Source organism: Larus michahellis, chromosome 8 (assembly GCF_964199755.1).
Source record: "Larus michahellis chromosome 8, bLarMic1.1, whole genome shotgun sequence".
Taxonomy (NCBI): domain Eukaryota; kingdom Metazoa; phylum Chordata; class Aves; order Charadriiformes; family Laridae; genus Larus; species Larus michahellis.
The window spans coordinates 53,456,818-53,598,044 of NC_133903.1; the positions used below are offsets into that span (position 1 = coordinate 53,456,818).

General features: G+C 45.2%; 4 protein-coding genes and 1 long non-coding RNA gene across 11 annotated transcripts; 1 reads left to right on the forward strand and 4 right to left on the reverse strand.

Annotated features, from left to right (window-relative positions):
• Positions 1 to 1,278: 1,278 nt before the first annotated feature.
• HOOK1 (hook microtubule tethering protein 1) lies at positions 1,279 to 30,721 on the forward strand. The gene is made up of 22 exons (XM_074598707.1): positions 1,279 to 1,525; positions 7,474 to 7,559; positions 9,241 to 9,313; positions 9,642 to 9,692; positions 11,183 to 11,315; positions 12,156 to 12,223; positions 13,821 to 13,883; positions 14,108 to 14,191; positions 17,056 to 17,222; positions 17,815 to 17,955; positions 19,252 to 19,453; positions 20,137 to 20,247; positions 20,497 to 20,584; positions 20,670 to 20,730; positions 21,343 to 21,483; positions 22,129 to 22,216; positions 23,088 to 23,122; positions 23,702 to 23,784; positions 24,212 to 24,312; positions 24,664 to 24,765; positions 25,872 to 25,940; positions 27,038 to 30,721. Exons 1-22 carry the CDS (start codon positions 1,475 to 1,477, stop codon positions 27,194 to 27,196), a joined length of 2,157 nt encoding a protein of 718 aa, XP_074454808.1. The 5' UTR covers positions 1,279 to 1,474; the 3' UTR covers positions 27,197 to 30,721.
• A 2,780-nt stretch (positions 30,722 to 33,501) lies between these two features.
• LOC141747859 (cytochrome P450 2J2-like) lies at positions 33,502 to 39,091 on the reverse strand. Its single transcript, XM_074598717.1, has 10 exons — positions 38,967 to 39,091; positions 38,325 to 38,630; positions 37,638 to 37,800; positions 37,336 to 37,485; positions 36,614 to 36,774; positions 36,277 to 36,453; positions 35,880 to 36,015; positions 35,548 to 35,735; positions 34,909 to 35,047; positions 33,502 to 34,156 (listed from the first exon to the last, which is right to left on the reverse strand). Exons 2-10 carry the CDS (start codon positions 38,511 to 38,513, stop codon positions 33,981 to 33,983), a joined length of 1,479 nt encoding a protein of 492 aa, XP_074454818.1. The 5' UTR covers positions 38,514 to 38,630; positions 38,967 to 39,091; the 3' UTR covers positions 33,502 to 33,980.
• A 1,822-nt stretch (positions 39,092 to 40,913) lies between these two features.
• LOC141747858 (cytochrome P450 2J2-like) lies at positions 40,914 to 54,704 on the reverse strand. 5 transcript variants are annotated; one of them, XM_074598713.1, is made up of 10 exons: positions 52,505 to 52,666; positions 51,186 to 51,476; positions 49,612 to 49,774; positions 48,827 to 48,967; positions 47,008 to 47,168; positions 46,009 to 46,185; positions 45,316 to 45,457; positions 44,962 to 45,149; positions 43,947 to 44,085; positions 40,914 to 43,481 (listed from the first exon to the last, which is right to left on the reverse strand). In XM_074598713.1, exons 2-10 carry the CDS (start codon positions 51,390 to 51,392, stop codon positions 43,303 to 43,305), a joined length of 1,497 nt encoding a protein of 498 aa, XP_074454814.1. In that variant the 5' UTR covers positions 51,393 to 51,476; positions 52,505 to 52,666; the 3' UTR covers positions 40,914 to 43,302. The 5 variants fall into 5 exon arrangements, with proteins under 5 accessions (XP_074454814.1, XP_074454815.1, XP_074454813.1 ...); XM_074598714.1 differs by having other exon boundaries at positions 52,463 to 52,666; XM_074598712.1 differs by having other exon boundaries at positions 52,427 to 52,666.
• A 2,564-nt stretch (positions 54,705 to 57,268) lies between these two features.
• On the reverse strand, positions 57,269 to 70,689 carry LOC141747857 (cytochrome P450 2J2-like). Of its 3 annotated transcripts, XM_074598709.1 has the most exons (10): positions 69,865 to 70,689; positions 68,465 to 69,527; positions 66,916 to 67,206; positions 65,342 to 65,504; positions 64,557 to 64,697; positions 62,738 to 62,898; positions 61,741 to 61,917; positions 61,048 to 61,189; positions 60,730 to 60,917; positions 59,129 to 59,853 (listed from the first exon to the last, which is right to left on the reverse strand). In XM_074598709.1, the coding sequence occupies exons 3-10, from the start codon at positions 67,120 to 67,122 to the stop codon at positions 59,527 to 59,529; spliced, it is 1,506 nt and encodes a 501-aa protein (XP_074454810.1). In that variant the 5' UTR covers positions 67,123 to 67,206; positions 68,465 to 69,527; positions 69,865 to 70,689; the 3' UTR covers positions 59,129 to 59,526. The 3 variants fall into 3 exon arrangements, with proteins under 3 accessions (XP_074454811.1, XP_074454810.1, XP_074454812.1); XM_074598710.1 differs by lacking the exons at positions 68,465 to 69,527; positions 69,865 to 70,689 and having other exon boundaries at positions 57,269 to 59,248; positions 59,715 to 59,853; positions 66,916 to 68,267; XM_074598711.1 differs by lacking the exons at positions 68,465 to 69,527; positions 69,865 to 70,689 and having other exon boundaries at positions 65,342 to 65,526; positions 66,916 to 67,053.
• Positions 70,690 to 97,839: 27,150 nt separating this feature from the next.
• On the reverse strand, positions 97,840 to 112,425 carry LOC141747833 (uncharacterized). The gene is made up of 6 exons (XR_012588821.1): positions 112,194 to 112,425; positions 110,957 to 111,050; positions 108,519 to 108,872; positions 108,219 to 108,416; positions 101,098 to 101,305; positions 97,840 to 99,745 (listed from the first exon to the last, which is right to left on the reverse strand). It is a non-coding gene; the product is annotated as an uncharacterized LOC141747833 (long non-coding RNA).
• Between the last annotated feature and the right edge of the window lie 28,802 nt (positions 112,426 to 141,227).

Consider the following 141,227-nt stretch of genomic DNA (forward strand, 5'->3'; position numbering starts at 1 on the left):
TACTGAAGTTCTAGTGCTGAAACAGCAGGGAGACAGGGTAATCGCATCTTCTTAGTGTAAGGTGCTTAGGTTTTTCTCTGGAGTGTCTGGGGCAGGGTATTAGAGAAGACAAGATCCTGAGCCAGGCATACCCAAGATCTGATCAAATAAGTTTTTCTATGAAATAAATATAGTACAGGAAAGCAAGTGAAAGAATTTCAGTGTGGGTTTTTTTTTTTTTTTTCCCCCGAAATAGAAAAGATCAAACAAAAAATGTACTCCTACGTTTTAGGTATCATGTAGTGAAATACGTAGGATGAAAAGAACGCGCTCTATGCCCGTCTGGCGGTGTTTGAGGCGCTGTGCAGGCAGTGACTACAGGGCTGCCTGCGGAGACTGGGTGGTGGATGAAAGACTGGCTGTGGAGGAGCGGCTCAGCAGGGCCCCGCAGCTGCCAGGCTCCTTCGACCCCTCACTGGCGGGGTGGGCTGCCGCCTGGGAGGCGCTGGGGTCTGCTGGGGTTTGGGGAGTGCTAACAATAGCCAGTGGGGGGGGGGAAGACAATATAATTTAAGAAGAGGTGAAACTGCCATAGCCCTTCGCAGTCCCACCTGTGTTGTTGGATGAGGAGGATGTTGCTCCACCTCATGGAGAGGGGTTAAAACAGTTGCTCATCAGCCTCACGCTTAAACGCTTTCCATCCTGCGCCTGCCCAAAAAAAGGAATGGGTATTTTGGCCTCATTTAACAACAGTATTTTTTAAGCGATTCTGTATCCTGCTCTGAAAGCAGCATTTGTGGCTGGCAGAGGCGCGCTGACCTACCTACATCTTAGGCACAGGTTAAGTCTGAACCGTGCTTACACCTCTTCACCCCGCCACCTCCGCGGCCCGTCCGTCCCCGGCCTACAGCAGCGGCTCTGACGGCCCAGAGGCGGGAAGAGGCGTCCGCCATGTTGGGACGGAGCGGTGCCCCCTGTGCTGCCCGCTGAGGGAGGGCAGGGGCGGTACCGGCTGACTCCCCGGCCCACGCTTCGTCCCGTGGGCAGGGGACACGTCCCCCCTTCGCCCACACCCCCAGTTCCGGGCCCGCACGGAGCGCTGTCGGCCGCTGAGGGGACCCGCCGCCGTGAGGCACCACCCCGCACACACCGAGTCCCCCCCGTGATTGGCACGAACAGCTCCACCCCTCCCCCGTGATTGGTCAGTGCCGCTGCCACTCCCGGAGTTTGAAGGCATGGGCGGGCCCTGACGTATACGTCCTGACAGCACCTCTGCCCCGCCGCCCCTCCCCTGTCCCGGCCCCGCGCGGAGGTGGGCGCCGCTCGGAACGGCGCGGGCGGGGTGGGCTGCCCGGTCACGTCACATTCGATCACGTCACGTCACGTCACGTCACGTCAGCTACGCGTCGTTGCGGGCGTAAGCGCGCTCGGTGCCTCGGTCGCTCACGCAGCCGCCTGGAGCGGGGGCGGGCGGGGGGAAGAGGCCTCCGCCGCCATGGAGGCGAAACCGGCGGATCTCCTGCTGTGTGACAGCCTCATCCTCTGGGTGAGTGGGGCGGCCCCCGAGGCGCCTCCTGAGGGGGGGTCCCTCAGGAGCGGCTTCCCCCGGCCGAGAGGGGCTCTGGGGGGACGGGACCCGCCGGCGCGGATGGGCGGCCCGGGCTCCTGTAAGAGCGGCCCGGGCGGCGAGCGGGGGGAAAGGTGAGGCGTTGGGGGCGCGGGCACGGCTGGAGCCGTGGGTCCTGCCCGGGGAACAGGTGTTCGTACGCGTTCCTGCAAACAGAAGGGCGGATGTGGGCTTTTGAGTGGCCTGTAGGCCCGAGTAGTGGTTCTCCGGCAGTGGCTTTCCCTGTGGAAACTGCTCGGTAATTAGCAATAGTAACAAATATATTCAATTAATTTGAATTGAGCTGACAGGAGCAGAAACCTCAGAACGTTTCATACCAGCCTTCAGTTGGTTAAAGCGTTAATTAGTCAGTCGCAACACACCTAAATGTGTGGTGTTACGTGCTTCTTGCACAGGTATTTGTTCAGTTCAGTAATTAAGTTTGCGTTCTTTTTATCCTTTGTTCCTTCCAAGTTTCTTCTGCTTCCTTCTTTGTAATTCTGGTGCAGTATTTTTGGTGAGAGTGAGCTCTGCTAAATAGAACTTCTGCATGAAATCTTGGCAGAGAAGGCCACAACTACCTGGCGTGAAGCGTTTCTCTAGAAATAGCAGGTGTTTTGCCTATGTGAAGTGTAAATCAGGGAAAGAAGGGAGTGTTTTAGAAACATTGTGGAGATCCAGGAATGAAACTGGCAAAAGTAATAGCAACAGCTACTTGAGTAGGTATTCCTTTTTCTTTCTGCATGACAGTACAGAAGTTTCAATGAATTAAAGTCTGTAATAAATCACTGAAAACCAATTTCCTCCTTTCTTTTCCTTCCTCCATTTTTCTTTTAGTGACCTTGTTTGCTTCCAATGTTTTGTTGGTCTTTAGAACTTCAGTTGACTTATGACTACCTCTCTGGAGTTGGATATCTTTTGTCACTTAATCAATGCATCCTTTTCTTTATCTTTTTTGTGCTCTTTAACTTTTTTCCTCTTGGTAGTCAGGTAGGAATAACTCCCATCGTGATACAGTTGCAAAATAAATCAATGCATTCCTGAACTCTGTCTCAAAATCCTGTCAGCAGTGCTGAACTCTTATAATTTTTACAATTCCTGCTTAAAATATTTTAAGCCTAAGTCTCATTTTTGGTATTTTCACAGTGCGTAGTTGTAACTACATCATGAGCTTTAAAGGGAATACCAATGGAACTTTAACTAGGCTCAAACTGAAAGAGCTTTGTGTAGTGTTGTTGATGTAAATGAACATCCAGCTCTGTGTGTTCAGGTTTTGTATACAACACTCAGCAGATGCATTGCCAGATGTATGTTTTTAGATTTAACACCCTGTTTCTGAGACCTTATTTACAACTTAGTAGAAACCATTTGTTAATATGAAGATATGTTTCAGACATCCTTTCAACTTGAACTTCAGACTGAATAGTAGACAAAAAACTGGTCTGCTGAAGATAGCCATATTTGGGGAGCAGGGGAATGAAGTGCTCTGTATCTGAAGAGAAGAGGGTTCTGTAACGCTCTGTGGTTCTAAAGGTTTCTCAATTTATTTACTCATTAATATAGCAAAGAGATGCTCATGATTTTCTGTGTTCTGCTACTGGATCTTGTTTGTGGTTGATTTTATTTATTTTATTTTGGCAAATTCTGTATTAGAAAACATTTATTATCCAGAGAAGAAAGAAAAAATACAAATAAAAATATTATCTGTTGGTTCTCCAACCCGGGTGTCATTAAATTTAAAGTTTTGAGGGTGTTACGGGAAAACCATAATAGAGTTAGATTAAATTATAGGGGAAATGTATGTGAGTTTCCAAGGAAAATTGACTTACGCAATATTTGTTGAGATTGAACTCACAAGTTTGTTACAGAAACAATTTTCTAAGTCAGAATGACAAAATTTGATTAGTATACGTGAAGTGAACCTTAATATTTTCCATCTCTGGGTAGGAGTGGAGTGATAACAGTAGCAGCAGTAGGCCTAGTGATGCAGTAGTATCTTCTATGTTTAGGTGCCATTACAATAGGTGTTTTCTTTACTCTAGTAAGGCAAAAGTTGCTTGAATGTCTTTCTGTACTGCTCTGAGGCTGCTTCTGTCTTTGTCTCCAAACTAGAGACTAGATTCATGGTAACATCTTAAACAGAAAGCTTTTTCCACAATACATGTAGCCCTGTTTGGCACTGGCAGCATTGGTGATGTTAACTTTGTCACTGGCTTAGTTATTCTGTTAATATCCTCGGATTAAAAACGTGAATGTTTGTTGTTACTTTAAAATCTCTGACTAACTCTATAAAACTTCTGTCCCTAGTATGTGTAGTCTGGGTATAAAATGTAGAACCTCAACTCTGCATTGTGCAGATAAAGTTGAGGCCATACCTTCCCAAGAGTTGGATAGGTTGATTTCTCCTGGGTAATGTAAGCACTCTTGTTTAGTCTACAGTTGTTTGGTGGATAGAGCCTTCAGGAAATCCAGAGGAAAGGCGTTAAATGTCACATGATATAGAATTAAATTTTCAAACGTATATTATGAACATAGTAGCTGTATGTCTGAGAGAAAAATATTTCCTCCTCTTGTAGCAGCAATTGGCATGGTGCATTTAAGCTAGATTCATGAAGTGTTCTTCAGCATGAGTAGCAGCATGTCCTTGAAGCTATATTTAGTAAATCTAACCAAATTTGAAAAAAGGTTAGGAGTACTACACAGTCCTGAAGTCTACGGCTGCTTCTACCAACCTCCTCCCCATGCCCATTACCTTTTGTTTTTGTAAGTACAGTAAAAATCGGTTTTGAGGAAATGATTGGGCTGGCATGAGGTTTGGACAATCCATAATTAATACTGCTCTCCTGTTATTTCTAGGCACTTATGTAACTTTTAAATATATGGAGAAACTAAGTCTCTCAGTCCTGCTTTTTGCTTAATTTTAATGAGCTGTTTCTCTTCTGGGAGGTACTGGCCTACGTTAGGCAGTGTTGCGTTTCACAAGGTTTTCTACAGCTTCGTTCACCTGCTCTAGGAGGCTTGGGTGAAATGGTAGTACCTGTGCGTAGCAATTTCTTTGGTTTACAAGGGGCTATATCCAAACAGCAGCATCACGATACTGTGCCGTGAAACTCTGAATTCTGTCATGCTCGGTCTTGACTCGTAAGCCTGTGTGCCTGTTCCTGCGTTGGCATTAAGGCTGCTAGAGTATTAGAAACCAGTGCTGTCAATCACAGCCGCTTCAGTGCGTGGTGTGCTGCTTAATCTTTTATATAACCTTCCAGGGATTACTGACTTCTCACTTGCTGTAACACAGGATTTAAAAAAAATACTTTTTTAATTGAAAAACAAATTAAAAAAAAAAAAACCAACAAAAATGCGCTTTGCATATTTTTCTCTTCTTGGCTTGATTAGACTCTTTCTGAAGGAAGCACACGAATATTCAGAGTGCATGGTCACTCTTTATAAACACAGAATGAATGACAACTGCCTCAAATTCTCACAGCTGGGAACTGAGTTTCTGTGTGCTTTTCCACCACTCTGGTCCAAGTAGCTCCGTTTCCCACACGCTTGACAAGGTCACTCTCCAGGGACCTCTGAAGAAGCTTGCGGTTCACAGGATGTTTGGGAAAGCCCTCTCACAGAGGGACAGGTAATTTAGGATGTTGTGAACGTAGTGAGTGAGTTTAAGAAGTCAATTTTCACAGTGGACAGAGATTAGAAGGATCTGTTCTTGCTTCCATTCTATTTCACATACACATCTTAATCAGAGTAACAGCAAACTTCCCCTTTCTGTTTTATTCATTGTTGTAAAGAAGGCTGAACTTAACAGAATTGTTGATGAGCTTTTATTTTTCTGTGTAACCACCTGATGAACTGATACACGTGTGGAAACGGCACTCTGGCCTAAAATAGTTAGCTCTGAGATGATTGGTTTTTTGTGAATAGAAATGTTGCAATTATAACAGATAATTCTGTCAAAATGTTACCAATAAGCTTGGGAATAGTTTAATAAAAATACGTAATATCCAAAATGGGGAAACATTTTTAACATTGAGGTAATCACATCCTACAGTTCTTAAATGCAGGAAAAACAGAAAACTTAGAGAAGAAATTATCATCTTCATAGGAGGTATGGGAGAGCTTCCATATGAGTATTGGCTGAATAAATGAGGACTGTTGGTCCTGGGAAATACGCAGTGGGAGGAGATGGGTGTGGTAAAGGTCAATACAGACTTGATCTCCTGGAGAAGACAACCGGGGGAGAGTGTTCACCATCTGTACAAGAAGCAAGGGAGGTGAGGTGACAAACTCTGACAAGGGGATATCCTGCAGAATCTCCGTTTGTGGCTGCAAAAAGTGCCTCAGGCAAGTTCATGGAAGAAAACTTCACTGGGGACTCTTAGAGACAGATGTACTTATTGTCTGTGCTCTAGGGGTTCTCCGAGACACAAATTCCTGGAGCCTCGTGGAGTATTTTGCAGAGTTTGCAGTCACTTTTTACAGTCTGCGGAGTGATCTGTGGACCTGGATGCCTCCATGTTTCAAGGCTTTATACATGAAGCAATCAGAATTACAGGCAGAAATTAGCAGAGCAGCAGCAGCTCTGCCTATGGATGTGTAACAAACTAGGATTATACATCAGGTTGATGATGGGGTTCTTGGTTATTGTGCATAGAGCTGCCTGCTGGGTAAGTGTTTATTGCTGTGCTCTGTAAGGATGCAGACATGTCGAAGGTATTCATGTCATTTGAGGTGCTTTTGGAGAAGCTATCTGCAAAACACTTGAGCCATTAAATTTTAGTCTTCGGAATGGGAGTTGCATCTTGTTTGTGTAGCCCTACTACAAAGGGACTTTGTACTTGTGCCTGGAAGCACCAGTTAGGATACAAAGCTTGCATGTAACAATTCATATAGAATAGATCAGGCAACTTATTATAAAAATGCTACCATCTATAATCTGGTTTTGTAATAGAGGAGAAGAGTGAAAACTGGGACTTTGTTGCTTAATCTTTAGAAAGAAATATGTAGATGGGGTAAAACTGTGTCCAGCCCTGTGTTTAAACACTAGGTAGTGTGATGCTTGGAAAATAACAGGAAAATATGTATATATGTTAAATATAAACACCAGGAATAATATACGAATAAAATATGATGACCAGGAAAAGTTGCATTACGTCTGGTTAGGTAAAGTTTCTTGGGTTTTAGCAGTATTTTGAAGTTGTGTATTTAAATAGGAACATCTTTAGAGTAATTTGGGAATTCCTGAATTGCAAGGAAATATTTTGCCAGCTCACAGGGCTTGAAATGGTTCAGTCTTTTTCAGCTATCTTCATATCCTTAAAGTGTGTAGTAGCTCTCAGACAACTGTTTTTTCCACTGGTTTTGTGTAATTTTCTCCCTTAAATTCTTAACCCCCAAATAATTTCAGGGGTCTCTATTAGCGTCATGACTTATATTACTAAACGCTTACAGTAAAAGACTGAATTTTTCTCACACACACTACACCACCCCCCACCGCCTCCCAAACTTTCACCTGTCTGATACCACTTTTTGTTTAGGTAATTGTGTGTCCAGAACTAAGCACTCCAACATAATTTGAGCGATGGATAACTATGACTTTAGTTTCCCAAGTCAGTATTGTGTAACCTGATTTACAATACAAGGGCTAGCATGAAAAAGCAAAGCATGCTACTACTAACTTTTTAAGCTACTAGTCATAATCAACAGTTACAAATATTGAGATAATTAGGTTGACTTAAAAAATAAATATTTCAAGAAGGACTATTGCTTCAAGAAGAAATACATCTTGCTAAATGTTTGTGCCTTAAGGAGGAAAACGAAGATGGTAACTAATTTCATGTACCTGTCTACAGAGCGAGAAACACAGTGTTTTTCCCTCTTTTTAGTTGCAGACATTCCATACTGATGCACCTTGCAGAGATGTTCAGGACTTGACTAATGGGGTTGCCATGGCGCAAGTACTTCACCAAATGTAAGTTGATACTTAAGTTTGAAAAAAAAAAAAAGCTATTTCATTTCTTGAGGTTTTTGTGTTTGACGTGCATAGTTGCTTTCTCCCACCCAAAGGTTTTTGTATAGTTAGTCAGAAACTTAGCATAGACAGTTTATAGCAGAAGATAAAATACACCTTTACATTGTTGTTTTGGCGATGATATAATAGTTGAATAATAGTGTGATAGACTGGTGATGGTGATGAGATATTCTAATACTGCAGTATTAAATTCCTACTTAAGGATAATTGGCCAGGAAAGATATGATCTTTTTCACTTTTCTCATCAACAATATTTCCATGGATATCCATGCTCAGGCAATATGTTCCTCTTTGGAACGAGAAACGTAAAGTTCAAAAGACATGTCTTTGTGCTGTCTTCCTCTTGGGATTGCTCACTTGATTTAGATTTAAGTTCTAGGATTTAAATGATAATTTGCTACTTGTGTGGAAAAAAACAATTGTGCAACTTCAATGGCAATTTTATTATTAAAAATAATAGTGATCTAATCAAAAACAAAGTCATTCCCATTTTATTGGTGTGATGACAAATGGTACTTGGTTTGAGTGATCCGCTAATTTTGAAATTTGCAGTTACTTCAGACTTCAGAGGGTTGTAACATGAGTCTTTTATTGAAAGTCTCGTGCTACAAGTCATCACTGCAGTTTTATTGCTGTTGTGGGCTCAGATAATAAAGGAGAAGTCTGCATTACGATCTCCTGCTAAAACTATATTTTTGATTACTAAGAAATTACTTAAAACAAATGCCCCCCTCCCAAAAAAAAACCCCAAAACCCAACACAAAAAAACCAAACAACCAAAAACAACCCACCTGTCTGCTTGAAAAGGTTTTAAATGTGCTGTATAAAGACAGAGTTCACCTTTTCCTGGAGGCATGGCAGAAATTGATTTAAGGTTGCGCAGTAAAGATTCGCTGAGGGTCACTTCCCATGTGTTTGTGGTACTAGGGTACCATGGGCTGTGGGCAGACTTCTTTACAACCAAATTGGTTGATATGCAACTAGGGATAATAATTGTCTTTTATTAGGTGCTTGAGACCAATGAATAAACAGCATGGTGTAAAAGTTAAAATATTGTTAGATATGCTGTAATTGTATTGCTTGGCAGCTCGATGTGTGCAAACACCTCCCTCAGCAACTCATCCTTATTTATGCTGGCTAAGTGAATATGCTTCTACCCAGGGGAACCAAAGACATACAAAAGTATGAAATGCCGGTAGTTTAAAATGTTATTTTTTCTTGATAAGTGCCTTTGACCAGTTGTAGCAAATGTTGGAAAATCCAGATGTTGGAGAGTAGGTACCAAACATAATGTCAGCACTGGTCAAAAGAGGATGTTTCTTTACAGCATTATGATCACTTTGTCAGGTATAAAATTCAGCATAACAAAGACCTTCAGATCCTTGTGTTCCTAGCTGTAGCTAGCCCAAGCACGTACAGAAATTGTTCCTGCCTTGGAAGGCAGTGTCTTAATTCAGCCAGCAGGATGGAGATTTCCTGTGACATAGGTATAACTTGCAATCTCCAGGAATTCATACCTTATTAGGCACTGTAGTCAAACATCTGATGAGTTAATGCTAGGAATTTGGTATCTTATTTATTTGTGTGCTTGTTGATGTATAATCATTTAATTTTGTTTCAGAGATGTTGCTTGGTTTGATGCATCTTGGCTAAATCGCATTAAAGATGATGTTGGTGACAACTGGAGAATAAAGGTATTCAAATCTGAAGTTAGTGGAAGTTTGTGGGTTTGGATATTGTGTCTCTGCTGAGACTACCTAGCAGTCTAAAAACTACGGAATTAAGCTCAGACTTTTTTTAGGTTTTTGTAAATGAACTTGAACTGTCTGTCGATAGTTTAAGTGCCTTCCAGCATTGTTGCATGGGGATTTTTTTCTTGCAATAGTTCTTTTCCCCTGTCATTGTAGGGTCCTCTCATAGAGCTGCTATATAAACATTTTAATATAAATTATTATTTAATTTCAGCAAAATTAAGAATTGTAATAAAAGTCTGTAACCTTATCTTTCATGTACAACAATCAGTCCAGTAATCTGAAGAAGATACTTCAAGGAATTATGGATTACTATCATGAGGTATGGAAAAAGCAGCAATTTTTTTTGTTGTTCTAATCATTAAACAATACGATGATTGTCCTGCTTCACCTAGCTTTTTTTTTTTTTTTGTCTTGGCAAAGTAATTTATTTTAAGGACTTTTTCGTCAGAAAGTATATGATAATTATCTGGTTAATTGGGAGGTCTGAGTGAGCGTAAAATTAACTTGAGCAGGTGTATTTTAGATAAGACTCTTGGAGTATAATCTGGAAACCATGTTTCTGTCGTTGCCCAGGTGAATATCATAAGGACTGAGCTGCAGAATCCCATTGACTTTTGCGTGTGCATTTCGTATTTTCTCTTGTCTAGTGAAGTTTTAATCCTTTTATACACAAGAGAACAGACTCGGCAACCCTAGTCTAGCTTTTACAATATTCCCTTGGAAACTGGGAGATAAGTTACGAATCCTCCTGGACGTAGTAAGGGTTATAGTTTGTTTTCTCTTACGCAGGATGAGTATGGTAGCCATAAAAGGGTGCTGTAAAAAAAAAAAAAAAAAAAAAAAAAAAAAAAAATTGCTGAATTTTGTATGGAGTTTGATTACAGCTACGTAGTGGGTATGGTATAGAAAAACTTGCCAGATCATTTCATGGCTTCCTGGTCTCACCTGGGTTTAGTTGTGATACCGAGTTCCAAGCCCTTCTGTATTGCCTGAGGCTTTCTGGCAATCCCAGAAATAGAACTTCTTTAGGTTTATGGGGTGCTTTTTGAAGGATTAGGGAGAAACTGAATTTGGAATCACTTTAAATTCCTGTTTTTATTTTGTTGGTAGAATAAATTAATTCTCTCATATTTCAGGTCTAGCCCAAGAACTTTTAACTTACACATGAAAAAGTGACAGTAGTAAGTGGTCAGTTAACTAAACCCCCAGTTAATAGACTTTAAAAACTTGTGGTTTTGCAGGAACAATTTTATACAACTCTTACTGAAGTGCGTAACTTCATTGCACTAAATAATTGGTAGGTGTTTTGCATATATTTTTAAGTGCTGTTTAATTAATTTAGGCCTATTCAGAGAAAAATATGAGGTCCCAAGTATGGTAAATGTCCTTGGCTAGCAGTGCATTGAGTACCCCTTTCCCCAAACACACATCCACGCTGAGGGACAGAGACAGACATTTGGAACGGTCTTTTCTGGCCCAAGAGAGGCACAGTGTGTGACATCTGGGTTTCATGTATCAAGCCCTCTGACAAATGAGTTAAGAGCATCTGCTTTGTCTAGGCCTCTTCAGATCCCCTAATCTGATACTGCTATCTACGTACTCTCTCATAAGCCAGTATTTTTAGTGTGTATCTCCATGTTTAATGGTTAAAATCTTTCCCATCCATAAGTTTTATGGTAACAAACTTACTAGTAGAGTGTTTTCTCTGGGTGGCTTATCGAGTCCAGGTTTCTCACGTGATACCAGATTTTCATGTTGGACAAAAGTGGGAGTCCATTTTCTGTCTTCATTTTTTTTTTTTTTTTTCAGTTCTTGGGTCAGCAGATTTCAGAAGAGCTTATTCCGGACTTAAACCAGATATCGGAGAACTCGAATCCCACTGAACTGGGCAGGCTTCTGCAGCTTATTTTAGGTTGTGCAGTCAACTGTGAAAGGAAACAAGGTGGGTGCTACCTTAATCTGGTCAACAAGCAGCACGTTGCATGCCTATTCTGAAACTGGAGTTCACTTAAAAGCAGAAAATCTTTGGGAAACTTTGGTGAATAAAACTCAAACTTTGCTCAGGGTGGGTGTAAAAAAAAAAAAAAAAAAAAAAAACAAACCAAAAAAAACCCCAAAACTACAGATCTAGAACTTCCTATTCAAATGCAAATAAAGCAAATTAAATTAAAAACTTATATTAGAAACTGCCTTTTGCTTATCTGCAGGGGCTCAAAACTGAATCAGTTGAGTTTTCTCTCCCCTTACCAGAGCTAACGCTCAATGCTCTGATGGCTAAGGAATCCTCAGCGTGATTCTGTTAGTAGCGTAGGTGTGATTCCTAGGTAGTCTGAAATGACTGCATCAAAGATTGATTGGGACATAAGCCATTAGGCTGCATTGGGAATGAAGATGCTAGGAATTACTTTATTTTTCATTAAGGTTTAGTTATTAACTCAATTACAAGCTTGTTGACTCTTTGCAAAAGCTTATGCATGTACATACATAGGTGTATCTATAAAAAAAGAACCGTGGAAATACAGATGTCCTAAAATCTCCTTGCTCTATTATGCACAGTATAAATGTGTTCACTGAAGAGTTTATAATCTCTTATGCCTGTCTATCATATTACTGGATAATAATGTTGGTTAACAGTAGTGCTCTGTATAAAAAGAGCGCTACTTGTTTTGAAGAAGCTTTATAGATAATAGTTTATTCTGGATCTTTCTGCAAACAGTATGTCATGTTACTCAAGCTGTTAAGATGAACGTTGTCGTGAGTCACTGCGAATTCTTTTTCATAGAACACATACAGAATATCATGACCCTTGAAGAGTCTGTTCAACATGTTGTCATGACTGCCATTCAAGAGGTAAGTAATAATTCATAGCCTAATGCTGTCATTTGAGAAGTCTGAATATCCATTTGTCAATCTTTGTGAATTCTTTCATCCAAGGAAAGGTCAGGGAAGTGTGTAAGTACGTCTGTAAATCATCTGGGAGGATCAGGACCAAGCAGGGCCCAGAAAGAAAATGTAATGTGCAATTGCACCCTCATCTAGGTAGCAGTGGAGTTGGTAGTAGGCTTTAAAACTTAGATTTAAATTGACTGAATAGTCTTTAAAGCTATAAATGCCCTATTGGGAGAAATAAACCCGTAAGTCTGTTTGTTGTATTCTGACTAACCAAACTCTATTTCTGAAGAATTGTTGACAAACATACTGTGTACATCTTTGTACTGGAGATCAGCGAGAGCTGTGTTTATGTGAGAGACCTAGACAGGTTGGAGATTTGGGCAAAGAGGAACCTTATGAAATTCAACAAGGGCAAGTGTAGGGTGCTGCACCTGGGGAGGAATAACCCCATGCACCAGTACAGGTTGGGGGCTGACCTGCTGGAGAGCAGCTCTGTGGAAAGAGACCTGGGAGTCCTGGTGGACAACAGGATGACCATGAGCCAGCAATGTGCCCTCGTGGCCAAGAAGGCCAATGGTATCCTGGGGTGCATCAAGAAGAGTGTGGCCAGCAGGTGAAGGGAGGTCATCCTCCCCCTCTACTCTGCCTTGGTGAGGCCGCACCTGGAGTCCTGTGTCCAGTTCGGGGCTCCCCGTTTCGAGAGGGACAGGGAACTGCTGGAGAGGGTGCAGCAAAGGGCTACCAAGATGATGAGGGGACTGGCACACCTCTCTGATGAAGAAAGGCTGAGGGATTTGGGTCTTTTCAGTCTGGAAAAAAGAGGGCTGAGGGGGGACCTTATCAACACTTATAAATACTTAAAGGGTGGGTGTCAGGAGGATGGGGCCAGGCTCTTCTCAGTGGTGCTCGGGGACAGGGCAAGAGGTAACGGGCAGAAACTTGAGCATAGGAAGTTCCACCTGAACCTGAGGAGGAACTTCTTTCCTGTGAGGGTGGCAGAGCCCTGGCACAGGCTGCCCAGAGAGGTGGTGGAGTCTCCAACTCTGGAGACATTCAGAACCCGCCTGGACGCGTTCCTGTGCCACCTGCTCTGGGTGACCCTGCTCTGGCAGGGGGTTGGACTAGGTGATCTCCAGAGGTCCCTTCCAACCCTATGATTCTATGATTCTTATGTTCCCATTGTTTACTTAATGGCAATTGACGTAGCACAAAGAAGTGTGATAACTATTAAATTAATTGAGTGAAATCCCATCCTCTGGCTTACTCAATTTTTTAACTTGGCTAGGGGGTAACAGTAACTTAAACAGATCACAGATTCATCCAATAAGATGCTACTACTAATTTGGGGAGGGAGGAGTTAAAAAAAAAAGGCATTTTATTCTAGATTTGTTTAAATTCTTTACCAGCCGTGAAGTGGTTTTATTATTAAACTGTTCTGATATATTGCAAGGATGCAAGGGCATGGTGGAAAATAGGATTGGTACTCAGTAGACAGTGAATTTACAGATACTAAACCTCTGATTTAACTTTCTTTTCCTGTGTCCTGTTTCTGTAGCTCATGAGCAAGGAAATAACAGGTCCTTCCACAAGTGACGCTTCAAGCGAAATGGAACAGCAGGTAACTGCCTGATATTTGTTGTCCTTGTAGTTCAAGCCCGAACAATAAGTTGGTATCTTGCCATCCCTTAAATGAAGAAGAGGGCTGCTCTTCCTCTCCAGTTCTAGAAGTTAAAATAAAAGAACCTCAACAATAAATTGCACTTTTTTGTTTTCTATCTGCACAAACTGCTTGGTCTGTTTTCCACTCAAAAATGAATGGTTGACTGTCTTATTTTTTAAAAGCTTAAAAAAGCTTTGGAAGATCTTCAGGAAGCACTAGCAGAAAAAGAAGAGTTGGCACAGAGATGTCAAGAGCTAGATTTACAGGTAAGAAACAAGTAGTCGCTTATTTCTTTAATACGTAGTGGTACTGCTATTAAGGTGCAGAAATTTTGAAGGGCAAAGTTGAATTTTGCATTTATTTAAGTTCCTATGAGGATTCTTAGCCATTTGTGTGGGAAAAGCAATCATTCTGTACTCCAGAATGCAATTACCGGACATAGTTTCTTGATGGAAGTATAAGCTGAGGTGCTGTACCAACTGTTAATGCAAAGGTGGTTTGGTCTCCTAGGTTTATGTTTACCCCTAGTAGCAGGTAGCCATCAAAACAATGCTATCATGGCTTTAAAAATTGCCCACTTTGTTTTTAGTCACTGCTTCCTCTAGTCTTTTGAACTGTGTCCAAAAAATCCAGTTCATGTAACAATCGGTCATTAGATTTAATCATAGGAAAATCATGCTGTTTTCAGTAGGAGCTGATGAAAGACTAAAATTTGAAATTTATCTTAAAATTTACTCTTTTTTTTTTTTTGTATGCAGTTGCAACTTGGAGAATATTTTAGGAAATAAAAATAATGGAAACTAATAGATCCTTGCTGACGTTTTCAAACCACACTAATAATAGGCCTACTTTTGTTTTTAATTGGTATAGAAGTTAATCAAGTCTCTTTTTAGAAAAACGAGGGAGCACATCATAACAATAAAGAGGAACATTCATTTCAATCAATTTTTTAAAGAAAAAAGAAAAAAATAATCCATTTGTTAGCCCTAAATCTGATTTCTCTTTTATGGCATTATAATCTGAGAGTAGAAGGAGGTTTATCTGGTAAGGCAGTTCATCTCTGATTCTGTACAAAGAGAAGATTTGGGTGGCATCCTCTTAGAGGAGCCAGAGTGCTGTATTTGCTGTATGTGCCCCTGGGAAAAAAAAACAAAACCAAAACCCAGAAAGCCAGATGCCAGTTTTACATTTCTTAAAGGTAATGATGACTGGAAAAATGGAATACTTATATATAAGCAGCTCATAGCTAATTGCCATGCCCAGGAAACTGTTGATAGAATTGAATTGATATTTCATTTTTCTTGAGGCAGTACTAAGGCTTCCTAGTGAAAGCAGAGATCTAAAAACGCTTGTGAGCAGGATCTGCAGGAGAAAATGATTTCTTATAAATGGGCAGGAGGAAAGATTTGACAGCTGAACTTGCAGATTACAGTTGTTAAACTGCAAAAAGTGTGTTCACTGTTCAAAAACTCTCTTCTAGAGGTGCTGGGATAAAATGTACTTGCCCTTTCTGCTTCCATTAGGGGACTCAGCATGTCTCACTAGGGAAGTCCCAGGCTTTCTCCTTTCTCACATTCTCTTTCAAGACTTCTGTCTTAATTAGTGATAGGATGCATAAAGCCATTTGCTCATAACATGGTGTGGGCCAGGTGAAGGCATGAAAGGTGTTTGAGGGAAAGGTACCACTGAGTATAAACAGATGAGTTAATGACACCACAGCTCTGTAATACTGGGACATGTTTTTAAAGTATCTCTTCATAATTTGTTGACTTTGACACCACTTCTGTTATGCTGAAATAATAGAAAAGGTGAAAACTTGCTCTGAGTTGTGTGAAAGGTGTAGTTTTTTTTAAAGTGTGAGATGGGTGTTCTTTTAACATTGCTCTAAAAGTGTGACTGTTGTGCTCGTTTAAGGAGTGGCCAAACCTTGAACAGGAAGGATTACCGTGAGCAAGGCTCAGGCATGCTCTCTACTCACAGGTGTTTGTGTGTGTGTGTGTCTGTATTAAAGTGACATCTCGTGTGTGATAAAGGAGTGAACTAGAAAGCCAGCATCTAATGAAGTGGTAGATTAATTGCTGTTTTTTTTCTTACATCTGTTTTACTGGTAGACTTTTAAATTATGATCACAAACAAACTGTTTCTTAATATTGCATACTTCAGGTTGTATCTGATGTTTTATGTAATAATGTCACCATGATATGTTGGGGTGTTTTTTTAAATTTTATTTATTTGAAGCCATAATATTGACTGACGCTTCTCATTTAAACTAATTCTTAATAAATTCACTTGTAAGGTCTCAGTCTTCCTTGATATTTTCCAAGAGTATAAGAAAGGTAGGTTTTCTTTATGATTCAGGAAAACATAACCCAAAAAGCATATTGTCCCTGTTTAAATGCCAGTTAACTAACACATGCTACGTGCTCTTATGTTTGACAGGATGTTAAAATTAACACAACAGCTTTCACTAGAAAAACTTTAAAGGTTCTATGCTCTTAATCCTTCCCCATTTTTATGGCTGTTAATATACTTAACTGTTTCAATAAAGTGTTGTATTCTCATTTGCTTAGCTGTGAACACTTTCGATATCAAACTTGTTTGATTGTTGCAAAATATGCATGCTCTATATGAAGCTGCCTAGGTTTTTTCTTTTGCGTGTGTGCTTACTAGCTTATGGCGCCTGAAACCGCTTTTTGCACAACCATTCACTGCTGAGCGCACGGCGGTACTGTGTTAGTGTGCTAGCCAGTGCCATCCTGCTTTTTATTGTTACGTACAAGCAAGATGGAGAGTACCTTTACACCAATCCTTAAAAGTTGTTTTTTTTATGGCGTCCATGGTATCCTTTTTAATGAAAGTCCCAGATCCTCTCCATATCACGTTGTCTGCCTTTGCCATGGTTTCAGATCCAAAAATTTGTCTTTTTTTAGAGGGACTTTTCCTTTAGTGCTTCATAACTGTCGTACACTAAAGCATCTGTATGCTCCAGTATGCTATGTGAATTTACATTCTAAAATTTCTAAACGCTGAATCTTTTTCATAAACTAATTTGGTGATGTATTGCTGTCTTGTTTTAGTTCTTTCCAGTTGGGCAGGTCTTACAATGTTGATGCTGTTTTATCTGCACTAGGTGGCTGCCCTCCAGGATGAAAAAAACAGCTTGATGTCAGAAAATGAGATTATGAATGACAGGCTGGATCAATTAGACGACTCTCTTGATGATCCAAATACTGTGGTTGCAAAAAAGTATTTTCATGCACAGTTGCAGCTTGAGCAACTGCAAGAAGAAAACTTCAGGTATGAAATGATGTCTCTGAAAAATCCTTCGCTTGTCAGGTCAAATATATCCTGAGAATTTCTGGTACTCTTTCAGGGTTTTCCATCTCAATTTCTTTTTCTACAAAAGATTTCTAGTACTGTAAAAACATATTTTACAGATGGTGCTTACCTTTAAAAAGTAAAAGGAACTGTTACTTTTTGTAGAAAATAATATTTTCTAGTGGCCGTATTGCAGCTATTTGACACGTCAAAAAAGGTGATGGAAAGCAGAAAAAGAGTGCAGAAGCAATTTCTGTGTAAACAAAACAAAAACCCCTAAACCTGTACTGATTTCTCTTACATACTCCTCTTTCTCCCTGTGATCCCTTTGGGGGGAAAAAAAAACCTTTTCATTTGATCCCTTTATATTGATAAAGTGAATTTGTAGTACGGAATCCATTATGATTTAACAGGTAGAAACAAAAATGTTCCACACTTACATTACTGTTTTTCTTGCTACTTAAAACAATAGGTTTCCTTTGTCTTATTTATTTTTAATAGTTCTAGCACTACATGAAAAATGTGTAATAACGGTGAGTTCTTAATAGAGTTCCTGATTTTAATCTGATAGGCTTGAAGCTGCAAAAGATGATTATCGTGTCCATTGTGAAGACCTAGAAAAACAATTGATTGAACTGCAACATAGAAACAATGAACTAACCTCTTTGGCAGAAGAATCTAGAGCCTTGAAAGATGAAAACGATATTCTTAGGTATGTAATAGAGATAACTCCCCTCACACACTTTAGGAGGATTTAATGACAAAATCCAAGGCTTTGTATTTAACAAGGTTTTTTTCTGAGGCATTATTCCTGCAGATAGATCTTATCTGAACGAGATCTAAAATAAATGTTGGAAAAGGGCCCTTTGACAAAGCAGAGATGGAGTGGAAGCTTTCAGGGATAGCCTCTGTTGTTTGTGTAAGAATAGTAACATGGAATTTTCCTGTGAAGCAGGATTAATCGATACAGAAATTATTATTCTTCGCATGGGATGGAAGGTGAAGTTCTGCAAGAATTAAGAAATTTTTAGCGGGTGGTGTGCGTGTGCATTCTTATTAAGGGGACGTTTGTGTTGAGAAGAGGTTGCCTTTTCTCATGTAGAAAAGCATATATGCTGCTAGAACTTCGACATAACTTTTTGTGTAGGCTAGATTTAGATTAGTAACATGATTAACAAAAGGAAGATGAAATACACAATAACGTTGATGAGATTAAAATTCCAGCTTGTGTAAATCACATTAAATACCAGACCACCCAAGGAATGTCCAAAGCAAATCATATTGCAAAAGCAGGTCTGCTATTCATAGTATAGTATGAATAAAACATGGAAAGAAAAGTGGTTTCAGGTGTTTAACTTACAGTGATTCTTAAATGACATCTGAAACAAATCTTAACTATAGATTTTCTTGCATAATTTTCTTGTACTAGCTTCTAGTGGTATGAGATAGCAGATGTTAATCACAAATATTAAAACTAATTTGTGTATTTATGATCCAAATATTTTCTTAGCACATAGATTTTTGTTAATGATCAGGTGGTAATTCTTGGTCATATCTGCTAAAGATCATTTTCATAGTGCAGTTATGTTCTAATTATGTATAATTAGGTATAACCCTGCAATGAGAATGTCTGGGTGGTTTTCCTTACCAGGTACAAGTACTTTGAGATGACTGCCTAGCACAGCATGTTATGTTGCATTTATATTGCACCCCACAGAATGACCTAGAGATATTTGACATGCTAACCCTTGCTTGTACTTCTGGCGTACGAACATCGGTCCTACTACCACTCAAACCCTGTGGTGATTTCAATTTTCATAAGCAGTCTTTGCATAATACAAGTTTGCATTGATTATGCATTTAAAAATAAAGCAGTAAGATTTAACTCTGCTGTTAAGCACATTGCATCTCCCTTTGAAAATAGCTTGAATGTGCATGAATGCAGAATTCGACTTGTTTTTAATCTTTTGAAGAAACAGACTCTTCTAATTCCGGTTTATACTTTAAGGGCTACTGCAGACAAAGCAAGTAAGCTGGAATCAACTGTTGAAGTGTATCGTAAAAAGCTACAGGATCTGAATGACTTCCGCAGACAAGTCAAATCTCTGCAAGAAACCAACATGATGTATATGCACAATACAGTCAGCCTGGAGGATGAACTGAAGAAAGCAAATGCAGCACGTGCCCAACTAGAAACCTACAAAAGACAGGTAAGGCCACATCTATGCTTAAAACGTTACTTTTTTCCTCAGATAATTGTCTTATCTAAATAACTTTATTTTAATTATGTTTCAATGAAAAAAAATTTAATAGCTAAGTTTAACAGCTCATGGATTTAACCTGTATTGTCCCCTTAGAATCTTTCTTATTCGTGAAAACTTCTTCATACTCTGCCATTCATTTTTAGTTTTTCCCTGTTTATTAAAATGTAGTTGCCCGCTCAATTGATTGGTTGACCATGCTCTGCGGGCTTTTTTTCTTCATTGTAATTGACGTGATTTTGTGTGTCTGGGAGAGATTGTTCAGCTATTATTGATATCACTTGTATGTAATATTCTTAACTTTCTCCACAGAAATTTATTTTGAACTGTAGAAGTTTTATTTCAATTTCACTTATTTCAATAGCAGTTAAGTGATGCAGGAGTTAAATATTAAAAAAAGAAAAAAAAAAAAAGCCAAAAACCACAGAAAAACCACCCAACAGGCAAAACAAAACCCAAAACCAAACAAACCCCCCGCCCCCTGCCCTGGCATTCTATCTCCCCTCCCCTAGGCTTGGAGAGGACTAGCTGTTTACTCTGGCTGAACCGGGCAGGAGTGAAGGTTTTAACATAGCTTTTAAAGGTAGCATCTTGCAATATTCATGTGCTGAATACAGTCTTTGTATAAAAAGGTCCAGGAGCTTCATAACAAACTGTCTGAAGAATCAAAAAGAGCTGATAAGCTCGCATTTGAAATGAAACGTCTTGAAGAAAAACATGAAGCTTTAATCAAAGAAAAAGAGGTAAGTCTCTTGAATGAGAGTTTATTTGAACACCTAATAAATCTCTCAAATTCCCTGCTTGAGGAAAACCTTCACAGAAGTAGTGCTGCCTTAAAAATAAGGTTTAGCGCCTTGTGAGTGTATGTATACACATATAAAACGTAAAGTATGTATTAAAATCTCTGTGTGTTGGTACTATTTCTAATTAATGTTATTTGGTCTTGAAGCGATGCAGTATGACTTAATTCCACCTCAAATATGTCTTCTTAGAGACTGATAGTACAGTGTGATGCATTAAAAGAGACAAATGAAGAGCTCCGGTATTCACAGATGCAACAGGATCACTTGACTCAAACAGGTATTGCTTTATCTTCAGAAGCTTTTTTATGTATATTAGTAATTTCTTTTAAGTTTGTTAAATCAAACTTCCTGTCCGATTTCAGGTGCATCTCATGTTAAAAGCCATGAGAATCTTGCTGCTGAAATTCTACCGGTGGAATACAGGTAAGACAAAAAGGTTAAGGCTGTTCTGGGATTTTAATGAGTGGGGAATTATATTGTCCCTGTAAAAGTTCAATATTTTTGGCAATATGACTCTGTATCTCATGTCTTGCTTTCCCTCCATGATGCTTGTCTGGGCCCCTGTGTAGCTTTAATAATTATTTCCCCATACTGTAATGTACTTTGCATTCTTTCTTAAAAGCATATCAGATTGCTGTATATAAAGTTTGGCTGGAAGAATCCTCTTTAAGGAGCAAAACAAATCTTAGCTTGCCACTGGCAGACAGAATAAATAAATAATACACTGCAAATAAGACATAGCAGTTAAAGGCTAACTAATACTACTTTTAAAGTCTGACAGAATGAAAAATAAAGGCACAACAAAGTCTTGAAGTGACTTAATTTAAGACTTAGTTCACGTCTTCTAAATTATTGTGGTGTTTAAAAATTGTAAGTTGCCTTTTAATAAAAAATTGCATTATTACCCCAACTATATCCTTAAGCAGAACTTGTTTCGCTCACTTTAAGGTTGGGGGAATAAACAGGAATATTACGTCCTACTCTTAGTCACCTTTCTCTTAATTAACAGTGACTTTTTCCTTCTTTTTGATTCAGAGAAATGTTTATTCGCCTACAGCATGAAAATAAGATGCTTCTGTTACAACAGGAAGGATCAGAAAATGAACGTATTACAGAGCTCCAGGAACAGTTGGAGCAAAAGCATCGGACAGTGAATGAACTAGAAACTGAGAAAAGGTGATGGGTGAAACAGCATCTTAAAATATAGCAAAAAGTGTTTTCTAGACCTTCAGAGCAGCCTTGTGGCTTGCATCTGTAGAGTAGCACTGTGCAGGAAGCCAATTATGCTTTTTCTTTCACCGGTGTAATCGTTAACAAAGGCTTATGAAGAAGCAAGAAGGGAAGTAGGTTAAACATGGTGGTGTAAAATGTGGTAGAGGTGTGTGTAATGTGCTCTGAAGAAGGTGTTGCTTATAGGATACTTTTCTTAGCCCTGATTCTTGGTAGACCAAGTGTGGATATAAACTCTGTTTCTAAAACTTCAGACTAATCATGTTGTAACACTGAGATATAGTCTGATGTATTCTCTATTATTTAATGAATGTTGAAAGCATTTTACTAGGATATGAGAATTTGGGGTAGTAAAGCTTGCTCAAAACTTGAAATGATTCTAGGTCTTTCATTATAACATGTTCGATGAAGCTGCCACGTGTTTGTTTCAGAAGTTCAAGTCAAACTAAAAGCATTTGAAACCAGTTTCTTTGTCTTAAGTCCTGCTGGGTAAACCTTCTGAAAAATTATCATCCAGACATGAAACAGAAAAATCTAATTGTCGGTTGTGATGCAGTCAGATGGGTAATAACTCTCTTTTCCTCCTGAAAGGCTGAATGAAGAGCGTATTGGGGAGTTACAACAGCAGATTGAAGATCTGCAAAAGACTTTACAGGAGCAGGGGTCTAAGACTGAAGGAGTAAGTGAAAGTTCAGGCTTCTTGACCTTGAAGACATCTTGTCGGTTTTGTTTAAAATCCTTTAGTGTAACATCAAGTCGTTTGTTTAGATGTGCCTCTTTTGCAGTGTGTCTAGTGCTGGTAACTACTAAGAAGGCAGGATTGTAGTTTGTGTGTGCTTGTTTGTTTGGGTTGGGGTTTTTTTTGTTTGTTTGGGTTGGGGTTTTTTTTGTTTGTTTGGGTTGGGGTTTTTTTTGTTTGTTTGGGTTGGGGTTTTTTTTGTTTGTTTTAAAATTAGTTTGAAATGCACTAGTTTATGCAGTAGTAAGAGTAAGCAAGGTCTGAAGCCCCTTTGGGTCACCTAACCCCCCAACCTGAACAAACACACACCTTTTGAAAGACGTTACAAGGAAAGATCTTAAATGATTGAGACAGTTCAATGTATTCTAAAAACTCTCCTGCCTGAAAACAACTCCCTCAGTTTATGTAACACAGACTTGGCTCTACTGTATTCAGAGCAGATGAGTTTAGTCTCTATAGTATGAGAGTCCATGAGACCCTACAGCAACTGCATTTCAGTTGAAAAGCTCGTGTTTTATGTTATTCCTTCCCCCTGCCTTCTCTAAGGAACTGTAACTCTCCTCTACTTTCTACTTTGCTTTTAAAAATCTGTAGTTTTATCATTAAATGTTGGTATGTTGAGGATAGCTTTAAAGAAAAAAGATGCTGGAATTGGTATCTGTGTGATGCAAAAAATATGAATGTAGTTACAGAAATGCATCAAAAAATGCAGTTTTCCTAGGATTTATTTGGTTTGACTTATTTAGGGGATACGTAAGATATGGTACCAAATGCTGAAATATAACTGAATTGTAACTCTTTCCTTTCGTAGTCTAGCAACCTGAAGCAGAAATTGGCAGCGCACATGTAAGTAAGGCACGATAGCTTGTTTATGCTAAATAATTTGACTGTCGTAGCACAGAAACTGCCTAAGTCTTTGTAGGGATGTCTTGTTTTCTAAGCCAGAATCATGGACATAGTGAGTTAAGTATTAACCTTCTAGTTTTGTCTACTCTGATCATGATCGTCTTGTAATACCAGTGTCCACTTAACTGTCTGTTCGTCACCTATAGCATTTTAACTGGTCTGATTCTACAACAGAGTGCTAAAACCATCACTTTTACTGGACTCAAAACGTATTTCGTTTTTCTGAAATACTTCCATCCTTTCAGCAGACGTCGTTCCTGCTAAGGAGATGCTGGGGGACTTATTGTTCGTTTTCTTTTTTGTTTCTGGTTTTAGGTAAATGAGACTCAATTAAGAAATCACAACTTTTTATGGTTCTCCAAAAATACATACTAATATTTCTATTTAAACTCAAAAGAGTTGCCAGAGTTTAAAATAGTTGTTTAAACCCTTCCACCATCAAGTTTTGGCTTTCAGCTCTTAAAACTGTGCATGGAATTATGTGTGAGCTTAATCCTTAGCCGAGCTTTTCATTCACAGGGAAAAGTTGAATGAAGTTCATGATGAGTTACAGAAGAAAGAGGCTGATCTTGCAGAACTCCAGCCTGATGTTAGTCAGAACCGTAAGTTGTTCTGTGTGGCTTTTTTGTGTGTGGTTTTTTTTTGTTGTTTTTTTTTTAACGAGACTGTGTTAAGTTACTTCTGAAATGATTCCCATAGCCACTGGGCAATGCAATACTGGTCTGGATAAGGCTTTCTACTACAGCTTAGCTTTAAACCTGAAACGGGGGTGGGAGGAGGTTTTTTTTGCACATCATGTTGGGCAGGAAAGGTTCGTGGGGCTTAGCTTTGTTGGACAGTACTCTGCAAAATGGGAATTGAGGATCAGGTGGGACCTTACGGTACAACTGAAACAAAAATGAGAACTGAGGAAACTGTGTAGTAACTAGCAAGTTTATTTGGCGGGTGGTTAAATCAAGAGAATGCAGAAGCCTTGAAAGTACCGTGTCTATTTTTTTATATGTCTTTGTTGATGATTTCTGTAAACAGCCCAGAAGATTGGAGAGCTGGAAGCAGCTTTGCGGAAAAAAGATGAGGATATGAAAGCAATGGAAGAAAGATATAAAATGTACCTTGAGAAAGCAAGAAATGTGAGTGACGTATTTCTGAACGTATACGTTCCTCCCTCATAAATTGTTAAAGAAATTTGGGTCCCCCCCCAGCACTGAAAATCAGTAGCTACGTGTCGCGTTTTTAGTCAAATTGCTCACTGTAGTCAGTTAAGCGTATAAGAGAATGGGGTTTAGTTTAAAGCATGCGATGCATTAATGATTCCTTTGCACCTTTTGATATCTTCTGTTGTACAGTGGAACAACCTAGTTTTCATCATTATTGCCTGACTAGTGCTTAGTCTGTTTTCATGTTTCTTCTGTGAGCAAATGAGATGCAGAGCTGTTGAGAATCAAACCTGACTTGTAATGCTTTCGTTTTGCCTTGTGTAGGTGATAAAAACCTTAGACCCCAAGCTAAATCCAGCATCAGCAGAAATTATGTTGCTCAGAAAACAGTTAACGGAGAAAGACAAAAAAATTGATGCACTAGAGGTAAAAATTTACATATATTTAATAGTAACTTCTAATATATTCTGCCGTCTCTGATACTAGATGCTCAAGTTACTGTTTCTTAATGATCCAGTACCCTTCAGTGCTGCATTTAGTTAGAAACTGCACAGACCATCAAACCTAGAGATTTTCAGTTTGGCTTACTTAACCTTGTATCCTAGTATAAGTCTGTCAGAGTGGTTTACTTTTCAACAGTGCTTTTCAATGTACAACTGGAACTCTAATTTGTATTCTCTCTAAACCCTCTGAAAAGATGTAAGTGAAATACTTCATAAGACTAATAATTTTGCTGTGTTGTGGTAACTTACACAGAGGTGCAGAGTCTGACCTTTTTCAGTAGTAATGCAACTCAGTCTGTATGGCAGACTAGGTGTTTGAGCAGTGACTTGTTTAATTTACTAGACCTCTGATATCAGTGGTTTTATGTACTGGAGTTCTTGAAACTATATAGAAGAGTAAAACCTGTTAAATCAGTAAAATCTGCCTGGCTGGAAATCCTGAAAGGATTGTTGACAGTAGTCCGAGGACCAAAAAAAATGTGGGAAATGCTGCATTCAGTTTTATACGAATATTGATGGGACTGGTTAGAATAGTTACCTGAGCAAATACAAAATTCCTCAACGCGAGTTAGTAGGCTGAAAGGTCTGACTTTATACATGCTGTGGCCTCATCTACATGTATAAACTAGGTAAGTATATTATCTGATAGCAATTCAGTAGCAGAAGAAAAATTCAGTCACTAGAGGTACATTCTTGTCTTGGACTTCCAGGTAAAAAAAATTACTACATTGTTTATAGACTTTATGATGCACCCTAGGCTTTCATGCATTTCCCCTCCACATACCCTCAAAGTATGTTTTTTAAGTTGAATTGCAACTTGTGTGAAGTATATTCTCTTCTTGAAGTAGTCTATAACTTCTCTCGTAGTCATTTATGGAAGTATCTTTATTTACGCTTCTAAGCCTTCTAGTTATTTTGCGTGTTTCAGCAATTCTGCTGCATGTGTTTATTTCACTCACCGGAGCATGAGTTTATGCAGATTATTTTTGTGTGTTAATTGAGATTGTCTTTTCTATTTTCTGTTTGCAGGCTGAATTCAAGCTCGCGAAGTTACGTGATTACGAGGAAAAGCTTATTGTAACTGCATGGTATAACAAGGTGGGTCAAAAGTTTGTTGGTATCTCAAGGATCAGAAAAACACATTTTGCTAAATGAGACAGTTAAATCTTACCTTACCATTTTTTTCATTTTAGATTCACTATAAACTGGTGTTCAAGAAGCAAGGCTAATAGTTTAGCGATGTGTGGCAGCAAAACTGAACTTTGCAGGCCTCATGTCTAAAACCAGGGAACTAAGGAAAGGAACAAAGCCTGAGGGTTCCAGTTTAAAACGAGATCACTCTTCGCTTGCTAATTCTGACTTCAAGTCAGAAGGCAAGCTTGAGTGAGTTCTGGCTGGAATTTGCAATCCTGTTGAGATAATGTTGAGGCTGGTATTTCTGGTATTACTGCAACAATCAACTATTTTGTAAACTTAATTTGTTATGTTTTCTGCTTGTCTTCTGTGCTTTGGAACAGGAGAGTTAAAATTTGGTGTACGCCATGACTTCCATGGTAGTAATCTACTATTTGCTGCCACGAGCTTCCATCTGGATTTAGCAGACTAAATTCCTGAATGTCCAATAGCGTTTGTTGTTGGAATTTTTTGGGCTTGAGGTGAAGGGAGGCCGTGGTTCAAAAGCTTCCCTGACTCCTGCTTTAAGATGTTCCATGTCTTTAGCACAGTGTTTGTGAAATAAAGCGAGAGCCATCTTCTCATGCTGCTGCAGTGTTGCAAAGGTTGATAGAGCATTTGGTGTTAGATTACTGCGAAAAGGACTGGATAAAGTTGTTCATATGCTGTTTAAATAGAGTTTCATAAAGAAAGACTGGAATGAGGAACTAAAAAACAAAGTAAAATTAAATGGATTACTTAATAAAGGAACAACTTTACAATAAGCTAAAACTAACACATTCTATACAAATGTGAATGAATCTTATTTTCTTCATATCTTTTATGGCAGCAAGGTATATAAGAAATACAGTAGGTGTATATGAAAATATAAAATATAAGAAAAAATACAGAAGGTATATAAGAAATACAGTAAAAGAAATTCTGTGTGCAGACTGCTAAGTAAGCTCGAGTTTCGTGTATGAAAGATGTCCAATTTTCTTCTGTTTTTGCTATAGTGTAAATGTTGTTTAACTTATTTGCAGAGCCTGACTCTTCAGAAGCTAGGTATGGAATCAAGACTAGTTGGCAGTAGTGGTGCCTGCAGAGACGGTCCTGGACGCTCATTCCTGGCTCAGCAACGTCATGTCACCAATACCAGAAGGAATCTCACTGTTAAAGTCCAGGGTGCAACATCTGATTAAACCACAAGGACCATGAGGAAAACTTATATGCTAAAGTGTCCTTAAATGTTTTATAACTTCCACTTTAACTACTTGATGAAAGAGGAGGTTAGAATGGTGGGCAACTGCGAATTCAACATCAGAACCTATCAAGAAGTGGTTTAAGTTGATCAGTGGTGTGTCTAGAAGGTAGCACATAGTTTTCCAAGTAGAAGTAGATTTAATAACTGCAGTATGTATTTACAAGCACAACTGAAAAGATTTATATTTGCCTTCAGAATATATTGTAAATATAAAAATTGGCACTATATATTTAAAACTTTATTTAATGGGTTTGGGCTAGAAAGTTGACTTTTGTAATGGGAAGATGTTATGCAAAAACGTATTTCAGGAAACTGGCAATATTGGGCATTTTTGCTGGGCTCTTCTAAAAAATAAATTTAAAAGATTGATAGCATGTTTTAAAAAATACTTTTTTTAGAATACAAAGAAAATTTTAAAAGCAAGAAAATACTTGCATTTATAGAAAAAGAAAAAAGTGTAGTACCAGTTGACTTGTTATATAGCGGAAGACAGGATTTGTCATCTCAAGCGAGAAGCAGAATTACTCAGTTTATTTAAAAAAAGATGAAGTTTGTGCATATATATATATATATATATATATTAAGGAAAACCTGACTTTAAGGTGTTGAATTCACTAAAGCCAAATAACCTGTCTTTTCCTGTATGAGAAAAAAAGCTATTATAATAATTCAAAAGTCTGGGCTATGTTTTAAAAGTCTGGCGTATTGGTACACTGCATTTATTTGCAGAAGGAGGCTCAGATGGGAAGGAACCCCATTTATTTCCAGCTGTTTATACAACCCTGCGCACATAAATTGTTTTTCTTCTTTCTTTAAATGTAGTTGCCCTTCATTTATTCTGAACTAACTGCGCTCGGCAGATGAGTGAAAGATAGCTTTACTAGTTGTTGGCAGCAAAGATTGCTGGCAGGGAGGAAAGTGGATGAACTGTAAGAGTTTTGCAGTATCTAGATTAAAGAAGATGAAATGGGGTTTGATATCTGAAATTTGTGTGCAGGAAGTTGCTGTCTTTCACAAAATTCATGTCAGTATTTACCAAATGTCTTATTTTTGTTGTGAACTGTATTTTTAGGAAACTTGTTAATGTCCACTCTTCTTTGAAACTGTCTAGACCAAATTAATTATACCCATAATTTAAAAAAAATAAATTACAGCAGCCCTTGCAATACACTTAAACTAAGTATTTGAGGGTGTTGTACCAGTCCGTGATCTAATATAAAATTCAGACACGTGCGTGAATGAAAGCATATGTCTGTCTGCACCACTAAGGCCATCTTTGGTTTGAGGGCAGGATTCAGCTTTGCAGAATTTAAGTTTTGAATTGTGAAATTTGAGTAGTCTTCCATTTTGCATTCCTCTCAGTATGGCTTGTTCTTTGATTTCTTCCTTCCCCAGCATCTTAAATTCTTGACTGGGCATTGCATGCAATGCTAGCGAAAAGGGAAGTATTTGTTTTTAATATTTAATAAGTGTTGCTTCTTAGTTGTGGTGATAGTTTTATAGTGCTATGCATTTAGGCATTCAACAGAGATTTCCTCTTTCAACACTTCTGTCCACACAAGGTGTTGTTTAAAAGCCAGTCTCATGCTACATGTGGTATGAGCAGAGAATATGCCAGACAAACTGCTCTTGGACAGTTTTGTCTGTCAGGTTGTGTTCTTCAGGACTCTATGCGTCTTTGGACTACCTCTTGGGTTTTGAGGTCTTTTATTGCTGCAGTGATATTATTGGGGTTTGTATTTTTAAGATACAGTTGCTTGTTTAATCTGCTAGCGGTGTGGGAGGTGGTGGTGAGCAGTGGAACGGGAGACTTAAGTCTTAGTAAGATGCTTACATTTCTAAAACCTGGTACTTTGGTGTGTTCTAGTGAAATGTGAAACTGTCACTGGTGGTGTTGAATGGGTCTCTTAACCCTCGTTCTTTACAGCATGGAAGCTTTCATGGACGTCTGTCCAATACTCATGTAGTTAGTAGGCTCGATGCATTTGTTTTATTCCTCACAGTAGTGGAGCTGTGTCAGTAGTCGTTATCAGGTGCTGAATAGTGAAAAACTTGGCGCAAACGTCTTTGATGTGCACTTCTCAAAACTGCAGACCCTGGGACCAAAAATGACCAAGAACCTTCATATAATTTAATTGGAAGCTTGCCTTCTGACTAGCGACGGAAGAATTTAAAATGGAACTACAGACAGGGATCAGCCTTTTTCAGGGCAAGGTTGTCCCCAGTAGTCTTACTGAGGTTGCCAAAAATGAATCGGGTTTTCAGGTATTAGGTGAAATTTTACTTATTTGGGACTTTTCCAAACTGTTAAAAGTTAAGCCTGTGAATATAACTTAAGCGTTTCTTTGGGACTGAGAACCTGTTCAAGAGTGGCTGTTTTATAACTGGTTAAGCTGGGGTTACGTCCTGTGAATGGGGAACCGATATGTAGGAATGAATATTTGATTATAAACCCATGGTGTTGTATTCACTGCAGCTCATCTGGCTCTGCAGAAAAGGATCATTAGAATAAGTATCATCTTAATGTTAACTTCATTCATGTTAGACAAAAAAAGCTACTAATAGCATTGCTGTGTTACAGCGGAGTTGTCTGCAACACGTAGCAGCAGAACAAGGTCAAGACAATGTTCTCTGATGCAATTGCACCACTGCTGAGGCAGGACGAAGAAAGAGACGTCTTGTCTCTGATGCAAGGTGAATTCGTATCGTGCCCAGACAGCACAGTTGGGAACAGATTCAAATTACGAGATGAAATCATTGAATATTGCTGAATTTAATCAGCATTATTAGTAACTGTAGCCAGTTTCCAATAAAACGGGTAATAGAGATCCAAAGAAACAAAAATATGTTCTGATTGACATATCATTTGTTAATATTTTTTATATAAGATTAAGAATAACCACTATGGAAGATAAGCGTTTTGTAGCAATAATAATACAAATTTTGGACTAGTAGGTTCTCTTACTCAAGGTGGATCAGGCAGCAGTTTTGAGAAGATTCTTTTGCAACAACTGTATTATAGTGGATTAAGAAACATACACTGAAAATAAATTTTCACCAAACTGATTTTTTTTTTTGTTCATTAAAAAAAAAATATATATATGGGTATTCTATTTTCGACAATATACACTTACTTGGAAATAAGTAATATAAGCAATACTGATGTTTTATTTAAATAGCCATAAATAGTTTAGGAATTAGAAAATGGAAGCAATTGTTTAAGAGTTGGTAATGTCTAGTAAAGTAATTTTCTTAACTTTTTTGCTTTTTTCCCTTCCCCCCACTAGTCAAGCTAGAGTTAAGGTTTTCAGTGTATCAGTGTCTACATCTTCTGTTTAAAACAAATGTAAACACTGTGTTTCATAGAACTTGAAAAATTGCACTAATTTTTAAAATTTTGGTTTTATTTTTCTTTGGAAGGAATTCTTTTATATTCACATAAAGATTAAAAAAATTAATTCTTTGGTGTCTTTATTCCAAGTGATGTATTTAATGGTCCCTAGCTGATGTAAGCATCCGTATTTCTGGGCAACATACGAACTGAGTCTTCATGCTGTTATCATTACACCGTCTAAAATGTCATGTTACGAGATCTGTAACATGTTTGTGTAATGAGTGTATGTGTGTTGTGCCATAACAACAAAGCAGAGTTGTGCTTCCTTCCCTTCCTCGTTGCAGTTCATTCTTGCGTACGGTTCTCCCACCCAGAGCTGGTTTCCTCCGCTCAGTCTGCTGACAGTCATCTGGATGCTGGGCAAGTGACCTTGTGAAGTGAAAGGACTAAAACCAACCACAAATTAGCTGTCGAGTGACTTCAGTAATCGAATACTGCTTCGGAAATAAGTTAGGATCTCTGCCTGCTCTCCTCAGCCCCACCTAAGAGGATGTAGAGGACAGGTACACACTTGTAAATCACCGTGCTGGTGATTCTTTGGAAAAGAAAACTGCCCTCTTCGGTCCGCTTTGCAGGGTGTTTATGTGCCTGGTTCTTAGTCTCGTTGACAGCTTTCGTGTTCCCTGAGCACCAACCTGAACCCAGAAGTGAGGTTGGGAATGAGCCGGCAGCTGTTCAGCCCTCCAGAGTGAAGATCAGCAGGGAGGAGAGGTGTCACAAGTCTCCTTCAGGGGCCCTGTTTCAGACCCGTTTTTACCACAGGTTTTCCCTTTCTCTGAACCATAATCCTCGGCCTGACTATCCAGACATTGGTAAGTAATGACTTTTATTGCTTTAGGCTGCTGCTCCGCTGAGGATGGGAAGCTGCGTCATAACTCAACGTGGAAGGGCCTTTGGGCTGGCAGAGGCGTCCTCGTGAGTGTGAAAGGAATGGCCAGGTATGGAAGAACCATTTCTCCTTCTTTCTGAGGCTGGATGTAAAAGCGTTTTCAGACACTGAGGAACAAAACCTGCAGGTGCGTGTTTGAGGGAGAAGGGAAGGGAGGAGGCTCAGGCTGTGCAGGAAGCCTGAGCCGAGCTGCAGGATGTTCTCACACCGTGCGTGAGCTGTCACGGGCCATGCACCGACAGCCAGCGCCGCCTTCCTGAGCACAGGAGGAGCGAGCGAGGGGTGGTGTGTGTGCCTGAAAGGAAATGGGACTCAGCTAAGGAGTGAAAAAAGAGAAGTCAGATGACACCTGAAACTGGGAGTGCTTTGGGAGTAATGCTTCACACAACAGAAACTCATTGCTGCTCCCCTCTCCTGTTTCCAGTCAATTCCAAGCACCCAGCCCACTTCCAGCCTTCCCCTTCTGCTTCTCCCACGGAAGGAAAAGAAAGAGCATAAGGTCTTAAAAAGTCAAATGAACTTCCTTCTTTCTGCTGCGAAAGGAAGATGTGGGAGCCGCTCGCCAGGAGCAGGGAGAGGAGGGGGAGTGAGCTGGGGTTGGGGATGTCTTGTCCCACGTCTAGTGAGAACCTGGTCAAGTCTTCTGCATTTTAGAAATAGGTTGGTTTGGTTCCCATCGTGTGTTCTCACATCTCCACCAGGAACAGCATCTTAGTCTACCCTCTTTGTTTTCAGCTGGCTGTGCCTGGCACAGAACATCAGAGGAGGGGGCAGAGCCTCCCCACAAGCCCTGTGCTTGAAGGAGCTTTGCCAAAAGCCATATTCACCTGCTAAAAATTTTGCTTCATGTTGTATGGTGGTGCTTGGTGCTGGTGTGCAGCTGTAGGGTGTTTCTACCCTTTTCTGGGGAGGTCTGCAGGGCCAACCCCGCTTCCGTGCTTCCCCCTCTCTGCGCTCAGAGGAGAAGAAAATGCAAGTTAAAATAAAAGGATTTTTAAACCCACCTGGGTTTTAATGCTGCATGGAAAAAAGATGCTTTTAATTCCTTCCGGAGATGACGTAATTCTCATAAGAGATGCTGGGAAAAACTTGCTTCCTCTAGGAATGCAGAAAAAGTACTCCAGGAAAAATTGAAAATGAACAGGAAAAGATTGCTTCCTCCTTGGGTGAACCGGAGCTGGAGGTGTGCGTGGTCGGCGCTGGTTGTGCCATGCCTTCCTGCCAGGTGGCCCCCATCCTGCTCCTGGGACCTGCAGCTTCTCACGCCTGGGAGCTGTGCCAGGGTCCCATGGCGCAACTGTTACTGAGTCGATGCGGTTACTGGTGTTAACCATCAGTTGTCAACCTTGGACCTGTTTCGCCTTGCATGTGATGGTTTAAAATCATCGCGGTTTGGTGCTGGTATTCTCCAAGGGACGCTTTAATTCATTAGACTGTTGAATGCAGCAGATTTAGCCTGTGTGTAGCTGGAGCTCTCCCCTCTGCCCCCGGGGCACACATGCTGCTTATCAGGAAGGTAAATGGGGAGGATGTAACATATTTTAGGAGGCAGGACTCACAACTATAGCTACAAGTATAGATGTTTTAGAGAGAGAGAGCTGTCGGAGTGGAGAGCATTCCCATGCTCCATGTGGGTGTTCCACTCTTAATTGCTGTGGCACACCAGGACCTGACCCCAGGCTTTGATGGTTTCCCTGCTAGTTTACTTGTACTGTCATGGTCCTTTGTTTTCATCAGCTCCGTAGGAATTGCCTTTGTTGCTACAGTGCTGATCTCTCTGCTACCGGAGGGCAATGCCACAGCGATGTGGGTCGGGTGCTGTGGGGCTGTCTCTGCCCGGGTGGGCTCGCAGCCCCCTGCCACTCCCTGCCCTGAATTGTGGGGCATGGCTGAAGGCTCCAGACAGCGCTGGAAATGGCCTGGGTTGGTCTTCACTTTGCAGAATGCTTTGGGACAAAAATGTTTTCATAAGGATTTATTGATGCATGGGAAAGAGATGTTACAGCATGACTTTTTTTTAATGGATTACGTGTCAAGGATAACAAGATCAAAAAACGTTTGCAATTAATACCTGCATTAATGTTATAAAACAAAGGCTGGTACTGTTCTTCCACAGTACGTAGTCACAGCCTGCACACTGCAATCACTAAAGCGTTTCTCATTTTCCTGCCCCGGTGAAGCATGGCTGTACATCATTAAACTAGAAAAGCCCCACGTCCCTCATTCATTTGCAGTGCTGCATCCCAAGCCTAAAAGTGCCCTGGCAGATACCAGGCTGCTCACCTCGGTCTGCTTGTGAAAAATGATTTTGCAATGGCTTTAAAAGGAACAAACAGACTGCCCAGCCTCTCCCAGGAGCCGGGTGGTTGTTTTCCCTTGGAGCCGTTCGACATCCTTGCCAAAGGATTTGTCCCTGTAAGGATGGTGGCCGAGGCTTCCTTACCGAGGCACGGCGCAGATCTTGTAGGGCTGCGGGGTCATCGTCATGCCCAGCTTGAACTGCAGGCTGAGCGTGGTGTCCGGGGGTGGCTGGAAGGTGAATTTCTGGAGCAGAGTCGTGAAGAAGAGGAAGAGCTCGGCGCGGGCCAGCGACTCACCCAGGCAGGAGCGCTTCCCTGTGGAGACAGCCACCCACGGCACCTTCAGCATGTGCTGGCTGCCGAGCTGCTTTTGCTGCCAAAAAAGCCTCTGCCTTCCCTTAGGACCGTGGTTCAGTTGTGTTATCCCCTTCCCAGGATGAATTTTGCAGTCCAAATTGCGCTCCCCAATAACAGCATTGGGTTTACAGCATGGGCTGCCCCCTGAACCGCATGACTCTGTGAGGGTACATGTGTGTAGTCGCGTGCAGAGGCATCGCCTCCTCCCCTGCTTGGATAAGCTGTGCTGGCACACACGGTCTGGAAGTGCCTGTGCTGGGAGAGGTGGTTGGTTTGAGCTACACAAGGAGAGCTACCAGAGAAGGTGTGTGATGCTGGTGCGGGAAACAGGGGTGCTAAAAGCCATTCTCCCCAGGGAAGCTGTTGGTTGGGGTACCCTGTGAGGCCCCTAGCGACCTCAGCCATGTGCGAGTAGGAGCGCAGAGCGATGCTCTTGCCTTGCTGAAGGCGTTTCTAGGGTCTCTGACATTGTTACGGTCTTCTGTTCATTCTCATCTCTCTTCCGTGCGTGCGAGGGGAGACAAGAAAGGGCTCACTGTGTGGTTGTGGTGCTTTGGGGTGGCCACGTGAGCACTGCTTGAGCAGCACCTCCAGGGTTGGAGCCAACATCTGTCCTTTCCGTTGCTGTTTTTCTGTGTCTCTCCACTGTGCAGTTGGAAGCCCCATCCCACTGCTTCAGCACGGAAGCACCAAAATCCAGCAAATCTTACCTAGAGAGAACGGCACAAAAGACTCCCTTTTCCAGAACTGTCCATCCTTCAGGAAATGCCCAGGGTTAAAAGTGTTGGGGGTTTCCCACTCGTTCTTGTCAAACATCACAGAGGTTAAATTTGTGATCAAAACAGTGCCCTAAGAGGAGAAAAACAAAAATAAATTGCACTTTCTCTGTCACTGACAGCACGAGGGGCATTCTCGTCTCCACAAAGAACATCCATAGTCAAATTCTGCTGCAATTATTTGTCCAACACTCCCCAGCACGCACAGTTTTTCCTACTACTTGTCTGTTCAGAGGTACCATGATTATATATCCACATTTTTTTCTCATCAGCATCACTTTTATCTGCTCCAATTTTGGGCCAAAGTTCCTGTAAGAGTTGTGTGAGATGGGATCTGTGCCTCGACGGTGTGCGCGGCGGGTGTGTGGCCCTGCAGCGCTCTGCACCGTTCGATGGGCTGGAGAACGTTGTTTGGATGGCAAAATACGGGTTCACTGGGAGTGAACTCTGGACAGGGCAGGGACGCTGTGGCCCTGCCCCTCCTCTCCGCGCAGGAGGGACCTTGTCTGGCGAATCGTGCCTGGGAAACTGAGATTCGCTTGCTGAAGTTTCAGTGCTCGGGGCTGAGGTTACCTTTGGTATATGGAAGCCGTCCACGACCGTGTCCTTCACCGTCAGTCTTGGCACATTGAAAGGGATGATGTTGCCTTTCCTCTGCACTTCGTGGATGACAGCATTGGTGTAGGGCATGTTGTTCCTGTCCTCCAGGGATGGCTGCCGCCCCTGCCCGATGACTGCGTCAATCTCCGCGTGCACGCGGGCTGGTAGGGAAGAGCAGGGGTCAGCCAAAGTTCAAGAAAAAAACTCTCAGTTTTTCTCTCTCAAAAAAAAAAAAAAAAAGGAGTGTCTCACAAAGCTGTGAGGACTAAAAGCAAGGAAAAGGATCGATCTTTTGCTAATTATACCTTGAATTTCCGGATACATGGCCATATACAGCAGAGCCCAGCGGATGGTTGTGGAAGTGGTCTCGGTCCCGGCGAACAGCAGGTCGAGTGTGCATGCCACGAGGTTTTCCTCCTGGAAGCTGCCACTGCCATCGTCCTTCACAAAAAGGTGTGTTAGTGCTGCATGAACAGCAAGGGCTGCCCTGACACCAGGCTTAGTCGAAGTCAACACCAAGGATTTTGGCAGAAGCTGCTGGCTCCCTGCACCTCCATCCTCGTGATGGGTGCCCTGAACCTGATGTCCATCCTAAGCTCATAAATGGCCACAGAGGCAGCTCAGATGGAGAATTTGGGCTCTTTTCTCATCCCTCCTGATTTCTAAGCCCCACTGTGGAAGGGTTTGCTCTGTGTTGCTGACCTTGGCTATCTCCTGCAGGTAGCTGTCGATGAAGTCCCGGCTCTCCGAGGGGTTCCAGTCCTCCTTGTGTTTGTTGATCTTCTCTCTAACGAAACTTTTCAACAGCCTCCAGTTTTTAAAAATGGTTTGGTGGGATCCAGGCAAGAACTTCATTATAGACGGGAAAGAGTTGTACAGCTTTGGACACAAAAGGAGAAAGGCAAATTGAATAAAGGAATATGGAATGACAGTGAAGTTTGGTGATGAAAATGCTATGAGTTGCAAGGTTGACTCCAGAGAAGACACTATGGCACTGCAAAACTACACACCGTCTGTGTTGGTGGCAGGAGGGCTGTACCTGGCTCGTGACGGACGCATGGAGGCCAACCGTCTCGTCGATCAGCCGCAGCAATTTTTGGAAGTCCTCATCATGGTAGTCAAACCGGTTGCCAAAGGTGACAGAGCAGATGATGTTTGAAATGGCGTTGTTGATTTTAAAGTGAGGGTTGAAAGGATTCCCTGGAGAAGGAAAAGGTAACAATCAATTCTCTTCCATCCTTCACAGAAAACGAAAAGAAAACACAGTTGTCGGAGGTAAAATATTGAACAAATATGACTGAAATGAGTGGCCCCTGATGGGCAACATTCTGTGTCACTGCTCTCCCGCGACACCTCGCCCCTCTATGAGCTGGCCAAGTGTGGCTGGGCAGCCCCAGTGTGGAGCAAACATCCCACCCTCGGTCCCGGTTCAATCAGATTATGGAGGTGTTTATTTACTTTGGAAAGCAAGGTCTGCAGAAGAGTGGACATCACTTGAATTCATTGGAAACACTGGTGCTTACGCACCCATGGGATTTTCCAGAAATCTCCAAGAGAGCAGTAGGCTGAAGGCGGGTTACGAATGACACTTTGGATGTTTGAGGGCAAAACACCTGTAAAAGGGAGCTGGGATGCTGGCAGGGTGCTAGCATCACTTGCAAGGTGAGGTATCTTTCAGCATGCAGTGAATCATGGGCAAAAATATAATGGGACGTACTGGGCCCTGCCTTCAGCACAGCTTATGAGGCCCGTGGCACTCACCCTGCTCATCCCTAAATGCATCCACAAGGCATTGTGACTCCTCCTGGATGCGCTCCTCCAGGCTCCTCTTCCCCAAGCCAAAGTTTCGGAGGGTGGTCAAGGTGAACCTTCTCTGCTGCTTCCACAAGTGCCCATTGGAGGAGACAAGTCCTGTCAGAAACATGCCACCGTGAGCCAAGGCAGATCCCTCCACCGAGGGGAAAAAGCTCCAGAGCTCTCCCTTATCTCCAGCCGTCTTGGACCTTTGCAGGGTCAATGCTTTGACCTTACAGCTGATCTCAGGGATCTGAGGGATAACTCACCCCTTTTGCTGAAGACCTCACTGTCGATAGGAATTTCAGGGCGATCCATGAAGTTTTCCGCTTGGTTTACAAGAACTTCTTTAATCAGTCGCAGCCCATTTACACACACAAATGATGTGCTGCCCATCTGCATGTGGAAGATGTCCCCGTATTTTTTAGTAAACTGGAAGAAAGAGGAGAAATAAATAAAAGGGGTTTTATTTGCAATGAATGTGTCTGTTGAGACAGAGACAGCCCTGGCAGGGGAGACGGGTGAAAATACGGGAAGCCAAGAGACGGAGAGGAGGTGGGGTGTTTTCACAAGTATCTGCGTGTCTGCATGCAGTCTTTTTCCTTTTTTCCTGGATCACGGGTCAGGAGTTGGGGTTAGTCGGCCACAAATCAAGTGGAATTCTCTAGGTTTGATTTTTCCATCCTGTGTTTTTCCAGCTTTTGTTTCACACCCTTCCAGTCCCTGGTCAGACCTACCGGGGTCCTACAGCTCCACGCTTGTCCCCCTCCTCGTACCCGGGCAAACTTCATCCACGTTGCTGCTGACTGAGGGTAAACCTCCTGACTACCCTGGGGTGAGCTCCACCGAGTCCTCATGGGCCATGGGTCTTGTGTTAACCCCCTCGCCACGCTGCAAAGGTTGCGTAGCTGCAATTCCCTCCATCCCCTTCTCCATGGTGCCCACCACCCTTGTACCTTCTCCACCATGATGTGGGGATCGTTGAAGTTCAGCATGTGGATGTGCCCCACGAAGGGGAGGCGGAAGGGGCTGGGAGGGAAATGCTTCGGCTTTCTGTTCTTCATGTAGTCAGCGACGAGCAGGAAGACGACGAGGAAGATGAGGAGCATCTGGAAGGAGATGCTGTCCCAGAAGAAGCGCAGCATGGGTGGATGGTGGGGCTCCAAGGGGACGTGTCCCGCAGCAGGTCAGGGTAGATCAAGCTCACGGTGCACCGCTGAACCTCCTAGGGACAGGGGGAGAGGGACGATGTGCTGGCGCAGCTGTGGGCACAAACAGAAGACAGCATGGAGTGGCTTTTGCTGACCTGGCGTGGAGGCTATGTTCAGACTCCTGCTTTCTCAGGTTTCAGCAAGGACCGTTTGGTTAAACCCTTTCTTGATTAAGCTCATCCATTTCCTCTGATCTCATTTAAAAAAAACCAAACACAGAACAGAGCTCTCCTCCCCCTTCCCACTGCAGCTTCGCAAAACCCCAGCGCTCCACGTCCTTGTCTAAAGGACAGAAATGAGCTTTGCAGAGCCGGGATTAAAGCCTCCTGGCAGCCTGGCCGTGCCGTTCCCACGAGCCCCGCTCTCCCCTCCCTGTGGTGCCCTCACCGTGCCACGTCCCGGCGTTGGCTCCTCGGTGCCAGGGAGGCTCCAGCTGCTCTGAGCACCTTGCACTTTCCTCGTTTGCAGGAGCTCGTTGGCTGGTACAGAGTGTCACAGACTGAGCCCCAGGTCGGTGGGGGCATCTGAGATAAGGTTGCATAAACCTTTCGCAAACCACCTGACTCCTGGGTTGAGGTTTCAGTGGGTCAGGGTGCTATGGGCTGGAAGCAAACAGCCGTCCGGGATCTGCAGCTGTTTCTAGGCACTGCCATTTCCTGATCTCCCTCTGCCAGACAAGCGCAAGCAGAGCAACCTGCTCCGGCCATGAGGCTGGCCCTGCCCCGAGCCCTCCAGCCATCCCTTCCCCACCTTTGAGTCCGTGGCCCGCGCCAAAGCCGTGCCCAAAGCCCAGCAAAGCTGAGGTGGGCGCTGAAAAGCCGAAGCAGATGCCCAGCTCTGCAGGCTGTGGCCCTTCAGTGGCAGCTGGTGGCGGGCTGTGCTGAATTTTCCCATCTAAGAGGGGCCCTGAGGCAGGTAGCTGGTCACGCACGTACGCCACATTTGATCTGGACGTGTGTGTTGAGTTTTATTGTAGAAGAAACAGGGGCATTCCCAGCAGCACTTTGCTATTGCCCCATACAGCCCCGCCACGGCTGTTTGTGGTCGTCAGCTCCCACCTCACGCTCCAGGGCATGACTTGGGTTCGTTTGCTCTCTTTTGGGGCCGTAGGTCTTGTCCAGTGCCAAAAACAAGCACAGAGGTGCAGCAGCGCTGCTGGAGCAAGAGTGAAGCTGCTGCATAACTGTTACACTTCTTAAGAAACTTTAAAAAGTTAAATCACGTTTTATTGTGGAACTTGAAGGGGATAAAACTGTTTTCGAGGAGGGTTAAAAACTGGCTGGATGGCCGTGCCCACAGAGTTGTGATTAACGGGGTGAAATCCTCTTGGAGGCCGGTCACCAGTGGTGTCCCTCAGGGCTCAGTTTTGGGGCCAGTTTTGTTTAATATCTTTATCAACGATCTGGATGAGGGGATTGAGTGCACCCTCGGTAAGTTCACAGACGACACCAAACCAGGTGGGAGCGTTGATCTGCTTGAGGGTAGGAAGGCTCTACAGAGGGGCCTGGACAGGCTGGATCCATGGGCCAAGGCCAACTGTATGAGGTTTAATAAGGCCAAGGGCCGGGTCCTGCATTTTGGTCACAACAACCCCAAGTAACGCTACAGGCTTGGGGCAGAGTGGCTGGAAAGCTGCCCGGCAGAAAAGGACCTGGGGGTTCTGGTGGACGGCCAGCTTAACATGAGCCAGCAGTGTGCCCAGGTGGCCAAGAAGGCCAACAGCATTGTGGCTTGTATCAGGAATAGCGTGGCCAGCAGGAGCAGGGAAGTGATGGTGCCTCTGTACTCGGCACTGGTGAGGCCTCACCTCGAGTGCTGTGTTCAGTTCTGGGCCCCGCTGTACAAGAGGGACATTGAGGTGCTGGAGCGTGTCCAGAGGAGAGCGACCAGGCTGGTGAGGGGTCTGGAGACCAGGGCATGTGAGGAGAGGCTGAGGGAGCTGGGCATGTTTAGCTTGGAGAAGAGGAGGCTGAGGGGAGACCTCATTGCCCTCTACAGCTCCCTGAAAGGAGGGTGGAGAGAGGTGGGTGTTGGCCTCTTCTCCCAGGGGAATAATGACAGGACCAGAGGAAATGGTCTGAAGCTGCGGCAGGGGAGGTTTAGGTTAGATATTAGGAGGAATGACTTTACTGAAAGAGTGGTCAGGCCCCGGAACAGCCTGCCCAGGGAGGGGGTTGGGCCACCATCCCTAGAGGTGTTTAAGAAACGTCTAGATGTGGCACTTCAGGGCATGCTCTAGTGGCAGAGATTGTAGGTTGTTGGGGTTTTTTTTGTTTGTTTGGTTGGTTTTTGTGTGTGTGTGTGTATGGTTGGACTCGATGATCTCAAAGATCCTTTCCAACCATGAAGGTTCTATGATTCTATGATTCTATGATTTTTGTCTTTGGTTTTTAAGCACACTTAAGCATGAGCCTGTGGAGATGCACGTGTTCCCCTGCACTGACATGAGATGTTCCACTCAAAAAATAAACAAATTAATGCCTCCTTCGTTTGTGGTATGGGATCATTACCTTTAAAAATGGGGGAGGCAGTGGGGGCGTTCCCAACAGATTTTTTTTTAAAAAAAAAAAGAAGAAAAATAGGATTATTTCAATCATTTCTTCTCTCTGTGAGTAGGGAAGGGAACTCTAAAGTAACAGGGAAAGGCAAGTTTGAAATGGAAGATGGAAGGGATCAACATTTGTTTGCTAAGCTGGTGCAAATAATACAAACAGTACCCACATACCAGGGGTCAGACCTACAGCAAAGCGATAAAAAAAATGGAGAGAAGCCAGTGTTTAGTCCTGCATGGCTTTGGAAACTTCATAGGTGAAAAAAAAGTCCACAGATCTTTTATGTTTTCTCTTTTAGAAAGGAAAAAACACCACCACGGGAGCCTATAACTGCGAAACATTAATTAAAAATGCAATAGGATTAAAATGATCAGTTAGAAGGACGGCTCATTGACAAAATCCCTGTGTGCCCGGCGTGGCGGGGATGTGATGTGCAAAGGACTCTCCCATGTGGCACAAATCTGCCACTGCACAGCGATTGCTTTGTAACGCGGCAAAGGCGGTTAATGCCAGAGATGGAGGCTAAAGACAGTGGAAATGAAGCTTGATTTAATCCTGTTTCCCTGTTAACTATTCAGTATCCTACATGCGCGCACACAGAAGAGTCACTTACGAGTGACTTAAAAGTGAGAAGAAACAAAACCAATCATCTTTGCTGTGACTAGATTCCAAACAAAAGCACGCAGGAGACAGCCCTTCTAAGCATTAATGCTCGGTCACGTTAAATCGAAAAAAATCTCTGCAAGTTTCATATTTAATTAACTCTTTTCCAAAGAGACCCTGGTGTGGGCAGAAGCAGTGTCTCCATCGCAGGGGGTGCCATGCCCCCAGCCCACCTCCTCAGCCCCATGCTATGGACATGCCCCTCGTGCCCGGCCACCGATCTTCAGGAGAAGCGGAAGGGACGGGGGCGAGCTCGTGACTTCCCACCGCAAAGCCTCTGCGCCGACGTTTCCTTCCTGGCAGCCAGCAGTGAGCCGCCACGGGCACGACCCTTCCGACACTTTCTGCTGCTTCTCGTTCTGTTGGGCTTCAGCTGACGCGCAACCGCGCGCAATTATTTTTTTTGCCACTTTTCTTTCCCATTGTGTATTTTACTACCACAGATCTTTTTCGATAAACCTTTCCTGCTCGTACAATTGCAATACTGCATTTTTATAGCCATGGCATGGATGCTGTGGCTCCTCATGCCATCCCACTTGGGCCGGCCTATGATAGAACCTGCTTCTACTACGCTGTAGCCTCCTAACTAAAATTTCCATATAATGGCTTTAAACTAAAGGAGGGTAGATTTAGACTAGAAATAAGGAAGATAGTTTTTACAATGAGGATGGTGAAACACTGGCCCAGGTGGCCCAGAGAGTGGGTGGATGCCCCATTCCTGTAAACATTCAAGTTCTGGTTGGATGGGGCTCTGAGCAACCCGATCGAGTTGAAGATGTCCCTGCCCATGTCAGGGGGGGTTGGATTAGATGACCTTTAAAGGTCCCTTCCAACCCAAACTACTCTATACATGTATGAGATAAAAAAACGCATGATCATGCTGTGAGGATCTCTATTTCCATTGCAAAACAGCAACACGGTGGTGTGGGGTAAAGCGGGGAACGCATACGAAACAAAGGCCGAGGCCACCTGAACCTCAGGATTGGCCTTGGCCCCCTGGAAGTCCAAACTGGCGCTGAGACATGAACCCAGAGCTTCTACGTCCAAGGCCAGCTGCTCCACTGACCAGGGAGACCTCAGAAAACACCAGCCCGTGGCCATTCAGGGTGCTGCAGATGTAAGGGTTGTGTAATGGTCTCTGAGTGGTGGACGTATCCCCTGTGGAAGAACCACTGTGGCCCCAACTATGCCCATGGTTTTTCAGCTGGAAGACACCTTACTGGGAGGTGTTAACAGTGGAAATGAAGTAATAAGGCTTTTAAATTCATGCATTTTGTCAAACTGATAGAGGGGAGGAGGCAGGAGGTGAAGGGAAGAGCCCCAAGGGTTGTCCTCATTGCAGTGTGCAGGATGTGGCCCTCCTGCCCATTCCACTGCCACCTGCGTGTTGGTGGGTGCTAGATGCCCCATCATTTTAGCCCAAAATCTGCGGGGCAGATGGGAGAAGGGACACTTTCTGGCTTGAGGAGGGCTGAAGCTGTGGGGTGCGGGGTGGCCCTACGCCAGCCTCAGTCGCGAGGCAGCGCTTGGATCTGGAAGGGCTTTGGGCAGCACGTGAGGCTGAGCGTGAAGGCGAAGGTCAGTGTGGTGGCCGCCGGCACCTGGAAGGTGAACTTCTGCAGGAGGGCTGTGAAGAAGATGAAGAGCTTGGTCCTGGCGAGCTGCTCCCCGGGACAAGCCCGCTTGCCTGGAAAAGGAGCAAAAATAACCCTGCCGAGTCCCGAGCGAGCTTCAACCGCCTCTCGGGCTCCTCTCGCGCACGCCGCATTGCACAAGCTGTGGGAGCTTTTCTTCCTCGAAAGGTTAGGTGGCAATGTTCACCCACACATTTTGCAGAAACCTTCCCCAGAAGTTTGCTGCTGAGCAAACTGCGACGGCTGCTCGGATAGACTAAGAGAGGAAACTAGGCAAAAAAAAAAAAACATTTACGCAGCTTGCGCAAGAGGAAAAAGCCTTATTTTTTTTCATCCTACAATAACAAATTGATTTCCCTCCTGCTCTGAGCAGTCAGCATTAACTGTTACTGGGATTTTCACCATGGGGATGGGCTGAAAGCCGGACAAGGAGCAGTACCCCCTACTCTGGAGTGGGTGTCTTGGGGAAAAAATAAGCTTTGCAAAAAGGAAAACCATCTCCCCATCCATCATCCTACCTGCAGAGAAGGGCAGAAAAGCCTCCCGCCTCCTGTACTGGCCGTTTTCCAGGAAATGTTCAGGATTAAAGGTGTCTGGAGTCTCCCACACGTTTTTGTCAAACATTATCGAAGTCAGGCTGGTCATCAGGGTGGTGCCCTGCAAGAGGTGGAGAGAACGGGTGATTATGCGAAGGAGAAGAGCCGACATGTTGTCAGACTAGTTTATTATTAGCTCTGTTCCACACACAATGTAAACTACATTTTTTTTTGAGGGCAAAATGTTTTTTCGTAAGCTATGTAATTAAATTAGGGTGAAAGCCTACAGGATTGTTCACTTCTGTGCTCCTCTATATATCACCATAGTGTTGATCCGTACCTTGCGCTGCTGTCACCGGCGATGTTCATATAAACCACCTTTAAATTGACAACGTTGTGTTCCCATAGGAATTTGAAGCAATTTAACTGAATAATTTTCAATTGATCCGCTTTATTGAGCTTTTTTAAAAAAAGCTGATCTGGTTTATCTCCACAACCTCCACCAGAAAAACAAAAATATTTTAATCAGTGTGGAGCAAATTGCCCGGGTTTTTTTCTTTTTAATTTTCCTTGATGAAACCAATCATATACATGGAAGAGACTAGGTATATCTAAATCTCATATTTGCTTTCATAATGCCAGAACTGTGTGTTCATATCAACATCTATTACCTGGCTTTTATCAACGGCTACTTTTAATAGATAATTGTTAATACCCAAACTGTTTGCATTCCTATGTTTCTTGGCCCTCTATTCCCATAATGCTTGGAGGACGTCTTGTATAAGATTTAAGGGATAAACCTTGTAAAACTGAAAATTTTCACAATTCTCCTCCACAAGGAGGTGAGACCCATAGGAGGAAGGCTTCTATTTTCTATATAACTGTGATATTTCTATAAGATCCTGCTGGTTGGTTCCTCTCCAGGTGAGATCTGGGACTTGGGCCATGAAGACCTCTCTCTGGTGGGGCAATGGGAGAGCTGGTGGTCTCCACATACTTTGGGCAGGTGGAAGCCTGCCAAGATGGTGTCGCTGGTGGACATCTTGGGCACTCCCAGCGGCACAACGTTGCCCATCCGCAGGACCTCACTCAGCACCGCGCTGGTGTATGGCATGTTCTCCTTGTCGGCCATGGTGGGCTGGCGGGACTGGCCGATCACCGTGTCGATTTCGAGCTGCACTTTCTCTACGGAAAGCAAAAAAAAAAAAAGAATATCTGTGCTCAAAAGGTTCCCAATAAGAAACTTAGGGCTTAGGCACGTCCAATGTGGAGTAAAGATGGACATAGCTCCATTTTCTGAGTTTTGCTTATCTGACTTTGGGCTAAACGAAGGACCCATCAGTGTTCCTACCTTGAATGCGGGGGTACGCAGCCATGTAGAGCAGAGCCCAGCGGATGGCGGTTGCTGTTGTCTCAGTCCCCGTTAAGAAGAGGTCCAGAGTGGAGCACAGCAGGTTTTCCTCATGGAAATATGAGCTGGTGTCACCCTTAAACTTGGGGAAAAGCATAGCAATGAAAACTCTTATTAGGGAGGCGATGCTTTCAAGAACCCAGTCCAATACATAAGTCAAGTCCTGCTGCTATTTTATTATCCATCACCCCTGGGCTTGGAAATTTCTACCCCTTACTTTCATTGAATTTCAAGGCCTGTGAACAGCTTTGAAAGACACCCTATTTGCTGTAGAGTGACTTTTGAAAGCAGGTAGCGTTTTTAAATGTGAAGTTTCACAATAGCAAACACAGGCCTGTGAGCTCTCATAGAAATGTGAACATGTTCCCCGAGAGTCCTCCTACGCCACATGACAGAATGAAAAATGGAAGAAGACAAAGTGTAAATACTTTCAAATGAAAAAAAAAAAAAAATCAGTATGTTTTCAAAGTGATCAGGCTCCTGCTGTTGCTAAAAAGTTTGAGTTTGACGGGGAAGAGGTAGGGAGGAGAAGGCAACGCAGGAGGCATGGGCTCCTGTGACAAAACAGCTTTGAGTCCCGTCTGTTCATTTCTTGGGTTAAGATTTAGGTGGCTTTAGGTATTTCTCTCTTACTTTTTCTATTTCCTGCAGGTAACAGTCAATATAATCTCCTGCCTCGGACTGGTCCAAATCCTCCTTGTGCTTTGCGATCACTCCCTTCAAAAAATATTGAAGTTTCTCCTGGTGCCTGAAGATTTTCCTAAAGGGTCCTGGTAGCCATCTCATGATCAAAGGAAAAGCATTATACAGCTGGTGAGAAATCAAACAGAGCAAAAGAGCATTTCTTGAGTTGAAAAAAAAAAGCAGGTACCACAGTTGAGATGATAGTACAATTTTTTAGCTCTGCTTGCTACCAGGAAACAAATCAGTTTTGCTGCAAAGGTCAGTTTAGTTACACAGATGTAAACAAGTACAAACGAGATACGAATTGGCCAGATGTTTTCTGCTGATCAGGTTCTCTAATATTGGCTGGCCAAAGCTGTCACCAGAGTCATAAGGCGGCCACCAGAGTCATAAATCAGCGTGGATGAAGAGGAGCCCCTTGGTGCTGGGATCTGTGGAGGGGACAGAGATCAGACCTGGCCCATGGTGTGTGGCCATGCAGAATGGCTAGGGGCAGTCTGTCCCCAGATCCACCTGCTTGCGTCAGAAACCTGGACTCTCAGATGGTTTTGTCCTAAATAAAAGCTATTTGAGAAACTGTTTGGGAGAGGGGTAGGGGAAAAGAAGGGAACTTTCACCGACAGTGCTACTAATTGACTCTTCTTTTTGTAGAAACATAGATATTTTTAAGGTTTTTCCACTGCTCTTCAGTTATGTTCAGGCATGAGATTGCTTTTACAACCCTGCAGTGGTTTTTCTCCGTGACCCTCAACAATTTTAACTTGCTTCCTTACTTTCCTGATGGATTTTGTGTATAAACCCAGTCTAAGGTAAAACAATACTCGTGGTCATTTCCCTTATAACATGACTCTTTTTCTACAGGGAAAAGCAGATTACATCTGCTTAGAAACTCCAGTTTCCGAGCTCTTACACGCAGCTGAAGGTAGAAAAGCATCCGACCGGTTTTACCTGGCCCCAGAAACTTCCCATGAGCAGCAGCATTTCTGCCAGTGAATGCAGTAATTCCTGGAAACGGTTGTCATGGTAGTCAAAGCGGTTCCCAAAAGTTATGGAACAGATGATGTTCGAAACAGCACTGTTAATTTTGTAATGAGGGTCAAATGGTTGTCCTGGAGGAAACAAAGTGAAAGACAGCTTGCTTTTTTTTTCTTTAAAATCTCAGTCTAACCCACGTGCTCTACCACATCAACAGTTGGGAAGTTGGGGTGAGACCTTACTTATTTTTCACCTATGGTGATGCTAAGGCTTCACCCCCTGTCTTGGGGTCCCCACCACCCCCATCACCTCCAGTGTCCCATTGGAGGTTGGATGTGTGCCACAACATCCGTCCTCTGAGGACATCCCCTCCCGTCTCCAGCTCAGGCTATTGGCACACACCAACGTTAGCACAGAGCTGCCGAAGCAGGGTTTGAACTGTTTTCCAGGGAAAACAACCAGTAGGATGCCACGCTATGGCTGTCGGGTTTGCATGCTCCAAAATGGCTTTGGTGCCAATTTTAAATGCCAAGAGAGGGTCCCTTGAAGCTTAGCCTGGGGCAGGGAGCCCAGGACTAACCACACTGCAAAAATGCCATTGCACTGGCCTCTAACTGTCCACCACAAAGAAATAAAGTGGGATGGGAGAGAAGGGAGAGGGTGAGGATTGCACGTCTTTGCGGCTGCCTATAAAGTCCAGCACGATCTCACATGGCCCATAGATATGGTGCACATCATAACTCCTAAAAATCTCAAAAAGAAGTGTGGTGTGACGTTTGTCACATCCGCATTTCTTGGGAGAACTACCAAGCTGAGACCACCATCTCCTAGGGCACGTTTAGGCAACCTGGAGAGCTACTTGCCATGATACGAGAGACTAACACCAGTAACTGATCCAGTCCAGCCCTGAGCTGCTGTCGCTACGCGTGGGAGCATCGCTTTGGGATGCAAGGCACTGCGCGCAGGGCTGCTCATCTCTCCGCTCTTCAAGAAAGTAATTAAACCGGGCTGGTGCTCAGATATTAGAGTGACGGACATGATCACTATTTGTCATTACTAATGGGAAGAAAGGCCCAAACCAGCAGCTTAATTAGTTTATTGATTAGGACTATAAAGGACTATAATCAATTGGCAACATGAAGTATTTGGCCTGTTCAGTGCAACGGCAATTAAAATGGAGCAAGTTCAGTATATAATTTCACAATTCCTATTTAGATCTTTCTTGTTTACTATATATAGCTCCATAGAATTATCTAAACCCCATCTGCTTCTATTTAAAGCTGAAGTGCAACATCACCCATGTACCAACATACAAATTATTCTTACTAATATCCCTCTGGCAGTTCTTAAAAGCTGGACCATAAAAGAGCAAGGCACACGCTTCATCTGTGCACGATACAAAAGGAAAGCCTGACTAAACAAGTTTTAAAATACTTTGCGAAACCAAGGACAAGCAGAGGTTAACTAAGCCTCGGAGCATACGTGCCTGATAGCAGGAGAGCTGCGTTTATTCCTCCGCAGAATACAGGAGAGACTTTCTTAGCTATATAAACATGCGAGCTTTAGCAAACGCCTAGTATCTATTTGCTTAATATTAATAAGGAAGAACTAAAATAGGAGGCCTGAAGTCTAAAAGAAGTGCCGAGAGGCACAGTCTGGAAGTGTAGGATAGAGATTTGAGCTATCGAAGAAATATTTTGCACGTTAGGAGCTGCATTAGAGTAAAAGTTTCACTTCTCATCATTAATTTAGCTGGAAGCTTTGGGCACGGTGCTGTACCTTAACCGCCCACCTTTCTCCTCCTCGATCGTCTCCACAAGGTACCGGCTCTCCTCTTGCACTTTTTCCTCAAAACTTACAGCAATGCTTTTCAGAGTTGCTGCAGCAAACTTCCTCTGTTGCCTCCAGATATGCCCGTTTGATGATATGAGCCCTGCAGGTGGAAAAAGACAAGCGAACGAACCTCACTCTGGGTCACGTATGAGCGATAGGATTCAGAAATGGCCCTTTGTCTTGAACGAAAACCCCAAACCAAAGCAAACAAACCCCGCAGACGTTGAAAAACCATGGCTTTGCCTGGGAATTAAAATTCAAGAGTAATTGGCTCATGCCAAAGATCTAGCTTTATGGATTTGCTGTAATCTGCTACTTTGTCACTTTGCGTGGGAAAAAAAGGTGTAAGCCAAAATACTATAAGTACTATCACGCTGTTGGCAGAGCTGCAGGCAGGAGCACCATACCCCGTCTCTGGAGCTATATGCAACCCAGGGGAGGAAAAGTAAAAGAGAAATTAAAACCAAGGGGAAACTCTTCAAGTGTATCGATCGCTGGGCAGCTTGCGCTTATTTCTCCTCTTTCATCAGGACCTGACTTTGATCCCATCATCATCCCTAAGTCCCAGAGAGATTAAAATGTACATCTGTGAGATTATTAGACTCAATTCAATTCTTGTCTTCCTCTCTGCAAGCTTTTACGGGTGCAGTTACCAAGGACTGAATTCAGCCTCTTTCACTCTAATTGTTATCATTGCAAATAGACGAAAAAGAAATGTACCAAAATCGCCATAGCTGTGCTTACCAAAGCCTCTAAATATTTCTTGGAGAAGTGGAATATTTGGCCGATCTACAAATATTTCAGCCTGGTGGACAAGCGCTTCTCTCACCATTTGGTATCCGTTGACTACCACAAAAGTCAGACTTCCAAACTGCACGCTGAAGATGTTCCCGTACCGACCAGTAAGCTGGAAGAGAGTTCATCGCCCTCTGAGAGCAAGAAGATGGAGATTTTTCAAAACTCACCTGGACAAGGCCTCAAGAAATGGTTTATAACTTTGAATTTAGTCCTGCTGGGAGCAAGGGGACTTAAGAAAAACCCAAACCCAAGACTGCAGGTCACATCCAACCTAAACTAGTCCGTGAAGGTTGGAGATGGTGTAAAAAATGTTAGAGAGGTGTGGTGTGGGAGAGATGGTTTGCTTATATTTGTTAACAGGTATGACCCGGGTTTCACCAGGCGGTTGCATCAATTTAACTTGTAAAAAGGACATTAGTTGCTTTGTAACTGATGGGCATCTGCTCCATCTCTTTTCATTACAGGAAGGGTACAAGAGCTGAAGGCACTTGTCCTTGCATGGACTTTGCTGGCATTATTGTCTCCTGTGCAGTGTTCAACTCACGATGTATAAGAGCAAAGGGTGATCATATAATGTCTTGTGCCCCACTCTAGCAAGGAGCTCAGGCCATCCTCTTCTTAATATGAGTCTACATGATAGGACACACATGATCATCCTGAACTGCCATGGTGACTCAGAAAACCAGTCTGGGGACCAAATGGGTGTCTCAGTCGTTGTGTGAATGTAAATGAATGTGACTGATTTTATTAATAATAATTGTGTGCGTTGACAAAATATCCTGAGCATGCTGCCTCAGCCTTCCCCAAGGGTCCCCCTGGGGATACCCGTGCTTGTAGCCTGTGAAAACCCAGGGTAGGTAAGCTGGTGTCAGCCTGCTAAGTAAAACCATGAGACAAATAGTCCCTAGAAAGGGTATTTGCAACCAGCAAGTCAGAACTTTTCCTTTCGCGTTTTCAGAGAAGCATACTCAGCACGTATAAAATGTCACTCTCTTGTTGGCATTAGTGGGATTCAAAGCTCTGGAAACCTTTCCAGAGCAATCGCTGCCTCCTTCTGTGATGTAGGAGAAGCCACAGGGATGCTTAACTCAGGGTCTTAAATGTTTGTTTTAGATGTAATGGGGCAAATCATTGGCCTCTGGCCAAAGACAATGACAATACAATTTCCAGAGGTGATATTCACAGTCCAAACCGTTCATTTGCCACACAGCACTTGCCATCCCTCCCCCAGCCTGGCCCAGCACCTCCAAACCCTTCCTGAGCTCCAGCAGAAAATGGTCGGGGTGGGAAGAAAGAGGAGGAGAACGTAAATCTTCCTCCATTACAAGTTTCTTTCCCGTTGAACCTTCCTACTCCCATGGAAGAGGAGGTGATAGTAAGAGATAAAACCAAGAAGGGGCGTCCCTCATGCATGGGTATTATATAGCTAGTCCTTCAGCCCTTGCTTCACAGGCTTGGTGACAAAAGTCACTGAAGAGGTAAAATATTGTTAGTAGAAGAAATGCCCATGGAGCTCTTACCTTCTGCAGCTCAAGATGGAGGGGCTGCTTAAAGTCCACAAAGGTTCCCACGAGAGGAAAGAGCCGTGGCCCTGGAGGGAAATTCTTGGGACGTCTCTTTTTCACAAGGTCAATAATCAAAAGAAACGTGACCAGAACCACCAAAACAGTCTGCCCATTCAGCTTTTCCAAGAAAGAAACAAAATCAGGCCAAAACCGAAGCTCCATCTTGGCTGATGAACTCACAGATTTTCATCCCAGGAAGGGACTTGGTGCTGGTGTTATATTTGCTCAAACAGGAGTAAGAAAAGACTAAAAAGAAAATGAAACAAGTTAAGATGCTGATAGCTTATTGGGGGCAGGACTTGCCATGGGTGAGCTGCTTTCCTATATACAGCTAGTGCCAGACCACCTGCTGAATAACTAATTTTAAACACTGGGATCTCCAAAACCAACCCCAAAACCTCAAATGTTTGGCCAAACAAAAGCAATCTTGCAACACTTAAGCTTTACATCTCTGCCAACTCCCTAATTTTCTTACGGAAGAATATTTCTCCCTTCTGCCCTTAACAAGGAGCTCCTTTATACAGACACCTAGCTGGGATTATAAGCATTACAAACATTTGAGGTTAGGTGAAAGCAGCTTACTTGGCTAATTACATACAGTGGGAGTTGCATAATTTAAAAAACGGTAAGGCATCTGAGGTGATGGACACCATACAAGTCGTTAAGGGGCTGATCCTGTTAAGTGCTAAGCACCGTCTGCGAAGGGCTGAATGCCTTCAGCGCCCACCAAAGCCTGCCCGGCTTGGCCAGAGCCAGCAGGTGAAGTTCAGAAGCACTGCGAGAGCCCAGGGCTCTGCCCAGCCACTTAAATGAGAGTTAAAGGAGCTTAATTGCGAGAGTGAGAACATAGGCTCACGCCCCTGCCAGCTAAAGGAGAGATTGGAATTTAGGCATTTAAATCTCCTGGGTTCTCCGAAAATCTCCTTCGAATAAAGCTTCGCTCAGTCCTGGGGGAAGGCTGCAGTGGACTGACCTTTGTGACCATGAATCAACCTCATGTCGCTTGCCAATATTTTAGCTACATCTTGTTTCCAGCTTTTTTTTTCTTTTTTATTTTAAGGGATTTACTTTGCAAAAAAAATTTGGTATTCTCTAGTCTTTCACCGCTCTTAAAAGCTTTGCTGTCCATGTCTTTCATAACCTTCATGACTACAGTGCCAGCAGGAGCACACACAGGCTGTATGTCAGACCCGCACCTTAGTTATTGCAGGAGTTCCTTTAAAGGGTAATACCTATCTGCAACCCAACGCTTCTTGGTTTGAAATATTATTTACAGATTTCCGTCTCGTCGATCAGCCGCAGCAATTTTTGGAAGTCCTCATCATGGTAGTCAAACCGGTTGCCAAAGGTGACAGAGCAGATGATGTTTGAAATGGCGTTGTTGATTTTAAAGTGAGGGTTGAAAGGGTTCCCTGGAGAAGGAAAAGGTAACAATCAATTCTCTTCCATCCTTCACAGAAAACGAGAAGAAAACACAGTTGTCGGAGGTAAAATATTGAACAAATATGACTGAAACGAGTGGCCCCTGATGGGCAACATTCTGTGTCACTGCTCTCCCGCGACACCTCGCCCCTCTATGAGCTGGCCAAGTGTGGCTGGGCAGCCCCAGTGTGGAGCAAACATCCCACCCTCGGTCCTGGTTCAATCAGATTATGGAGGTGTTTATTTACTTTGGAAAGCAAGGTCTGCAGAAGAGTGGACATCACTTGAATTCATTGGAAACACTGGTGCTTACGCACCCATGGGATTTTCCAGAAATCTCCAAGAGAGCAGTAGGCTGAAGGCGGGTTACGAATGACACTTTGGATGTTTGAGGGCAAAACACCTGTAAAAGGGAGCTGGGATGCTGGATGCTTATGAGGCCCGTGGCACTCACCCTGCTCATCCCTAAATGCATCCACAAGGCATTGTGACTCCTCCTGGATGCGCTCCTCCAGGCTCCTCTTCCCCAAGCCAAAGTTTCGGAGGGTGGTCAAGGTGAACCTTCTCTGCTGCTTCCACAAGTGCCCATTGGAGGAGACAAGTCCTGTCAGAAACATGCCACCGTGAGCCAAGGCAGATCCCTCCACCGAGGGGAAAAAGCTCCAGAGCTCTCCCTTATCTCCAGCCGTCTTGGACCTTTGCAGGGTCAATGCTTTGACCTTACAGCTGATCTCAGGGATCTGAGGGATAACTCACCCCTTTTGCTGAAGACCTCACTGTCGATAGGAATTTCAGGGCGATCCATGAAGTTTTCCGCTTGGTTTACAAGAACTTCTTTAATCAGTCGCAGCCCATTTACACACACAAATGATGTGCTGCCCATCTGCATGTGGAAGATGTCCCCGTATTTTTTAGTAAACTGGAAGAAAGAGGAGAAATAAATAAAAGGGGTTTTATTTGCAATGAATGTGTCTGTTGAGACAGAGACAGCCCTGGCAGGGGAGACAGGTGAAAATACGGGAAGCCAAGAGACGGAGAGGAGGTGGGGTGTTTTCACAAGTATCTGCTTGTCTGCATGCAGTCTTTTTCCTTTTTTCCTGGATCACGGGTCAGGAGTTGGGGTTAGTCGGCCACAAATCAAGTGGAATTCTCTAGGTTTGATTTTTCCATCCTGTGTTTTTCCAGCTTTTGTTTCACACCCTTCCAGTCCCTGGTCAGACCTACCGGGGTCCTACAGCTCCACGCTTGTCCCCCTCCTCGTACCCGGGCAAACTTCATCCACGTTGCTGCTGACTGAGGGTAAACCTCCTGACTACCCTGGGGTGAGCTCCACCGAGTCCTCATGGGCCATGGGTCTTGTGTTAACCCCCTCACCACGCTGCAAAGGTTGCGTAGCTGCAATTCCCTCCATCCCCTTCTCCATGGTGCCCACCACCCCTGTACCTTCTCCACCATGATGTGGGGATCGTTGAAGTTCAGCATGTGGATGTGCCCCACGAAGGGGAGGCGGAAGGGGCTGGGAGGGAAATGCTTCGGCTTTCTGTTCTTCATGTAGTCAGCGACGAGCAGGAAGACGACGAGGAAGATGAGGAGCATCTGGAAGGAGATGCTGTCCCAGAAGAAGCGCAGCATGGGTGGATGGTGGGGCTCCACGGGGACGTGTCCCGCAGCAGGTCAGGGTAGATCAAGCTCACGGTGCACCGCTGAACCTCCTAGGGACAGGGGGAGAGGGACGATGTGCTGGCGCAGCTGTGGGCACAAACAGAAGACAGCATGGAGTGGCTTTTGCTGACCTGGCGTGGAGGCTATGTTCAGACTCCTGCTTTCTCAGGTTTCAGCAAGGACCGTTTGGTTAAACCCTTTCTTGATTAAGCTCATCCATTTCCTCTGATCTCATTTAAAAAAAACCAAACACAGAACAGAGCTCTCCTCCCCCTTCCCACTGCAGCTTCGCAAAACCCCAGCGCTCCACGTCCTTGTCTAAAGGACAGAAATGAGCTTTGCAGAGCCGGGATTAAAGCCTCCCGGCAGCCTGGCCGTGCCGTTCCCACGAGCCCCGCTCTCCCCTCCCTGTGGTGCCCTCACCGTGCCACGTCCCGGCGTTGGCTCCTCGGTGCCAGGGAGGCTCCAGCTGCTCTGAGCACCTTGCACTTTCCTCGTTTGCAGGAGCTCGTTGGCTGGTACAGAGTGTCACAGACTGAGCCCCAGGTCGGTGGGGGCATCTGAGATAAGGTTGCATAAACCTTTCGCAAACCACCTGACTCCTGGGTTGAGGTTTCAGTGGGTCAGGGTGCTATGGGCTGGAAGCAAACAGCCGTCCGGGATCTGCAGCTGTTTCTAGGCACTGTCATTTCCTGATCTCCCTCTGCCAGACAAGCGCAAGCAGAGCAACCTGCTCCGGCCATGAGGCTGGCCCTGCCCCGAGCCCTCCAGCCATCCCTTCCCCACCTTTGAGTCCGTGGCCCGCGCCAAAGCCGTGCCCAAAGCCCAGCAAAGCTGAGGTGGGCGCTGAAAAGCCGAAGCAGATGCCCAGCTCTGCAGGCTGTGGCCCTTCAGTGGCAGCTGGTGGCGGGCTGTGCTGAATTTTCCCATCTAAGAGGGGCCCTGAGGCAGGTAGCTGGTCACGCACGTACGCCACATTTGATCTGGACGTGTGTGTTGAGTTTTATTGTAGAAGAAACAGGGGCATTCCCAGCAGCACTTTGCTATTGCCCCATACAGCCCCGCCACGGCTGTTTGTGGTCGTCAGCTCCCACCTCACGCTCCAGGGCATGACTTGGGTTCGTTTGCTCTCTTTTGGGGCCGTCGGTCTTGTCCAGTGCCAAAAACAAGCACAGAGGTGCAGCAGCGCTGCTGGAGCAAGAGTGAAGCTGCTGCATAACTGTTACACTTAAGAAACTTTAAAAAGTTAAATCACGTTTTATTGTGGAACTTGAAGGGGATAAAACTGTTTTCGAGGAGGGTTAAAAACTGGCTGGATGGCCGTGCCCACAGAGTTGTGATTAATGGGGTGAAATCCTCTTGGAGGCCGGTCACCAGTGGTGTCCCTCAGGGCTCAGTTTTGGGGCCAGTTTTGTTTAATATCTTTATCAACGATCTGGATGAGGGGATTGAGTGCACCCTCGGTAAGTTCACAGACGACACCAAACCAGGTGGGAGCGTTGATCTGCTTGAGGGTAGGAAGGCTCTACAGAGGGGCCTGGACAGGCTGGATCCATGGGCCAAGGCCAACTCTATGAGTGTTAATAAGGCCAAGGGCCGGGTCCTGCATTTTGGTCACAACAACCCCAAGTAACGCTACAGGCTTGGGGCAGAGTGGCTGGAAAGCTGCCCGGCAGAAAAGGACCTGGGGGTTCTGGTGGACGGCCAGCTTAACATGAGCCAGCAGTGTCCCCAGGTGGCCGAGAAGGCCAACAGCATCCTGGCTTGTATCAGGAATAGCGTGGCCAGCAGGAGCAGGGAAGTGACCGTGCCTCTGTAGTGGGTGCTGGTGAGGCCTCACCTCGAGTGCTGTGTCCAGTTCTGGGCCCCTCTGTACAAGAGGGACGTTGAGGTGCTGGAGCGTGTCCAGAGGAGAGCTACCAGGCTGGTGAGGGGTCTGGAGACCAGGGCATGTGAGGAGAGGCTGAGGGAGCTGGGCATGTTTAGCTTGGAGAAGAGGAGGCTGAGGGGAGACCTCATTGCCCTCTACAACTCCCTGAAAGGAGGGTGGAGAGAGGTGGGTGTTGGCCTCTTCTCCCAGGGGAATAATGACAGGACCAGAGGAAATGGTCTGAAGCTGCGGCAGGGGAGGTTTAGGTTAGATATTAGGAGGAATGACTTTACTGAAAGAGTGGTCAGGCCCCGGAACAGCCTGCCCAGGGAGGGGGCTGAGCCACCATCCCTAGAGGTGTTTAAGAAACGTCTAGATGTGGCACTTCAGGGCATGCTCTAGTGGCAGAGATTATAGGTTGTTGGGTTTTTTTTTGTTTGGTTGGTTGGTTTTTGTGTGTGTGTGTGTATGGTTGGACTCGATGATCTCAAAGATCCTTTCCAACCATGAAGGTTCTATGATTCTATGATTCTATGATTTTTGTCTTTGGTTTTTAAGCACACTTAAGCATGAGCCTGTGGAGATGCACGTGTTCCCCTGCACTGACATGAGATGTTCCACTCAAAAAATAAACAAATTAATGCCTCCTTCGTTTGTGGTATGGGATCATTACCTTTAAAAATGGGGGAGGCAGTGGGGGCGTTCCCAACAGATTTTTTTTAAAAAAAAAAAAGAAGAAAAATAGGATTATTTCAATCATTTCTTCTCTCTGTGAGTAGGGAAGGGAACTCTAAAGTAACAGGGAAAGGCAAGTTTGAAATGGAAGATGGAAGGGATCAACATTTGTTTGCTAAGCTGGTGCAAATAATACAAACAGTACCCACATACCAGGGGTCAGACCTACAGCAAAGCGATAAAAAAAATGGAGAGAAGCCAGTGTTTAGTCCTGCATGGCTTTGGAAACTTCATAGGTGAAAAAAAAGTCCACAGATCTTTTATGTTTTCTCTTTTAGAAAGGAAAAAACACCACCACAGGAGCCTATAACTGCGAAACATTAATTAAAAATGCAATAGGATTAAAATGATCAGTTAGAAGGACGGCTCATTGACAAAATCCCTGTGTGCCCGGCGTGGCGGGGATGTGATGTGCAAAGGACTCTCCCATGTGGCACAAATCTGCCACTGCACAGCGATTGCTTTGTAACGCGGCAAAGGCGGTTAATGCCAGAGATGGAGGCTAAAGACAGTGGAAATGAAGCTTGATTTAATCCTGTTTCCCTGTTAACTATTCAGTATCCTACATGCGCGCACACAGAAGAGTCACTTACGAGTGACTTAAAAGTGAGAAGAAACAAAACCAATCATCTTTGCTGTGACTAGATTCCAAACAAAAGCACACAGGAGACAGCCCTTCTAAGCATTAATGCTCGGTCACGTAAATCGAAAAAAATCTCTGCAAGTTTCATATTTAATTAACTCTTTTCCAAAGAGACCCTGGTGTGGGCAGAAGCAGTGTCTCCATCGCAGGGGGTGCCATGCCCCCAGCCCACCTCCTCAGCCCCATGCTATGGACATGCCCCTCGTGCCCGGCCACCGATCTTCAGGAGAAGCGGAAGGGACGGGGGCGAGCTCGTGACTTCCCACCGCAAAGCCTCTGCGCCGACGTTTCCTTCCTGGCAGCCAGCAGTGAGCCGCCACGGGCACGACCCTTCCGACACTTTCTGCTGCTTCTCGTTCTGTTGGGCTTCAGCTGACGCGCAACCGCGCGCAATTATTTTTTTTGCCACTTTTCTTTCCCATTGTGTATTTTACTACCACAGATCTTTTTCGATAAACCTTTCCTGCTCGTACAATTGCAATACTGCATTTTTATAGCCATGGCATGGATGCTGTGGCTCCTCATGCCATCCCACTTGGGCCGGCCTATGATAGAACCTGCTTCTACTACGCTGTAGCCTCCTAACTAAAATTTCCATATAATGGCTTTAAACTAAAGGAGGGTAGATTTAGACTAGAAATAAGGAAGATAGTTTTTACAATGAGGATGGTGAAACACTGGCCCAGGTGGCCCAGAGAGTGGGTGGATGCCCCATTCCTGTAAACATTCAAGTTCTGGTTGGATGGGGCTCTGAGCAACCCGATCGAGTTGAAGATGTCCCTGCCCATGTCAGGGGGGGTTGGATTAGATGACCTTTAAAGGTCCCTTCCAACCCAAACTACTCTATACATGTATGAGATAAAAAAACGCATGATCATGCTGTGAGGATCTCTATTTCCATTGCAAAACAGCAACACGGTGGTGTGGGGTAAAGCGGGGAACGCATACCAAACAAAGGCCGAGGCCACCTGAACCTCAGGATTGGCCTTGGCCCCCTGGAAGTCCAAACTGGCGCTGAGACATGAACCCAGAGCTTCTACGTCCAAGGCCAGCTGCTCCACTGACCAGGGAGACCTCAGAAAACACCAGCCCGTGGCCATTCAGGGTGCTGCAGATGTAAGGGTTGTGTAATGGTCTCTGAGTGGTGGACGTATCCCCTGTGGAAGAACCACTGTGGCCCCAACTATGCCCATGGTTTTTCAGCTGGAAGACACCTTACTGGGAGGTGTTAACAGTGGAAATGAAGTAATAAGGCTTTTAAATTCATGCATTTTGTCAAACTGATAGAGGGGAGGAGGCAGGAGGTGAAGGGAAGAGCCCCAAGGGTTGTCCTCATTGCAGTGTGCAGGATGTGGCCCTCCTGCCCATTCCACTGCCACCTGCGTGTTGGTGGGTGCTAGATGCCCCATCATTTTAGCCCAAAATCTGCGGGGCAGATGGGAGAAGGGACACTTTCTGGCTTGAGGAGGGCTGAAGCTGTGGGGTGCGGAGTGGCCCTACGCCAGCCTCAGTCGCGCAGCAGCGCTTGGATCTGGAAGGGCTTTGGGCAGCGCGTGAGGCTGAGCGTGAAGGCGAAGGTCAGTGTGGTGGCCGCCGGCACCTGGAAGGTGAACTTCTGCAGGAGGGCTGTGAAGAAGATGAAGAGCTCGGTCCTGGCGAGCTGCTCCCCGGGACAAGCCCGCTTGCCTGGAAAAGGAGCAAAAATAACCCTGCCGAGTCCCGAGCGAGCTTCAACCGCCTCTCGGGCTCCTCTCGCGCACGCCGCATTGCACAAGCTGTGGGAGCTTTTCTTCCTCGAAAGGTTAGGTGGCAATGTTCACCCACACATTTTGCAGAAACCTTCCCCAGAAGTTTGCTGCTGAGCAAACTGCGACGGCTGCTCGGATAGACTAAGAGAGGAAACTAGGCAAAAAAAAAAAAAACATTTACGCAGCTTGCGCAAGAGGAAAAAGCCTTATTTTTTTTCATCCTACAATAACAAATTGATTTCCCTCCTGCTCTGAGCAGTCAGCATTAACTGTTACTGGGATTTTCACCATGGGGATGGGCTGAAAGCCGGACAAGGAGCAGTACCCCCTACTCTGGAGTGGGTGTCTTGGGGAAAAAATAAGCTTTGCAAAAAGGAAAACCATCTCCCCATCCATCATCCTACCTGCAGAGAAGGGCAGAAAAGCCTCCCGCCTCCTGTACTGGCCGTTTTCCAGGAAATGTTCAGGATTAAAGGTGTCTGGAGTCTCCCACACGTTTTTGTCAAACATTATCGAAGTCAGGCTGGTCATCAGGGTGGTGCCCTGCAAGAGGTGGAGAAAACGGGTGATTATGCGAAGGAGAAGAGCCGACATGTTGTCAGACTAGTTTATTATTAGCTCTGTTCCACACACAATGTAAACTACATTTTTTTTTGAGGGCAAAATGTTTTTTCGTAAGCTATGTAATTAAATTAGGGTGAAAGCCTACAGGATTGTTCACTTCTGTGCTCCTCTATATATCACCATAGTGTTGATCCATACCTTGTGCTGCTGTCACCGGCGATGTTCATATAAACCACCTTTAAATTGACAACGTTGTGTTCCCATAGGAATTTGAAGCAATTTAACTGAATAATTTTCAATTGATCCGCTTTATTGAGCTTTTTTAAAAAAATCTGATCTGGTTTATCTCCACAACCTCCACCAGAAAAACAAAAATATTTTAATCAGTGTGGAGCAAATTGCCCGGGTTTTTTTCTTTTTAATTTTCCTTGATGAAACCAATCATATACATGGAAGAGACTAGGTATATCTAAATCTCATATTTGCTTTCATAATGCCAGAACTGTGTGTTCACATCAATATCTATTACCTGGCTTTTATCAACGGCTACTTTTAATAGATAATTGTTAATACCCAAACTGTTTGCATTCCTATGTTTCTTGGCCCTCTATTCCCATAATGCTTGGAGGACGTCTTGTATAAGATTTAAGGGATAAACCTTGTAAAACTGAAAATTTTCACAATTCTCCTCCACAAGGAGGTGAGACCCATAGGAGGAAGGCTTCTATTTTCTATATAACTGTGATATTTCTATAAGATCCTGCTGGTTGGTTCCTCTCCAGGTGAGATCTGGGACTTGGGCCATGAAGACCTCTCTCTGGTGGGGCAATGGGAGAGCTGGTGGTCTCCACATACTTTGGGCAGGTGGAAGCCTGCCAAGATGGTGTCGCTGGTGGACATCTTGGGCACTCCCAGTGGCACAACGTTGCCCATCCGCAGGACCTCACTCAGCACCGCGCTGGTGTATGGCATGTTCTCCTTGTCGGCCATGGTGGGCTGGCGGGACTGGCCGATCACTGTGTCGATTTCGAGCTGCACTTTCTCTATGGAAAGCAAAAAAAAAAACTTGGGGCTTAGGCACGTCCAGTGTGGAGTAAAGATGGACATAGCTCCATTTTCTGAGTTTCGCTTATCTGACTTTGGGCTAAACGAAGGACCCATCAGTGTTCCTACCTTGAATGTGGGGGTACGCAGCCATGTAGAGCAGAGCCCAGCGGATGGCGGTTGCTGTTGTCTCAGTCCCCGTTAAGAAGAGGTCCAGAGTGGAGCACAGCAGGTTTTCCTCATGGAAATATGAGCTGGTGTCACCCTTAAACTTGGGGAAAAGCATAGCAATGAAAACTCTTATTAGGGAGGCGATGCTTTCAAGAACCCAGTCCAATACATAAGTCAAGTCCTGCTGCTATTTTATTATCCATCACCCCTGGGCTTGGAAATTTCTACCCCTTACTTTCATTGAATTTCAAGGCCTGTGAACAGCTTTGAAAGACACCCTATTTGCTGTAGAGTGACTTTTGAAAGCAGGTAGCGTTTTTAAATGTGAAGTTTCACAATAGCAAACACAGGCCTGTGAGCTCTCATAGAAATGTGAACATGTTCCCCGAGAGTCCTCCTACGCCACATGACAGAATGAAAAATGGAAGAAGACAAAGTGTAAATACTTTCAAATGAAAAAAAAAAAAAAATCAGTATGTTTTCAAAGTGATCAGGCTCCTGCTGTTGCTAAAAAGTTTGAGTTTGACGGGGAAGAGGTAGGGAGGAGAAGGCAACGCAGGAGGCATGGGCTCCTGTGACAAAACAGCTTTGAGTCCCGTCTGTTCATTTCTTGGGTTAAGATTTAGGTGGCTTTAGGTATTTCTCTCTTACTTTTTCTATTTCCTTCAGGTAACAGTCAATATAATCTCCTGCCTCGGACTGGTCCAAATCCTCCTTGTGCTTTGCGATCACTCCCTTCAAAAAATATTGAAGTTTCTCCTGGTGCCTGAAGATTTTCCTAAAGGGTCCTGGTAGCCATCTCATGATCAAAGGAAAAGCATTATACAGCTGGTGAGAAATCAAACAGAGCAAAAGAGCATTTCTTGAGTTGAAAAAAAAAAGCAGGTACCACAGTTGAGATGATAGTACAATTTTTTAGCTCTGCTTGCTATCAGGAAACAAATCAGTTTTGCTGCAAAGGTCAGTTTAGTTACACAGATGTAAACAAGTACAAACGAGATACAAATTGGCCAGATGTTTTCTGCTGATCAGGTTCTCTAATATTGGCTGGCCAAAGCTGTCACCTAATGTAAGGCGGCCACCAGAGTCATAAATCAGCGTGGATGAAGAGGAGCCCCTTGGTGCTGGGATCTGCGGAGGGGACAGAGATCAGACCTGGCCCATGGTGTGTGGCCATGCAGAATGGCTAGGGGCAGTCTGTCCCCAGATCCACCTGCTTGCGTCAGAAACCTGGACTCTCAGATGGTTTTGTCCTAAATAAAAGCTATTTGAGAAACTGTTTGGGAGAGGGGTAGGGGAAAAGAAGGGAACTTTCACCGACAGTGCTACTAATTGACTCTTCTTTTTGTAGAAACATAGATATTTTTAAGGCTTGTCCACTGCTCTTCAGTTATGTTCAGGCATGAGATTGCTTTTACAACCCTGCAGTGGTTTTTCTCCGTGACCCTCAACAATTTTAACTTGCTTCCTTACTTTCCTGATGGATTTTGTGTATAAACCCAGTCTAAGGTAAAACAATACTCGTGGTCATTTCCCTTATAACATGACTCTTTTTCTACAGGGAAAAGCAGATTACATCTGCTTAGAAACTCCAGTTTCCGAGCTCTTACACGCAGCTGAAGGTAGAAAAGCATCCGACCGGTTTTACCTGGCCCCAGAAACTTCCCATGAGCAGCAGCATTTCTGCCAGTGAATGCAGTAATTCCTGGAAACGGTTGTCATGGTAGTCAAAGCGGTTCCCAAAAGTTATGGAACAGATGATGTTCGAAACAGCACTGTTAATTTTGTAATGAGGGTCAAATGGTTGTCCTGGAGGAAACAAAGTGAAAGACAGCTTGCTTTTTTTTTCTTTAAAATCTCAGTCTAACCCACGTGCTCTACCACATCAACAGTTGGGAAGTTGGGGTGAGACCTTACTTATTTTTCACCTATGGTGATGCTAAGGCTTCACCCCCTGTCTTGGGGTCCCCACCACCCCCATCACCTCCAGTGTCCCATTGGAGGTTGGATGTGTGCCACAACATCCGTCCTCTGAGGACATCCCCTCCCGTCTCCAGCTCAGGCTATTGGCACACACCAACGTTAGCACAGAGCTGCCGAAGCAGGGTTTGAACTGTTTTCCAGGGAAAACAACCAGTAGGATGCCACGCTATGGCTGTCGGGTTTGCATGCTCCAAAATGGCTTTGGTGCCAATTTTAAATGCCAAGAGAGGGTCCCTTGAAGCTTAGCCTGGGGCAGGGAGCCCAGGACTAACCACACTGCAAAAATGCCATTGCACTGGCCTCTAACTGTCCACCACAAAGAAATAAAGTGGGATGGGAGAGAAGGGAGAGGGTGAGGATTGCACGTCTTTGCGGCTGCCTATAAAGTCCAGCACGATCTCACATGGCCCATAGATATGGTGCACATCATAACTCCTAAAAATCTCAAAAAGAAGTGTGGTGTGACGTTTGTCACATCCGCATTTCTTGGGAGAACTACCAAGCTGAGACCACCATCTCCTAGGGCACGTTTAGGCAACCTGGAGAGCTACTTGCCATGATACGAGAGACTAACACCAGTAACTGATCCAGTCCAGCCCTGAGCTGCTGTCGCTACGCGTGGGAGCATCGCTTTGGGATGCAAGGCACTGCGCGCAGGGCTGCTCATCTCTCCGCTCTTCAAGAAAGTAATTAAACCGGGCTGGTGCTCAGATATTAGAGTGACGGACATGATCACTATTTGTCATTACTAATGGGAAGAAAGGCCCAAACCAGCAGCTTAATTAGTTTATTGATTAGGACTATAAAGGACTATAATCAATTGGCAACATGAAGTATTTGGCCTGTTCAGTGCAACGGCAATTAAAATGGAGCAAGTTCAGTATATAATTTCACAATTCCTATTTAGATCTTTCTTGTTTACTATATATAGCTCCATAGAATTATCTAAACCCCATCTGCTTCTATTTAAAGCTGAAGTGCAACATCACCCATGTACCAACATACAAATTATTCTTACTAATATCCCTCTGGCAGTTCTTAAAAGCTGGACCATAAAAGAGCAAGGCACACGCTTCATCTGTGCACGATACAAAAGGAAAGCCTGACTAAACAAGTTTTAAAATACTTTGCGAAACCAAGGACAAGCAGAGGTTAACTAAGCCTCGGAGCATACGTGCCTGATAGCAGGAGAGCTGCGTTTATTCCTCCGCAGAATACAGGAGAGACTTTCTTAGCTATATAAACATGCGAGCTTTAGCAAACGCCTAGTATCTATTTGCTTAATATTAATAAGGAAGAACTAAAATAGGAGGCCTGAAGTCTAAAAGAAGTGCCGAGAGGCACAGTCTGGAAGTGTAGGATAGAGATTTGAGCTATCGAAGAAATATTTTGCACGTTAGGAGCTGCATTAGAGTAAAAGTTTCACTTCTCATCATTAATTTAGCTGGAAGCTTTGGGCACGGTGCTGTACCTTAACCGCCCACCTTTCTCCTCCTCGATCGTCTCCACAAGGTACCGGCTCTCCTCTTGCACTTTTTCCTCAAAACTTACAGCAATGCTTTTCAGAGTTGCTGCAGCAAACTTCCTCTGTTGCCTCCAGATATGCCCGTTTGATGATATGAGCCCTGCAGGTGGAAAAAGACAAGCGAACGAACCTCACTCTGGGTCACGTATGAGCGATAGGATTCAGAAATGGCCCTTTGTCTTGAACGAAAACCCCAAACCAAAGCAAACAAACCCCGCAGACGTTGAAAAACCATGGCTTTGCCTGGGAATTAAAATTCAAGAGTAATTGGCTCATGCCAAAGATCTAGCTTTATGGATTTGCTGTAATCTGCTACTTTGTCACTTTGCGTGGGAAAAAAAGGTGTAAGCCAAAATACTATAAGTACTATCACGCTGTTGGCAGAGCTGCAGGCAGGAGCACCATACCCCGTCTCTGGAGCTATATGCAACCCAGGGGAGGAAAAGTAAAAGAGAAATTAAAACCAAGGGGAAACTCTTCAAGTGTATCGATCGCTGGGCAGCTTGCGCTTATTTCTCCTCTTTCATCAGGACCTGACTTTGATCCCATCATCATCCCTAAGTCCCAGAGAGATTAAAATGTACATCTGTGAGATTATTAGACTCAATTCAATTCTTGTCTTCCTCTCTGCAAGCTTTTACGGGTGCAGTTACCAAGGACTGAATTCAGCCTCTTTCACTCTAATTGTTATCATTGCAAATAGACGAAAAAGAAATGTACCAAAATCGCCATAGCTGTGCTTACCAAAGCCTCTAAATATTTCTTGGAGAAGTGGAATATTTGGCCGATCTACAAATATTTCAGCCTGGTGGACAAGCGCTTCTCTCACCATTTGGTATCCGTTGACTACCACAAAAGTCAGACTTCCAAACTGCACGCTGAAGATGTTCCCGTACCGACCAGTAAGCTGGAAGAGAGTTCATCGCCCTCTGAGAGCAAGAAGATGGAGATTTTTCAAAACTCACCTGGACAAGGCCTCAAGAAATGGTTTATAACTTTGAATTTAGTCCTGCTGGGAGCAAGGGGACTTAAGAAAAACCCAAACCCAAGACTGCAGGTCACATCCAACCTAAACTAGTCCGTGAAGGTTGGAGATGGTGTAAAAAATGTTAGAGAGGTGTGGTGTGGGAGAGATGGTTTGCTTATATTTGTTAACAGGTATGACCCGGGTTTCACCAGGCGGTTGCATCAATTTAACTTGTAAAAAGGACATTAGTTGCTTTGTAACTGATGGGCATCTGCTCCATCTCTTTTCATTACAGGAAGGGTACAAGAGCTGAAGGCACTTGTCCTTGCATGGACTTTGCTGGCATTATTGTCTCCTGTGCAGTGTTCAACTCACGATGTATAAGAGCAAAGGGCGATCATATAATGTCTTGTGCCCCACTCTAGCAAGGAGCTCAGGCCATCCTCTTCTTAATATGAGTCTACATGATAGGACACACATGATCATCCTGAACTGCCATGGTGACTCAGAAAACCAGTCTGGGGACCAAATGGGTGTCTCAGTCGTTGTGTGAATGTAAATGAATGTGACTGATTTTATTAATAATAATTGTGTGCGTTGACAAAATATCCTGAGCATGCTGCCTCAGCCTTCCCCAAGGGTCCCCCTGGGGATACCCGTGCTTGTAGCCTGTGAAAACCCAGGGTAGGTAAGCTGGTGTCAGCCTGCTAAGTAAAACCATGAGACAAATAGTCCCTAGAAAGGGTATTTGCAACCAGCAAGTCAGAACTTTTCCTTTCGCGTTTTCAGAGAAGCATACTCAGCACGTATAAAATGTCACTCTCTTGTTGGCATTAGTGGGATTCAAAGCTCTGGAAACCTTTCCAGAGCAATCGCTGCCTCCTTCTGTGATGTAGGAGAAGCCACAGGGATGCTTAACTCAGGGTCTTAAATGTTTGTTTTAGATGTAATGGGGCAAATCATTGGCCTCTGGCCAAAGACAATGACAATACAATTTCCAGAGGTGATATTCACAGTCCAAACCGTTCATTTGCCACACAGCACTTGCCATCCCTCCCCCAGCCTGGCCCAGCACCTCCAAACCCTTCCTGAGCTCCAGCAGAAAATGGTCGGGGTGGGAAGAAAGAGGAGGAGAACGTAAATCTTCCTCCATTACAAGTTTCTTTCCCGTTGAACCTTCCTACTCCCATGGAAGAGGAGGTGATAGTAAGAGATAAAACCAAGAAGGGGCGTCCCTCATGCATGGGTATTATATAGCTAGTCCTTCAGCCCTTGCTTCACAGGCTTGGTGACAAAAGTCACCGAAGAGGTAAAATATTGTTAGTAGAAGAAATGCCCATGGAGCTCTTACCTTCTGCAGCTCAAGATGGAGGGGCTGCTTAAAGTCCACAAAGGTTCCCACGAGAGGAAAGAGCCGTGGCCCTGGAGGGAAATTCTTGGGACGTCTCTTTTTCACAAGGTCAATAATCAAAAGAAACGTGACCAGAACCACCAAAACAGTCTGCCCGTTCAGCTTTTCCAAGAAAGAAACAAAATCAGGCCAAAACCGAAGCTCCATCTTGGCTGATGAACTCACAGATTTTCATCCCAGGAAGGGACTTGGTGCTGGTGTTATATTTGCTCAAACAGGAGTAAGAAAAGACTAAAAAGAAAATGAAACAAGTTAAGATGCTGATAGCTTATTGGGGGCAGGACTTGCCATGGGTGAGCTGCTTTCCTATATACAGCTAGTGCCAGACCACCTGCTGAATAACTAATTTTAAACACTGGGATCTCCAAAACCAACCCCAAAACCTCAAATGTTTGGCCAAACAAAAGCAATCTTGCAACACTTAAGCTTTACATCTCTGCCAACTCCCTAATTTTCTTACGGAAGAATATTTCTCCCTTCTGCCCTTAACAAGGAGCTCCTTTATACAGACACCTAGCTGGGATTATAAGCATTACAAACATTTGGGGTTAGGTGAAAGCAGCTTACTTGGCTAATTACATACAGTGGGAGTTGCATAATTTAAAAAACGGTAAGGCATCTGAGGTGATGGACACCATACAAGTCGTTAAGGGGCTGATCCTGTTAAGTGCTAAGCACCGTCTGCGAAGGGCTGAATGCCTTCAGCGCCCACCAAAGCCTGCCCGGCTTGGCCAGAGCCAGCAGGTGAAGTTCAGAAGCACTGCGAGAGCCCAGGGCTCTGCCCAGCCACTTAAATGAGAGTTGAAGGAGCTTAATTGCGAGAGTGAGAACATAGGCTCACGCCCCTGCCAGCTAAAGGAGAGATTGGAATTTAGGCATTTAAATCTCCTGGGTTCTCCGAAAATCCCCTTCGAATAAAGCTTCGCTCAGTCCTGGGGGAAGGCTGCAGTGGACTGACCTTTGTGACCATGAATCAACCTCATGTCGCTTGCCAATATTTTAGCTACATCTTGTTTCCAGCTTTTCTTTTCTTTTTTATTTTAAGGGATTTACTTTGCAAAAAAATTTTGGTATTCTCTAGTCTTTCACCGCTCTTAAAAGCTTTGCTGTCCATGTCTTTCATAACCTTCATGACTACAGTGCCAGCAGGAGCACACACAGGCTGTATGTCAGACCCGCACCTTAGTTATTGCAGGAGTTCCTTTAAAGGGTAATACCTATCTGCAACCCAACGCTTCTTGGTTTGAAATATTATTTACAGGTTTCCAGTTGGTATTAGGCATTAAATGGGGAGCAGTAATGGGAGAAACATCTCACATCAGTAGTCTATAAAGCGTATTTTACACGTCACCGCAGCACAGCTGTGAGCAGCAGTGGTTGGACATGCTTTGCTTGTCCCCATGCTGGTGCACCCGTGATGCTCCTGTACAGATTTGCATCAACACACCGATCCCACCCTTCCCGGTGCGGCAAGCCAAGCCTCACTTACCAGAGGCTAAATCAGGATAGTGGGCTTGTGCTCTTCATCCTGGCATCGGGGAGATGACTCGGTTGGTGGAGGTGTCAGCCTACAGCATGCTCAAAGGGACTGTGATGATAAGGCGTCAACTTCTGCTAGCCCAGTTTCACTCCTCTGTTCTTCGCTATGCCATATGATTTGTCAGCATGCACACAGAGTGCAGATCCCTCTACCACTTGTGGCTGCTGTGAATCGGGCTACGTGCAAAGCCAAGGTGTTAATGTGTTCTTCTGGGTGGTGTTGTGGGGGTGGATGCATCGTGGTTGACAGGAGAAATGTTATTTTTAGCAGGAGAAGCACATTTCGCATGTACTCACATGTGTCTTGTCAGTCAGAAACCTCAAGCCTATTACTTTGCCTTGAAGCTTCACATGTCCAAATGTACCTCTCCACAAAGTCCTTAACACGCCAGCTTTACTAAAAATTAGGGAAGAGCATTCCAGTATTACCAGGGCTCTCCTAACCTCAGTAGACAGTAACACCAGCCTGTTACCAAACTGCATTGCGATGATGCTGGTTTGGGTCCCAGGCTTTAATCAAATCTGTTCCCAGCACGTGGTGATGTGCAAATCCCTGAAGCACTGAGGAAGTCATATTGCTGCGGCGCATGGGCAGTGCAAGCGTCGGACAATTCCTATTTTTGCAGTCTCGACGAGACCCTTAGCTGTGAGATCCTGGTCTCCTGGAAGATGTACCTCTGCCTCTGGCCATCACCACAAACACAGGAACTTTGGTCTGCTGTGGTCCAAATACCAAAATGTGAATTAATATGAGATAGGATGTACCCCCACACGTCTAATAGGGAGCGGGATGTAAACCCACCTTCCCCAATTCTTCCTTGAAATACCTTTTCTGACCACAGTACACAACTTTTTGATCACCTCACCTGAGCTCATGGAGACTGGGTAGATAAATTGTGCCATATTGCATGGACACACGCACATCACTGCTCGAATATTAAGGCATCTTGAACAGCCAACAGACAGAAATTGGCCCATATGCTTTGTACCTTCTTCCCTGGCTAGATGTCTAACTGTGTGCAGAAGGTTTTGAAACACAAAGAGAAACATTCTGTTAAAAATGCAATTACCATTTGTTTTTCAAGATATAGTATCCCATTATTTTTTCCAGAGAAGTGAAATTCAATAAGGTTACAACAGAATGTAGTCCAACAGTTACCGTACTTTCAGAGCATTATTTAAGCTACAGAATTTCTTAATGATTAGAAACATATGTAGGGAAAATCACATGCAAAATGAGAATGACTGGAGACAATTTTCCCTCTGAACACTTTTTTTTTCAGGCAAGTAACAGCTCACCCACCACCGCGGTTCCATCCACCACGTTGGAGGTGTGAGACCCCCGCCCACCTGGCGAGCCGTGTCCTCAGGTCACGTCAGCCGACAGGCTCCAGCGAAGTCCAAGGACCCATCCTGATTTACATCGAGGAATATTTTCCTGCTTCTTTCCTCCTTATGTCAGACCCAAATGAGTGATGCCATTTTCACCGTGGGCAAGCTGGTGAACAGCAGCGACCACCCCGATGTGCGCGTTAAGGCTACATCCCAGAGGGTTTTCACGCAGGTGCAGCTACCATTTCATGATCCAGCCCAGGTGAGTCCCGACGGACCTGGAGGCAACGGCCGTTTTGGACACTCATTTCCTTTCAGGATTTGGTTTACTGGATCAAATGAAATCTACAGGAGATTTGTAATTGCAGAAGGTGAGGAACGGAGAGTGCTGGGGCACCTGCACCTCCTGCAGCAAGCTCAGGAAAGACATGGTTGAACCCAGTCCTTAAGTTTCAGTTCCCAGCTTGAGGCGATTTCACTGGGACATAAGCGCTCCCATAGGAGGTCAGGGCTCAAATATCTCTGGAAGTCTCACTCCAAGCCCTGAAATCAGGGAGTCAAGTCCATATTCACTGCTGTGCATGCATGGCGAACACTAAAGTGCCTCCAATTTTGCATCTTCTCTCTTTATCCTACCTAAGACTAGATGCAAATATTCTCCACGTTTTCCTGGGACTACGGCAGATCTCTCAACTATAGTCTCCTGGCCCCAACAACATTTCCAGCACTCATTAAAGCTACAAGGCAGGCAACTGTCACCATGAATGGGTAAACTGAGGCATTATGAGCTGCAGGGAGCACTCCCCATGCCTCCAGACCCTGGATCACCCCTGACTTTTTGGTCTTTGGGCCAAGAATTTATTCCCTACACAGCCCGGCGCTGCATCGCCTTTGCCATCCCCGCGCCCCCACACGGCAGACCCCATACTGACGTATGGAATCGGATTCTGGGGGTGCCGGGTGCTTCCCCCTGAGGGGGGCCGTGCTCCCGGCGCTGCCGGCGGCAGCCGCCCACGATCCCCCCGGCAAGACTCCACCGCCGTCTGCCGCAACCTGGCAGAGCTGGAGCTGCAACCCGGGCTGTTCGCACGGGGCGGCTTCCCGCATCCGAGCTCTTCCCTCAGCTCTCCGAAAAACCTCTAAAATACTCTCCTTTCTAAGATGCACCTTTTCAGTATTCACAGAGAAGAGTACAGTCACATATTCCTCTCAAAGCCACAAGGACTTGACTAGAGCTAAAATGTCATTTATGTACATATCACAAGCGTTTTTCTAGGCACAGATGTCTTTCTGGTGCCAATATGCTGTTTATGTACTTATCTGTCACAAGCACATGTCTACATACATATGCCCTGCTGGCAGAGGCACAGAGCATTTTGAAACTCTTATTAGACTGCTAATGAATAATACGCATACAAAGGAGAAAACAGAAGGTGGATCTATCAGGAACAGCCTCTTTCTTAACTACCTTTTAATTGTAGGAGAGGAAGAAAAGAGATGAATTTTGATATGTTGGCATCTGTGAGGGCCTGCTTAGCAGCATCGAACGCCATCATTTTAAAAGCGGATTTTTCACAGGTTTGGGTATTTTGGCGGGGGGCGGGGGGGTGTGTGTGTGGGGGGGGTGGGGGGAGATTTTTTTTTCTTTAAGAAAAAGAAAAAAAAAAAACCCCACAAAATTTTGACACTGAGAGTATTGCAAATCCTGGTGCCAATGATGTACGATAGTGTGATTGTCACCATGGAATGCTGAAAAGCCCGAGCAGCTGTTTGGCATATTGACAGTGCGAATTCGGAGCGTTTTAAATGCAAATGACAGTATTCAATTGATCGCACGAAAACAATGGGTCATAGCCTTACCTTTCCTTGGCTACGCTCCGAATAATCAGTCTGCAAATCCATGCACAATGGGGATATTGTACACGTTCTGGGGATTTTGTTCCCCGCGTACATGGGGGTCGATATGATGCTTCTTTTGGGCAGAGCTGAAAAAGAGGTGCTGCCGTGCTGCCCTGGGCACTGGGCTGGGGTGAGGTGAAGAAAGGGGCATAATTTGCTCCAAATCCACCACGTCCTAAGTGTCAGCCTGTTTTTCTTCACTTCTATCCTTTCCTGCTTGCTCTTTAATCATTCCCAAGGGTGGCTGGCTTTCTGCCTGACTTGTCTCCATTATACCCTGCTGCAATCAATATGGCAAGCAGAAATCAGCAGGAGAAGGCATGTTCTGCTCTCGGTGAGAGCCGGTGGGAGGGAAGGAGATCAGGCCAGCCAGCTGCAGCCCCAGCCCGGCAGGCAAACCAAAATCCAGCCGAAAAAGCCCCTGCCAGACGCCTGGGTCTTGTTTTCCTTCATGGTGCCCCCTGCCCGGCAGCGAACAGCAGGTAAAGGTCTTCCTCCCTCTCCCAGCCCAGGGAGGGCAGGCAGGAAAACCTAGCCGTGGTAAAATTTCCACTGAAAACAGCTTCTTTGCAGTGGTGGAAAGAAGAAGGAGAAGGGTCCTTCCAAACCAGAAAATTCCCGGAATGGGGAACCCAGATTTCATCCTGTGTAGGACTGTTACATATGGACAGTGCTGAGAGCTTGATTGTACTCACTGGTTCAGGTCTCCAAGGCTGGCCATGCTAAATTAAGGGCAGCCACTGCCACTCTTGAATATCTCTAGCCATAGCTTTTTGTTTTCGAGGCACAGATTTCTTTAAAAACAATTACAAAAACATGCAGGAGTGCTATGGGTGAGGACATCACCCAGGCAGTGCTATCTGCCCATGGCTTTACCTTACAGCATACACATAGGACATCTCCCTCCAAGAATTTTAACTTGGTGAATTTCTTCCCTTTCCTTAATTTGTAAGACTGAAAGGTTTCCCTTTTCAGGGCTCCCATTCCTGCAATCCCCTGACTGCAGCTAAATTGTACCAGCGAGCAGTGCTTTTCTGTCTCCTGTGCTGCCATCCACCCTTCTGGTATTTCAGTCATAAGCATTTTGTGTCAAGCTCTGTTTTTTTGCATCTCCTTGATCCATGGGTTGTGTGCCCTGAGACGGCTCCGCGTGCTTCTGCAATACAACTGATGCACAAATAGCATCACAGTTACCAGAGCAGTTGCTGAGATGTCTGCGAGATGCCCATGCTCAGATTTGCATCTGGGATCATAAGGTTGAGTTGAACATCACGAATCGCTGATGTTCTTGAGCCGTCTGAACGTGGGGCCTATGTGGTGGGCTCCTTGCACCAGAAATTGGCTTCTCCAGGGAGTTTGCCAATTAGGAAGTGTTCCATTTTAAATGGGGAGGTTCACGAGGAGTCGGAGGCTGGAGACCACACGGCTAATGTCATCCATTTATGGAGTCCTGTTAGGAGGCTCCACAATTTTTTTGGGCTTTCCCAATCTTTCCCAGCAATCCTTTCTGGGTATGAAAACCAAGTGACTTCTCTGTACAGCTAAATTACACCTATTTCAGTGTTCAGCCTTTCAGTCTCTGAAGGAAGGCAATGAATAAACCCCAGCATAATTATTACCTTTGCTTTCCTAAGATGAATCTGTTTACCTGTAAAGCAGACATATTAAAAAACAATCAGCCAATAGAACTAATTAGTTACAACGTAGGCATGTGATTTGCTCAGCCTCTGGAACAGGATAGTGTCTTGCTTAGCTTGAACTCATTGCTGATGGGTGCTTGGTGAAAGATCTTGGAGACTACGTACTCAGCTAAACGCCCGGGGAGACAGAAAATGATTACTTCAGAGAGACATTGCTCAAGTCAGCTCTGCAAGAAATTCATCACTAACAGCACTGGCACCACACATGAGCAGCGGCGTATGGAAATCGAAGTGTAAAAAGTAGCAAAATAAGTGAACTAAGGGAATATTGCATACCATGAGCATGGGGGAATGCATCATTACCCACAGGGAGAAACGTTCTTATTTAGCGGACTTTTGTTTAGTTAAAGGAAACACTTGTATGGGGGGATTAAGCTGTGAACACAGGGCCTTTGTTTTCTGGGAACAAAGAGAACCAAACCAAGGTTAGTAATGGATAAACTTTTTATCAAAATATGCTGAGCTCGAAGGTAAAGCCTTGGGCTTGCTGTCAAACATGCGGGACTGGCCTCTTGTACCTAAAATCCCATGGCCCAAATAGTTGCCCTTGGAAGTAAATTTATAGCTCATTTCTACTTAGCTCCAAGCGGCCAGAAGACCACCCGAAAATAAAGCCACTGCCAAGATGAGGAGGAGGGGCTGCTGCAAGAGGCATGCGCATATCTTAGCGAGATTCTCTTGTTAAGTATAAACCTTTAAAAGAAGTAGGTGTTGCACTTAGTCTGGAAGGCCAGTGCTTGGTATGAGTCCTTCTAGGGAGGTCCTCCTGCATGGAGACCAGGAACTGGGGTCTCCTTTGCCCCGAACACTTTCTGTGAGCCCTTTTACCTGAAAGGTGGAGCACAGCAGTCTTCAAAGGCTCATGAACATGCAACGAAGTGTTTGACTTCATGTTGAATACAACAAAACCCCTCATTGTTTACAAATAGCTTAGCACATCTGGAACAAAAAAGAAGATGCCTTGTCTTTAGCTAAATGGAGGGGCTGATCTCATTCTACCAGAAGGAGAAGGATAACAATAAAAGCACTCCACAATTGTCCCTTGCGATGACAGGACCAGTAGAATTTTTCCAGTCTTCCTCCTGCTGGCAAACAGTAGAAGGCAAAAGTCTTGTGGAGACAGAAGGAATAAAACCAAAATGTCTTGCAGAAGGCTAGAAAACTTTCCCAAAGCATTTGTCTTTAAACTTAACCACATGATTTACAAGCTTATTATTAGTTCTCCCCCTCCTTACATAAAAAGAGAAATTTTAAAAGTGTAGATTAACACATTTTTGGATATCTTCCAAGCTCTCGATTCCTCTGCATAAAGGATTATTTTGACAAATCAAAGATCACTTTTTGGGTGGCCTGGAGATATGCAAATTTGTGCTCTCTTTGTAGCAGAAATGATAGCTCCTCGAAGAGTGCTTACTTGTGTCTCTCAACAATTACAGAGAGACAAATCCAGCCTAGCTTCTGATCTAGCTGCAATAAAATACTGCCTTTGATTCCGAAGAATTTTTTAGAGATTGGTCAAACCTGGGCTGGGGACTGCCTTGGGTACCTTAATCTCTGTCTGGTAAATACTTCAAAGCTACTAGGGTTCCTTCAGTGAAAGGAACCATTGGGAGGTGCTTCAAGACCATCTTCAGTGGAGGCCTCTACTGAGAACAGGCAGTTTATTTTGTGGTAATTTATTCTTAAGTTTAAATTTATCTGCTTTGTATCACAAGCTGCTTGTGTGTCTGGATTGCCTGACAACTCTTTTGTAAAAGATGTCTGGCCATTGAACAACACCTGGATGACACTAGATGAGTGCAGAAAATGCTCCTGAGTGGATGACAGAACGATGTTGTGGTGGAGAGCACCTATCATGGTAGAGAGCGATAGTTGGGCTGTCTACTGCCCTGCTTCTTCTGGTAGCAGCGAGTCCTATTTTGGTGTAGCAAAAAAGCAACATGCCTAAATTGACTCATCCCGTTGACCAAGAGCAGCACTACTGGAAATGCCCTGGTGTCATCCACTGTTGTGGTATCCAGGTGGACACCGTAATGCTATCCACGGGGCATACTGGGTTTCTCATCAGGATCTAGCTGCAGGTCACAGTGTAGCCCTGCTGCAGTCATCACCGTGCATTGGACAAGAACTCCTCGTGGCCTTAAAGCATCTGGTCATATCAATAGATTAAAGCGCATATTGGAAAAGTAAATGGATCAGCAGAAAAAATGCCCAGAGTAGTTCAGAGAGGCAGTTTAAGAACAAATCAAACCACTGTGAAAGAAACAATTGTCCTGGAATGGAAAAAAAAAATATATATATTCACTTAAAGGCAATCTTCGTAAACAGGTTGAACAAGACTATGAGGCTGGAGGAACAGATGGGAAAATGGAACAAACAGATGGAAAAACTCTATTTCTGAAAAAAAAAAAATCTATTTGTAAAACTATAGCTACTTTGAATGAATGCTTCAATGTTAGGGAGCTGAGGCATCAGAAAATCCATAACAAGGCCATAAATTCATACATCTGAGATCAATAGGATGGCAGGTCTTTTAGGCAGGTGAATAAGGTGCTTCTCAAACAGCCATATACATTATTTATCCATACTCAATGCCTCCATCCACATGGATACCGTGTTGTCCATGTAGGCTATATCTTAGTCACTTTACAGTTAAAAAATATCTTTCAGATTTTCATTAGCCATCACTGGCTAATATGTTAAAAGAAAAGGAGCATCTTCAGTTTGCTTTCGGTCATCTAATCACAGGAAAGAAATGGGCTTGATCTCACCAACACTGGTAGAAAAGTCCTACAGACAAGGGGAGAAGGAGTGAGCCCTGTGGCTCAGTCCGCCAAATTCACAGGGAACTAAAGCCATCTCCATTAAATGCCTTCTATCCATCCAGCTGTCCTTGGTCAGCAATCTGTGTAGTTACAGTGGGGAAGATCCAGAGAAAAAGAGAGGGGAAAGGTCTGGCACTACACCCACTTCAGGAGGAAACCTTGCTTGCACCAACCAAGCTGCAATGCGCGAGATGAGACACAACCTTGCAGGAAAATATGGGTTTTGTTCTTCAGTCAAAGAACAACCACCCTGCAGAAATAAATCCAGGCAACACTTCGCACAGTGTTCCTAGGTGAAGATGGGTAAGATACTTACAGCAAAAATTTTGGGCCATGGACTAGGTACCCAGAAACTCCCCTTGGAGTAAATTACTTCCTCTGAACAGTGACTTGGATTAGCAATCACAAAAATGCAATACACAAAATACTAACTTATGCCGAGGACTCGAGAGATGGGTGGTTTGAGCTGGGCAGGCAGGGTTAATAGGTACTGGTTTATGATCTTGGCTTTAATCCCTCTGAATCGCAGCTTCGCAGCCGTGAGAAGGGACAGTAGAAGTGTTCCAGCTCACTGGGGACATGAGAAGATTGAATTTTTAACTGAGTGCATTCAGCAGCAAGGGGGTAAAAAAGGACATTTGCTTTCAGCACGGGGACTGCGATGGGGATACGGTGGTGGGGACCCACCTGCCAACAGTGTTTTGCTCTCTTCCTTATTTCAGGTCATTTCTTTTAAGTCAGTGCAGGGCTTTTAAGGCCTATGTCCCATATCTGGGTCTTAGCAGATTTGCCCACTTATTTTCCTGTGTGTGTTTCTGGGACACACAAAAGCGTCTTTAGTGCTCAAGTAAGTTCCCCTTCGAGGAGGGACTGTCAAAGACGGGCGCTAATGTCATTAGCAGGTTACAAGGGGGAAACGAGACAGAATTTGCTACAGATCCTCATTTCCATAATCTTGCCTCGACATCCTCGTTTGTCAGTTCTTAACCTCAATTCCTTAACCTCCAAATCTGTGGAGTCGTTGACCTTGGGGATTTGTCTTCAAACTGATTTCAAGTTTTAGGCAATCTAAATTAGGCTTCCTGTGACAGAAGACAAAACTTGGTCTTTGCACCCAAATGTGAAAGACAGGCCCAGAGTGCAAGTGAAATCTTGCAATCATTTTTTCAAACCATCTGCCCATCTGCAGTCCCAGAACAATATCAGTTCGGTGTTGGCTTCCCTCTCTCCCTCACAGGAATAAAGAAATTACCATAAACAAAGCAGATCAAGGGTCTATTTAAGCCAAATGCAGCCAAGACACATTGCTCCAGAAGGGAGCAGGAGAAAAAAAGAGCTACAGGGGAAGTTTCTTCCTACCTCCCATTAACTCCAGTTTGGCCAGTGATGCCGGACACGACAGTGTAATTTGGAGTGGATGGTGCTGTGTCCCCTCTCCATGGGCACTCCGTTTCCAGGGTATTTCTGCGGCAAACAAAAGTGATCACCACAAACCATTCTGGCCAAAGGAAAAAAAAAAAAAGAGAAAAAAGGCTGCAGAACTGCTCCCTAACTGTGCAGAGGAGGGACAATACAAGAAAACAGGGAAATTAGGCTGGACACAAAGAGCTTTTTGGTCTCTCAGACCATTTCTGCGTTGCACGTGGCAGTCAAACCAATGCCTGAATTGTGCTATTTATTTCAGGGTGTAAAGCCACTGTGAAAAGATGCATTATTTCCAAGAGTGTACTCTGAGTTAGAGAGTCTGTGGCGAACTGGCAGGGCAGCTTGGCACAGGGACTTTCTGGAGCAGCAGGTAGAGATGAGCAACGGGAGCTGGACCAGTCCCCGCATGACGGGGAACCAGGGGAGGCAGGGAGATTAAATAATTCAGTGTCTAGGTTGACGTGATGCACGGAAAAATACCGCCAGAAGTCATGAAGCTAAATGCTCGGGTACCTCTTCAATGGATCAGAGAGCAGGTTTTTGGGGGGTAAAGGGAGGGAAATGGGCACAACTGTGTTGGGGAGCAGCTTGTGCAACCGCGGAGCGAGCGGTGGCGTGTGGGGCCGTGCGTGCTGCAGAGAGGCTGCCCCCGAGGTGCCGAGAGGGGGAAGGAGATCTGCGGGAGCCTCAGCCTCATTATTTTTATGTTCAGCTGCCTAATTACTACGTGTCAGCTGTCTGTTGGAAGGAACGAGGTACTGCAGCCTCTCGTTTGGGAATTTATAGTGATTAATGGGCCTGGAGGGAATGACTAACGAGGAAATGTTAGAATTAGTAAATATGCATCACCGTGCAATGAGTAAACCAGGGGACGTGACAAATGAGCCCAAGTATGTGAAGGATGTAAGCGTTTCAGAGGGACAGCCTCTGGGAGGCCTCGGGGACCCGCTGAGACCGAGAGGAACAGGAGGATGGGAGCAAACAGAGGTGTGATCCCATGAGTTGACAACAAACCAAGAAGGATCCTCCAAAGCCTTTCAGACAGTCCTAGACAGACCTGGAGGAACAGACTGACCCTGACACGGCACTGAAATAGGACTGCAACCCTGTTTCTCTTTCACACTGTGGAGCACAATAACGAGCACCAGTGTAATGACCCCATGTTGAGTGATCACAGTGATTGGTCCTACATCAGGACCTGGGTCTTTGAAGATACTTAGGTACTGCAAGACCTAAACCACCTAGTTTATCCATTGCACATGCAGAAATTGCTTTCAGTTTGTATTTGTCTACTGAATAACAGCTTTGTTGTGTGCCGGAGACCTGTCACTGGTCCAACACCCATGCGAAGTAACACCTGCAGGTTCAGTCTTATAGGCAAGGACAACAGGAGACAACATCATGGAGAGCCCTGAATTTTGGGGCTACTTTCCTGTATATTCCTATAGACGAGAGATGTATAATCCCTCAGGAAAAATTCTACCGATTTCCGTAAATTCTATTAGAACCCATAAAATCATTCAAATGAACATAGTTAAGGAAGAAAAGCAGCTCTATTACTTTCTTGGCCTAAAATCTCATTGAGGTCATCTGGCAGTCACTGGTCTGCTACATCTGTCCATCATCAGCATCTTCTGGTGAGACCACTCCCTGAGCAGTCTACTGTAAACCTTTGTGTCGATGTTGCTGTCTTTATGAGAAGAAACTAGAACCCCAGATTCAAACGTTCTTGAGTTTGGGGCCATGGAAAAATCTAGAATTATATCTGCCACAGAATTCTGAAATACGGTCTCATTTGCACCTACCAGATCAAACCCTCACTCCACATGGCTTTCCCATTTTATTTCAAGCACAGCAACATTATTCAAATTTCACCCAATTGAAAGATGCAGCTGTTTCTATTTTTGGTGCGTCCCTGTTAGAGAATAGGAAACAAGCAACAATTCTGCACTGTGCTGGGTGATCAGCAGTGTTCTGGCTGTAAGATGTTTTTCACTCATTGGAAACAGAAGTCAGGGGAGCAATAGCTTAGGTGCTTCTGCCCTTTAAATACTGCAGAACAGCTGTAATGGTATATTTTCTCCACAACAGATGCTTCTGAAAGCTGAGACAATTTTCAGAGGACATAACTAGACCATAGATAAGGCTATCGTTTTGGAAAAGATAATTTTCCTTCTCCAGCATGTTCAGAGGCAAAAAGAAAATTATTTATAGGAAAAAAAACAACAAACCAAACATCCCACCACCACCACCAACTAACCTCCTTTTTGAAAACGAAATAATCTAAATAACTCTTGCCTTGGTTAGTGTGCACAATGCCTAAATCCCATAAAATGGGGGGTGAGAAAGGAGTGAAATAACCTCTGATAGTATATTGTCATTCAGTCTGTGTATTAGCACAGACTTAGCATGCACTCTGACTTGCCAAAAAACCAAGATGTAGCAAACAAGGAGAGTTGCACAAGCCCAGAAGAGAGCTCAGATCCCATGGGTTTAGGAGCCACATGTACACGCAGCTACGTAAAACTGGTTTAACCACTGGATTAACCAGATCCAAACAGACCCGTTACACAGGGCTTGAGCTTCAGCGTCCACACCTTGGCCGGCCCAGGTTAGCTGCTCACTAGCTGGTCTGGAGGACTATGAAGCCACATGAAAGACTAAGATGGGTTAAAGGAGGACTGAATGCACAAACATGGTAAATGGGGATGAAGTCACTTGGCCATGTCCGTGCAACAAAATCGCCACGGACCCGGGAGGAGAACCCAGATTTCTTGCCTTTCAGGATTATGCTTTATCCACAGCACCATCACTTAACCTTCGAAGAACTTCTCCAGTGAAGTTCATAAAGTGTTTTGTCTTAGAAAATGCAACTGTGGTAAAAAATGGTTTTAAAACTGTTTATTTTCACAGGATAGACCTAATTCTCAAACCCTACATCATGTAAGTAGACCTCTGAGCATAGCCTGTCTGTTCCTTGTATTTTACTTTTTTTTTGTTTTTCTCTTTTTCTTAAGTGTTCTCTCCAACTTTCTGCTCTAGTGTCTCCTGTTATCCCACTCATTAGTCTGACTAATGTACAGCCAGAGTTACTTTACTTTCTCTCCCTCCTGGCCTCATCACTTTGCAGTTGGAGCCTTGTGAACAGGAATCTTCCACTCTCCTGGGCTGCTGCAAAGGCAATGATTGAGAAGTACAACAGAAAGGACAAACCACTAATCGTTTTTAGGGAGATGAGGAGAGGAGGACTGATCAGAGGATGACTGTGAACTCCTACAGGCAGCAACAGGGTCGCTCTGTTTAGAAGCATTTTAGGGCTTTGAAAGCAAAGCAAAACCACCATTCCTGTCCACCTCTACGTGCTGAATGGATAGCAATGTTTTCTATAATTATTTTTTTAAAAGAACAAGTACGTACCTCCCTTGTTTGTAGAGATCAATACCAACAAATTCTTCATCATCTGCTTGACTCCGTCCATTCCACTGACCCCGCCCAATTGGTACCAAAATCACTTCCCTCCTTAAAAACACTCACAAAGACAAGCTTGGCAAAATGAAGACCTTCTCCAGTGCTCCCTGCAGGCAATGGGAAGTATCTCGTGGACCCAAACATACCTTGAGGAGCAGCCCAACCCTACTCCTTTCTCTGGGAGCAATGATGTAAAACAGTAAATCCCAGTTTTAAATAATGACTTTCCCCTTTTCCATAGGTCTATGGCCTTGGCCAAATGCCACTTCCTATCACTCGTACCAGTGCGATGACCACTGTGCACCATGTGAAGGGAGAGGTCATCTCCCATAAGAAGGTACAGAACTGAACCACGGCTGTCATGTTCCCTGGTTTCACCACGGGCAAAAGCAGTTCAACACTTGGTTGAAACGATGGATAATAAAACATTTAGTTGAAATAGTATATACACACTAGTTACAATCAATCCATCCCCAAATAATCACAGAATCATAGAATCGTAGGGTTGGAAGGGACCTCTGGAGGTCACCTAGTCCAATCCCCCTGCAAATGAAATATTTCATTTCAATTTTCCCGATGATGGCTTTATTTGGGGGGCTGTACATACAGGGAGAAAGGACTTCTATTTTTCAACAGCAAAATTTGATGTTTTTGAATCTACTTTTTCGGTTGGAAAATGACAGGATGGAAAATCCACAGCTATCTCTACTTGTAACACATCATGGTTAGGTGTGTGTGCATAGCACTTAACACAGCATAAAACATAACATAGCACATAACACATCCAGGTGGGTGTGCATATGGCACGGGCGCAAAAAGTAAGTTTTAGAGACAAAGTTTGAGGACACAGAAACTATTGGAAAGGGAGGGTTAAATAGCATTCAGATCAGATGGTACAAAGAAAGCCGTATTTCCTTGATCTCAGGGAGGGTTAAAATACAAAAGCCAGTTCGTAGGTGACACTGAAAACGCTTGGAGTTGCCTTCATTTATGCTTGGCTATAGGGCGATCTGGTGCAAGAAAAAAAAATAATAACACAAAGTCATTTGTGCTAGGGAAACAATATCCAGCCCTCAGCAGAGATAAAACCCAGCTGATGTTTTGGAGACGGAAGCGAGTGCAACTGGTCAATCATGCCACACGCTTTCCCCCCTCCTCCATCTGAAAATAACACCTCTTCAAAATTTTCTGGGACCATGAAGATTTCAACAACAACAACAACAGCACCAACAGAGTTCCCCATATGCTGCGTTGTTTGCTTTTTGCGGGAAATTGTTGACTGATTTTCACGTTGCCACATGTGAGATAAAACACTCTACTACCCTTTAATTCAAGAAAATGTTTTAATATTCCAAGTTTCTCGTGTGATTCAGAAGGGAACTGTTTCTAAATGCCAGCCTTTCCTGCTGGGGGGTGGAAAATGCTTGTTTCTGGCTTGGTTTAGCGGCAGGCTGGCGGCAGATTGGCCTTTCCAAAGCAAGGTGCCTTGGGCAGCGACAGAAGAGAGGTGCCCAACCTTCAGCCAAAATAGACCTAAATATCACCCAGAACCAGGGGAGGAAATTTTTTAATAGCTCACCTGAAAAGGCAAAAATTATTAGCCGCATGTTCCAGCAATATCACGGTTAATGCAGACATTTCTGCTGGTAAACACGCGTAATTGCCTGAAGTGGGTCAGTTATTGTCCTGGGAACCGCTGGCCAAGCCTGACCTCTCCACCTAACACCTGGGTGTAATTTCCAGCAGCCCAGCCGCTGTTTCCAGTGAAATCAAAGCCCATGCAGCCGTTGACTCCTAAGATCTCTGATAGGGAGATCTCAGCTGTGGTTACCAGCTGGGCTCCGCAAGTGTCATTTTCCAAAAAACCCATCTGCCACATTGAGGCTCCAGTAGCCAAGAATCTGCTACTTGCTACCACAAAACTGCTCCAGATTTTCACAGAGGTAACTACCAGCATTTACATTTTGGGAGGGACAGAGAAGGTGGATTTTAGAAACTGTTACTTTTAGTGTTGAAAGGAAATTTTCATCTTCCTGCACTGGTCCAACCCTGCCTTTTTCTCTGCTGTTCACTTCTTGTGCTACCTTGTTTTTAGATAGGTGCCCTTAGCTTCCCAGGACTATGGGCCATCTCATAGCTTTTACCTTTCTCGACATTTTGCATCTGTTTTTTTTTTTGTCTCTAACTGCTGCCTTTGCCTTCAGCCTGGCTTCCCTTTTCTTGTATTCAAGCTTAGGGGCAGAGACAACCCATCTGAGATTCACATCGCCGTGGATGTTGGATGTCTCTGGGGTTGATACCTACATTGGAGCTAGTGGTCTAGACTCCTTTTAGCATCAATGGAGAGAAATGAGTGGCTAAAGCATGATTTATCTGACCTACTTGAGGCCTCTGAACTTAGCAGGAGGTAATTCCTACCTCACAAGCATCTCTTTTCCTCAATTAGCAAGCGATGGAGAACTCAATGTCAGGAGACATGACTCCTACCCTGTATCACCGAAATCAGTTTTAAAAATGCTCTGAATGTGTCTTTCCTTTGGGAGGATCTTGTCCCTTCAGGGATACCTTTCTGTACCCCTTGGCTCAAATGATTTACAGGCACCTGCCTTCCCAGGTGATGCCACCAAGGCGCATGTACCTGGTGGTGGATTTCTGCAAGGTCTGGCAAATCTACCCACTGTTAATGCCAGGGTGTCTGGTGTGAGTTTTCTCCAAGAGGCCACGTGAAACCTAAACAACCGTCAAGAACCCTGTTTGAGGAGTATGGTCATTTACAGGCAGAGAAGTAAGCTGCAGAATGAAGGTTTGTTGGTAGAAAAGGAGATTTATCATGATGAATGAAGGGCATTTTTAGCTTGGGAGGCAGCTGGTTTCTCTGTGGCCAGATGGCCACAGGGTCCAGGCCAAACTTCGCATCTTGACCGTGCTCCAGTGTGATGATTACGACTGACTGAACTCAGAGTTTGGCCACCGTGCGAATATTAAACACCCCAGAACAATTTCTAAAGATTATTAGATTAGTGTAGCACCCAGCTCAGCATCTCATTTCCAAGCTCACCACTGAACTTGGAAAAATGGGAAACAGAAATCAATAGCTTTAAAACAAAGGCGGTTATAAGAAGTGCTAAGAACGAAACACTGAGCCGTTCAAACTGCACGAGAATGGAGATGCTGGAGCCCACCTAACATACAAGGAACTCTTAAAATGTACCAAATCTGAGCTCAGATCTGGATCCTCCTTTTACGAATGTGCATTTGATCAATAAAAGTATTTTATCAAAAACATCTCAAGACCTTCTGGTTCTCCAAATTTGGCCTGGTAGTGAAATTCTGATTTTTGAGCCATCTCTATTAATTACTCATAGACATGGCATGTGATTATCCAGAATTACATCCCAAATCACTGCCACTAAATTCAACTTGAGTTCCCCTTATGCTAAAAGTCTCCAAAACAGATGCGTGGAAACCTGTTAGCAGTAGTAATCTTTAGGCTAGTTTAGTAAAACAGCTGAGCATGGTGGCGTCTTAGGAACTTGCTGTCAAATAAATCCCTGTTTTGGGGAGGGGCAGGAGGAAGGGGAGAACCAGGTCTCTCCGAAGGGGCAGGATGAAGGTCTGGTATCTATCTTCTCTGGTTGTCTGGTATTAATCTGCAGCCAGGTATCTGTCAAAGCTCCCAAAATCTTTGTGTATCCTAGAGACAGACAAAAGAGATCGTGCATGAAAAGGAAGTCAGCTCTGAAATTGATCCTGTGCACCCAAAAAACATGGCAACAGAAACCGCTCACTTTTCTGCAGAAAGGCAGACCTTATGCCTGTGTATAATATGTATTTTAAGAGCTAAACACAGGGACCTGATGAACCATGCTAGCACAGAAAAGGAGAAAATAGGAAGATATATCGAAGTAAAACCCAGCTGAATTAATAGCGCTGACATGGTAAGCTATGAGGGTGACAGAGGAATAGAAGACCTCCTAGGGATGAGTAGTCCTACTAATAGCCAGCGCAACTTCTCCAGCCCGGGACGCCTGCAACCGGCTGCTGCCAAGCGCACAACACGGCTCGGCGATGCATCCCGGTCCGGGGCTCATCCACGGAGGGAGGATCTTCCTCAATGCATCTGCACTTCGTTAGTAGTTTGTAGACTGTTAAATGAGCAACAGACCCCAGCATGAATACGCATTGTCTGAGCTCGGCTGATCACACTGTGTGATAAAAGGGAGTGTTAGAAAAAACTGCTGTTCTTCAGTAAACATTGGAAAAGAAGACTGAAGATTAATTCAAACAGCTTGGATAACTGAAACAAGAGAAACGAGCTGAATATTTCCAAATATGGGCTACCTTACTCCAGTATCAAGCCAGCAGAACCTTGGGGCATGCAAGCCAACCGAGCTGCAACTCCCTGGATAACAAGGCCTTAATTAAAAGCTAAATTGCACATACATAAAAAAACCCACAGGGCTCACTTCAGCCACAGAGGTCATGAAATCACAGGCAATCATATGACAAACATTAACCCAAAAGGGTCCAGGGAACAACTGCTCTGCACACACTCACTCAACACAAGCCACAAAAACACTTCGGAAAAATGCCATAACGAGCTTAAGGCTTCTAGTACAAATAAATAAAGCCACAAATAGTAACACCAAAGGAAGAGAGAAAAGGAACCACCAAGGGCTCTGGTCTTCTGTAGCGGGGATTTGTTCAGTGAAAATGCCAAATTAAGTCTAAGAGAGAGATTATATCTAGTGCCCCCCCACCCCTCCAACGCCTCGCTTCTCCGCTTCACTCCCCCAACAGCTCCTGCTAATCTAATCTGGAGGAAAAAGTCTTCCCCATTCCAAATCTGGCACTCATTTTACCCTCACATATAATCAAAACATGCCAACCAGCACTTGAGATGTTTTTCTTTAATACCATTAGGAGCAATAACACACCATGTTCAACATCCCATCTCCAGCTGCTTTGGAGAAAAGCAGAAAACCCCAACTCAGACACCAAACTATGCACAGGGAGTGCAAGGAGAGGAATAATTAGCTGATTTATGTAATTCCAACATTCAGCTCTGGGTTTTATTTCCAGAGATGCAGAGCACCGACCAGCACCCCGTGTTGGATGGTCTTGTCTCTGACTACCTTGAGCCCTCCTCCTGCCTGGCGAAGGGAGCAGCAGATCTCCCCGTGTGTACCGTGGCACCGAGGATGAGCACAGATGGTCCCACATCGCCATTGGATCCAGGAGGTCAGTGCAGGGTGATTTATCTCTCGGAGCACAGCAGACCTTGGGGCTCAGCTGGTGTAATCTGGGGGCAACCCAGCTCCTGCCATGGACATCTGCTGAGGATCTGCTCCTCTGTTTCTGCACTATTTTTGCCATTAAAGACCAGCAGCTTGCAAGAACAGCAGTAAGAAAACCTATAAAAGAGAGAACATTTATATAAGGTGCACCAGGTGTGCTGTCCCCATTGGTGTGCACTGACTTTCAATGAGAAGTGACATTCCTGCTTTGGCCACCAATGGCACGTTATGGTGCACAACCTGCCCTTGCTGACTCTAGACTGCTAATTTTGACTCATGAACACCATTTAATGAACTTTCTTTGCCTTTCCCTTTCAGCTGGAGGCTTGCAAGACCTTTTCTTTTGGAAGAAACGCCAACCCAAAGCTCAGCGTGGTTCTTGGAGGTAGTGGGGTTGCAGGCTTCCTCTTAGCAGAAGGCTCCCTGTGCCTCCGGGTCCTTTGCCCGAGTTAAATACAGCCTTCCCAGATGGCTCATTGCATCTCCCAGGTGTGACACGGAGTGATAAGCGATTATCCCAGAGGACAGGCAAATGAGGAGTCTCATGGGAATGAGCGGTTCCGAGCAACTCCATGTCCAACTTTTGTCTGTAGGAGGGAACATGTCAGGATTACAAACACAAGGAAAAAAAAATAAAATCAGATTTTGCCAAAAATTCCTGAGCTTCACTGGGTGGAAGGCCAGAACCTTGCCGAGAGCAGGAAATGAGGATGTGGATGTATTCTTGAAATAAACAATGTCCTCTCAAATAGGCCACAAAACAATACAATTAAACGCAGTCTGCCAGCGGAAATACACTTGGGACAATGCTTCCCAAGCCTCCCCTCTTCACCCACCACCATGTGCACGTTGTGGATGTGGGGTTTTTTGTTCTGGTTACTGAGATAGGAAGAAAGCAGCCCCAGCAGCATCACTGTTAGGGCTGGATCCGGAGGAAGCACCGAGCAATGCAGCTGGATTTTCCTCCGAGGGTCCAACCAGCGGGGATGTGGTCACACAGCTGTAAGTGAAGAAGCTGTAGCTATAAATGAGTGTTGTTCTCCATCTCCTGACGTCAAGGGAAGTTTTGCTGGTGAACCCTGCCAAGCGCTGAGCTCCGGAGAAGCTCTCCCACCCCACGCAGCCCCCACGCACCCAACGTGAGATCGCAGCCGTCTCCCTCCCAGCCGGGTGCTGGCACACCTCCGCCTCCTGGCCCCGAGCTGCTGGGGATGGGGGGGATGCTGCCAGTAGTTGCTTGCCCAAAAAGCCACTTTCCATCAGCAGCGCCTCATGCCGGACGCCAAATAGACGGAGGGAGTGGTTTGTGTCCTGGGGACCCCAGGGCAGGAGTGTCGCGAGCTGCCCCAATGCACGGCAGCGTGAGGGAGAGAAACCATCTTACCACCAGCTTTACCCTCTTTTGCTTTTCAATCAACACCTGGGTTTGAGTTGCTGCTACTCTTTATTTCTGTTACTGGTAGGGGATATGACACTGCATGGCTCCCCTTCACAGGGAGGGAGGAGAAGAGATCTTTGTGCCTCTTCCAGGAAAAAAAAAAAATAAAAAAAAATCTTACAGGTATTTCCTTCCGCAAATAGTCAGGACTGAGCTGGAGAAAAAGCGACGCCAGGAGAAGCAGGTAACCCTCCTGCAGCTGAGACACAAGATTAAAAAATGCCATTCCTAGCGTATCCTTAAACAAACCCATGAGAGAAGCCAAAGCCACCCCAAACTTTCCCCTTCAGCCTGTAATTTTCAGACAACAAACCGATCCTTTCACTTTTCCAAAGGAGCGAAGAGAAAGACAGAGAATTGGAAAAACCCTTTATAGAAATATCAGCTGTTCCTCCTCATTCCCACCCCCAGTTCTGTTTTTTGACAAGTTAAACTGAGGCCATAACTTACTCTGCTTTGTTCGACAGGGCTAATCACACGTGACTCTAATCACTCATGATGTTTTATTGATTTTAAGCACATTTAATCAGAAATTGGCTCTGAGTTAGATTCCTGCTAATTACTGAGAAGCAGCATTTTGAATGACTTCACAATTGGACTGCAGATTAGAATGGACAATATGTACTAAAATAATGATTCATGCATTCAGCTCCCTGGATTTATTTTGTTTATATTGGATTTTTTAATCTTTAAAGACATAATTCTGCATATGGGCAAGCAGCATTTAAAACCCTTAACAAAACGGGCTTAATTTAACAGGCTAGGCTTTAGCCAGAGATGGGATATGTGGGGAGCAGTTTATCCCCCGCCAATGCAATTCTTTCTCGGAAGGTCAGTGGAGGTGCCTTGCCCATGGTGACACCACACACCGCTGGGAGGTGGGAGGCTGCTGCGTGGGGCCCCTTTGGCATGCCCACGCTGCACGTGGCTGATGGAGTACCAATGGGTGTGCTGCGCTTCGCAGCATCAGGAGAAGAATCCAGCGGTTCTTCTGCCCTGAAGTCAGGGTGAGCTCTTCTGATGCACTGTCCCTATTCCCAACCCCAAACCCTCCTGGAAGAGCAAATGGTTCGTTAAGGCAAGGGGACCCCAGCTCCGAGACGTTCCCACAGTGCAAAACCACCACAGCTGAATTCAGCCACCGCCGGCCACATCACCACTCCTGAACAAATCTTTCAACAACAGGGGTTGAAGAGTTTATATTTTCATATTTCTCAACCTAAACCCCACCTTTTTTATCAGATTATTTAGCAGATTATTACTGATCACACCCTGCTAACTCATTTATATATATGTAGCCACAAGCGTCTCCTCTCCACCAGTGTCTAGGCTGGACATCGGTGGCAAAGTGACTTCAAACACTCCAGTGACATTTTCCATCCTCAGAACCAGCCGTGGCCAAGCACGAACCGTTTCTCAGCTCTGCAAAGCTCCCATTGCCTCCTTGAAAACAATGATCCATGAAAACCAGGGAAGCCAGAGGCCAGCAGACAAGCCAGGCTAGAGACTACCAGCCATCTGAACTGGCAGAAAACTTTCCTTCTAAATGAAAACAGAAACTTTCTACTTCCATCTATGCTATTTTATTTTTCTTAGAAAACAAGAAGCCACACTGAGGAAGGCTCCCACAGTTTTCAGCTAAAATTTTCAAGTTTTGAGTTTTAAAGTCAAAATTTTCCATGAAAAAAAAGCCTTTTTTTTTTTCCAACACGGCTGTACTAGGAATTCTTACAGCAATCTTGCCAGCCAATTGCTTTCAGACAAAAACAATCCCAAATTCCAAATGATGCACAGAATACTCTGCAATAACCGGAGTCTAAAACGCAGCAGCTCTGAAGTCTCCCTTTCTGCTCCCACTCCTTTCCGTGGGTCCATGACACTACGATTTGGTGGGTGGAACTCGCTCACGAATGATGTGAAACCTCCTTTTCACAGAAAGCTGGGAAATTCACCCCAGAATCACCAGTGGCCTCCCAGGGAACCAGCCTGCCACCCTGTGCTACTTCATCCATCGTTGGGAAGTGGCGGAGATTTTTAGTCTTTAAGTACTGTTGCGCTCCTTGGATATAATATAGCAAGAATATACCCTTCCTGTAGGACTCAAATAATAGTAAATCCAATGTGTAATTCTAACTCCTTCCCGCTTCCCCACATCCCCACAACCCTCCCCATTCCCCACTGTACTATTTTATCATCACTGCAGAACAGGACTTAGAAGCAAAGGGAACTCTCACCTTGGTATAACTTCACAGGTTATAAAAAGGAAACAACTCTTTGAGTTGGGCCCCTTTAATCTTTTTTCTTTCCTTCTTTCTTTCTTTATTTTATTTGTTCAGTCATTCTTTTGTTCCTTCTTTTGTTCTTTCAGCTGTCTTTCATTCTTTCTTCCCTTTGCATAAAAATCTAGGTTTCGAATGTGTTCTGCAAAAGCAAGAGGGTCTGCCTTATCCACATTACTTGACATGTCGTCGCCTGCAACAGCACTGAGCGTTGCAAAGCTGGTGTGCGTGACGATGTGATCAGGCCGTGCCCTGGCTGTGCAACTTCGTACCTCTCAAAACCAAGCGAAGCCCTGAGGAATATTCTACTTCTTTCTGAGAAGTCAAGGTCAGCTTATCTGTTTCCAGTTCCTCCCTGCATGCCATCAAAATTGACTTCAAGGTCTTTACCAGGGCTTCAGAAGACAAAGACCTAGGAAGGTGCAGTGTAGGTAGCACCAGTTCACCACACATTGAGAAGAGCTGCAGAGAGGAAGCCACTGGGTCCCAGGATGCACAATCTCAACGTACCAGTTTCAGAGGCCCTGTGGATGCCCCTGGCCTGAGCCTCAGCTTGCCTGTACGGACATTGCTCCCATGCACAACGTGGTGCTGCCCAGGCAGCAGGGCACGGAGAAGAGGAGGAAAGACCCCCCTGGTCTGATGTTCAGTAGGTCAAGACTCACCCACAATGGTGTCGTGGTGCACTGCGATGGCAAACCATCCATCAGGACAGGGAAGGTTAAGGTCCCAGCACCTACTGAGGGCACCCACCTCCCTCCACCAACTATAGAGACAAGGCTTGGAAAACAGCGTCTCAGAGCTGCCGCCAGCCATCAGGATTATCCCTAGGAGAACTCCAACGGAGACGTGACCTCCCTACACCTCCCTGGTGTATGGTTGGTATACCCCTGGGGAAAGCATAGCGGAAAGCCCTGGAGTAGGAGCCAGCTCTGGTATTACTGCATGGGAATACACATCTGACCTCAGCGCACCAGGACAAACCTTCTCCCAACGTGAGCTTGCAAAGGAAAGTCACCTACCAATGCAGCTAGAAGATAAATAAGCAACAGAGGACCGATCCTCTGAAATATTTTTCCTTAGGAAATCTATGCAAAAGGGATTCTGCACCAACTATAAAACTCACCTCGTCCAGCATTACCAGGTGTAGGTGTTCACAGCCCTGAGATGTGTCGCTTTAGTAGTTTTCTGAATGGGCACACGTGACACAAAAACAAATCTGCGTTCTTCCACTCACTGGTTGACTCCAACTTCAGAGTCTTCAGTGAAAAGTACAGGCTTGAAATTATTCTGAAGTTACAGCACCTACAAGACTTTTACCAGATGGAAACCTGAAAAAAAGATTACTTCTCAGATGCATTGCTCATTTGTTCAGAGTAATTAGTAGATGTAAAACCAAAAATAGACGCTTTTCCTTTGATCCTCTCCAGTTGGATTCTGTGCGTGACCACCTAGAGCACGTCTTGATATTCTGCACTGAAACTGCTGCAGTTTTCATTCAAAACCCAACCAGCGCTTCACATCTCACCTACAAAAATGCAAATGAAGACAAGCCGCGTCAAAGGACACCAGTGAGCATCAACCTGTCCCAACCCCTCACATTTTGCATTCTCCTGGCAGAAAGAAATCACAGCTGGGCTCACTTACAAAATTTTAAGCATCTCAATGATGAACCTGTACTGTTCTCCTGTGGTTATTTAATAATCTGTTAAAAATCCACCCTGAAGTGAGCAGCTAAGGTCCTCGCAGTCTCCTCAAGTCAATGGCAGCTCTTTCTTTGACACCACTAGCTTTGGGATTAGCCCTTTATATATAGCCTAGGGCAAAGGGTGAGGAAGAAGAGTGGTTTCCAGGAGACGGGGATGAAGAGCGGAGCAGATGGGGCCAGGGCAGATCTTGGCAGCAGGTGCCCGCGTGTGTGAGAGAGCTGAGGGGAGAACTGGCAGCAGGAGCTCGGGGGGTGCCGGGGACGGGCTACGACAGGAATACTCAACGCTACCAAAACGACCCAAGAGACACAGTTGGTTGCCTGGAAAGACTTGTCCTCCTCGGGTGGCTTTGCTCCCCTTCGATGGGTAATGCAGTACCAAGAGCTGGACTGGCTACACAGCCAGGGCCGAAACAGAGAATGGGAAAGCTGGAACTCACACTGCTGTACAACCCTCTTGGCTTGTAGCAAAGCTCCAGCACAAAAATAGAGTCCCAAATAACAACCAGCAGTAAATATTTCACCTACCCAAGGAGCTGAGGCCGGTCAGCAGACAGCAGTGCTGCTCACACCGGACCGGTGGGGGCACGGTCGTGTTTCCAGCTGTACGTTTAATAAAGCCTCGTTCTTTATGCTGAGCATTAGCAATGATATCCTGCATTAGAGATTAGGGTAATACTGTACATTATTTCCAGCAAGGGATTAATTAAACCTTAACATTTCTGAGAGGCAACCTGTATAAAGGAAACCATTCATTTCAGCGAGATCCAAATTAACAAGTTTCTCCTTTGTTTCTAAACTTGCTCTGTGGTGGAATGAAATGTAAGCTGGGAACTGCCTCTTGCAAATGCTTTAAAATGACTAATAATAATATGGATTATCTACCTCCAAAGGGGCTATGTGCCAAACACCACTCCTGCCTCTCCAGGTCCCGCTGTAGGCTGTCTTCCTGGCACCCACAGATCCCTGCCGTTACTGCAACAGCCTCTGCTCTGCCCTGAGAGCTGGTCCCAAATGCGACAGCAATGTCCCACCCAGCAGCCTGCCCAAACAACCTCTGCAGTGCTTTGTTCCTTATGTTCCTTGGGCTGGAGGGAGGGAGCGCCAAGTCCATGGCACCATGCTGGGAGCGAAGGAAAGCCCTGTTTGAGGCTTAGGAGGATGAGGGGAGACAAGGGGGGACAGGACCATGTATGTTGCTCCATCTGTCTGTAAACAGGGGGGTGTGGAGGAGACCCAGCAGGGATGAGGCAGCAGAGCCCTGTGCCCTGCGGATGTGAAGTGGGAGGCCACCAGCCAACATCTTCAGGGGGATTTTTCCCAGGAAAATGGGACTGCCTTCATCAGGAAGCCCCAAAGCTGAGCAAAACACCGGCTTCACAACAACTCTTCACTGGCAAAATTGTTCACTGATTTATGTGTTGTCCTCCTTTGTCCATAGTGCTCATGGTCATATACATACGGCTATGGAGAGACCTGGTGCCATTCACCACCACATGGCATTTTCTGTGGTTTCTTGGCTTTTTCCAGGGCCGCTCAAACAGCTGGGGCTGCCTGTGGCTGCTCACTTTGCTTTCTCAATATCTGCTGTTTCTTGTTTGGGCTTGTTTAAACTCGCTTTCTTCCTGTTCACTTTTATTCTGCTTTTCGTCATCAAAGTCCTGATTGGGCCGATGAGGGCTTTTGAGACCTGGAGGGTTTCCATGGGTCTGGCTTGTATTAGAGGGGGGCAATTTCCCAACCGCCGGCTGAGTTTCAACATTCCCGCTCTCCTTGCCGTACTGAGGAAAACCAGGGGCACACATGCAGCCTCCTGCAAAGACTTTCTCCCTTTCCAGCGGGATGAAACCGAGGTGGGGAAATTTTGACCATTGCTCAATGGAGTGGGTTGGACTGGAGAGCTGTCACTGGCGTGCTTGGAGTTGAGACTTTCAGCCCGATGATTTGCAGCTCATCCTCCTTGGCGGTATGGAGTGTTTCACCCCCTACGTGCTGCTTGTCCAGGCAGCAAAGATGCTGCGACCGCAAGAGAGGGGTTGTTGTGGGTCCCCCTGGTCTGGGGTGGCTCACGCAGCCCCTGGGGAGCCCGTCCCCACGGCGGGAGGACCAGTGGGTGGGCTGCAGAGAGCACGCGGTGCAGGTGGGGAGCTCTGTGCTCGCAGCCTTGCCACCATCCCTCCTTGCAGCCACGACCCCACGCTCACAACCTCGCAATTCCTCCTTGCAATCACAACCCCACGCTCACAACCTCCCAACCGTCCCTCCTTGCAACATCAGCCCCGCGCTCGCCTCCTTGCACAGCGGGGCTCTTGCACAGCCCATTGCCTCGCCGAGCTGATTTTAGGCCTGGAGGTTTTATTACCTGGGGATGAACGCTGCTGGCACACGTTGAAATGAATTCAAGAGCACAGTTTTTGACAGACTTTTATAAACTGTAGGTGCAAGGCGTGTCCACAGGACTAAACATCATGGTAGGCTTCATGAAAACTGCACCTTCGTGTAAGTAGAAACAGTAGTGTAGGTCAAAGTCAGTGACCGTTTCCCAAACCAGTACCAGTGCCACGATGGTAATGTAATAAACATCACAAATCTGGTTTTTGCCCTTCACGGTTTCCACGCAGCTCAAACTAATCAAAGTAAAATGATGTGAAAACCAGTCAAATCTACAAAAAAAAGCAATTGCATAGACATGAGCCAGCTGTACGTCCTACCCTAAATAACAGCCCTGATGTCTTTCACCATTTAGAGGACACTGTGCTCCCGGTCCTTCCAATGGATCAGGATCAAGCCCACCACCCCGTTTGCACCTGCAAAAGCAAAACCCATCGGGAAACTACCTCCAGCGTCCGTGTAACGCAGAGGAGTGAGCAACGGAGCCCTGGACGAGGGCCCACACGTGTACGGCAACGCGAAAGGCAGCGCTGAGCCCCGCCAGGGCACAAATCGTAACCGCGCTCCCCCCATCGCCCCCTCCCCAGCTTCACTGTTACAGGTCCAGCTACGCAATATTAATTGCAATTACCCATGTACCTCATGTGCGTATTACGTTTTAATAGGTGTCACCGTGCAATTAAGCACCGGCGGCGCGAGGCAGGCGTTCTGCAGTGCCAGCAATTTTTGCAAAAAACCACGAGATGGCGATGCAATAGAAATTTCAATCGAGAAAAAAAGCACTTGGGGGTTATAGAGGAAGGCCCGAACCCCCCGGCTGCTGAGCCCACCACCAGAAAGCGCAAAGCCTGAATGGAGAAGTGAAGTTTTACATTATTTTCCTTCTTTTTTTTTTTTTTTTTTTTTTGGGGGGGGGCATGCGTATGCTTGTTCTGCATTTATTGTGTATTTTTAAAGGTCCGAAGCATAGCACGGTTTGTATTTTCTTAAAAGATTAGTAGCTGCCTTGAAACCTCCTGTTAGAGCAGCAGCTCGATCCTGCCGTGATCAAAAAAGTCCACACGAAGGGGCAGGGAACTGCAGCCCTTTGGAGTCTGCTGCGTAATCGCCTCTTAAAAAAGGGATCTTTCCTCCCTCGAGCAAACTGCCCCATTTCCCAAGAGATACGTCCATCAGTGATAGTCACGCTGAAAGGAATTTTGACACGAGGTGAAACATTAATTAAAGGTTTTTAATTAAAATACAGGAAGGCATGGAAAACGCAGAGCTGGCCGATGCAGCGCGTGCGGTTGCAATGCCTTTACCCTCCGAGCTCCCCCCTTCCCCCCGGGATGGTGTGACTGGGATGTGTAAGGTGGGATGAAAAAGCGTGACTTGAATGTACAAGTTGGATGTAAAGATAGATCTGAATATTGCTACTTAAAAAAAAACCCCTGCTTTATCACCTCATTTTTGTTTATAGTCTTTCCCCCTTCCTTACTGCAAACATATATCCATGGGCAGAGGTGCAGTCCTTTTTTATTTAATAAACGAATATTGAGTGTCACTATGGACAGGCTTCAGGGTTTGGGGTTCTACATGGCACTGCCCCACCCTCAGGGACTCGATAGGGTCGTACCTGCTCCCCTGCAACCCCAAATTGAGTGGCTTACGTCCTGCCTAGCCCTGCTGTCAGGGATGGGGTGTCAAAGAGCAGCACACGGGACAGGGGCCTGGAAACCTCCTTCCCATCTGTCCTCTGGTCCAACAAAGGCCCCGTTGTTGTTCTTGTGACTATTGTCGGCACCAAAGACTAATGTCAACAGTTTTATACGAGGAGAATTAAAACAACAAATATTGAGCTGTTTTCAAATGTTTGCGAGATGGAAGACACACATTCAACACCTCCATCCTCCCTCTAAAAACCCTCAGGGAACAAATACTCAAACCCTAAAGCCATCAGCCAACGGCGGATTTTTTTCTGTGACTTTTAGCGCAATCCCGTAGAAAAAAAAATGCCTGCCTCTTCTCTGGGTCTCTGCTCCCCCCCCGGCTCCCACGGCACGGGGCACAGCTCTGGACGATGCTACTACGAAGGTGGTGGGCACACGCTGATGGCCAGCACTTCCACTTTACCCTGTTTGCCCTCAAAAGCAACCCAAGCAACCCTTACCTGCTCATGGAGAAACACCCGCTTCCCAGCAAACCCTTCGGCACTGCGCAGGGACAGGGCGGCAGTTTTCACTTTCCCTCTCCAGGGGAGCAATATTTCTCCTGGCAGCCCCAAATTCGGGGATGGGTGGCTCTGCAGGGCTGTTTCTCTCCATTTTACGGCACCCGTTGAGCTGAATGAGGATAAAGCACCAAATTTTGAGCCCACAATTCAATTAGGATTTGCACAAATGCAGCTTCAAAGCGCCCTCGTGCAAATTTGCCCTGCATATCAAAACTCCCCTTTGCAAATCTGCCCTTTAGGTTCCTACTCGAAAAGGGGATGGAAGACACTTTGCGGAGATTCATTTTTCCTCTAGTTTATATATAACTTGCTAAGCTTTTTATTTTTTAAATGAGCTTACTATGTCCAATTTAAGTCAAAATTTAATGATCCCTGCAGTAATTCATTTAAGGATACAGCTTCAATAAACGCCATGGCATAAGTCAGGGAATAACTGTCCTTGTCCGCAGCACAATGATTAATCAACTTTATTAAAATTAGGATTGACTGAGGATATTTGCATAATATGAGAAGACTTGGAGCCTTCTCCAGGACTAAAATGGCCCTGAGACCAACCTTTGGGGCTTTCCTCCCCACTTTTCCAGGCCCCCTGGCCCCACATAGCTTGGGAGCATCCCAGTCCAGAGTGGCCGGTTTGGCTCGCGCGTGGAGTTGGACAGTGGTCCTAAAAAGGGTTAAAAAATACCAATAGTCCTTGACACAGACAAAAAGGTTGTGATGCGCTTTGGGCAGGAAGGAAATGTGGGAAACATCCTCTATTTCTGTTGGTTTAAGAGGTGTTTCTCAACGCTTTGGTGTAGGGATGCTTTCTGGGTGAAGCATTCATAGGAGCAACCACCTGGAGTTATTTTATGTTATTTTGTATTATTTTATGTTATTTTATATTATTTTATCTCCCCCTGGAGTTGGTCAGGGCCCTGGATGCCCACTCTGCTTAGCCGGCGACCCGTGCCACGCCACGGCCAACGCTCAGAGCAGCTTAGCCCCCGTGGCAGGTCAAGGAAAGCAAAAGCAGCCCTAGCTGCCGGGGGGGGGGCTCTGCACCCCCGGCTCCGCAGAGCAGCACCCCGGCACGGCACGGGCCACGGTGCCAGCACAGCCCCCTGCCACCGGGCTGCCAAGTCGAGCCGACCGAGCCCCCGCGGAGCCCACATTACCACCGCGATGACCCTATATGTAACACCGGCCAACCATGAGGGACCAATTAGATTTCTGGATCCAATTAGCAGCAGCTGTGATTTGTGCGCATCCCTCTGTACATATGGCTACGCTGAACTTTCCCTCAGTTTCAAATGTCCCCGTATAGCGCAGGCGAAATGAGAGGAAGGGCCATTTGTCTCGTTTTTTTCGAGAGCCTTTATTATGATGGACGAGGAACCTTTTACATCATTCACCAACTTGCAAACAAATTAGCTACCTTCATCACCTTCCCCTGATAGCGGAGCTGGCAAGCGATGGCCCGATGAGCTGTCGGGGAGCGGGTAATGGGTGCGGGGGTGGGGGGGTGTACAAGTGTTTCATTGGACATGATCAACTAAGTTTGCTGGAAATAAAATATAAGTGAAGTCAGATGCTGAGGGCTTAAGTGTCCATGCATTAACCAAGATGGTTTCCATCTTGTGAAGCAATTTGGGCTCTGGCCATTTAGGGCGGGACAGGAATTGTTACTCATTTTAATGGATGCTGGGCATCCAAATCCCTTCGGTGGGACTGAAAAATCTCATCCCTAATTTCAATGTGCCTCAGTCCCTCACATGCAGCCAACTCTCACAGGGTGCTCCCGGAAGCCGGATAAAAGTGTTACTGGTATTACCCGTAACGATCTTCCATTTCCTTGAAGAGATCAGAGCAGGAAAAAGAGAAAGGAAGGTCCAAGGCCTGTTGACAAAATGACAGGCAGATGAATAGAGCTGGCTCCTTCTTCCCTATCAGTGGTTTCAGCCCAGAGATAGAAGGTCCCATCAACTGCAGCCCAGCAGAAGTCCCCTGCTCAGGACCGTGCATGCAACGAGACCGCAGCACTGATGGCTGCAGAAGCGCGTGATGCAGATCAGTGCAGGTCCTGCCACTAACGAGCCTGGTAAGGGCAGTGATGCTGCGAGCACCGGGCAGCAAGGCTGTGATAAATGACTGGGAGCTAATGGCGAGGTGTTCTGCAGCATTGCCCGAGGGGTCAGCCCCTTTCTCCTCCATCTGCGGGGCTTTTAACGGCAGGCCGCCGTTCCTGGCAGGAGGTGTCGATAATGGAGCTGATCACCAGCTCCAGCGCGAAGGTAGAAGATAAAACCATTTTACAGTGTGCTTTAAAAAAAGAAGTCGTCTTAGCTGGAAAGTGTCGCTTAAAAAACAGGGCAGCATTGGAGGAGAGACCCCTACACACATGCATAGCCTTGACAAAATTGTGGTAGAAAAGAGGCACTGGATCATTTTAGTGCACAGTAAACAACTCGGTATCTCTGTCGCCTGCAAGGTTTGGAAACGAGCCCTTTTACTCAGCAGCCAGCCAGCTCCGGCTCCTGGGGACGAGCACGGGGAGGGGTTGAGCGTAAATTAGGAGAGGAGGAAAGGGGCTGAAGGTTGCGTGATATCACGCCAGATCGTGTCTGAAAAAACCCAAGAGTTTGGCCCTGTTTGGCTGAAAAGCGAAGGGGACAGACCTGGTGGTGACACTTCCCCATCCCTCCTCTTACAGCTGGTTGAACCTGTGTTTCCTTGGTGGGGAGCAGGTAAAGTCAGGCGACATCACCTGTCCAGGGGAAGGATAAACTGGATGATGTTTTCCATGGAAGTGGAAAATTCAGCGTAATTAAACTTGATCCTTGGCAGAAGATAAACATGTTTGAAAACCCAGCCGAAACGCCGAAGTTACAGTAGCTGATCCACAGAGAGGAAGAATGGTTTTGTGGTTAAGGCGCTTCACTGTGATCTGAAAAATCTGGGTTTAATTCCATCAGCCACAGCCTCCCTGTGTGCTCTTGGACAAATCGCTTCATATCTTTCTGCCCAGCTCGGTATACAAAATGAGGGTGATAGCTCATCCTTTTCAAACAGACAGTCCTTACCATGAAGAGTTTGCAGTCGCGGCTAAATCTACACGTCGCGGATCGAAGCAACAAGTTTCAGGAGCGTATCACCTTGATAATGATGGCAACGTTTTACTCTCCGTTGTGGAAGGAGCTGAATTCCCAGCTTGAAAGCAGAGTATTATATCCACAATCCACTCCTCTTCATGGGTCAGGCATCGAAACTAATTTCTGTATTAAAAAAAAAAAAAAGAATCGCAGCACAAAAATGGCTTAATTAGCTTTGTAGACAGCCAGTGTGAGTACAGAATACCCCGAGCGAGGGTCCTCTCCAGCCAAATACCGTCCTTTAGGGAACTTGGCATTCCTTCCAGGCTGTGTGTCAAGGAGACTGAGCAACTTTACATCAACACAACATGGATTTTCCTTCTACCAAACTACTCTGCAATCTGTAATTCTTAACCTCACAAGTTTGAGATTGTACCTTAACATTTGCAGGAAGCAGATGGCTTCTGCATACTGCCAACCTGTTGTTACAAAAGCATCTTCCAAGAATTGTTTTCTACCCACAGTCGCTAACCATAATTAACCTTTCATATGATTTAATAAACAGGAAAAAATATTTGCCATCTCATATTAATAGAGAGAGCTCTTCAGGACATTCCCCCCCCCCCCCTTCTAGAACATAGAAACCGTGGTAATTTTTTATGTGCGCTTATTTTATTGCCTTTCAAACTATTTAGGGATGCAGCTTACCTATGCAGATTAAAGCTGCGAAGGACAGCATAATAGTGGTTGCGCAGGGCACCTTCTGGCATGGCACAAAATGACCTCTTATTTGAGGGCAAAAAAAAAAGCGAGAGCGAGTGAGAAGAACGAGTGCTAAGCCCGGGGCAGAGATGGAGAGCAGAGATGGAGAGCAGAGATGGAGAGCAGAGCTCACCGACAGCCCCGGCGATATCAAGGGAGCCACATATATTTTACGCTTTCCCACACTCATAATTTTAATGCCTTGCAAAGTTTTAAGTGATAATAATAGAGTCCTGTAGTACTTTGACCTTTTTAATATTCGGAAACTTTACTGACCCGTCATTTTTGGATGGAGGGCCCTCTCTATATACACACCACAGGGACAGACACCTCCAAAGTGTCTAGGAGCAAGCTAAGTGTAAAGTGGTATTATTATCCTGATTTCACTAATGAAAGAAAATGAAGATGTTGGCTAAGACTTTCCCCCACATTATGGGGGAAATTAAATGACAGACGTAAGTAAAAAGCTGGCATGGGGGACCAAAGTACGTCTCTCAGTTCCTGATGGGTAGTTGCTTTGGCTTAGGACATCAAAGGCTTTCTGAAGAGCTGAAACTATAAAGGAAATATTCTCTTGGCTTAACCAATTTCCATAATGGGGATTAGGGAACACTCTCCCTGCTAGGACAGGAGAACTTCTTTTTTAATTAATGTTTCTTGGAACTGTTGAGTGGTCATCATCCATTAGTATGATAATGCACCCTTGAAATTACAAATACAATTATGGTGATAACTGCTTGCCTATAAAAAATAAAATAAAATCATATACATACAAAGACTGCGCCGCAGTCCGGCAACGGATTCCAGGAGACGACCCCAGGTTTTCTGTTTTGTCCCTGGTTTTGCTGGTACGGCGGAGTTTGCGGAATGGCGTTTCGCTCCCGTTTGCTGTCGGTATGCTGCCCGGATCGAAATGGATCAACTTGAATTAAGATGGACGCGCATCAAACTAATGCAAACCTAAGGAGACTGACTTTGTAGCTGAAAACCAAAAAAGGAATAATTAAAAAAAAACCCAAAAAACAAACGGTTTTGTTTTCTGAGGCTAGGAATTGAACAAGCGAAACCAAAGATCTCAAAGAGGCAACTCTTGTTTTTCAATAAGAATAAAAACTCTGTCTTTATATATATAATACGCACCTGGAAACCACCTAGCAGTCGCAGTTTCTTTCATTATTTTCAGTAATTAATTCTCCAGTTATATCAGACTGTGGGTACACTCCTTACTCTGCTCCCTTTTGTGATGATTTTGTCCTAGCCTTGGTTTAGAGAATTTTTTTTTTCTAGCGTTCTCAGATTTTCTCTAGGTTAGAACGGCTTTTTAAAAAATTATTCTCATTAAAAAATTGTTATTTCCCCCCAGAAGCTGTGATCACAAGCATGCATTGTGATAGCAATAAACATTTAAAAAATTCAAATATGGCTTTTACTTTTGTAGATCTCAGTGAGGTACAGGGTAGAAGAAAACCAGGATGAGTAATCTTTTAGATGACACCTTATCTTCGTGCATGATACCTTAAATTCATTTCAGCTCAAGGTGCCCCCGCCGACTATGACAATGCAGAGGTTTGGTGCTGCTGGTGTCCTTGGAGGGCACTTTCCTTTTTTAAGCCCCAAACCCAGTTTACAAGGTCTGACCAATTGAATTTCATTTTCTTTTCTTTCCAATCCAGTTTAAGATTCAGGCTGAGGTTTAGCCTTTGACCTTTTGAATTTCCTTTGTCCTGCTCAGTGTCTCAATGTTGTAATTATTTTAATACAAAGATTTTTTCTTGCTGTTGTTCCTTGTTTTGCTTTTTAGGTTTGTTTAGCTCTTTCTTTTTTCTTTTTTTTTTTTTTTTTTTTTCCCCTACGGGATGGGTTAAACATTTGCTCTGAGCACTTTTTGGATTCATTGGATCCAGCCCAAATCCACAGGACAAACATTTTGCTGCCCCAAGAGCCCCGAGGATCTGTAATCTGCGGCTCCTTTCACTCCCCTGGCAGCCGTTTCAAGTCAGGGCGTGTTTGACGGGGTTTTTTTTGGGAGAACGCGTTTCCATTCAAGAGATGTTACAGCAAAATTTGAGCAAGGTCTGCGGTGGTCTGTGTCCGAAGGCAACAAAGCCAGCTTTCTCTTCTGGTTTGGGTTTCTTTTCAACACTTACCAACTTTGTCTCACAACACCCTTGAGAAGGCGAATGAGCTTTTTGTTCCTTTATTAACAGGCGAGGGAACCGGGACGTTAAAATCCCAGTTTTGCAGGGGGAGGCAGCCCTGGGGGATGCTCCACGGGGCGAAGTGGGGGGGGTTTGGGTGGGATGCCCCGGGTACCCCTCAGCCCCTGCTCACCTTACCCACCCTAACCTCCTCTCATAAATTTATTTCCCTCAAAATTGAGAGTCACGAAGCTTTGGGAGCGCTGCCGCGGCAGGAAGGCAGAGGATTTATCTGCCGTTAACATCTTTGGGGAATTATTTTTTGTTCCTCTCCAGCCTGCACAGGGCCCTGCCATCGCTGCCGCCCCTCACCAGTTTTAAGACATTTATTTCTAGAGATCCCCGTGGAGTAAACAGGCTCTTTTCATCCCCTATTGCAGGCAGCAGCTACAAGAGAGGAAGATTTATGTCGCTTGCCCAAGTTCGCCCTGGAAGTCTTTGGCAGAGATTTGCACCCTGGTCTCCAACCTCACGCTACAATTAGGGACCATCGCTCCTGTCTGCCCCTGGCTTGGCTTCAGCCTCTCTCAAAGCAAGGATGAGGACCATTGCCATCTTCCGCCATTTCGTCACGGATCTCATGACATTTTATCAATTTTTTATATTTTTTAAACTCCCTCTCTTTGAAGTGGTTCGAGGGTGTGGGAAACTTCACTTTCATTAAAAGGAAAATTAATTTCTGGACAAAAGGCTGAAGCAGAAAGACTAGAAACTGTAATGCTAGCAGAAACAATTCAACATTTCTTAAAAAAACCTGCTGCTCCGAGGGTCATCCCGTGATTTGCATGGAGTGACTCATGATTTTCCAGCACAGTTGCTGGGCAGACCTTAAAGATCCGCCGCCTATGTGGAAATACTAATTTTAAAAAGCATTCAGCTCCTCATCAGATGTTGAGGAGCACGGCGCGTTTTCATTTTTCCTGCACATTAGCCAAATTAAATCAAAATAAATATCAATGAAAATATTGCACAGGACATAAAACCCCATCCATTTGCGCTCTATCCATATGCTGCTTTATGAGACGCTGGGTTTCACTCCTGCTCCGGCTCTCCGCTGCCAGCCCGGAGAGCGCAGCAAGGCGTGGAGTCCCCGATGTGCTTTAGGCATTCATCCCTCAAATACCGCACCCCGGGGCCTGCCTGCGTTTTTTGTTCTCACCACACATCTTCGCCAGGCTTCTTTCTGCCTGCGGGCAGCAGCAGTGGCCGGGCTAACGCTTGCCAGCCTGGCTCCAGCCCCTGCCGCCGCCACGGGATCAGCCGTAAGGTACATTTCTGCCAGCGAAAAGTACAGTTGCTAAAAGGTGCTTCGCTCGTTAATTATCGTAGGGTGGTTTGGACGAAGCAAGGAAGCCCGGGAAGTTGTTTCTTAGGGATGCTGGCGTGTTCACGCCAGGGTCCCTCGCCGTACATCTGCATGGGAGACGCCGGTGCTCCCGGCGTGCCTGCAACCCGCCCGCAAAGCCAAGCGCCAAACACCCGCTACAGAAACCATAAACCAGAACTCGGGATCAAAAACCGCAACCAGTTCGCCTCGTCTCGGAAGCAAGTATAGCGATTTCTGCTTCTAAAACCAGCGCAGTTTAGGGTAATGTGATTAGAGCTTCAACATTTTCCCCTCTCATTATTATTTAGCTCCCTCATTTGAATGCGCAGGTTTAAGGGAAGGGGGATTGCTTGGAAATTACACACGCAGCCAAATTTCTTCCTTCCCCTTTGACAGGGCAGCGCTGATGGTTATTGTTCTTTTCTAGCTGCATTACGCTGTCCTTGATTTTTGTTTCAAGCAGTCTAATGGCATGATGTCAAATCCTGCTAATTGGTTTAGGATTAAAATGCAGGGCCACATCACTCTCTTGATTAACCAGCAGCAAAACTGCTTTTGTCTAACGATCGTTTCAGAGGAGAAAGAAAATAAAGCATATAAAGGAAGCTTCAGGCTTTTGTCAGTAAAAATACATAGGAAACTGCTTTTTTTTTTTTAAGGGAGAAAAAAAAAAATTGCCGCTGCCAGGCCCGCTAAGTTTTGACTTGTAGCAGTTAAAAAGCAGCCCTGCGGGGAAAGATCGCTTCCTAAGGAGCAGAGGCTGTGCTTTCATCCAGCATCCAGCCCCTCGCCGCGCCGCACCAGAGCATCCATGGCTGGACCTTCTCCTGTTTAATAAACTGGCAGCAAAAAATCAATGGGAATGTCTCAGCCCCGTTCCTGGCCTCCCTCACACCCAAACGGCTCCAGCCCCAGCCGGGATAAATAACCCGGGACCCAGCAAAGGCTGTGGCGGCCGGTGCGGCCCCTGGGAGATGCTGGGAGCTGCAGGCACTGGCGGGGACCTGAGCGGGATGCGGGATGCTTGGGGCCGTGGGGAGGGGGTTTGCACCCCCGGCACCTCGCTTTGCTCACCCCACGGCCACCGAAATTAATTCTGCAGCCCGACACGGCGCTGTGCTTGCCGGGACCGAGCTCACCTGTTGGGTGATTAGCACAGAGCCGGGACAAGCAGTTTTTTCCCCCACGGCAGCAAGGATCGAGAATTTTTGGGGAGGGGAAGGGAGGGATGCATGGTTCAAATTAAAACGGGGACGGAAGCAACACTAAACCATTGCTTTGTTACCCCTCTGCTCAAAAATACAACCCAACAAACCCACAAGAAAGTCCCCCTACCAACCCCCAAAGATTCTCCCTGCCGCACTGTTTAATCTCTTTGGCTCCTGTTTTCCCTGACCAGTTGAGGGATTTAATTTCCAGGGAATTAGACGTCCGATTCAGGGCATTGTTTTGGGAGCTGTGCACACGATTTGCCACACACAGTCCTGAAAGTCACCGGCGGACCCGGCGCTCCCAGCACGCTCCCGGCCCGGCCCCGCTCCGCCGGGAGGTGAAAGGGACTTTATTGGGAAGGTTTTGATGCATTTGGCATGTCTTTGAACCTGGCTCCCCCAAAGGGAGAGAATGAACTCAGGCGGAGAAAGAAAAAAGGAAATAAAAGGGCCCTTCCCATCTGCCCGGCTGCATTCAATGGGGAGCTTTTTAAAAGGTATAATAGAGGTTTGTGTGTTCCTGCTGGGATTTGTTCTGGTCAACTTCTCCGGGGTGCTCAGACAGGGCGGTGTGCTGTTCCCGCCCTCCCCCGGCAACCTCAGAAAGAAATTATGGTCTTTTTTTTTTTTTTTTTTTTTTAAATTAATTTTTTCTGCTGCAAAAAGTGCACGCCCTGCACACACATTGCTCTCGCACAAAAGCGACTCGAGCCAGCCCCGCCGAAAACAAAAGTGGGTTTTATTCTGGGTTTTCACCAGCAGTGCAGTTAAGCCCGGTGTTCCCAAGCGTGGCGTTGGGGCAGCCAAGCCCCAAACATCCCCCGCAGGATCCAGCCCAGGTTTTCCTAGAGAGCATCTCCGGGATGCTGGGGATGGGGAGCATCTTAGAGCTCAGTCCAGTTTTACAGCATCCCATTGTGGAGGTAAATCACCAGCCGCAGTGGCTGTACTCCAAAAGTTGTCCTGCTCTTTGCCGTGCTCTGCAACTTGTTGGTGCAATTGTTAAAAGCCAGGTCAGATGCAAAGCTGATTTTTTTTTTTTTTACGCGATCCTGGCCCCAGCACAGATGAGATGACATTTAACAACACGAAACGCTCAAGAAGGGGCCCTTGTGTCAGCACCCAACAGGTACAAAAAAGCCTGAGAAGTTCTTGGCTGTCGTGAACGGCTTTCTGCTTTGCAAACTATGATAAAAAGAGTGGAAATATGTTTTGTCTGCTTTTCCCTGACTCCAGGACTCCAAAGCAGGAAGATGAGAACATCCTGCACACATGTTAATTACTCATTCCTTAAAACCAAATGTCACAGCGCTCATATTTAATTCTAAGAACAGACTGATGAATATGTACGTAGAGTTATATTTCATTTACATACTCTGGGATTTGTTAAGAGACGCCTAATAAAACCATCTAAAATGAATTAGGTCTTCTCCTACCAACATTTATTTTGAATACACATATATCAGAGGAACATTCCCAATACTGTAATAGGAGGTTTTCGCAGAAACAGGATACATATATTACATTTCATAAAGGCAGATAGTGAGTTGAAGCAGCCACCCTCCAAATGGGATTTGATTCTTAATGTAGCAAAGACACAAAAAAGGGGTTTGAGAGGTGGGGGGAGGCAGTGATTGGGTTCACAGGAGCCCAAAGAGGCTGAAGCTCAGCACCCAGAAGGCTGTGAGAAAGTGTCCACGTAAGGGAGATGTTAAAGGAACTGAATTATCTCTTCAGACCCAGCAGGAAAAGAAAATCCCTTTCAGACTTTTGCATCCTCTTATTTTCAATTTACCCGTTCTGCAGCTAACACCATTTTTGAAAAATATGTTTACCCCTTTGCTCAGAGCCCCCATCCCTGGAGTGGGGTGGCATCCAGGGAGCTGCACTCAAAAACCCCTTCCAGCCCAAGAAACCTCTCAGAACTATTTTTTTTTTCCTTTTCAAAACAATATCGTTTATAGGAAAACCACTGTGGGTTTGGTTTTCTATTTTTCCCTTCCCCCTCCTAACTGCCTTGCACCCCGTGAGCTCTCAGGGGGCATGAAAGCGTGGCTGCTCGTCCCGGCGGGCAGATCACCCGTCCGACAGGTCCTGCCGCGGGAATTCAGCTCACACTCCCGCTGATGTGTGAGTCTGGAACAAATCTGGCTCACTCGCCCCGTGTTGGCTGCCCTCCGTGGGGCTAAGAGGAGTGGAAAGCAGTAAAATCTCCTTTCAGTCTATAAAAATCTGCAGAGATATTTGGAATGTGCAGAGGGAGCAGATCTCCCGAGTAAACCAGAGCAATGATTAAAATAGTCACTTTTCTGACCATAACCGCAATTTAAATACTGCGGCTTTTGTTTGCAGAATAGCTATGGTTTATATTCTAGTGACAGTCACACAACTCCAGGGGTTGTTTTCGGAGTTAGTGGCAAAAACATGTGGTTTGAATTTAAAGTCTTAAAGTTAGAGGATCAGCGTTACTCCAGCAAAGATATTGCCAGTGTCTCCGCGAGTCATAATTTTAAATCATCAGGAACCTGAACACTCCTCATTAAATGATTAAAGGGAACAGTAATGAAAAAGCTAAAAGAAAGGATAAATACACAGCCATATAAGCAGGGACATCTATTTTCAAAGCAGAAAAAAATATAGCCATCCTGACAAAGGGCAATAAACATCTCCAACTAACTCACTTCTTTTGTTTTCGGCCGAGAATGTATCTTAATAAAGCAACAAATTGTAGATGGCGGGGTGAGATTACAGCTTTTCTAGACTAGGACTAGAGTCTTCCCATAAACAGGTTATTGCTACGGGTTCCGGTCACAATTAACTCTGTATTTATGTCCTGCTTTCTGAGAATAAAATGACCCCCGAGACGAGGTGCTCTGATGGTGAAGTTTGCCGTCGGGGTGGCAATTCCCCGTTTCTTTACTGTGAGCTCCGTGTTCGCATTTTCCCCAGTAACAACGGCTTCAACTCAGCCCTCCCAGACGTGAGCCCATTCCTTTCTTCCCTCCCAAAATAGACAGCGGGACACGCAGCTCGGAGCTGGGCTGGGTTTTGCAGGGCATCATCAGCATAGAAGGGAGAGGAGCAAAGATGCCTTCCTTCCCAGCCCTGGCTGCATCGCTTTTGTCACCCGTTTGCCCTCTCTCGGTGCAAGAACATACCTCAGCTGAGCTGCCTTTTCCTTCCTCAAAGTCAGGCAGGTCATGGGCTGCCCAGTACTCCGGAGCCATTTTGACCAGTTTCAGCAAGTCCTGAAATGGGAAGGATCACGGTGACCAAAGACGTTGCCAGTCAAACCCTCGGTACGTTGTGTTTACAGGAGTTGCACTGGGTGGGTTGCAGTTTCGGTCTTTCAGTGCCTGTTTGGGAGAAAAAATGCGAAAAAAATCAAAATAAACAGAATATTAAAAAATGGGTAAATGTATTGACATTTGTCATTATGTAGTATAGGCATTACGTACTGTATATAAATATAAATACGTGAGGCTTGCTGCAGGAGGGAGAGCCTGACTGTATCGATATGTTGGCAAGAATGCAAGGGCTATATTTGAAAAGTAGAAAATAATCCGGTGAGTCATCTTCCGCACGCTTTGGCTTGCCATCCTCTCCCATTTTCGCTTTGACCCGGGAGGGCAGAGCACAGAGCCAGAGAACAGGCAGCGAGATGACGTGGCGCGGCTGCGGCGCTCTGCTCCACGCAGGGAAAAGCACCCGTCCCATCCGCAGGCGTTCCTGAGGGATGCTCAGAACAAGTCGGAAAAATGCCGCTATATCACAGGCGTTGTCATGCTTTGCTTTCAACCAGATTCCACCACCTAACAGAAACAAGCAGATTAGGATACCCCTCAAAAGAAGTGATGATAATAATAATAATAATAATAATAATAATAATAATAATAATAATAATAATAATAATAATAATAATAATAAAAAGACCGATGGCACATAAAAACGCAATGCCCAAAGTCACTGCAACGCCCAAAGTCACTGCATTTCTAGTCCACAGGTAAAGCAGCCATGTGTTACCTCGGATTACGCACCGAATGAAGAACAACATTAGAACAAGAAACTGGAGGCAGGCGCATTAAATATGAAAATGAAATTTCAGATTGTAACATTGGCAAATGTAAAAGAGGATGTTCAGCCTTAGGCTCGGTTACAGATGACCCGTCCATGGCATCTTGTGCAAACTGAATCAGTTAGTTACCTGCCCGAAACGGCTCTTTTCCAGCAGACTTCCAGGACCAGGCCATTTCTTCTGAAACAAGGGTGCTGTGGTCTGCACAGAAAGTGTCTTAATGCGACTGACCAAGGTGGGCACCCGAAGGCAGAGAGATGGACCCAACAGCTGGGTCACCAACCCCTCTTCCAGATGACGTTCCGGGGCTCTGCTCTCCCAGCTGCATTAACAAGATGGTATTTAGGAGGGGGCAGGAATGCCCACAGCATCCTATGGGCACCGAGGGCTACGGCAGGTGATGCACTGCTCCCCAAAGTTGGGTCCTGGGCACTTAACTCTTCTGCAGTGACCCTTTGCAACCCAGCTGGAGACACCCTCTACTTTCTGATGTCCCTAAATATGAAATGCAATCTCCAGGAGAGCCTGCCTTCATGGTTTTGTATTGATCTGCTGCTTTCCTGGAGATGGAGTCTGGCAGTCCTGGGTCACCCTGTTCTGCTCCACCACTGTGGAGCACCAAATCCCTGCATCTCACCAGCACGGGCAGCTGTTGGTCAGACTAAAGGAAATTTGAACTTACATATGTATGTACACACATATGCATAGACACACACACACATATATATGTACATACAGATACACAAGATTGTTTCTAAACCTCTATCATACTAAAAACCAGTTCCTCATCAGTATTTCACATCTAAGCACCCAAGACATGACCTAGATAGAGGATCGTAATGAGCACAACACCTGGGCTACACAAGGGTAATTCTCTCTTTGTCCCACCAGTGTCCTCTCCTTACCCAAGCTCGACTACCTCATATAAGCCGTAAGGCTTTTTGTGAACTACCAACATACTATGCTCATATTTAGGATATCAATTATACCTTTTATGCAGGTTATGATCCCCTGTGTGCTACCAGTCCTACAGCATCCCTACGCGGGGCCTTAGTAACACCGCTGGCTGCCCAGGGTATGTTTGCAAGAGGAAGGTTTCTCCCCCAGCCTGCCATCTCTCATCTTGCCAGCTTTCACTTTGCTTCACGGGTTTTCCCATCAAAAGGAACAAGTGTTTTTTCTTAAAAAATTGATTGAAGTCTTAAGACCTGTATATTAATACACTTTTTTTTTTTTTTCCTTTTGCACATTGGAATGAGTTATCTCAGAGATGCATCAAATCTGCCTGTTTCTTAATTTATCTTCTCAGTCCAACAGCCGGTCGGAATCACGCATGGGCCACGACGACCCGAGGGCTTGGTCTGAGCCTCAGCTTTAGGTAGAAGAACGTTCCCTTTCTACTCTGCGTCCACACGCACACGAATTATACGTACAATATGGGTGCCTGTTAAACAGTAGCAAGTGCTTCAGCGCACTCACTGAAGAGGTTGTTTATTAATAATTCCTCCCTGCATGAGAAAGTAACCGAGTGCTCAGTCCAGAAGTATCCCCAGGGCCAGTTTGGTTTTATTCTGCCCTGTCCTTGGTATATCGGTGCTTTGGAAGTGATAGCCCCGGTAAGAGGGATGGTTCTGCGGCAGTGTAAACCCCTTCGGTGTGCTACCGGATGCCTTCCCTTGGACAATTGGTATTACAGAGAAGCTACAAGGATGTAATATATTTGGAACGGTTGATTAGAGGAATATTGCTCGTACAGGCAAAACATAACATTTTTAATCCCATCCTCGTTTCATTTTTAAGGAAAATAAATGATCTCTGTACCTTGGCATATGCGTCACGTTGAAATGGCGCCATTACTCCGGACAGCTTTTTCCCAATGGCTCGCATAATATGGTATGAAAATCATGTACAGCTCCTGCATTTGTATCTCAGAAGGAAAATAAAAGGCAGTTAAATTATAATGCAAGAACTAAGCTATGAATGGATGTTGCGTTCAAGGAGTCTAATGCTTAAGAAGGGGAAATGACAAGATTCTTTTTTTTTTTCCCCCGTTCTAGATATTTTATCCTCGCAACAAGCTCAACCGTCAAATGTTTTGAGAGAGGTCAAAACTAGTCTATCTGTCTTTTTTATGCGAGTTTGTGAAAGGAATCTCTCCTCGTGGAGTTGTACAGGAATTGACACGATAAACCTAAATGGCTCCTTTACAACTGTTAGGGTTTTCTGTAAACACATGCTGTCCTGCCAGCCAACCAGCTTCAAAGCCGGGTGCTGAGCACAGCAGATGGTCTACCCTGCCGATACACACGCTACTAATTCATATTTCAATACACAGCTTTGCTGCCTAAATGAAGCCACTGCAGCTTACAAAGTTTTAAAACTTCCCATAACTGGTAATTCTGGGGGGGGTTCGATGGGATGGGAGGGGAAGGCTGCAAAGAGAAGGCGACCAGGTCTAATCGGAATGGACATTCTGGAGGCGGTTGTTGCGCCGTGATGTGTTGTAAACATGAGTCCTGCCATGCAGTGCCTCCTGCCAAATGGAAACCATGGCACGGCTGAGCTGTGTTAATAGAGGAATAAATAAAAACAGAGAAACCAGCCCTGCACCACCCAGGAAAGGTAAGTGGCGATGAAAAATAAGGCTACTTGCAGCAGTGGTGGTCATAACATCTTGTCATCAGCGTGGCCATGAGAGAGGATAAGGATTTTCGCAGAGAGGCAGGTTTTTGGGACGGAAGCAGGATAATGTAGTATCTCAAACAGCTGATTTGACCCTTCCGTGCACCAGCTCTGCTACTGCTGCTGTGTGCAGGAATACATCTTGGCATCGACATTTCATTATAAAAACCCTTTCTCCCTTAGCTAAATTGGATCCCATCCTTCTCATCTCCTGCAGCATCCAGTTATCTCCCAACAGGTTCGGGTAAGATAGTGCAGTAGAAGATCATCGTCTTTCCACTTGGCTGCCAGAGCAGGATGTACGGGCAAAATTGTTATTACACTTGGAAAAAGAAAGGAGCATGGAAAAAATCAGGTTCTTGGCTTTTTTTCTGACCTTACGACCCATGGAATGCAGGGTAGCAGGTTTATGATGCTGAAGGTACCGTGAACATCACAGTGCACAGACTCCCTGGGGCTCCTGGCTCTGCTTTGCCGAACCTGCCTGGAGCCAGCCGTGCCGTCACCGTGTCCTGCGTATGGGGCCTTTCGGTGTCACCAACTGGTGGCTCCGAGGGTGAAGCTGGGAGCAGCCACTGGTCAGCCCTGGGGTCCTGCTGCGGCTCCTGCTGAAGGAGGACATGGAGACAGGCAGCTGGAATCCTCAACACCTCCGCAAATCCCTCAAGACTGAGACGTATCATGCGTTTGGCCCAAAGTCCTCCTATTGCTGTATTAACTTCTCTCCTCCTCCATCACTGACAACTGCTTACACCAGAAAGAAAAAAAATAGAGCTAAAGAACAGAAGGAGTAGTGATCCTCTGCGCAAATAACCCCCCTCCTTGCGAGGGGATTGCTTCTTTTATTTCTCTCGTTATGGTTTTATCAAATGCTGTGCCTCCTCCACTGAGCCGTGCTAAGTCGGGCAACTTCGTCAAATTCAACACTAAGTAGGAGCAGAACCTCCTTCTTAAATTCATTAAATCTTCCTCCCAAAGGAGAAATGTGAATTAATAGTCACCTTCTCATTTCATTTCAATTTACTCACTTTCTCTTCCAGAGACTAAGCTACAGAGATATTTCCAAATCCACAGTTTATTTCTCTGGCCATAATAGAGAGGGGAAAAGAGTACCAAAATGGCCCTAAAAAAAGAGAGAGCAGCCGTTGCTTTCGTATACCATTTTGGCTTTCCTTCGTTAAAGAGTCTCAGACGCGTAGTTGGGTTTATTCTTTCAAAACAGAAAAAAAAAAAACAACAAAAATTTGGAGGTCTTGTTTATTATTAAAGGATGGAAAACTAAAATCAGGAATGGCTGCAGAAGACACTCACACTGTAGCTAATAAGAACATAAATCAGAGAGGCTTGTAAGAGTCTTACAACTTAATCAGTAATTAAAAAATACTAGCATGCAATTAAGGAGTGCCCTTTGATAAGCATGCTGTAGTACATGAATTAGCTCTACGCAGACACACACGGAGCACTGCAATAATACAGTATTTTTATATCCCAGGCACAAATGCATGTGTGCGTGTGTGTATCACATCGGTGCAAGGTAATGCACAGGGCTCTGTGTGTTGCCTTTTCAAATGAAAAAAAAAATCTACTTACTGTAACTCAGATAACTCCGTTCCATCTAGATTTAAAACTTTTCCCTAGCACACCTGCTGCCAAGCAGGGGGATAAAGGCACGGGGAACATTTCCAGAGGGAGAAGCGGAAGCTAATAAGAAACAGCCCCATATCCCTGCATTTTCCCTGGCCTGGCCGCCGCGGTGCAGGGCTCTGCATCGAGCTTGGGACAGGACACATTGCAACGGGCAGGGGCACCGTTTCTGATGGATCAGGGTGTCTTGCCTTTCAGACCTTCTTTTGGTGACCTAATCCACTTCCCAAGTCTCGTTTAAACAGGACTTATTCTCACGTCAATTGGAATTGCAAACCAAATCCTGCCACTTGCAGTTCGAAAAGCATTTCCCCACATCCAGCTGCTTCTCTCCGTGCCCACAGCTGAAAGCAGTCATTGGCAAACACAGCATTACGCACATTTTGGGGTAGCGTGGCCATGGTACTCAACACCGTAGAGGCCAGGAACCACGATGTTGAAGAAGACCTAGAGCACAGCAAGTGAACGATAAGAAGATGGATTGACCAGACAAAAGATGAACGGCAAAGCAACGCAAGCTCACCACGCAATTCCTCACAGCTTGTCTCGTTTCTCCTGTAGACAGGGTGTTTAGATCGGGAATACATTTTCTAAAATTCTCCTCCTTTCTTACTTTCTGGAAAATCCTCCCAGAAAGTCTTGGCTCCCTGCAAGCCCCGGGGGGGTCTCAGGGTGCTGCTCGGGTGGACAAGTGGCTGCGCTCCCGCCTGGAGGCAGAAACCACAGCAGCAAAAAAACAGATTTCACGGGAAGAGCAGGGGAGGGGAGGGGTTGGAGAGAGGAGGGGGGGGGGAAATGATGAACAAAAAAAGCTGGAAATGTGTTAGTTAACTTCGTGTGGTTGTTCGAGCCACTTCCTGACACCCGAGCGAGTCATCTGAATTTAACACATTTCTCTTTTGCATTTTGCAGCTCACCTTTAAGAGAGCACAAGGCGGAGGAGGTGGGAATATATGGACTTCAGCCCTTCCCATCAGTTTCCCCCTGTTACTTTCAAAGATTTTCTATTTAGAAAGGAAGGCTTTTTTTTTTTTTTTTTCCTGCTGTTCATACATTACACATACTTCCCAGCCAAAATATCTTGCTTGTATATTTTTTTAATTTAGCCTACATTACTCAAAATTGCTCTAAGAATAATTAAAGAGAATCACTTCCCCCTGCCTCTTGGATTTACCTGACTTTTTTATTTCTGAAGAGTGTTTTGAAGAAATAACCATTAAAAAAAAATAAAGAGAGATCAACAATTAAAGAAAAAAACAGCCCTACATCCTCCTTCTTGTCTGAATCTAATGAAAATGTTTAAACTGCACGGATATTTATCCTTATGAAAAACATATGAACAAAACAAAACCCCCAGTATTCTGGTGAGATTCTGTAAACAGGACAAAACGTTAACTGCGGAAATATATCATTTAAGACCTTTATTTCCTTCTAGCTCTTTCCAGGCACCAAACGAGCTTTGCATGCAGATTTCGTTTCAGCTGGGTGGAATCATTCTCATAACTGTTCTCCAAAGCCCGCGCTCTGAGGTCAGCCCCGCTCCTTCTGCAATGGGATAAATATTAACAAGTGTGACTAACCCATTCCTTGCGCCCTTCTTAAATTTTCCAGAGTGTGTCAGCAAGCATGAAAGCCAGAGATCAAAAAACGCGAGGGTTTTATTGTTGGAACCGGATGGGAAGAAGGATGCAATATAGGCAAAGTCCCAGCACCTCGGAGAAGCTGGTCTATAACACCACCAATAAAAAAAACTGAGGGAATTACCGGACTGCAAGAAAATTACCTTGCCCTCCTGCTCAAAAATGAGGACATTTTCACTTGCCGCCTACACTAACATTTTACAAGTGCTGGACCAGTGCCCCAAGAGCAAACCTGGACTTTCAGTGTAGGTCCCGAAGGACCCAGGGGAGGAGAGAGGTGGTGAGGAAGGTGTGTAATACATCTTGGTGCCTCCTGGGCAGAGGCTATGGGGCAGCGATGGCCTCGAGGGCCCATGCTCACTTCTGTTGTTCTCTTCACAGCTGCTGCTTATGAAGTTTCATGGTGTCATGGATAATCTTCCCACGCAATGCATCCTTCTGTGAACCAAGCTGCCCTCCACCCTAAGGTAAGAAGACCAACACAGGTCCAGTTATATCACCCAGATATTTCTAGGAGGGAAAAGTCTCAGTCTAAAAATTCTAAAAAATAAATCCCCTAGAGATGCTTATCACTATTGCAGTTTGATATCTGTGATGCAGAGCCCGGTTTGGAGAGGCATTCAGATGCGCAAGCCAAGAAGCTTTGCCCATACTCCATCAAAGGATGAGAAGGTTGTAGATTGCACTTCTGGTGAGCGGAGCATCAGGAAGGGAGTGAAAGAAAATAAGGAGGGTTGTAAATATCATTAGCATCTATCCCACAGCTTTCCGGACCAGTTCTGTAGACATGGGGAGAGCAAGGGGCCTCCATACACCCTGCTCGTACCAAAAATTTGTCAAAACCAGATTATAGCCCTGAGAATATTTCTCTCCAAGGTCAGGTCTAGTTCCTGGTGAAGCCAAGGAAAATTCAAAGCCAGTTGAAAAAAAAAAAAAAACAAACCCAGAAATGACGAACAGAAGTATTTAAGCCTGAAAGAGGTTTTATTCACGTGATCAACCAAAACCTGGGCTCATATGATTCAAAGCTGCTCACTCATAATGCACAGGCCTCTTACTTTCCACAATGTGTTTAATTCTCCTACACATTCTCTCAAACGAAAGGTATGCCCCAGATTTCAGCACCTCCATTGTGTCAACCCCACTGACCCCACAAGCAATCATCTCATTCAGTCTGTTTCCACACCTGGCTTTCTTCTCCTGCAGGATGTCAAACTGCAGAGTAGAATATACCCAAGAACGTATGCTTTTCTCCCTCCATCTTTTGAGGCACTTCAGCTCTAAACCCAGCAAAGAGGTGTGCATTTTTTTGGGTCACTGGGTTTACAAATTACAAGAGTTGAAAAGGAAGATACATGAATTGTGGTCCTGACCTACACAGTTCCTTTTCCACAGCCTTGTTCCACCCTGGCACAGCGATAGCCAGAGCTTCTGAAAGCATGAAGGGAACTTGGGATGAAGAGAAAGGAGGAGGAAAAGGTAGCGTTTATTGACCCCTTTGTATCTCATAGCCTGTGACATTTGCCGTGACTTGCCAGATTATGTGAAAAACTTCTGCAGATGCTGTGAAGCAGAGGTGGACCTGTTCAGAGGTGATACTTATGAAAACAAGCCTCGTGCCCAAATCCCAGATCTAAAGCCCTCTTGTTTTTCCAGCCTGGGAAACATTTGGATTTGGGTTTCTCCACTCAATAGCTCCCGATCTCCTAAAAATTTCTGGGTGTAAATGGACAGATACCCAGCTCAGTCCAGGGAGAGTCAAGAAGGAGACACCTGCAAACCAGCATTAAACGCTCTGCAGAGCTCACCATCTCCATTGCACGGCAGCGAGATGCTCAGCGGCAATGCAAACGGAGCCGTGTAGGAGAGGCCGTAAGGAAAAGTCCCAGGAAACCTCTTGCAACTTGCACAATTTTTAAACTTTGCCCAGTTAAACCGTGGTTCCATTAAACTTTCCTTTGGCTGGCGAAGGAGTGGCCGAGTTATTACGGAGAACAGCCCTGAGCAATTAAAAGTGAGAGCAACATTACAAATCTAAGATTCGGTACACAAAAATCTCTTGCAAAAGACACAGTCCTATGGAGTTATAGCCTACCCAAATGGGAAGAACCAAATTAAATGCAAAAACATATTGTATATTATCTTAATTTATATATGAGATTTTAGACAGTTCCAGATTTCTGGATTAAATACAATACCATGTGGCTCCATTAAGCCTCACTGGCCTTTTAGAATATTATTGAAAGAAATAATATATAACAGTTTGAAAGGTTTTTGGATGCTTGGTGGCATCATTATGCAATTTATTAATATGTGGGCAGAGTGACTAATGCCTCTGAGGATATATTTTTAGTTTCAAAAAAATAAATATAAAAAAGAAAAGCGTGCTTGGGGGGGGCCAAGAAGGAAAACCAGCTACAAATGGGTTTGTGCTAGCAGCATGTGATGGCATGCATCATTCTGTCTGTCCCTCCATAAGCCCAGCGCCCAGAATAGAGCACTTCTCCTTTCACTGAAAGCATTTCCAAAGGGGCCCAGAAGGCCCCAGCTATTGCAATTTGGTAGAATTTGGGTATCTAGCTTCTTTTCTGGCACCTTTCCTCCATTTTTAAGGCTGAAAGGGACAACTCAGATCAGCTAGTTTAACGCTCAATATAAATCCCCAAGAAAATAATTTCACACGTTCACTTGCTAATTGAGCCTACTACTATATGTTTCACCAAAGTCATCTGGGCTGGCCTCCAGTTCTGATTTCAAGATGCAAAAGGATGACAAATCCCCTGCCCCCTTCAACAGCCTGTCCCAGCAGTCAGCCCCTCTCCCTTCCCAATCTCTCTATTTTGCCTGTCTTAGATTTCCAGCCATTGCATCTCGTTATGTTTTCCTCCATTAGACTATAAAGCCCTTTTGTACGCGGTAGTTTTTCCTCCAAAGGCATTTACTGCACAGAGTCAGGTCGCTGCATGATCTGCTTTTTTGCTAAGTTCACCAAATTGAGCTCCTTAAGCCTCTCTCCACAAGATTTCCTTCTCCAACCCTCAAATTGTCATTGTAAAACCGAACCATAGGCTGAGAGTTTACAGCCTCTATCATGAATTCAAGTCCCTGAATCTCAGGTTAATAAAGTCTCTATTTTTTAATAAGGCTTCTGTGAAATGACTCGAAATAGTCCCGCAGGATGTGTTATTTGGAGGTAACTATTTCCACATGGGCTGGAGGGACGGCTCTGCGAGCAGAGCGTGGGGAGAGCGGTGGGAGGGCTCTTCCCTCCTCTCCTTCCCCTTTTCTCCAGCCTTTTTTAGTGCTCTCCCAAGTTGCGTTTTCAAAAAACCAATATGTTTCTTGGAGGGTCCATCCCGGTGGACATTTCCTAGACCTCAAGGAAGAAGCAGTGTGATTTCACCTCCCCGTGCACACGCGGAAACCGGCTCCCGAGGAAGCTGCCTCCCCCCAGCACGAAACCTGCCCAACGCCGGGGCCAGGAGCCTCATCTCTGGCGGGAGCGGACGCACTGACAGGGTCTTGGCACGTCTCGCTCCGCAAACCGCTCCTTCCCCGGGCCCAAAGAGACATCTATAAAATCTTTCAAGGCTCACCAGAGCCCCTCCTTCCTCCCAAATTAATAGGATTAAAAACAAACCCCGGGGTTTTTCTTCCCCATCCTTCTCCAACAGCGGTGTCCACACTTTGGAGTTGTTTCTTGCCATTATTAGTTGGTTTATTTGCTGTTTGTTAAATGACAGTGGAGGTTCAGAGGGGGTTTGGGTCTAGATCTTTGAAGAAAAAACCCCAATCTTGCCAAAAATTCAGTGAAATGACAAGACATGGTGAGTTCTAGACAGTCTCCCCAGGCGCTGGAGCTATGGTTCACTGCTCCACAGCGTCTGGATGGGATAATATCCTGCCTTTTCATCAGTCACATTTGCTTTGTATGTGAGACTACACATCAGATGAGGAGTTAAAAGATATGCCAGTTCCGTTTCCTTTACGTACCCCACAGGGACAAATTTGTTGTCCCAAACTGAAACCAAAAATTTCAGAGGCAATCGCGAGTGATAAAATATTCGAGTGAGGTCATCGCCAGCCCGACCACTTTAAACCTTTTTCCCTCATTTGATTTGTTTAATTTTCTGTTAGTCAGCTTTGCTCCCGACATTTGTGATCCAAATCCTTTGAGATACATCATTCACTTCAGGCCACTTTCCATCGCCTAAAGATGCCTACACGTGTCGTGAAACCCTCCTGTGACTCCTCCGCTAACCTATCTTCACTATTTGCCTTCAAAAAAACCTTTTCTTTCCCTTTCTGATGAAAGACCACCAGTTTAAAAGCAAGTGTGAATAGGTGATACAATTAGAGTAAACCACCTAATGAAGTGACCTTCCTTTCTAGCTGTGAGTTGTCCACAAAGAACATCTAGAACGTACGGATTAGAAGAACTTGCCATTGGTTAGTGACCCAGCATCCTGGCACTGGTGTTGCACCCAAAAGGTAATGTAGGCTTGTGTAAGGAGCCCGCAAAGTCTATTTGATGAATAGGAAATTTGGCAGTCACGTGTAAAATTTAAATTTTCCACGTGGCAAGCATGATTGTTCTAGTATTGTTAAAAATACCTGCACTAGGCGAGGCCTAAGAGCTTGGTTGTTTGGTGGAAGCAAGCAGGAAAGGGTCAAAAATGCAAACACGCTTGCATGGAAAGCAAATAAAAATAATCTTTGAAGGGAAAGAATATTAATGGATGTTTCCTAATGGTCACCATTCACCCTGTTCGTTCTTTGCACTCCACTTGCCAAAGGCATAAGGTTTTCATTTTGTTCATGGTCAATGTAATGTTTAGAGTTTCATCTACTTGAATGATTCTTCAGGGACTGGTTGCAATAGCTACATTTTGGGTTTAAATTGCATTTTTTTTTTTCAAACTACAACTGAATCTTACCAAGGAGTGAAACTGGAAAGGATAAAATTAGATTCCTGAACCTTCATCCCTTTTTAGAACCAGACATGAAAAAAAACTGCATCCAGTTTTGTTAAATATTTTTTCCACATCTGGTGTTCAGTCAAAACCATAAGAAAAGTGCTGGAAATCTCACAAGAAGTCTCGTACTCTTGTGATTTCCAGTCCAATTTTTGCAGCCACAGGAGATCTGTATAGTTCAGATAAGAATCTGCAGCAGAAGCCAAACCCAAACTGTGAACCTCCTGAGGCTCACCCCACCCACAACAGCTTATGTCTTTACCCATCATTTGCAGCAGATGTTCTCCCAAATTCTCCAGTGAGATAAATTCCATTAAAAGTTTCAGGAGAAAGATTATAAGATACATACAATACAAAATAAAAGTGTCCAAAGCAGCTCATCGTGGCCCATTAAGCTATTGTTAAAGACCTTCATACAGCAGCGTCTATTGATTAGAGAGGTTTGCTTATCCTTACTACTCGTTTTTCCATGCTGGGCTTTGGGGGCTTTTTGATCTAAAGGCCACTGACGTCAATGAGAGTATTTCCATTGTCTTCAGCGGGCTTCGGATCAAGCCCTTGACAAACTGGTTCTCCCATAGGTCAGTCTGCAGAGTGTGGGTTTCTGCCAGCGGATTGTCCCTAGAACATTTCACTGTAGATTTACAGTCTTTATAAAATTTTTAAATGAAGTTCTATAGTTAGATTCATATGGTATATCATAAATTACAGCAGAGTCTGCAAGCTTGGGTTTGAGGGCTGGTTGGTTTTTGTTTTTTTTTCATTTGGCTCTCGGGGAACGTATAGTTTTTTTCCATAAGAACTTTTCTCCAAATGCTAATTTTACCTGCTTTCTGCTATTTTGCAACAGAATGCGTGCATTTTTCACATCCAAGGCTCTCTGAGGAAGGTCGTACCTGTGGCAGCGATGGCGATGCGAGCAAGCAGGGGTCCACCACCCACCGTCTCCATGCTAGCCGGTAGGGCAAGCCGTGGCTTTGGGCTCTCCTTGGTGCTACTCAGACTAGTGGAAAAAAAAAAAAAAAAAAAAAGTGAGCCAAAAGTTTCAGATTACTTTTCTCCCTTAAGATGTAGTTAAAGCTGAAAGTTGATTTTTGCCCATCGGAAGAGCATCTTATGTCCGACTCCGCCATCGAACCCTTGAGGGACAAACCCCTGGGCAAGGGACGATCTCCATGCAGAACCTTGCACGCACAAACACCAGTTTTCACTGGGACCTCTACAGTTTTGACAGTTTTTTTACTTCCTACGGTGGCCAGAGGGTGTGACAGCAGGAGACAAGGGACGGCCCTCAGACACCCGCGTCCTAATTCAGATTCCCCGTCGCCAGAGCCTAAATTTAAGAATTCAAGCAGCATTACCGTGCCCATCTGCAAAGTGGGAGCAATAATCCCACAATACCTTCTCAGAAATGCTGCGAGGCCATGAACTCTGTCTACACAGAGTAGTACTGTTCGGTAGTAAATGAAATCTGTTTTCACTTCCAAGGCTATGGCATAAATTACTATAGGCAGCAATCCAGCCTAGCAGGCAATGAACTGGATGGGGCCCACTCAGTTCCTTCCATCTTTAGCTTTGATTTTCATTGTTCTGTTTCATTAACAGAATTTCCATGTCTTTTTTCTTTTCTTCCCCACCCCCCCCACCCCCCCTCCGTTGTAATTTTTCTAAGCTGTTAATTTGCCAGCGGAGAGAATGGCCTCATAATTGTATACCAGCTCCTCCAAAGCACCCACAAGAATCTCAACAGTTTTTAGCAGACTCAGCGTTTCCCTCTGTACTTCTCAGCCCTCGTATATCTAGAAAAAGAGGCTGAAGAAAGTCTGTTGCTGGGTTCCCACCAGGGGACCATAATCTGGCCACTTGTTTTCTGCTCAAAATGAGCAGGTCGTGTCCTTAAAATCAGCACAAGTCCTCTCAAGTCAATGGGGCTGCGGCAATTGGCACCGCTGGTTTTGAAGGACATAAATATCACCCCGAACCAGGCACCGGCTGAGAACATTGTGATTCACTCAATTCTCACTTTTATTCCTTTTTTATTTTGAAGGAAGGATATTGATTCTGCTCAGGTCACCTCTGCATGACGGAGAATGGAGGAGATGCTCAGGAAAACCATAAGGGATAGCAATATGGTTCAGGGGACTTCTCCAGCTCTCCCCTTTGCCCTCCCACGTTCCCAGTCCCTAAACCCTACCAGGGACCAGCTCCACTCTTGGCCTCTTCCCCGATCACTGATGTCAGAGGCTGCTTTTACGTTGTGGATGAACAGATGTTTCACCACCGCTAGCTGCCCCCTCTGATTCATGATTCATTTGAAAGAAATTAACAGCAATAAATTTGATTCAAATCCTACTTTTTCGCCAGTAGCAGAGTTTGTGACTGCGTACGAGCGCTCCCACTGGAAAGCGAACTGGAAAGATAAAAATAGATGAGATGAATGAGAGATTACAGGATAAAGTGATGGCCACTTACCAGCCGAACAGGATTCGCCGCTGAAGGCTGACAAAGTCTCTGCTGACTTTGGGGTTTAGCAGCAGAGAATCTGCTCCATAATTTGTGTTCAGCCAAGCTCTCTTGGAAGTAACACCTGACCATCCCATATTTCCTTGGGGCCCTGGAAGAGAGGATGTTGGACGCCAACATCTGCAGGTATGGCATTGTACGAGCTCAACCAGGTTGTATGACCCAAGTTTTAGGGAGTAGGGTGAGAAGGGTGGCGTGGAAACCAGCACCTAATGCATCCCCTGTCTTACCTGCCTCCTCCCAGACATCATTAAATCCTCACCCAGGAGGCTCCTGGGGGGAATCAAGAAAGGGCATGTAGCAGGACATAACTTGCCCACACCTGAATGCAAGATTTCCGCTGCGCTTTGCCTATCATGGAGACCCTGTTTAATCTCCACTTTCGAGATACATTCAGGCACGGAAAGGTTAAGAAATCAGCCCGGGTCTCAGAGCCAGAAATAAAGCTCATTAGTCCTCCATCCACAGGGAGCCCTTTGCTTCCGTCTCATCCGAACTGCCATACGACAACCGCCGTCAAAGGCATCTCAAAAGAGATCAATTTTATAGCGGTTTTACTCTTTGAAAGCACAAACAGGCTCTCCATTAGGAACTATAATTTATCTGACTGTGACCACTGACTACAGGTCTATGAAATATATCTAAATGGATTGCACGGAGCCAGAAAACTCAACCCAAGTATATATGGCACACACATAACAAAGCTCTGCAAATCTGAAAATGCAGAGTATCAGCAAGTGCTCTGGTTTTCCGGACTGATTTGGGAGGTAGGTAGGCTTAGCTGAAGGCTGCGGTTTCTAAATTGGACATGGTTACCTAAAACTATTGGAAATTTGAATTGCATGTCAGATGTCTGGAATAAATGGACTCAGGAGACGTAAGAAAAAACATGTGGCCCAGTATTTTTCTCCTTTTTAATGTCTTTTGGAAACTGTTTAGATCTCATCTGGGGCTTGTATAGTTTCTTTGTTTAGCAATTCTGAATTGAAATTCTTTATAAAGCTTTGTTAATTAAAAGGTAAAAACTTGATTGTTGCACACGGAGCCCTTCATCCTGAAAGATGCCTGTGCACTTTCCAAAAGTATACTCTACTTTCCAAAAAAGTAAACGATCCTTTGAAAACTAGGCAGCACAGTTATTTTATTTACCTCAAATCGACCGAATTTAAATTCCAAAATGAACTGTTACGGCCTAGCCCTATTTCGAACTCTGCCAATAGTTGTAGCTGAGATGTTTCATGGCAAGCAGCGAAGCTCCCCCCAAGCCCTTGGTGCCAGGTTGACACAGCCGTATCGTCCCACCATGCAATAAGATGGAAAGGGACATGCAAAGGCACCTTTCCGTGGGCAGGACTTGGGATGAAGTGTTTCCCACCAAGACGTGGCCTTGGCTTTTAAAACAGAAGAGGGAGGTTTTTCATCTTTGCCACATCTTGGAGATGGTACACAGCTTCCTGTGCTCACCTCGGAGTCCCTAACCCCGTTTTCCACAGCCCGGTAGCACTGCCACAACCTTCGTTGTTTGCTTGGTGAAATCAACCCAACCATCCAACCTACTCTTCAGCCAGCAGCTTTTTGCCCCGCACGCCTTACCTGTGGATCTTCCCACTTCTTCCGCTGCTCATCGGTAAATTCACAGGACGTTGCAGAATTTTTAAGTTTTTCCACTCTTTTTTTTCTTTTTTTTTTTTTTTCTGGTGCCTTCTGAGCACTTCTGATGCCTGCTGAGGTGCAGCCTCCTAATCATAAGGGTTAGAGTACAACACATGGTAGGTCGTGAGTATGGTTGGAAAAATACATGCCCCTCACAATTTTTTGGAGCTAATCTTGTTCTACAGAGTCCCAGAGACTGGACTATGAGACCTGATCTCTTTCTTTTCATCTGACAAGGATGCCTGCTCAGGCCTACATTGCTGGAAATGGCACAAGGGCATAGAAAATGACTTTTTGCTCTAGGACACCTCTTCCTTTTCAAGATTTTGCACACACTGGAAACGGCAGAGAATCTGCGTGGGCTGGCCAGGCCAGCTCTTCAGCTTCTCTCAGCAAAAACATATGGTAGTTGGTGCAGCTGAAGTTACGTTTTCTGAAAGCCTTAAACTATAGCAGCTAAAGTAGAGTTAACGGCGGCATATAAATGTCATTGGAAAAAATTACTGCCTTTATATTTGCTTCTTTTGCGGGTATTAAAGAATCTCCATCCAGTCTTTGCTTTTGGATATATGTATATAGGTCTGTGCAGACTTGGCAGGGTTAAACTGCCGGGGGTAAGAAAGGACATAAACTCTTGGAAGGATTTTGACACTCTCCTCTTTCCCACTCCCAGCACTCAGGCGTGCCAAAACGTTATGGTTTCTTTTAGGCCCGCACAATTAAATGAGTGATGAGGAATTTCTCACCAATATAAAACCGAATTATTTGTTGCTTAAAATAGAGCTGTACCCTCTCCAGGTTGTCAGCTGGTGTCAATCAGCCCGTTCTGGGACACCAGATTTTGCTCCTTGGGGATAACACCAAGAGCACGGGGATGGGATGGCGCAACCCCAACGGGCTGGAGATTGGGAAGGGACCATCACAGTGACCAGAGGAGAAGCAATCTTTGTAATACTCTTTTTTTTTTTTTTTTTTTTTTTTTTGAGGAGTTTTCATGTTCGTGCAGAAATCCTCACCCCGTTTGGGGGGGGGGGGGGGGCGGCTCGGGGAGCCTCGGAGGACGCGACAGGCGTGGGGGGGGGGGGGTGGGGTGGCTGCGGGGAAGCCCACGCAATTTTTCCTTCCCCCCCCACCCAACTTTAACAGACGGCCTGGGTTCATACTTGCCAAATTTTGCGAGCAGGCGGTAGATTTACGAGCCCCGGGAGCGCAGCCGGCTCCAGCTGCTGAGCTGCGCGGCAGCGGAGCGGGGGTGAGCCGCCACGGGGAGCCACAGCGGCCCCCCCTCCGCCCCGCTCAGCTGCAGGGAGGTGGGGGGGGGAAAAGGAAAAAGGAACATAAAGGAAGGGGGCAGGGATGCGGAGCCCCCTCTCCTCAGCTCCCTCACTTCGAAGGGGTTGGGAAAGGCTGGTGCCTGCGCACCGCCGGGCTTGCGGGGCAGCCCCCCGCGCAAGGTGGGGGCTTTGGGGAGGGTTGTGCCGGCAAAGCCTGTGTGTGTGTGTCGGGGTGGGGGGGGTGGTGGTGGGGGGGTGTAAAGTCAGAGGCGCAAAAAAAAAAAAAAAAAAAAAAAAAAAGGCAGGAGAGAAATCCTGGAGGTGTTACGGAAAAGAGTAAGTTGTCCACAGGGTGTCACTCTTGACCCACATTTGGGCCAGCACCCAGCCTTGCCCGTGGCAGCTGGAAATGGGAGATTTTTAGTTCTCCCCAACCAGCCTCCAAAAAAGCAGAAAGGCTCCAAAAAAGGCAGGCTGGGCACCTCTGGGTGTGCTGGCCAGGGCACCCACCCGGCCGGCGGCTCCCGGCCCTGCTTACCCACCCGGCTGCCCTCCTCGCCCCGCACCGCGCCTTGCCTTGCCCCATCCAGAGGATGGGGTTTGCACGGGGGGTCCTTGGGCCAAGCTCACAGCACACCGTGGAAAAAGGGATGGAGAGTGGAAGAAAAGACTCTTCCCTACAGCCAAACTCTTTCTCACCATTCTGCCCCAAACTTCTGCCACCCCCGTCCCCTCGGTGTTTCAGAAGTATTTTAGTTTCCTGTGAAACTCCCCTAGCATTCCACACTCTTAAGTTTGCCCCCTCCCCCTGGGAAACCTCCTGTTTGCCAGGCACTGCCCCACGGAAGGTGCTATATTACAGGTTTATGGTGAGTCCTAAACCAGGTTAAATTAAGTGCTGATAATCCTTTGCTTTCGGTCGCTGTCACCCAGCAGAGACTGGAGGGGTTCTTCAGCTAAGGAGAAACCCTTATGAATTACCACCTTCTTTTCTGCGTCAAGCTGTAGGCTTCTGCAGTCAGGAGGGCAAAGCTGGGGTCAAGCCGGCTCTGAGTGTATCCTGAAAGCAGGGAAAGCCCTGACTTTTTGTCTGATGCTGCGCTGAGCCCAGGCAAGGCAGGACTGCCTGCCTGCACTTCCCATGCCAGCCGGAGGGCTAGCTGAGGCGTTAGGCTCCCCAGGGTAAGCACAGGGGGATGCAGTCGGCCACCAGGCTCGGAGGGGCTGGTGGGTGACATGGATGCTGGGGTCAGCAGCTCAGCAGCCAAAGTACAGGCTGCAACTTTTATAAAGCATCAGCAGAGCATGAATTATGGCGTGTCCTCCTGGCAAGGTTCTTGGAGCAGAGGACACACCGGCAAGAATGCTATCTCCTCTTCCAGGGCTGGTTGGGACAGGATTTGTGTGTAGTGTGTACAGCACATAATTCACCAGGCTATCATTTACATAGCATGAGCTCAGCACTGCAGCACTCTCTGACATTTTGAAATATTCTGCCAGGGGCTCGGCAGCTCGCTGGGAGCATCGCACAAGATACATCCCGAAAGGGATGCTGTCCCCTTGCACGACTCGACCCTCTGCTTGGAGGAGGTGCTCCCGAAAAGCCTACATCCATCAATCTTACCTGTCTGTGACTCCCTCGTTTCTGCAGCGACTTCACTCTTTTGCCCCAGGACAGTGTTTTGAGGTGTGCTCGGTACAATTTTAAACACTTCTTGGTTTTCTTTCAGGCCGTTCTCCTTAATGTGGCTATCCCAAGCTTTTATGGAAACACCTGCAATATGTAAACGCAAACGTATAAATCTCTGTAATGTGAAAAACCAGCTTCATGAAGCCGTACAAGAATGCAGCCATGTGACTGCAAAACTTCATTTACAAGTATCTAAATATAGATCATAGCAAGCCGCAAACCCAGACTTCAATTTTAAAAGCGAGGGCAGAGGGGAGAGTGCAGAGTCAGCACTTCTTAAATAAGAAGTTCTTCTTGTACTAATTCATTTACAGCAGCATCTTCCTTTGACACAGCAAATTTGCATCACCGAATCCTGATCACAGAGACATAAAGATTTTTATGGCAGTCGGAAATAGTCTCCGTGCCGGCACTGCCGTGGAAGCGCTGCACCACCGCCGACCTCCGCACCCAGACAAGGGCACGCTGCGGTTTGCACCAAGTGAGCTGCGCAGGCTTTACTCCTCCGCGTGCTTTTATCACATCCCATTACGATTCCCGGGTTCCAGTTAGCCCAAGTTACTTCCCAGCACCAGTGGCCGTGACTGCTGCCCTCGGTTCCCAGGGAGCACGGCAGGCTGCTGAGCACCACGCGAGGCGTGCACAGGGCATGCGGGATGAGAGGTGAATACTGGGTATATCCTCCATTCCACCTGCCTACACCTGCGTCTCTACTGTTTAGGATGCTGGAAATATCCCACCCACCATTGTACATCTGTCTACTGCCATTATCCTGGCTGCCGTTAATTATTACATTAAACTTTCCGGAATCATTCTTCTAGCCTGGCAGTTTCCATAGAAATAAATACACTTTAAAATTAGGAGAAGTCAACTGTCCTTTGAAACTCACCAAAAACCCCACAGAGATACGGTGGCAAGCGTCCTGCCTCATGTACCCTGGTCAAACGGTGGCACAGTTCTGCAGGATTCAGTGATACTCCAGAGTTGCACAAGGAGTAAACTCACATTAGGAAGCCCCAAGCCCACCTGCCAGGGTTTGAGCAGAGAGCAGAAGTGGGGGAAAAAAAAGCCTTTAAAAGCCAAAACTCTAATAGCCCAAAAGTAGCCTTTTTCTGGGCTTATGGAAAGCACCTCCTAAACCGTGAGGGCTGTGCCCAGCTCAAAGCCAAGACTGGATCCAGCTGCAGGGATCAGAAGATGTCTGGGGAAATGACTCCCTCCCCCTGGACATCCACCCCACTGCAGGACGAGTGATGAGAAAGGCTTGAAATCCACCCTGCAGGGAGCCACTTTTCCAACCTGAATCCTCACCCGCGAAAGCACCATTATTTAGGAATGGGATTTAGGTCTTACAGCATCAACGGGACCTCAGCAGATGCTCGAGTGAATCCCTAAATCTAAACCCAGCACAGAGACCGCTCTACAAATTCTGAAACATTTTCCACTGGAATAATCAGAAGATCACACTTTTTCTAAATATTGCATGAGTTGGCTACTTGCTTGAATTTCAAATTTTGGGGCAAAGATCTATGTTATTATCAACAAAATCCCAAATTATTAAAGAGTATTTCTCACTCTCTTTTTGATTCACTGATTTCCTATTTAATAGACATAAAGAACATTAACTGGCATTTGTTTTCAGCCAAATGCTGAAATATTGTGCTTGCTTTTTTTGTTTGTTTGTTTACAGAAGAAAAATCAAGTCGTAATAGTTTATGTTTGACACACGATAGGGCACCGTGATGTTCTCAGATCAGGGCATCCAGCTGGGGCTGCTGGACTTCGGCACGTCGGTGTGATCCCAACCCAACCCAGAACACAGCGCTGTGTTTTGACCACCCCCATCAGATTTTCTGTTAGAAAACCCATGATTTTCATGTGGAAAATTGAAGTTTGCAGAGAAATTTCCTTTTTCTTCAGTTAAAAACCCAAACAACCTGCTCTACTCTCACGCACGATGCAGAAGAGTCAGCACATGACCAAAGAAGACCCACTGCAGCCATTCTGCATTTAGTCTTTGTGAAATACTGCTGTATTAGCAGCAGTTTTCTGTGCTCGTACCCGTCTTCCCCAATGCTGCTTAATGTGTTAAGAGCACTTTTCTGCCACGGTGTTTGGCTAAAATCCCTGCAGGACAACCAGAAGCGCTTCAGCCACACAGATGTCAGGCGGGCAAGAAGCAAAGATGCCATCAGATGGGAGGAGGTGACAGAGGCGTGCCAAGAACTGGCCAGAGCACCATGGCCAAAAGGCAGGGTGCGAAGGGTGAACAGAGGCTCTTTCCCCTCAAAAACCACCAGCAACAGAGGAAGCAGCCGCTGCTTCATGCTCCAAAGCCCAGCTTCTCCCAGCCGCCCAGCACACGGCAGCAACATGTTAATTATATATATATCTCTCCAAGAATGACCTGGTAACTGTAAAAAACAGTAACGACATAATTATACTTTACTGCTGCTTTTGTTGGACTCGCTCTGTAATCACAAAGTAGTTTCTAAGGAAAACCAACCCATTGGTTTTGCCACGAGCAATTAATGCAGGTTACCAACACGATGGTTACGCAGGGCCAACGCTAACATTGGCACCCAACCGTGTTATTCATCTGTCGGTTGTGGCTCCCCAATAATGAGTGCTCTGCCTCACATTACACATCCACAAGCATGAGAAACAAATTGCACCTAAAACCCAACTGTGCTACTGAAAGGAAAACCCAGGGAGCAGATACCCATCGTGTGTTACGGTTCCTTTCCCTCGATTTCTGGTTTTGGCAGAGCTGGCTCTCCTCTTGCTCTGCAGGGCAGGCTTGTGGATGAGGACCTCTGCCACCCATGGGTCTCGTGTACACCTCGCTTTCCCCATCCCTTGGATGGGGTTTTCTTATCGCTGCCCCTCTCCAGCCACCACCTGACCACAGAGCTGCAATGATCCTGGGTGCCACAAGAGTCCACTGACAATAATGAGATGTTTGGTGTTACCTTTTAAGCAGCAGGATTTTATCCATGGCACATTTAACTTTACACCACAGACCCCAGCCTTAACAACTCTCCATGTCATTTTTCATCACCACACCTTAAGACACTGCCCAAGTGGCAGGTTTGGTGCTCCATCCAAATCCCTCTTCATCTAAATTGTCGCCCATGGGGGTATCTTTTTGCCATGGGACTGTCTGCCTTGGTGATCTCTTCCATCTGACCCACCCACCTCTGATCTACAAATACCACGAACTGTGGTTACTTAAAACACTAGAAATGATGGGGTAGCTCATGGGTCACTTGTCCCTCATTTGTGGCACAGGAAAAATCTCCTTAGGGTTCACATTGGTTCTGTTATTGCATGTTAAAGACACCATGAGGACACCGTGCTATTTTCTGAGGACGGAAAAAGGGCAAAAAATAGGATTTGTGAAATCTAAATCACTTAAAACAGGGCTAGAAACTTCATCGGGAGGATCAGCCCTTTCCACTTTCCCAACACATCTGGTGTGGGGATTCACACCTCCTCCCACCGGGGCAGTCACCACGGCAAGAAGCCATGGTCATGAGGCCAGGACGAAGAGGCAGGTGAGTACTGGAGCACCAGGGCCAGTGGTGGTCCCAGGGAACTGGTTTGGCACGGAGAGAAACAGAAATCACCCCATGGCCCCAGTCATCCCAGAGAACAGGAAACATTTTTTTTCCAGGTTTCCATTCCACCCTGCTCAAGGACATAGGAATAGGAGCAATATTTGCATTGTGTCTCCTGTCCTGGGTTACAAAAGCTCAACTAAGGACTCCAAAATTGCAGGCTGCTTCTCAAATTTACAGCCTACATGGTGCCAGTGTTAGGGGTGGTTGTCCATTGTCCTTGCCTGGAAAAGTAGCCACGCTCCCCTGCCTCTTCCCGATTTCTTCACACTGGGAGATGCTAACACCTGTCCGGACAGGGATACTGACCCAAAACACTCAGCAAGGCTGGATCCTAATGGAAAACAATGGGTAAATGCTGGTGGTGGGTCACCTGCATTGTCTTACGGTGCAAGGAACAGCCATGAGGTCTCATCTGAGAGGTCTCTGCCCTCTCATTCCTCCGTGGTCGTGATTGGCATTGGTAATGAGAAGCATCACGGAGGAAGGTCCCCAGGGATCTACAGCCTCAAGAACGCCTGTGGAGAAGGGCCTCCCCCCAGCTCACATGCAGGGGCAGGGGACGTGCAGGTGTCTCCTTCAAAATATATTCAGTGTGTGTCTTTTTAAAAGGATGGCTGCAAGAGCCATAATGAAACAGAATAAAATCATTGTAGGAGCAGGATCCACGTCTACTAAACTGCCATCCTGCCGGTGAACCTTACCCAGCTCTGGCTAAAACTTCTTGGCCCTTAAAAACAAAGTAACACTCATTAGTCTAAATTAGATGCATCCACCAGACGTTTAGGCTTCATATCATTAAAAGGTGCTAACGGCAGCCTGCAGGTATCCTCCACCCAAACCTTTCCTGTCCTACCTTGATGCTGCTGTGAATGAAGGCTCCACGCTTCCACCTGCCTTTGCCACCTGTGCCAGCACAATAAAAAGTTTTGTCCAATTCCGTTCTGGACCACTTTATTTCAAGTCTGAAAAGAAAAATCAAAACAAAAGGGATCTTCAGATATTAAAGTAACATTTTTTGCTACAGCTGAGGCAGCTTCTGGCCATCTCTGCCTCCTGCCATGCCACAGAGATGTCCCATCCTCCGATCCATCAAGCAGAGGGCACCGACCCCAAAGACACCGCACAACCATGAGAGTGCACCAAAGCCGCGTTCCTCTGTTTCAGGTTAGAATTACAGGTTTAACTGTATCCCATAATTTACCATTACTTGATTCTTCAACATCCAATCTTTTGCTTATTTTCAGCATCCCCACATTTTTCATTTTCTTTCCCCATCACATATTCATTGGATGCTGTACAAACAAGTGTAGATTTAAAGTGTCCCCGTAACATTTTACTTATTCTGTGACTTAATAATAAAAAGAGCACTGAATAGAAAGGCTAGAGTTCAATTTCTGGGCTCTATTGCCATTTGCAAGCTGCACTCTCCCGCAGCTCCTCGCTTGAAATACAGCCACCCATTCAGCTTTATGCTAGCTCTGGAGCAATAAAATTGCACTTTGCCAGAGGAATTTTAAATCGTTCTACACCAATGCAGAGATCTTTAAAAAACAAATTTAAAAACGTAAAAAGCGAGGGTCAAAGCGAACCTTTAGGATTTTACCACGTGGGTCTGCAAATTCTCCCTCTTTACAAAGAACATTTTCATTTGCTTCCAGAAGTGGAAAGGGACATTTTTTTGGATGAAGGTTTTTATTTAATTTGCCTAACAGTCCCAGAAATATAAAACTTGGCGAATGAGAATTAAAAAAAAAAAAAAAAAATCGACTTTAAGTGGAAATCTCCATCATATTCATGCATTTCACAGTTTAGACTACAGGAGGCTACAACCCAGACTCTGTTCCCGGGACCAGGCCCATGCGGGACGGCTGGGCAGCTCTGGAGAGCAGGATCCGATGGGAAGCAGGATGCGACCCTCTGCTCCGTGCCGAGGGGAACACCATCAGGTCTGTCCTGAACATCAGCTTTGTTATTTGAAAGGTGTCGCAGTGCGATGCGCGGGGCACGGAGGGGGCATCTCCCGTGTCCCGTTGCACGTGGCCTGGCACTTCTCCGCCAGGTGCCTGGTTTTCTCCGTGTTTTCTTTGTCTGCCTTGGGTTGAGGCTCCCTGGAGGAGAGCCCACTTCTGCGCAGCGCAAAGCACCGCAGAGGCCTGGCTGCACCTGGGTTTCCAGGAGCGAAATTACGCAATTACAAATTGTTACGCTCTCTTTTTTTTTTTTTTTTTTGGCAATTTCATGCCAAAGTTCTGTTTTTCTTCAAAGCTAAAGGTCAATGATTAATTCAAAACTCCTATTTTCCCCAAAATTATGGGCTGGGGAAATAATGCAGAGGCAGCGAGCCCAATTCCACCCTCCGTTATACCTTTGTAAACCTGAAATAGCTCACTCCGTTTGCACCAAGTCTCTGCCTTCTGATTTCTTCTGGCCTTTTCCAGGGCTGTTTTACAGGGGCCACAGCTGCAGCACTGGTCTTCTATGGACCCCAGGTCCTCCTGAGGACCCAGTGCACGCATCGCCCTCCCACTTGGACCAGCTGAACTGGACACCAGCACTCACAGCCCTGGGAGCATCTTTTCTGGGATTCGAAGTTACCTGAAGCCCTTCAACGGGACTGATGATGTATCAGGTGATGCACTGATTTGAATCTCCCTGGATGAAGGCGTTGTGGACACAGCTACCTGCGAGAGACCGCATATGTTTTAGCAGAGTACAGATTTTACAATCCATTATGGTCATCACCGTGTTTTTATTATTAATGTGTCTTGAAAAATAAGATGTTTAGCTAAGCTTACTAATTCCTTGAAACTCAAATCATTTAAGCTGTCTAACCTTGTTCAGGATAATTATTTCTATCCATTATCCATCATGCTAAAAAATGACAGCTCTGGGACAAGGAGGCTTTTCAAGCAAATGTTTTAAGACAGTGTTTTAGGTTGCAGGCACTGGCAAATGTTAATTAAATTAGATAAACAATGACTCAGAGTAGCTGTGCTATACTGGAAAGAAAGATGGGAGGTAATGGGGGAAGGAATGTGGCAGCTCAAAGGTCGAAGCAGTTTTTTTGGAACTGAGAATCTGTCCCTTGAGCAAGTACCTTGCCTGAATTCAACAGGATGAAAAGAACTGGTGCCCTTTTACTTTTACACCTCCAGACAGCATTTGCGTGGGTTTGCTGAGTGCGTTTCTGCCAAGGCACGTGGTGCGCGCTACCTGTCCAGGGCGTCCTCCAAGCCCATCTGCCAGCCTTGGACACACCATCACAGGAGAACCATCGTCCCCCGCCAGCATCCCCTTCCTCGGGTAGGGCCAGTCCTGAAGCTGCCGATCCAGGCTGAACCTTAACCTGTCCCATTTGGTGGAAGTCGTCCACTCCACTGAATTAAGCAGTTACAACAGCAAGGCTCCAGAAGTGACCTCCAGGTCTGGAGACGCATCTCCTGATAATTTCCGTGCCATAGCTATCCTTAATCTGTACAACAATACAGATTAACATTACTTATTAATACCGAATACAACAGTTCTTAGCATCTTGTGCAACTGCTCCTACAACGTGCAATAACATTTTGAAAATCAAAGCACTGAGAAGAAGATTTCCTACTGAGGACTCGTTGCACTGAAGACCCCAAGTCAAATACCTGGTTTGGAGTTTTTCATCTACCCAAAGGGAAGAGGCTGAGGATTTTTTGCTGTGAAAGAGAGTGACTTGTCAATGTGAAGGGGTCCCCAGGCTGACTCTCTCGCAGGTCCTGCAGGGCAGTGGGGTTCTCCCTTAGGAGGAGTTTTGCACATTTGTTTTGCTGCTGCACCTGTGGAGTTTGTGTAGGGAAACAAGACTCCATGAACAGCAGGGGTGCACCTGTATAGGAGTGGGATGAAGGGAAGAGAGAAGAAAGTCATGCAGCACTCTTAAAACAACTTAAATTGTGTTAAAGAAGTATATGGGACACCTAGAGAAATTTATAAACTTTATTCTTTCACATCTTTTAGCTCTCAACGGAGGCTCTTATATTTGTTCCTGAGGTTTGAGGGTCCCTTACTGCTACCTTTTGTCCCCAGGTGCAGCAGGAGCCGATGGACCCTCTGCTCTGCTGGCTCAATGACCATCACCTAGCTGTGATTCTAGGCACGTCTGGTGCCTACAGGGAATAACCAACACCAACTCTTGCAGTGGCTGGGGAGCAAAGGCTTCGGGGAGTGAGTAACAAGCCAATGGTGAGCAAGCCAGCCAGCTACAGGTCTCCCAAATGATACCCAGAAACTGCTCAACTATTCTAATTGCTGCACATCTCAGGATGTGCTTCGTGTTCCTTCAAGCGTTCAGCTGACTCGCGTTTCTTTCTGGAAACAGCGGTACTGCAGTCCCTCGCCATGCACAGTCCCTGATGGAGGACCCGTGGTGCCCTCACCCTCGGCATCCCTGTGATTCAGCCAAGTGTTGGGTTTTGTACTACGGAGATACTGATCTGTCCAAACTTTCTTCACCTGCTGTGATCATTTCAGCTCCTTGGGGACACACACCTCCATGCCACTGTCCAACTAATTAGTTGCTTCACTGGCTGCGTTCTGCAATTCTTCAGTGATGGGTCCCCATCTGACATCTTATGACAACTGATTAGTAAAGTAGGCCACGAGTTTAAGAAATATGTAATTTGGGCACCACTTACTATTAACTCTTTGCATGCCCTTTTTTGTTTGGTTGTTTGTTTTAAAGAAATTGTTACCCTTCAATATAAATACCAAAGAATAAGAAAAAGTTTGTGAACTGGCAGTTTTACAAAGCAAGATGCAGTAAATCTTAAGATGCCTTCAACAACAAGCCCTGAAGAGGCAATAAGGGAATATATGTCCTTACTGCAACGCTATATATTACAGAAGTCTAGATACAAAGACAACATCCAAAATTGCTAGTCTGTCCCATAGTCTTGGGCCAGAACCATACGCAAGCTAATTAATTAATTAGAATTAAGTCAAAACAACCTCTCTTCACCCTAGGCTCCCCCTGCCAACAGAGCAGAAAAGAAACAATAAATAAAACTTGAAGGTTTAAATGCGATGAACACTCGTCTCCAGGTTAAAAGGATGTCAGCGAGCTACAGCACCACAGCGGTTAAATGTCGTTGAAGATTTGACTGCTTTTGGTCTGGGATTTGCTCTCGCTTGAGAGCTGGTCAAACCAATCTTTCCAAAACACTGACTTCTGAACTTTTGCCAGAGGTGCCTCTCTCCGGTGACCAGGCAGGCGACATGTTAAACCTGTCAGTTCGGAATAAGCAGAAAAGTGTGCACCCGTCGTGGGGAGGGCTTTTAAAGGTGCAGGGTTTCCTTCGGTGGGTGAAACGGAGGGCTTGCATACGTACCAGGAAGCTTACGAGCATCTGGGGAGAGTGGTGGGACCCAATTGCCGGTAGGCTGGTACACATCCCACTGGGGTGGAGAGAGATACCCCGGTTTTAAAATCTGTCCTTTCTAAAAGCCAGAGCTCTGCTCTTGCAGGATGATGCACAATCTGGTTTCAGGGAAGTCTGAAAGATAAAGGGGGAGAAAGAATGAAAACTAAGTTGCTGCCCAAAGGAAATGAGAGACAAAACCTTACAGATTTTGTGTTCATACACAGGCCACCCCCTGGCTAAGGATCTCAGGTAGTTTCCGACCTAAGCCACTCTTCACCGCATGTTCAGCCTTCTTGATAATTTTGAGGGCACTGCAACCACTAGCAATGGAGGTTGTGATCACATTACTGCAGTGGCCACTACAGAGTTTTATAAGAGACAAGCAGCCAACAGGAGCCACCAATGATCCCGATTTTAGCATCATGGTTTGGAGGAAGAGACACAAAGAACTGGTGCATGTCCTGAACCAAACAGTCCCGGCGTAATAGAGCAAAGCAGTGTTTCTTTGCTCCTTCAAACAGACAACTATGCAACCACCTCTAAGGAAGTCCCCTCTACACAGCCCAGTAAACTAATGTCCACCACAAACTTCTGATGTCTGATCAGGATAATTAGACTACCCTAACTGGAAGCTGAATGCTTGTTTCGCTGTGAACTATGGTCTAGCCTAGCATAAACTGGGCTCACACCAGACTCAGAGCTGAAATGACTCTGCTGCCACCAACCTGAAGTCCCTTCCCATCAATGGAGAGGAAGAAGATCCAGTCTCATCCTTCCAGGTTTCTCTGTATTTTTACACCACCGCTTACATTGGGCACTGCCATCTCACCTGTAAGAAGCAACATGAGTCCAGAGCAAAGCCTGAGCCTGTATCTTTACCCTGGGGTATCAAATCGGCCAAGACATGTCTCCAGCTCTTTCAATATTTATATACAACCGAGGGCAAGTGGTCTCAGTGCTGGCAAGGCACAGAAAACAAACATCTCTATTTTTCACCGTATGCAATCACGCCAATACCAGGATGAGATCTCAATGCTGAGTCAAAATAAGCTGAGACATACACAGCAGGTAGGTGAAGTTGAACCCAAGTGAGACGGGAGATGTCACTATGCCGAGGAGAGAATTTGGAAGAGTTTGTGGTTAAAGCACGCATTCATGATTGAACTCCCATTTAAAAAAAATAGAAGAATCTACAAGTACATTCAGCACTCTCATAGCAGCAATTATCACTTCCAACCATCCCCAGTTGGCTGGGAGACTGCATCCCATCCTGGCAGATACTGACCTGGCCTTAGTTTTTCACACCTTGGTCACTTGGCTGTATTACAGCAAACCGATATACCTGGGCATGAAGCCTGCAACACTTAGGAAACTCCAAATAGTACAAAATGTTACAGAAAACCTCTTCAGTGACAGTCACTACCACAAATACATCACATCTATCCTCAACTGTCTACAATAGCTTCACAATTTTAACTTGGAGACATGTTCAAATTTTTGACCCTTTTCTTTCTGATGCTCCTTGGCCTGAAGCTAGGACATCTGAAAAATTGCATGAAACTATTGGATAAAACCCATGGTTTTTAGATGTCCCTGCTTACTGTAGGGGGGTTGGACTGGGCAACCTTTAACGGTCTTTTCCAACCCAACACATTCTATGAGTCTATGGTCAAGAAACACGCTCCTCTGGCGCTGTAGAAGTCTTTACAAGAGGAGTAAAGCTGGTCGATGTGGGAGACTGAATTTTTGCATGAGGGTAGTATGAACTTGCTTAATCATAGATGATTGTGTGTGCTGTAAACAGGAGTCATCCCCCTCTCTCAGCCAAGAGCGCTTGTAATTGCTTGATGAATATGTCATAGAAAAATAAATAAATCAGAAAAGCTCTGGAGGAAGCCACTGAGCTTTCCTCCAGCGTGAATTCGGTTGCAGGTATTCCTCTTGTTGGCACTCACGGCTCATGCAGACCCTCCCCTCACTCGAAACAGATGCAAGTAAGCAAATAAAAGAGTTGTAAGTTGATGAGACAGTCAGCAAGATGCACTCAAAGGGTGTTCCCGAATGACCTGTTTCCTGCATCTCCTATTTGTAACCAAGTCGATTTTTAGGTTTTTTTCAGATGAATACCAACAAGACCACCGCACCTGTTTAAACACACTCACATCTTATAAAATTCAGATCTCCCTCCTCCCAGATCTGAGGATTTTGAGCAAAAGTCAGACAATCCTGTGTGTCTTGTCAGGAAAACTATAGATACTAGCGAGCTGTAGGTGAATCACAAAAAAACCCTTTGTGTTTACACTTGAACTCTTTATTTGTCTGAATAATGCCAGTAAAAAAGAGAAGCCTTCATCTTAGATTTCCGATACCTGCCTGATAAAAAGAGCAGGTGAATACTTTTTTCTAATAAGTTTGGCAGACTCATAAAGAGGACTCCCTCGAAGATAGCGTGAAGTGCAATTTTTTCAAAGAAATGTGTTTTTGTGTGCTATAAATGTGTGTTTGGTCAGAGTTTTGGCAAACAACTCAAGCTAGTTTTTGTCCTATGTAAGCCTTTTACGTCATGCCCTAGAAATAACAACAGCTGTTAATTATTTATCAGCTGATGAACATTGGCCTGTTAATTGCAAAACATAATAAAATAGATTAGGCAGCAAAGCTCAGTATGTATGCAAGCAGAGTTTTTTGCTCGGTTTTGTATGTGACTTGATTAAATAAGCAATTTTAGGTCTGTGCTTAGTTTACAGGGACTACCTTCACCACTGATTTAGCCTCAGGAACTCTAATGGGCCCACAAGCTTTAGATAAGTTTACTAAAAATTGGGAGATTTTTCAGACCTTGAGCTTTTTCTGCCTCTATCACACTCTAACCTGTCATGAAGATGAGCTCTCTAATATCTCCAGTGTATCATGTTTTGAACCAAAATGATTAGAGCTCCTTTGGAAGGAGAATTGCTAATGAGCAAGGAGAAGGCCAGAAGATTCAAGAGATTGCTCTCTCTGACCTTTCTCCTGCTAAGGCTTAGTCTTTACATGATATTCATGTCATTCAATACTATCTGGTGGTGCGTCAGAAGACCACTGGAGACAGTTGGTGACGCATCTGCTTCACAGGTCCTTCTGGCTCCTTTCTTGGTCTGTTGACAAGAAACCCATGATTGACTCCATACCAACGAAATAAAAGTTTCCAATTTTCCTAGCACCTCCCTTGTGCCAGTGGAGTATTTTCATCCGATTAAATTGGCCCCAATGTGCAACAGTCTCTTTCACATACAACTGGATATAGAAGGGTGAGGAGAAAATGTATACAAAAGGTTTTCTGAGAGGCTGTGCAGGGCTACCTGGTGAAGGGTCTCGCAGCAGGATTCCCGTGCCGTGCTCTACCATGCAGGCATTTCGATATGTGTGAGCACGGGCGGCCTGTTACCAGCATTGAAATAATCTTCTCTCTTTGTCCATGTTCATCTGCTCGCCCATTATCCATCACGTTGACCCTGTTCTCTTGTTGGCCTTCTATTATCATCAATTTGGGAGCTACCCAGGAGAATTTTGTCACACTCTGATCTCTGACGCACGGTCTCCTTTCCTTTTTAAGAAGGAAGGTGATTTTTCACGGCAAACTCAGACATCCCAAGAGGCTGGCGCTCATCGACTGAGACACGGTAAGGTGGATCTTAAACCGGTGCACATTTGAGTAGGTTGATTGAATTAAATGGAGCCTCGCTGATTCACGCCAGCTGAGGAGAGCACTAGAGGAAAGGATTTGAGAGAATTTTGTCCCAGCTGCAAAACCCTTTAAAGTGTGGTTCACAGACCTGCAAAGCAGAGAACAGAATGGCAGTATGCGCATGCAGAGCCAAACCAGTCCCAAAGGTGGTGGGATGCTTCCATCAGGATTTCGTCTTTTTTGCTGGACTTGTTGTGCCAGTTATAAACCACTGCACATTCCAACAGTCAAACAGCTGGAAAGGGCATGAGACCGCAGGATCTGACCAGTTTTCCTGCAGTTCCTACCTGCAGCACTCGCTGGAGCAGCTTCTCTCACTGCCGTTGCATTTTGGCACTGCAACACTTTGGGTCAGCAAACTCCAACGAAAAACTTTTGAGGTTTTCAGAAAGTCATACCAAGTCATACCCATCCCCAAAGGAAGCAAGAAAAAGCCAAAACAGATGCATACAAGCTCGGGTTTAAGAAACAGGGAAGGGTGGGAACAGTGTGCTTGTCGCTTTTTACTCTGATTAGCATCAGGAAGTCCTGCAGTCCCTGAATTAAAAAGGAAATAAACTTTCAGTGCAGGTTGTGGGACCAATAGTTTCTACACTAAAGCAACCTGCACTTTGAACGATTTGAAAATGAGACAGCCCTGCACTGTGCAGCCAGCCGCACAGAAAATAAACAAAACCCTTGGAGCCATCCTCCTGCAAGGTTTCGGCTCTCACGCAGCCCAACATTTGAGCGTACGATGAAGGCATGACTGCAGGGAGGCTGGTGGTCCTCCAGCTGGGAGCCAGGGGCTGGGTGAGAGGGGCCAAGCCCAGCCCTCCCGCCACCAAGCCAAGGTCAGCCTTGCCTGAGCGAAGGTTGCTGGAAGGGGGCCATAATTCACAAAATCACTTAAATGGTTAAATGGGCTACACATGTGGCGTAGTGCTCCTGGAGTGACGAATTTAGAGTGCTGTATTCTGTTTAAATAATAAATGTTGAGGTTGGTTTTTTTCTTTTTTTTTTCTTTTTTTTTTTTTTTTTTAACAGGGCTTGTACAGCCTGTAAAGTGTCTTCAAGTAGAGAAAATCCCCAATTGCTCTAAATCTACAATCACCCTGACCACTGGGCTTTGGCCGTCTAAACCAGAGCAGAACTGGGGCAAAAATGAAAAAAAATGAAAGCGTATTTATAAAAATATCCCCCACGCGAGCTACCCCTAAACTCCTTCCTAAGAGCATCTGATCTAAGAGGGGCTTGAACTCCGGTTTGCATAGGTACTGCTTGGATC

What these genes read in the sequence shown, in the direction of transcription:
- LOC141747859 (XM_074598717.1), bottom strand. Translation starts at nt 38,513, where the DNA reads ATGCTGCGCTTCTTCTGGGACAGCATCTCCTTCCAGATGCTCCTCATC. An exon ending in TGCATTTAGGGATGAGCAGG is followed by an intron (nt 36,775 to 37,335) that starts GTGAGTGCCACG and finishes TTCCTTCTCCAG; the next exon opens with GGAATCCTTTCAACCCTCAC. An exon ending in ATGCGTCCGTCACGAGCCAG is followed by an intron (nt 36,454 to 36,613) that starts GTACAGCCCTCC and finishes TTGTGTCCAAAG; the next exon opens with CTGTACAACTCTTTCCCGTC.
- LOC141747858 (XM_074598713.1), bottom strand. Translation starts at nt 51,392, where the DNA reads ATGGAGCTTCGGTTTTGGCCTGATTTTGTTTCTTTCTTGGAAAAGCTG. An exon ending in ACCTGCAGGAAATAGAAAAA is followed by an intron (nt 45,458 to 46,008) that starts GTAAGAGAGAAA and finishes CTTTTCCCCAAG; the next exon opens with TTTAAGGGTGACACCAGCTC. An exon ending in TGCGTACCCCCGCATTCAAG is followed by an intron (nt 45,150 to 45,315) that starts GTAGGAACACTG and finishes TGCTTTCCGTAG; the next exon opens with AGAAAGTGCAGCTCGAAATC.
- HOOK1 (XM_074598707.1), top strand. Translation starts at nt 1,475, where the DNA reads ATGGAGGCGAAACCGGCGGATCTCCTGCTGTGTGACAGCCTCATCCTC. An exon ending in GCGCAAGTACTTCACCAAAT is followed by an intron (nt 7,560 to 9,240) that starts GTAAGTTGATAC and finishes ATTTTGTTTCAG; the next exon opens with AGATGTTGCTTGGTTTGATG. An exon ending in TCATGACTGCCATTCAAGAG is followed by an intron (nt 12,224 to 13,820) that starts GTAAGTAATAAT and finishes CTGTTTCTGTAG; the next exon opens with CTCATGAGCAAGGAAATAAC.
- LOC141747857 (XM_074598709.1), bottom strand. Translation starts at nt 67,122, where the DNA reads ATGGAGCTTCGGTTTTGGCCTGATTTTGTTTCTTTCTTGGAAAAGCTG. An exon ending in AGAAATATTTAGAGGCTTTG is followed by an intron (nt 64,698 to 65,341) that starts GTAAGCACAGCT and finishes TTCCACCTGCAG; the next exon opens with GGCTCATATCATCAAACGGG. An exon ending in GACGATCGAGGAGGAGAAAG is followed by an intron (nt 62,899 to 64,556) that starts GTGGGCGGTTAA and finishes TGTTTCCTCCAG; the next exon opens with GACAACCATTTGACCCTCAT.